A 144,179-nucleotide genomic window follows, 5' to 3' on the forward strand; every position below is an offset into this window, starting at 1 on the left:
TGGAAAAGACACAAGTACAGGTCGGGCGCGGTGGCTCAGACCTGTAATCCCAGCACCTTGGGAGGTCTTCTCGCAGAAGACCAGAGCGAGACCCCAGGGAAAAGATGCATCCCCGGCGTGATGGCCTGATGATGGATTCCTGTGTCCCGCAACATGGGGAGTCTGCAGTGTGGCCGGTTTGGAAACTGGCAAGGAGAGCGAAGAGACACCATGCCGGTCTTCCACCCGTTCCTGGATGCCTGTGGGTGCCCGCAGAGCTCCGGAAGCAAACAGTCAACATGCTCAGCCTTTCGGGGGCCGGAGCGAAGTGAGCAACAGGCCCCCTTGCAGAGGGCACAGCAGCGTGGAATCCCAAATCACGCTTCAGTCGTCCTGAGTGTGGCTCCTCTGTGGTCGGGGCTGTCGGCCTGGCGCTCCGTTGCGAGGCTCAGCCTGGGGATGTGCGGTCTGTGAACCACGCGGGTGAAAACCCGACGGCAACCCGGGTCCCGGTCTTTTGTCTCTGAGGAAGCCGCCCGTTCCTTGGGCCACGGAATCGGGGCGAATGGGTGCCCCGCCGGGCCGACGCGGCGGCCGTGGGCCCAGCCCTCAGCCCGGGCCTGGAGCTTACCCTTTTCTCGGAGCGCGGGGGTCTCGTTGCTCTCGGAGGCCGGAGACCGTTTTTTCTCTCTGCCTTCCTCCCTCTGTCCCTGGCTCCCTCCCGCCCGCCCTCTGTCCCTGCGTCGCTCTGTCTCTCCCTCCGTTCCTCACTGCCTCCCTCTCTCTCCTTCCCTCCCTCCCTCCCTCCCTCCCTCCCTCCCTCCCAACTTCCCTCCGCCCATCCTTCGGCCCCTCTGGGTCTCCCGTTCGTCTCTCCATCTCTGCCCGCCTTCCCTCCCGCCTGGAACGGTCGGCATCGCCGGCGTGCGCGGGGCCTGGGGTCTGCGTTCAGCCGCCAGGCGCTCCACGGTGGCAGCTGGGAGGCTGCAGGGGCACGGGCGGGCGGGCGGGCGGGGACGGTGGAGCGGAGGCGCAGAGGAGGCGAGCCGCCGCCGGAGGGATGGCGGGCCCAAACGCTGCGCGGGCCCGGTGTTTCGCGGGACGGGGTTCTCCACCCAGCCCAGGGGAGGACGCATTCCCCGGGGGTGTGTGGTGGGGGGTGGGGGTTGGGGGTGGCGAGGGGTTTTTCAGGCCGGGGTGGGGTGGCGGAAAGGCACGAGAGCTCTGCCCGGGCTGCTCCCAGAGCCTAGGCGGCTGCCCGCGAACCCGCGCGTGCGCAGTAGACGGCCCACCTGCTGGTACCTGGGCCGGCGCTGGGATCCCCGGGATGCCCAGGAAAGAATGGCAGCTCTCCGCTCTGTGGAGTCTCTCACCGGGCCTAGACCTGGAAGGCAGGAATCCCAGGCGGGTCGGCCCGGAGGGAAGACACGCCACGCCACACCGAGCCAGGTGTTCCCCGCGAAAGAGAGGCCACCGGCCACCGCCCTGCCCCGACCCCGTCCCAGCCCCGCGTCCTTTTAAAGCTCCTCCAGCAGAGCCCGGTATTCTTCCTCGCTGAGGGGTGGTTCCAGCGAGGCGGCCTCTTCGGAGGCCTCCAGCTCCCCCGGGGCCTCCGTTTCTAGGAAAGGTTGCGCCCGCTGCAGAAACTCCGGGCTCGCCAGGAGCTCATCCAGCAGGCCGGAGGGGAGTGCAGACGAGCGCCCCGGCTCCTGGAGGAGCCCCGCCTCGGGGGGCGCCCGGATGGCTTGCACCTGCCCCTGCCCCGCGGAGGCCTCCGGGGGCGCGGGTTGGGGAGGTGGGGCTGCCCCGGCTTGGGGTTCCCACGCCGCCCCGGCGACCTGGGGACCCTGGCCCCAGCCCCACCACGGACTCCCCTGGCACGCGGGTGGCGCAAGCCCACCTTGGCCCTGTGGCCCCGCTTGAGCCGGCCCAGGCTGTCCCACCGCGCAAGGGCCCGGCAGGCCGTCGCGCTGCGGGTCCCGGTCCTCCCGCCCTTTGCTCGGGTGCACAGGCCACCGAGGAGCCTGAGGGTGGGAGAGCGCCCCTTCCGGGGGAGCCAGGGCAGCGTAGGCAAAATCCGCGCGTGCCGGGGCCGCTTGGGAGATCCCTCGTGCCGGCGCGGCCTGGCTGGGCCGGAGCACGGGGACGGCCCTCGCTCCCTGGCTCACGAAAGCCCCCTGGGGGAGAGCCCCAGGCGCGCAGGGCACGCGGGGTGCGGGAAGCGCCGTTCCCCACGCCCCGGCGTGGGCGAAGGCGACCCACGAAGGAGCAGGGTGACACCCACCGGGGGCCGCGTTGCACAGGCCGCCTGCGTGCGCGGGCGCCCTGCCACCCTGTCCCGGGTGCCTGGCCCGTCGATTCTGAAACCAGATCTGAATCCTGGACTCCGGGAGGCCCGTCTCTCTGGCCAGTTCTTCCCTGGCGGCGATGCCTGGAAAGCGATCCTTCTCAAAGGCGCGGAGGAGCAGGGCGGTCTGGGATCCGGTGACGGCGGTCCGCTTTCGCCTGCCTTCTTGCGGGCCGCGTCTCCCGGGCCAGGGCCGAGATTCCTGCCGGTGCTGCCTCAGCTGGCGTGACCTCTCATTCTGAAACCAAATCTGGACCCTGGGCTCCGGAACGCCGATGGCCTGGGCCAGCCCTTCTCTGGTGGCGATGCCCGGGTACGGGTTCCGCTCAAAGCAGGCTCGCAGGGCCTCGCTTTGGCTCGGGGTCCAGACGAGTCTCCTTCGCCGTCCTCGTCCTCGGGCTTCCGCGGGGAGGGGGCCGTCCGAAGGTGTCGGGAGAGCCATCGCGGGGAGCCCCGGCCGGAATTTCACGGACGGACACGGGCAGAGAGGCCCGCGGGCTCCCGGGCACCTCAGCCGGCCTGTGCACTGGGCGCAGGTGCAGCCAGGAGGCAGGCCCGGACAGCCAGCCAGCCGCTCTTAAAAAGGCCCACAGGCAGGCAGGCTCCACCCCTTCATGAATGGCGGTGAGCCCTGGGACATCCCGCCCTCCGGAAGGGTCCCAGGGCGTGGAGGCCCCCTGGGGCCGTGGGGAGGGGGTGCTGTGGTGGTGGTGGTGACGCTGGTGGTGGGGGCGGGAGGGACGAAGCGGAAGGGGGAGAGGGGGAAGGGGTGATTGGGGCGGGTTTCGGGGGCTGGCTCTCCGGACCTCTCCAGGAATCCCGCGGGAACTGGAGGCCGCCCTCTGGGCTCCCACGCGCCTTCAGCAGGGAGAATCCAGCCTGGAAGGGTGGAGGGGAGTGTGGAACTGAACCTCCGTGGGAGTCTTGAGTTTTCCAGGCCCTCTCTCCGTGAAGGAGGCAATGCCTGTGGGTGTCGCCGTGGCCGTGACAGTCTCACACACGCACAGGCGTGTGGCTCTCGTTCATTCCCACGCAGAAGACCAGAGCGAGACCCCAGGGAAAGGATGCATCCCCGGCGTGATGGCCTGACGATGTGATTCCTGTGTCCCGCAACATGGGGAGTCTGCAGTGTGGCCGGTTTGGAAACTGGCAAGGAGAGCGAAGAGACACCATGCCGGTCTTCCACCCTTCCCTGGATGCCTGTGGGTGCCCGCAGAGCTCCGGAAGCAAACAGTCAACATGCTCAGCCTTTCGGGGGCCGGAGAGACGTGAGCAACAGGCCCCCTTGCAGAGGGCACAGCAGCGGGGAATCCCAAATCACGCTTCAGTCGTCCTGAGTGTGGCTCCTCTGTGGTCGGGGCTGTCGGCCTGGCGCTCCGTTGCGAGGCTCAGCCGAGGGATGTGCGGTCTGTGAACCACGCGGGTGAAAACCCGACGGCAACCCGGGTCCCGGTCTTTTGTCTCTGAGGAAGCCGCCCGTTCCTTGGGCCACGGAATCGGGGCGAACGGGTGCCCCGCCGGCCCGACGCGGCGGCCGTGGGCCCAGCCCTCCGCCCGCGCCGGGCGCTTACCCTTTTCCCGGAGCGCGGGGGTCCCGTTGCTCCCGGAGGCCGGAGACCGCTTTTCCTCTCTGCCTTCCTCCCTCTGTCCCTGGCTCCCTCCCGCCCGCCCTCTGTCCCTGCGTCGCTCTGTCTCTCCCTCCGTTCCTCACTGCCTCCCTCTCTCTCCCTCCCTCCCTCCCAACTTCCCTCCGCCCATCCTTCGGCCCCTCTGGGTCCCCGTTCGTCTCTCCATCTCTGCCCGCCTTCCCTCCCGCCTGGAACGGTCGGCATCGCCGGCGTGCGCGGGGCCTGGGGTCTGCGTTCAGCCGCCAGGCGCTCCACGGTGGCAGCTGGGAGGCTGCAGGGGCCCGGGCGGGCGACGGTGGAGCGGAGGCGCAGAGGAGGCGAGCCGCCGCCGGAGGGATGGCGGGCCCGGACGCTGCGCGGGCCCGGTGTTTCGCGGGACGGGGTTCTCCACCCAGCCCAGGGGAGGACGCATTTTCCGGGGGTGGTGGGTGGGGGTGGCGAGGGGTTGTTCAGGCCGGGGTGGGGTGGCGGAAAGGCACGAGAGCTCTGCCCGGGCTGCTCCCAGAGCCTAGGCGGCTGCCCGCGAACCCGCGCGTGCGCAGTAGACGGCCCACCTGCTGGTACCTGGGCCGGCGCTGGGATCCCCGGGATGCCCAGGAAAGAATGGCAGCTCTCCGCTCTGTGGAGTCTCTCACCGGGCCTAGACCTGGAAGGCAGGAATCCCAGGCGGGTCGGCCCGGAGGGAAGACACGCCCCTCCACGCCGAGCCAGGTGTTCCCCGCGAAAGAGAGGCCACCGGCCACCGCCCTGCCCCGACCCCGTCCCAGCCCCGCGTCCTTTTAAAGCTCCTCCAGCAGAGCCCGGTATTCTTCCTCGCTGAGGGGTGGTTCCAGCGAGGCGGCCTCTTCCGAGGCCTCCAGCTCCCCCGGGGCCTCCGTTTCTAGGAAAGGTTGCGCCCGCTGCAGAAACTCCGGGCTCGCCAGGAGCTCATCCAGCAGGCCGGAGGGGAGTGCAGACGAGCGCCCCGGCTCCTGGAGGAGCCCCGCCTCGGGGGGCGCCCGGATGGCTTGCACCTGCCCCTGCCGCGCGGAGGCCTCCGGGGGCGCGGGCTGGGGAGGTGGGTCTGCCCCGGCTTGGGGTTCCCACGCCGCCCCGGCGACCTGGGGACCCTGGCCCCAGCCCCACCACGGACTCCCCTGGGACGCGAGGGGCGGGAAATGCAGGGGGTATTTCAGAATTCAGTCTTCCTCACAGAATCGCAAAGTTCACGTTTCACAACCATAAAGAAACTATCTACGCTAAAAATGAGACTTTTTATGAAGTTGCACTTAGAAAACTTCAATGTCTGAGAAAAAAAATCTCTAACGCACAGGGAAACCGGTGGTTTATCCAGTACTCTGAAAATAAAATGGGCTGGGTGAGGGGAATATGAAAATATTATTTCAATTTCATTTCATTTTATTTATTTATTTATGTACTTACTGATTTATTTTTGAGACAGAGTCTCCCTCTGTCCCCCAGGCTGGATTAAAGTGGCCTGAGCTCAGCTCACTGCAGCCTCCGCATCCTGGGCACAAGGCATTCTCCCGCCTCAGCCTCCAGAGTAGCTGGGACTAAATGAGCACGCCACCACGCCAGGCAAATTTTTGTCTTCTGTTTAAAGTGTAGAGGAGGTTTCACCATTTGGGCCAGGGTGGTCTTCAACTGCCGACTTCAGGTGATCTGCCCCAACTTGCCTTCCCAAAGTGAAGGGACTATAGGCGTGAGCCACTGCGCCCAGACTATGATAGTTTCACACTGAAGCCTGAAGCTGCTCTGCCTTAGCATTTTTCCTGAGTTTTACTTTCCTGTCATGATGAGTTGCTAGTTCATATTTTCCGTTGGATCTTTTCGAAAGGCATTACTGATGAGATTATGGCTTTCTCACAAAGAATACCACTTTGGTGAAACTATACTGAAATTAAGAGTGCCTTAAGTTTCCGATACTTATCAAGCACACTATTTGAACACGGCGTGGTAGGTGAAAGTGTAAGAAGCAGAATTTGGCAAACCCCATTTTCTTTCAGTTTCGACGGTTTCAGGTTTCTTGGTTTCAGCCAAACTGAAGAATGTCCTAATGAGCTGTCAACTCACAGGCCATTACAGACCATTTTTGAAACTACATCACAGTGTAATTTAAGGAGTACGATTCTAAAGAAATTTGAACAATCTGGTGGTATTGCTAACACCAAACAAGGTTGTTCAGGTCTTTCATCTTTAAAAACAAACAAACAAAAACATGATGTGGAATTCTCTCATTTTACCAAACAGCGGTACGCTCCCTTGAATATGTGACTATGAAACCCAAGTAATTGGAAGAAAAAAAATAAAGGAAACACCTCATCAGTCTCATTAATAGTTTTGTGGAGAAGAATTTATTTTTCAAAAACTGCTGGCTATGTCTTGATATTTTTAGACACGGCTAAAGTTGAAATTGCATGAATCCTCTCTCTAACATTCATGCTACTTAAGAAACTTTTCCCAAGATTTGACTGCATTCATTTCATAAAAGCCCTGTCCTCTTCTCCCCTATATATCTATATTAGCACTCTGCCTTCTACCCTCTTCCGTAGGAAACACAAATCCGTCAATTGATCACTTAAGCCTTTCCAGTTTGGGTACAACATTTTCTGTAGTTGTACTCGTACGATTTGTCCTTTATACTTCTAAAGACTAGACCCTAGATAATACATGCTTGGGAATAGTGGAGCTAGCTTGCTTAAACTTTATTTAGGCGTATGCTAATTACTTGTGGGGGGCAAAGGCAGGCAGTGAGGATGTTAAGCTTATCCCAAAATAGTCAATTTTGGAAAAGACACAAGTACAGGTCGGGCGCGGTGGCTCAGACCTGTAATCCCAGCACCTTGGGAGGTCTTCTCGCAGAAGACCAGAGCGAGACCCCAGGGAAAAGATGCATCCCCGGCGTGATGGCCTGATGATGGATTCCTGTGTCCCGCAACATGGGGAGTCTGCAGTGTGGCCGGTTTGGAAACTGTCAAGGAGAGCGAAGAGACACCATGCCGGACTTCCACCCGTTCCTGGATGCCTGTGGGTGCCCGCAGAGCTCCGGAAGCAAACAGTCAACATGCTCAGCCTTTCGGGGGCCGGAGCGAAGTGAGCAACAGGCCCCCTTGCAGAGGGCACAGCAGCGTGGAATCCCAAATCACGCTTCAGTCGTCCTGAGTGTGGCTCCTCTGTGGTCGGGGCTGTCGGCCTGGCGCTCCGTTGCGAGGCTCAGCCTGGGGATGTGCGGTCTGTGAACCACGCGGGTGAAAACCCGACGGCAACCCGGGTCCCGGTCTTTTCTCTCTGAGGAAGCCGCCCGTTCCTTGGGCCACGGAATCGGGGCGAATGGGTGCCCCGCCGGCCCGACGCGGCGGCCGTGGGCCCAGCCCTCAGCCCGGGCCTGGAGCTTACCCTTTTCTCGGAGCGCGGGGGTCTCGTTGCTCTCGGAGGCCGGAGACCGTTTTTTCTCTCTGCCTTCCTCCCTCTGTCCCTGGCTCCTTCCCGCCCGCCCTCTGTCCCTGCGTCGCTCTGTCTCTCCCTCCGTTCCTCACTGCCTCCCTCTCTCTCCTTCCCTCCCTCCCTCCCTCCCTCCCTCCCTCCCTCCCTCCCTCCCTCCCAACTTCCCTCCGCCCATCCTTCGGCCCCTCTGGGTCTCCCGTTCGTCTCTCCATCTCTGCCCGCCTTCCCTCCCGCCTGGAACGGTCGGCATCGCCGGCGTGCGCGGGGCCTGGGGTCTGCGTTCAGCCGCCAGGCGCTCCACGGTGGCAGCTGGGAGGCTGCAGGGGCCCGGGCGGGCGACGGTGGAGCGGAGGCGCAGAGGAGGCGAGCCGCCGCCGGAGGGATGGCGGGCCCGGACGCTGCGCGGGCCCGGTGTTTCGCGGGACGGGGTTCTCCACCCAGCCCAGGGGAGGACGCATTTCCCGGGGGTGTGTGGTGGGGGGTGGGGGTTGGGGGTGGCGAGGGGTTGTTCAGGCCGGGGTGGGGTGGCGGAAAGGCACGAGAGCTCTGCCCGGGCTGCTCCCAGAGCCTAGGCGGCTGCCCGCGAACCCGCGCGTGCGCAGTAGACGGCCCACCTGCTGGTACCTGGGCCGGCGCTGGGATCCCCGGGATGCCCAGGAAAGAATGGCAGCTCTCCGCTCTGTGGAGTCTCTCACCGGGCCTAGACCTGGAAGGCAGGAATCCCAGGCGGGTCGGCCCGGAGGGAAGACACGCCCCTCCACGCCGAGCCAGGTGTTCCCCGCGAAAGAGAGGCCACCGGCCACCGCCCTGCCCCGACCCCGTCCCAGCCCCGCGTCCTTTTAAAGCTCCTCCAGCAGAGCCCGGTATTCTTCCTCGCTGAGGGGTGGTTCCAGCGAGGCGGCCTCTTCCGAGGCCTCCAGCTCCCCCGGGGCCTCCGTTTCTAGGAAAGGTTGCGCCCGCTGCAGAAACTCCGGGCTCGCCAGGAGCTCATCCAGCAGGCCGGAGGGGAGTGCAGACGAGCGCCCCGGCTCCTGGAGGAGCCCCGCCTCGGGGGGCGCCCGGATGGCTTGCACCTGCCCCTGCCGCGCGGAGGCCTCCGGGGGCGCGGGCTGGGGAGGTGGGGCTGCCCCGGCTTGGGGTTCCCACGCCGCCCCGGCGACCTGGGGACCCTGGCCCCAGCCCCACCACGGACTCCCCTGGGACGCGAGGGGCGGGAAATGCAGGGGGTATTTCAGAATTCAGTCTTCCTCACAGAATCGCAAAGTTCACGTTTCACAACCATAAAGAAACTATCTACGCTAAAAATGAGACTTTTTATGAAGTTGCACTTAGAAAACTTCAATGTCTGAGAAAAAAAAATCTCTAACGCACAGGGAAACCGGTGGTTTATCCAGTACTCTGAAAATAAAATGGGCTGGGTGAGGGGAATATGAAAATATTATTTCAATTTCATTTCATTTTATTTATTTATTTATGTACTTATTGATTTATTTTTGAGACAGAGTCTCCCTCTGTCCCCCAGGCTGGATTACAGTGGCCTGAGCTCAGCTCACTGCAGCCTCCGCATCCTGGGCACAAGGCATTCTCCTGCCTCAGCCTCCAGAGTAGCTGGGACTAAATGAGCACGCCACCACGCCAGGCAAATTTTTGTCTTCTGTTTAAAGTGTAGAGGAGGTTTCACCATTTGGGCCAGGGTGGTCTTCAACTGCCGACTTCAGGTGATCTGCCCCAACTTGCCTTCCCAAAGTGAAGGGACTATAGGCGTGAGCCACTGCGCCCAGACTATGATAGTTTCACACTGAAGCCTGAAGCTGCTCTGCCTTAGCATTTTTCCTGAGTTTTACTTTCTTGTCATGATGAGTTGCTAGTTCATATTTTCCGTTGGATCTTTTCGAAAGGCATTACTGATGAGATTATGGCTTTCTCACAAAGAATACCACTTTGGTGAAACTATACTGAAATTAAGAGTGCCTTAAGTTTCCGATACTTATCAAGCACACTATTTGAACACGGCGTGGTAGGTGAAAGTGTAAGAAGCAGAATTTGGCAAACCCCATTTTCTTTCAGTTTCGACGGTTTCAGGTTTCTTGGTTTCAGCCAAACTGAAGAATGTCCTAATGAGCTGTCAATTCACAGGCCATTACAGACCATTTTTGAAACTACATGACAGTGTAATTTAAGGAGTACGATTCTAAAGAAATTTGAACAATCTGGTGGTATTGCTAACACCAAACAAGGTTGTTCAGCTCTTTCATCTTTAAAAACAAACAAACAAAAACATGATGTGGAATTCTCTCATTTTACCAAACAGCGGTATGCTCCCTTGAATATGTGACCATGAAACCCAAGTAATTGGAAGAAAAAAAATAAAGGAAACACCTCATCAGTCTCATTAATAGTTTTGTGGAGAAGAATTTATTTTTCAAAAACTGCTGGCTATGTCTTGATATTTTTAGACACGGCTAAAGTTGAAATTGCATGAATCCTCTCTCTAACATTCATGCTACTTAAGAAACTTTTCCCAAGATTTGACTGCATTCATTTCATAAAAGCCCTGTCCTCTTCTCCCCTATATATCTATATTAGCACTCTGCCTTCTACTCTCTTCCGTAGGAAACACAAATCCGTCAATTGATCACTTAAGCCTTTCCAGTTTGGGTACAACATTTTCTGTAGTTGTACTCGTACGATTTGTCCTTTATACTTCTAAAGACTAGACCCTAGATAATACATGCTTGGGAATAGTGGAGCTAGCTTGCTTAAACTTTATTTAGGCGTATGCTAATTACTTGTGGGGGGCAAAGGCAGGCAGTGAGGATGTTAAGCTTATCCCAAAATAGTCAATTTTGGAAAAGACACAAGTACAGGTCGGGCGCGGTGGCTCAGACCTGTAATCCCAGCACCTTGGGAGGTCTTCTCGCAGAAGACCAGAGCGAGACCCCAGGGAAAAGATGCATCCCCGGCGTGATGGCCTGATGATGGATTCCTGTGTCCCGCAACATGGGGAGTCTGCAGTGTGGCCGGTTTGGAAACTGGCAAGGAGAGCGAAGAGACACCATGCCGGTCTTCCACCCGTTCCTGGATGCCTGTGGGTGCCCGCAGAGCTCCGGAAGCAAACAGTCAACATGCTCAGCCTTTCGGGGGCCGGAGCGAAGTGAGCAACAGGCCCCCTTGCAGAGGGCACAGCAGCGTGGAATCCCAAATCACGCTTCAGTCGTCCTGAGTGTGGCTCCTCTGTGGTCGGGGCTGTCGGCCTGGCGCTCCGTTGCGAGGCTCAGCCTGGGGATGTGCGGTCTGTGAACCACGCGGGTGAAAACCCGACGGCAACCCGGGTCCCGGTCTTTTGTCTCTGAGGAAGCCGCCCGTTCCTTGGGCCACGGAATCGGGGCGAATGGGTGCCCCGCCGGGCCGACGCGGCGGCCGTGGGCCCAGCCCTCAGCCCGGGCCTGGAGCTTACCCTTTTCTCGGAGCGCGGGGGTCTCGTTGCTCTCGGAGGCCGGAGACCGTTTTTTCTCTCTGCCTTCCTCCCTCTGTCCCTGGCTCCCTCCCGCCCGCCCTCTGTCCCTGCGTCGCTCTGTCTCTCCCTCCGTTCCTCACTGCCTCCCTCTCTCTCCTTCCCTCCCTCCCTCCCTCCCTCCCTCCCTCCCTCCCAACTTCCCTCCGCCCATCCTTCGGCCCCTCTGGGTCTCCCGTTCGTCTCTCCATCTCTGCCCGCCTTCCCTCCCGCCTGGAACGGTCGGCATCGCCGGCGTGCGCGGGGCCTGGGGTCTGCGTTCAGCCGCCAGGCGCTCCACGGTGGCAGCTGGGAGGCTGCAGGGGCACGGGCGGCCGGGCGGGCGGGGACGGTGGAGCGGAGGCGCAGAGGAGGCGAGCCGCCGCCGGAGGGATGGCGGGCCCAAACGCTGCGCGGGCCCGGTGTTTCGCGGGACGGGGTTCTCCACCCAGCCCAGGGGAGGACGCATTTCCCGGGGGTGTGTGGTGGGGGGTGGGGGTTGGGGGTGGCGAGGGGTTGTTCAGGCCGGGGTGGGGTGGCGGAAAGGCACGAGAGCTCTGCCCGGGCTGCTCCCAGAGCCTAGGCGGCTGCCCGCGAACCCGCGCGTGCGCAGTAGACGGCCCACCTGCTGGTACCTGGGCCGGCGCTGGGATCCCCGGGATGCCCAGGAAAGAATGGCAGCTCTCCGCTCTGTGGAGTCTCTCACCGGGCCTAGACCTGGAAGGCAGGAATCCCAGGCGGGTCGGCCCGGAGGGAAGACACGCCACGCCACACCGAGCCAGGTGTTCCCCGCGAAAGAGAGGCCACCGGCCACCGCCCTGCCCCGACCCCGTCCCAGCCCCGCGTCCTTTTAAAGCTCCTCCAGCAGAGCCCGGTATTCTTCCTCGCTGAGGGGTGGTTCCAGCGAGGCGGCCTCTTCGGAGGCCTCCAGCTCCCCCGGGGCCTCCGTTTCTAGGAAAGGTTGCGCCCGCTGCAGAAACTCCGGGCTCGCCAGGAGCTCATCCAGCAGGCCGGAGGGGAGTGCAGACGAGCGCCCCGGCTCCTGGAGGAGCCCCGCCTCGGGGGGCGCCCGGATGGCTTGCACCTGCCCCTGCCCCGCGGAGGCCTCCGGGGGCGCGGGTTGGGGAGGTGGGGCTGCCCCGGCTTGGGGTTCCCACGCCGCCCCGGCGACCTGGGGACCCTGGCCCCAGCCCCACCACGGACTCCCCTGGCACGCGGGTGGCGCAAGCCCACCTTGGCCCTGTGGCCCCGCTTGAGCCGGCCCAGGCTGTCCCACCGCGCAAGGGCCCGGCAGGCCGTCGCGCTGCGGGTCCCGGTCCTCCCGCCCTTTGCTCGGGTGCACAGGCCACCGAGGAGCCTGAGGGTGGGAGAGCGCCCCTTCCGGGGGAGCCAGGGCAGCGTAGGCAAAATCCGCGCGTGCCGGGGCCGCTTGGGAGATCCCTCGTGCCGGCGCGGCCTGGCTGGGCCGGAGCACGGGGACGGCCCTCGCTCCCTGGCTCACGAAAGCCCCCTGGGGGAGAGCCCCAGGCGCGCAGGGCACGCGGGGTGCGGGAAGCGCCGTTCCCCACGCCCCGGCGTGGGCGAAGGCGACCCACGAAGGAGCAGGGTGACACCCACCGGGGGCCGCGTTGCACAGGCCGCCTGCGTGCGCGGGCGCCCTGCCACCCTGTCCCGGGTGCCTGGCCCGTCGATTCTGAAACCAGATCTGAATCCTGGACTCCGGGAGGCCCGTCTCTCTGGCCAGTTCTTCCCTGGCGGCGATGCCTGGAAAGCGATCCTTCTCAAAGGCGCGGAGGAGCAGGGCGGTCTGGGATCCGGTGACGGCGGTCCGCTTTCGCCTGCCTTCTTGCGGGCCGCGTCTCCCGGGCCAGGGCCGAGATTCCTGCCGGTGCTGCCTCAGCTGGCGTGACCTCTCATTCTGAAACCAAATCTGGACCCTGGGCTCCGGAACGCCGATGGCCTGGGCCAGCCCTTCTCTGGTGGCGATGCCCGGGTACGGGTTCCGCTCAAAGCAGGCTCGCAGGGCCTCGCTTTGGCTCGGGGTCCAGACGAGTCTCCTTCGCCGTCCTCGTCCTCGGGCTTCCGCGGGGAGGGGGCCGTCCGAAGGTGTCGGGAGAGCCATCGCGGGGAGCCCCGGCCGGAATTTCACGGACGGACACGGGCAGAGAGGCCCGCGGGCTCCCGGGCACCTCAGCCGGCCTGTGCACTGGGCGCAGGTGCAGCCAGGAGGCAGGCCCGGACAGCCAGCCAGCCGCTCTTAAAAAGGCCCACAGGCAGGCAGGCTCCACCCCTTCATGAATGGCGGTGAGCCCTGGGACATCCCGCCCTCCGGAAGGGTCCCAGGGCGTGGAGGCCCCCTGGGGCCGTGGGGAGGGGGTGCTGTGGTGGTGGTGGTGACGCTGGTGGTGGGGGCGGGAGGGACGAAGCGGAAGGGGGAGAGGGGGAAGGGGTGATTGGGGCGGGTTTCGGGGGCTGGCTCTCCGGACCTCTCCAGGAATCCCGCGGGAACTGGAGGCCGCCCTCTGGGCTCCCACGCGCCTTCAGCAGGGAGAATCCAGCCTGGAAGGGTGGAGGGGAGTGTGGAACTGAACCTCCGTGGGAGTCTTGAGTTTTCCAGGCCCTCTCTCCGTGAAGGAGGCAATGCCTGTGGGTGTCGCCGTGGCCGTGACAGTCTCACACACGCACAGGCGTGTGGCTCTCATTCATTCCCACGCAGAAGACCAGAGCGAGACCCCAGGGAAAGGATGCATCCCCGGCGTGATGGCCTGACGATGTGATTCCTGTGTCCCGCAACATGGGGAGTCTGCAGTGTGGCCGGTTTGGAAACTGGCAAGGAGAGCGAAGAGACACCATGCCGGTCTTCCACCCTTCCCTGGATGCCTGTGGGTGCCCGCAGAGCTCCGGAAGCAAACAGTCAACATGCTCAGCCTTTCGGGGGCCGGAGAGACGTGAGCAACAGGCCCCCTTGCAGAGGGCACAGCAGCGGGGAATCCCAAATCACGCTTCAGTCGTCCTGAGTGTGGCTCCTCTGTGGTCGGGGCTGTCGGCCTGGCGCTCCGTTGCGAGGCTCAGCCTGGGGATGTGCGGTCTGTGAACCACGCGGGTGAAAACCCGAAGGCAACACGGGTCCCGGTCTTTTGTCTCTGAGGAAGCCGCCCGTTCCTTGGGCCACGGAATCGGGGCGAACGGGTGCCCCGCCGGCCCGACGCGGCGGCCGTGGGCCCAGCCCTCCGCCCGCGCCGGGCGCTTACCCTTTTCCCGGAGCGCGGGGGTCCCGTTGCTCCCGGAGGCCGGAGACCGCTTTTCCTCTCTGCCTTCCTCCCTCTGTCCCTGGCTCCCTCCCGCCCGCCCTCTGTCCCTGCGTCGCTCTGTCTCTCCCTCCGTTCCTCACTGCCTCCCTCTCTCTCCCTCCCTCCCTCCCAACTTCCCTCCGCCCATCCTTCGGCCCCTCTGGGTCCCCGTTCGTCTCTCCATCTCTGCCCGCCTTCCCTCCCGCCTGGAACGGTCGGCATCGCCGGCGTGCGCGGGGCCTGGGGTCTGCGTTCAGCCGCCAGGCGCTCCACGGTGGCAGCTGGGAGGCTGCAGGGGCCCGGGCGGGCGACGGTGGAGCGGAGGCGCAGAGGAGGCGAGCCGCCGCCGGAGGGATGGCGGGCCCGGACGCTGCGCGGGCCCGGTGTTTCGCGGGACGGGGTTCTCCACCCAGCCCAGGGGAGGACGCATTTTCCGGGGGTGGTGGGTGGGGGTGGCGAGGGGTTGTTCAGGCCGGGGTGGGGTGGCGGAAAGGCACGAGAGCTCTGCCCGGGCTGCTCCCAGAGCCTAGGCGGCTGCCCGCGAACCCGCGCGTGCGCAGTAGACGGCCCACCTGCTGGTACCTGGGCCGGCGCTGGGATCCCCGGGATGCCCAGGAAAGAATGGCAGCTCTCCGCTCTGTGGAGTCTCTCACCGGGCCTAGACCTGGAAGGCAGGAATCCCAGGCGGGTCGGCCCGGAGGGAAGACACGCCCCTCCACGCCGAGCCAGGTGTTCCCCGCGAAAGAGAGGCCACCGGCCACCGCCCTGCCCCGACCCCGTCCCAGCCCCGCGTCCTTTTAAAGCTCCTCCAGCAGAGCCCGGTATTCTTCCTCGCTGAGGGGTGGTTCCAGCGAGGCGGCCTCTTCCGAGGCCTCCAGCTCCCCCGGGGCCTCCGTTTCTAGGAAAGGTTGCGCCCGCTGCAGAAACTCCGGGCTCGCCAGGAGCTCATCCAGCAGGCCGGAGGGGAGTGCAGACGAGCGCCCCGGCTCCTGGAGGAGCCCCGCCTCGGGGGGCGCCCGGATGGCTTGCACCTGCCCCTGCCGCGCGGAGGCCTCCGGGGGCGCGGGCTGGGGAGGTGGGTCTGCCCCGGCTTGGGGTTCCCACGCCGCCCCGGCGACCTGGGGACCCTGGCCCCAGCCCCACCACGGACTCCCCTGGGACGCGAGGGGCGGGAAATGCAGGGGGTATTTCAGAATTCAGTCTTCCTCACAGAATCGCAAAGTTCACGTTTCACAACCATAAAGAAACTATCTACGCTAAAAATGAGACTTTTTATGAAGTTGCACTTAGAAAACTTCAATGTCTGAGAAAAAAAATCTCTAACGCACAGGGAAACCGGTGGTTTATCCAGTACTCTGAAAATAAAATGGGCTGGGTGAGGGGAATATGAAAATATTATTTCAATTTCATTTCATTTTATTTATTTATTTATGTACTTACTGATTTATTTTTGAGACAGAGTCTCCCTCTGTCCCCCAGGCTGGATTAAAGTGGCCTGAGCTCAGCTCACTGCAGCCTCCGCATCCTGGGCACAAGGCATTCTCCCGCCTCAGCCTCCAGAGTAGCTGGGACTAAATGAGCACGCCACCACGCCAGGCAAATTTTTGTCTTCTGTTTAAAGTGTAGAGGAGGTTTCACCATTTGGGCCAGGGTGGTCTTCAACTGCCGACTTCAGGTGATCTGCCCCAACTTGCCTTCCCAAAGTGAAGGGACTATAGGCGTGAGCCACTGCGCCCAGACTATGATAGTTTCACACTGAAGCCTGAAGCTGCTCTGCCTTAGCATTTTTCCTGAGTTTTACTTTCTTGTCCTGATGAGTTGCTAGTTCATATTTTCCGTTGGATCTTTTCGAAAGGCATTACTGATGAGATTATGGCTTTCTCACAAAGAATACCACTTTGGTGAAACTATACTGAAATTAAGAGTACCTTAAGTTTCCGATACTTATCAAGCACACCATTTGAACACGGCGTGGTAGGTGAAAGTGTAAGAAGCAGAATTTGGCAAACCCCATTTTCTTTCAGTTTCGACGGTTTCAGGTTTTTTGGTTTCAGCCAAACTGAAGAATGTCCTAATGAGCTGTCAATTCACAGGCCATTACAGACCATTTTTGAAACTACATCACAGTGTAATTTAAGGAGTACGATTCTAAAGAAATTTGAACAATCTGGTGGTATTGCTAACACCAAACAAGGTTGTTCAGCTCTTTCATCTTTAAAAACAAACAAACAAAAACATGATGTGGAATTCTCTCATTTTACCAAACAGCGGTACGCTCCCTTGGATATGTGACTATGAAACCCAAGTAATTGGAAGAAAAAAAATAAAGGAAACACCTCATCAGTCTCATTAATAGTTTTGTGGAGAAGAATTTATTTTTCAAAAACTGCTGTCTATGTCTTGATATTTTTAGACACGGCTAAAGTTGAAATTGCATGAATCCTCTCTCTAACATTCATGCTACTTAAGAAACTTTTCCCAAGATTTGACTGCATTCATTTCATAAAAGCCCTGTCCTCTTCTCCCCTATATATCTATATTAGCACTCTGCCTTCTACCCTCTTCCGTAGGAAACACAAATCCGTCAATTGATCACTTAAGCCTTTCCAGTTTGGGTACAACATTTTCTGTAGTTGTACTCGTACGATTTGTCCTTTATACTTCTAAAGACTAGACCCTAGATAATACATGCTTGGGAATAGTGGAGCTAGCTTGCTTAAACTTTATTTAGGCGTATGCTAATTACTTGTGGGGGGCAAAGGCAGGCAGTGAGGATGTTAAGCTTATCCCAAAATAGTCAATTTTGGAAAAGACACAAGTACAGGTCGGGCGCGGTGGCTCAGACCTGTAATCCCAGCACCTTGGGAGGTCTTCTCGCAGAAGACCAGAGCGAGACCCCAGGGAAAAGATGCATCCCCGGCGTGATGGCCTGATGATGGATTCCTGTGTCCCGCAACATGGGGAGTCTGCAGTGTGGCCGGTTTGGAAACTGGCAAGGAGAGCGAAGAGACACCATGCCGGTCTTCCACCTGTTCCTGGATGCCAGTGGGTGCCCGCAGAGCTCCGGAAGCAAACAGTCAACATGCTCAGCCTTTCGGGGGCCGGAGCGAAGTGAGCAACAGGCCCCCTTGCAGAGGGCACAGCAGCGTGGAATCCCAAATCACGCTTCAGTCGTCCTGAGTGTGGCTCCTCTGTGGTCGGGGCTGTCGGCCTGGCGCTCCGTTGCGAGGCTCAGCCTGGGGATGTGCGGTCTGTGAACCACGCGGGTGAAAACCCGATGGCAACCCGGGTCCCGGTCTTTTGTCTCTGAGGAAGCCGCCCGTTCCTTGGGCCACGGAATCGGGGCGAATGGGTGCCCCGCCGGCCCGACGCGGCGGCCGTGGGCCCAGCCCTCAGCCCGGGCCTGGAGCTTACCCTTTTTTCGGAGCGCGGGGGTCTCGTTGCTCTCGGAGGCCGGAGACCGTTTTTTCTCTCTGCCTTCCTCCCTCTGTCCCTGGCTCCCTCCCGCCCGCCCTCTGTCCCTGCGTCGCTCTGTCTCTCCCTCCGTTCCTCACTGCCTCCCTCTCTCTCCTTCCCTCCCTCCCTCCCTCCCTCCCTCCCTCCCTCCCTCCCAACTTCCCTCCGCCCATCCTTCGGCCCCTCTGGGTCTCCCGTTCGTCTCTCCATCTCTGCCCGCCTTCCCTCCCGCCTGGAAAGGTCGGCATCGCCGGCGTGCGCGGGGCCTGGGGTCTGCGTTCAGCCGCCAGGCGCTCCACGGTGGCAGCTGGGAGGCTGCAGGGGCACGGGCGGGTGGGCGGGCGGGCGACGGTGGAGCGGAGGCGCAGAGGAGGCGAGCCGCCGCCGGAGGGATGGCGGGCCCGAACGCTGCGCGGGCCCGGTGTTTCGCGGGACGGGGTTCTCCACCCAGCCCAAGGGAGGACGCATTTCCCGGGGGTGTGTGGTGGGGGGTGGGGGTTGGGGGTGGCGAGGGGTTGTTCAGGCCGTGGTGGGGTGGCGGAAAGGCACGAGAACTCTGCCCGGGCTGCTCCCAGAGCCTAGGCGGCTGCCCGCGAACACGCGCGTGCGCAGTAGACGGCCCACCTGCTGGTACCTGGGCCGGTGCTGGGATCCCCGGGATGCCCAGGAAAGAATGGCAGCTCTCCGCTCTGTGGAGTCTCTCACCGGGCCTAGACCTGGAAGGCAGGAATCCCAGGCGGGTCGGCCCGGAGGGAAGACACGCCACGCCACGCCGAGCCAGGTGTTCCCCGCGAAAGAGAGGCCACCGGCCACCGCCCTGCCCCGACCCCGTCCCAGCCCCGCGTCCTTTTAAAGCTCCTCCAGCAGAGCCCGGTATTCTTCCTCGCTGAGGGGTGGTTCCAGCGAGGCGGCCTCTTCCGAGGCCTCCAGCTCCCCCGGGGCCTCCGTTTCTAGGAAAGGTTGCGCCCGCTGCAGAAACTCCGGGCTCGCCAGGAGCTCATCCAGCAGGCCGGAGGGGAGTGCAGACGAGCGCCCCGGCTCCTGGAGGAGCCCCGCCTCGGGGGGCGCCCGGATGGCTTGCACCTGCCCCTGCCCCGCGGAGGCCTCCGGGGGCGCGGGTTGGGGAGGTGGGGCTGCCCCGGCTTGGGGTTCCCACGCCGCCCCGGCGACCTGGGGACCCTGGCCCCAGCCCCACCACGGACTCCCCTGGCACGCGGGTGGCGCAAGCCCACCTTGGCCCTGTGGCCCCGCTTGAGCCGGCCCAGGCTGTCCCACCGCGCAAGGGCCCGGCAGGCCGTCGCGCTGCGGGTCCCGGTCCTCCCGCCCTTTGCTCGGGTGCACAGGCCACCGAGGAGCCTGAGGGTGGGAGAGCGCCCCGTCCGGGGGAGCCAGGGCAGCGTAGGCAAAATCCGCGCGTGCCGGGGCCGCTTGGGAGATCCCTCGTGCCGGCGCGGCCTGGCTGGGCTGGAGCACGGGGACGGCCCTCGCTCCCTGGCTCACGAAAGCCCCCTGGGGGAGAGCCCCAGGCGCGCAGGGCACGCGGGGTGCGGGAAGCGCCGTTCCCCACGCCCCGGCGTGGGCGAAGGCGACCCACGAAGGAGCAGGGTGACACCCACCGGGGGCCGCGTTGCACAGGCCGCCTGCGTGCGCGGGCGCCCTGCCACCCTGTCCCGGGTGCCTGGCCCGTCGATTCTGAAACCAGATCTGAATCCTGGACTCCGGGAGGCCCGTCTCTCTGGCCAGTTCTTCCCTGGCGGCGATGCCTGGAAAGCGATCCTTCTCAAAGGCGCGGAGGAGCAGGGCGGTCTGGGATCCGGTGACGGCGGTCCGCTTTCGCCTGCCTTCTTGCGGGCCGCGTCTCCCGGGCCAGGGCCGAGATTCCCGCCGGTGCTGCCTCAGCTGGCGTGACCTCTCATTCTGAAACCAAATCTGGACCCTGGGCTCCGGAACGCCGATGGCCTGGGCCAGCCCTTCTCTGGTGGCGATGCCCGGGTACGGGTTCCGCTCAAAGCAGGCTCGCAGGGCCTCGCTTTGGCTCGGGGTCCAGACGAGTCTCCTTCGCCGTCCTCGTCCTCGGGCTTCCGCGGGGAGGGGGCCGTCCGAAGGTGTCGGGAGAGCCATCGCGGGGAGCCCCGGCCGGAATTTCACGGACGGACACGGGCAGAGAGCGGTCCGCGGGCTCCCGGGCACCTCAGCCGGCCTGTGCACTGGGCGCAGGTGCAGCCAGGAGGCAGGCCCGGACAGCCAGCCAGCCGCTCTTATAAAGGCCCACAGGCAGGCAGGCTCCACCCCTTCATGAATGGCGGTGAGCCCTGGGACAGCCCGCCCTCCGGAAGGGTCCCAGGGCGTGGAGGCCCCCTGGGGCCGTGGGGAGGGGGTGCTGTGGTGGTGGTGGTGACGCTGGTGGTGGGGGCGGGAGGGACGAAGCGGAAGGGGGAGAGGGGGAAGGGGTGAGGGGGGCGGGTTTCGGGGGCTGGCTCTCGGGACCTCTCCAGGAATCCCGCGGGAACTGGAGGCCGCCCTCTGGGCTCCCACGCGCCTTCAGCAGGGAGAATCCAGCCTGGAATGGTGGAGGGGAGTGTGGAACTGAACCTCCGTGGGAGTCTTGAGTTTTCCAGGCCCTCTCTCCGTGAAGGAGGCAATGCCTGTGGGTGTCGCCGTGGCCGTGACAGTCTCACACACGCACAGGCGTGTGGCTCTCGTTCATTCCCACGCAGAAGACCAGAGCGAGACCCCAGGGAAAGGATGCATCCCCGGCGTGATGGCCTGACGATGTGATTCCTGTGTCCCGCAACATGGGGAGTCTGCAGTGTGGCCGGTTTGGAAACTGGCAAGGAGAGCGAAGAGACACCATGCCGGTCTTCCACCCTTCCCTGGATGCCTGTGGGTGCCCGCAGAGCTCCGGAAGCAAAGAGTCAACATGCTCAGCCTTTCGGGGGCCGGAGAGACGTGAGCAACAGGCCCCCTTGCAGAGGGCACAGCAGCGTGGAATCCCAAATCACGCTTCAGTCGTCCTGAGTGTGGCTCCTCTGTGGTCGGGGCTGTCGGCCTGGCGCTCCGTTGCGAGGCTCAGCCGGGGGATGTGCGGTCTGTGAACCAGGCGGGTGAAAACCCGACGGCAACCCGGGTCCCGGTCTTTTGTCTCTGAGGAAGCCGCCCGTTCCTTGGGCCACGGAATCGGGGCGAACGGGTGCCCCGCCGGCCCGACGCGGCGGCCGTGGGCCCAGCCCTCCGCCCGCGCCGGGCGCTTACCCTTTTCCCGGAGCGCGGGGGTCCCGTTGCTCCCGGAGGCCGGAGACCGCTTTTCCTCTCTGCCTTCCTCCCTCTGTCCCTGGCTCCCTCCCTCCCGCCCTCTGTCCCTGCGTCGCTCTGTCTCTCCCTCCGTTCCTCACTGCCTCCCTCTCTCTCCCTCCCTCCCTCCCAACTTCCCTCCGCCCATCCTTCGGCCCCTCTGGGTCTCCCGTTCGTCTCTCCATCTCTGCCCACCTTCCCTCCCGCCTGGAACGGTCGGCATCGCCGGCGTGCGCGGGGCCTGGGGTCGGCGTTCAGCCGCCAGGCGCTCCACGGTGGCAGATGGGAGGCTGCAGGGGCCCGGGCGGGCGACGGTGGAGCGGAGGCGCAGAGGAGGCGAGCCGCCGCCGGAGGGATGGCGGGCCCGGACGCTGCGCGGGCCCGGTGTTTCGCGGGACGGGGTTCTCCACCCAGCCCAGGGGAGGACGCATTTTCCGGGGGTTGGGGGTGGGGGTGGCGAGGGGTTCTTCAGGCCGGGGTGGGGTGGCGGAAAGGCACGAGAGCTCTGCCCGGGCTGCTCCCAGAGCCTAGGCGGCTGCCCGCGAACCCGCGCGTGCGCAGTAGACGGCCCACCTGCTGGTACCTGGGCCGGCGCTGGGATCCCCGGGATGCCCAGGAAAGAATGGCAGCTCTCCGCTCTGTGGAGTCTCTCACCGGGCCTAGACCTGGAAGGCAGGAATCCCAGGCGGGTCGGCCCGGAGGGAAGACACGCCCCTCCACGCCGAGCCAGGTGTTCCCCGCGAAAGAGAGGCCACCGGCCACTGCCCTGCCCCGACCCCGTCCCAGCCCCGCGTCCTTTTAAAGCTCCTCCAGCAGAGCCCGGTATTCTTCCTCGCTGAGGGGTGGTTCCAGCGAGGCGGCCTCTTCCGAGGCCTCCAGCTCCCCCGGGGCCTCCGTTTCTAGGAAAGGTTGCGCCCGCTGCAGAAACTCCGGGCTCGCCAGGAGCTCATCCAGCAGGCCGGAGGGGAGTGCAGACGAGCGCCCCGGCTCCTGGAGGAGCCCCGCCTCGGGGGGCGCCCGGATGGCTTGCACCTGCCCCTGCCGCGCGGAGGCCTCCGGGGGCGCGGGCTGGGAAGGTGGGGCTGCCCCGGCTTGGGGTTCCCACGCCGCCCCGGCGACCTGGGGACCCTGGCCCCAGCCCCACCACGGACTCCCCTGGGACGCGAGGGGCGGGAAATGCAGGGGGTATTTCAGAATTCAGTCTTCCTCACAGAATCGCAAAGTTCACGTTTCACAACCATAAAGAAACTATCTACGCTAAAAATGAGACTTTTTATGAAGTTGCACTTAGAAAACTTCAATGTCTGAGAAAAAAAAATCTCTAACGCACAGGGAAACCAGTGGTTTATCCAGTACTCTGAAAATAAAATGGGCTGGGTGAGGGGAATATGAAAATATTATTTCAATTTCATTTCATTTTATTTATTTATTTATGTACTTATTGATTTATTTTTGAGACAGAGTCTCCCTCTGTCCCCCAGGGTGGATTACAGTGGCCTGAGCTCAGCTCACTGCAGCCTCCGCATCCTGGGCACAAGGCATTCTCCTGCCTCAGCCTCCAGAATAGCTGGGACTAAATGAGCACGCCACCACGCCAGGCAAATTTTTGTCTTCTGTTTAAAGTGTAGAGGAGGTTTCACCATTTGGGCCATGGTGGTCTTCAACTGCCGACTTAAGGTGATCTGCCCCAACTTGCCTTCCCAAAGTGAAGGGACTATAGGCGTGAGCTACTGCGCCCAGACTATGATAGCTTCACACTGAAGCCTGAAGCTGCTCTGCCTTAGGATTTTTCCTGAGTTTTACGTTCTTGTCATGATGAGTTGCTAGTTCGTATTTTCCGTTGGATCTTTTCGAAAGGCATTACTGATGAGATTATGGCTTTCTCCCAAAGAATACCACTTTGGTGGAACTACACTGAAATTAAGAGTACTTCAGTTTCCGATACTTATCAAGCACAATATTTGAACACGGCGTGGTAGGTGAAAGTGTAAGAAGCAGAATTTGGCAAACCCCATTTTTTTTCAATTTCGACGGTTTCAGGTTTTTTGGTTGCAGCCAAACTGAAGAATGTCCTCATGAGCTGTCAATTCACAGCTCATTACAGATAATTTTTGAAACTACGCCACAGTGTAATTTAAGGAGTACGATTCTAAAGAAACTTGAACAATCTGGTGGTATTGCTAACACCAAACAAGGTTGTTCAGCTCTTTCATCTTTAAAAACAAACAAAGAAAAACATGATGTGGAATTCTCTCATTTTACCAAACAGCGGTACGCTCCCTTGAATACGTGACTATGAAACCCAAGTAATTGGAAGAAAAAAAAAATAAAGGAAACACCTCATCAGTCTCATTAATAGTTTTGTTGAGAAGAATTTATTTTTCAAAAACTGCTGGCTATGTCTTGATATTTTTAGACACGGCTAAAGTTGAAATTGCATGAATCCTCTCTCTAACATTCATGCTACTTAAGAAACTTTTCCCAAGATTTGACTGCATTCATTTCATAAAAGCCCTGTCCTCTTCTCCCCTATATATCTATATTAGCACTCTGCCTTCTACCCTCTTCCATAGGAAACACAAATCCGTCAATTGATCGCTTAAGCCTTTCCAGTTTGGGTACAACATTTTCTGTAGTTGTACTCCTGAGATTTGTCCTTTATACTTCTAAAGACTAGACCCTAGATAATACATGCTTGGGAATAGTGGCGCTAGCTTGCTTAAACTTTATTTAGGCGTATGCTAATTACTTCTGGGGGGCAAAGGCAGGCAGTGAGGATGTTAAGCTTATCCCCAAATAGTCAATTTTGGAAAAGACACAAGTACAGGCCGGGCGCGGTGGCTCAGACCTGTCATCCCAGCACCTTGGGAGGCCGAGGCGCCCGGTCAGGAGGTCAGGAGATCGACACCATCCTGGCTAACACAGTGAAACCCCGTCTCTACTAAACATACACAAATTAGCCGGGCGTGGTGGCAGGCGCTTGTAGTCTCAGCTACTCGGGAGGCTGAGGCAGGAGAAGAGCACGAACCCGGGAGGCGGAGCTTGCAGTGAGCCGAGATTGCGCCACTGCACTCCGACCTGGGCGGCAGAGTGGGATTCTGCCTCAAAAAAGAAAGAAAAAAAAATCTTCATATATATGTAGGGGTGTGTGTGTGTGTGTGTGTGTATATTCAGGTACACTCACTTTACTTCTGAGTTATCTCGTCACCACTTAACCAGCACCAATCAGAGACCACATTTCTCTAGGCAGTCTCCAAATATACATTACGAATAGTAACGTACTTTAAGGATAGTAACGAAGCGCTGGGAAAAATTGCTCGTCTCCACCTCAGCAGACCAACGTGCCTGGGCCAGCTTCTCTTTTCCTCTACTCTTCAGAAAGTGCTAGACCTGCAACATCTGACAGAATACAGCTTCCATGACTCCTCAGTGCCATGGCAAAGGAACGAGCTGAGAGCAATCTAAAGACTGGGGGATATTAAGTCTCTTGGATCTTACTTCTTTTGGTTGCTCGAGCACTTTAATTCCCGAGAGAGCCCTCCCATCTCCATCAGTTCTTCCAGGAACCTGTACCCTCCTTGTGTCTCTAAGATACGCTGGTCTAACTTGTTACATGCCTTTACAAGAAAGTTGGTAAAAATCAAAGGAAAGCTGAACAACGTCACAATATGGAGGTATGAAACAGAATTTCCCCATACTTGGTAAAGTTTAGAAATTTGTGTAATACTCGGAGGCAGATTCTACGTACAATAAGTCCTAGTTTAAGAACAAGAGCTGAGGGTATGAGGAAATAAAACTCTATTTTCCGGGAGTATCTCTGGCTTCAGGAAGAAAGAGCACATGTTACTCTCCATTCAATATTAGGGCTGAACTATGGGGTCTTTTCGATCCATTTTGCTTACGCTCTGCGATTCAGGGGGCACATGGCAAAGGTAAACAGACTGAAACAGCACCGAGGATAGCTGTGAGCTGTGCTGGGAAGATTCACGGTGATTCCATAATGAATCTCAGGTCTTTATTCTATAACAAAAAATTACTCTTTTCCATCATCAAGGTAAAGCCGAGTATGTAGAAGTAGAGTATGCGATAACTTTGTCACTCGTGACTAACCTAGTCGGTCCGATACTTTAACAACTTCTCCACTGTCTCTGCACTCAGGTTGGATATTCTGAGTGGGTCATCGGTAGAATGAATGAAATCAAGAATACTCTAAAGCAATGTTTGGAAGTAAATTTCAGTGTCTCCGGAAGCACTGGGAAAATCACCATGTGCAGCGAACGTGAAGTATCCATAGGCTCTCTCTGTGTCTTTGAAACTGCCCATGTGTTCATTAGAAACGGCGGCTTGAGGAAAGGTGGTTTTGGAATTGGTTTCCCCCTAGTCTTACGTGATGCATCTCTACTATATTGCATTATAATAAAGCAAAGGGTCACTTGCTGACATAAAGCACAGTAGGCAGGAATGGAAGAGTCAACTTAGAGAAAAAAAGTGCTTTTCGGTTTTATTTTCATTTCTGCAGTTTGGAAAACAGTTTAACAGTTTAACTGATTTTGTGGTGGCTCACAAAAATACATATGAGCGTTGAAAATGTACAGAAGAACAACAGTTGGGAGACATTTCCGGAAGCTTCAGTTTCTGAAACCCAGACATGAGCCTACAAGCTAAGACACGGCTACACCAGGCTTCAGCGTGAAACCATACAAATCTCCTGGGAAGGGCTTCCCTCTCTGAACGCAGCTACCTGTCCACAGGATGCTCTAGGCCCAGGCACCTTTATTCTTCCAACTAGAGAGACGTAGAAAGATGCCTCAATATCCCATGAAGATGCCCAAGCATTTGGCCAAGGCTCCTATGAAACAGTCTGCTGTCTTCATCCAGGTAAGGGCAACTTCACATTTTCAGACATTAAGATCGTGGGTAAATCCAGGGTGGACTGAGAGGCGGAAGCTCCAGCAAACACAGTCCTGTGGCTGGAAGATGAATGCAGTACTTATTCCTGCACCAACAGACCCTTGCCTCTGGCCTTGGGCCTAGAGCATGATTTTTTGGTAGTTGCTGTTGGGGAAGAGGCCCTTGGGCTTTAACCTGCGGACAGCCTCCCTTAAATGCTTGGGCTGCAGCGGGGGCGTTTCTCCCCACATCTCACACACGTCCAGGGCCTCTTCCACCACCTCTCCAACAAAGACCTTGGCGATTCCAGCCATGGCAATGGCGGCGTTCTCAGACACCGAACTGCCGGTGATAGACTTCATCAGACCTGCAATGCGTGCTTTTGGGAAAGCTGACCGGCGACACACTTCGTAGCGGGCCAGCTGCTCCTCAGACATGGCAGACAGCAGGGCTGTCATCCTCTGAGCCTCCTCTGCATCCACGGTGGGCTTCCTCTCCTTCTTTCCTTTGGTATGTCTCTTCCGTCTTTTGGCGGCAGGAGGAGCTGAGGCTGAGGCCTCCTTGTCCCCTTCTGTGAGGTCCATGACATCCTCACTCCTGAGCTCACCTTCCTGATCCCTGGGTTCTTCCAAGTTCCCACCTAGGTCCTCAGGGATTCCATCCTTCTTGCTGCCCTTCAGACCTCGGGGCATGGCGAACATCTCAGCAGACACACCTGTTGGCCTGCCCGTCTCCACGGGTGAGATTCAAGTCTGCCCCGTGACAGCAGCTGTAGAGGCAGAAGTTCTGGCTGGGGTGGTTTGATTACGGATCTGCAGCGAGAACCTTTCGAAGAGTTTAGCTGCCGTGTTTCTGCTGAGCCACTTTAGCCATAACTGGACACAGCTCCCTGCCTCCCCTTCCCCCACACAAACACACACGCTGAATTTTCTCACTTCCACAATGTGAAGAAACTTGTGGATGGAGAGTATATTAGTTTTACATCAATGCAGAATAAATTCTCACAAGTTTTGGACATTTAAAACAAACACCAGCTCAGAGGTCAGAAGTTCTACCATTCCAAGTGACTGCCACCTGCTCAGAGCCACACGAGGGACCTCCGGGATGGGTCTGGCTGTCTGGTCGCTGCCTTCACCTGAGAAGGGTCTGGCTTCGATCTGACTCGAGGTGGTGGCAGAATTCAATGCCTTCGGGTTGTGAGCCCCAGGCCCACTTGTCTGTTCTGCCTGCTGCCGTGAGGACGCTCTCGGCTCCTGCAAGTGTTGCCCAGGTCTGGGCTGTGAGGCTCCCTGTGTCTGCACGGCCAGTGCCGGGGAATCTCCCACAGGGCAATGTCATCTCAGGGAGCTCCAGTCCTCCCTTATAAAGAGCTCGGATGATTGAACTAGACCCAGCCCTTAGGAGCTATTGGCTCAGGATATCCCTAAGGAAATCAGGGATTTGGGCGGGCTCATCAATTCACGCTTCCGCCCACACCCAAGGGAGCTGCAGACACAGGGCGAGTCTCTGAGGGGCGGGAAACGCAGGGGGTATTTCAGAATTCAGTCTTCCTCACAGAATCGCAAAGTTCACGTTTCACAACCATAAAGAAACTATTTACGCTCAAAATGAGACTTTTTATGAAGTTGCACTTAGAAAACTTCAATGTCTGAGGAAAAAAAGTCTCTAACGCACAGGGAAACAGGTGGTTTATCCAATACTCTGAAAATAAAATGGGCTGGGTGAGGGGAATATGAAAATATTATTTCAATTTCAGTTGATTTGATTTATTTATTTATGTACTTATTAATTTATTTTTCAGACAGAGTCTCCCTCTGTCCCCCAGGCTGGATTACAGTGGCCTGAGCTCAGCTCACTGCAGCCTCCGCATCCTGGGCTCAAGGCATTCTCCTGCCTCAGCCTCCAGAGTAGCTGGGGCTAAATGTAAGCACCACCACACCAGGCAAATTTTGTCTTTTTTTTAAAGTCTAGAGGAGGTTTCACCATTTGGGCCATGGTGGTCTTCAACTGCCGACTTAAGGTGATCTGCCCCAACTTGCCTTCCCAAAGTGAAGGGACTATAGGCGTGAGCTACTGCGCCCAGACTATGATAGCTTCACACTGAAGCCTGAAGCTGCTCTGCCTTAGCATTTTTCCTGAGTTTTACGTTCTTGTCATGATGAGTTGCTAGTTCGTATTTTCCGTTGGATCTTTTCGAAAGGCATTACTGATGTGATTATGGCTTTCTCCCAAAGAATACCACTTTGGTGGAACTACACTGAAATTAAGAGTACTTCAGTTTCCGATACTTATCAAGCACAATATTTGAACACGGCGTGGGAGGTGAAAGTGTAAGAAGCAGAATTTGGCAAACCCCATTTTTTTTCAATTTCGACGGTTTCAGGTTTTTTGGTTGCAGCCAAACTGAAGAATGTCCTCATGAGCTGTCAATTCACAGCTCATTACAGACAATTTTTGAAACTACGCCACAGTGTAATTTAAGGAGTACGATTCTAAAGAAACTTGAACAATCTGGTGGTATTGCTAACACCAAACAAGGTTGTTCAGCTCTTTCATCTTTAAAAACAAACAAAGAAAAACATGATGTGGAATTCTCTCATTTTACCAAACAGCGGTACGCTCCCTTGAATACGTGACTATGAAACCCAAGTAATTGGAAGAAAAAAAAAATAAAGGAAACACCTCATCAGTCTCATTAATAGTTTTGTTGAGAAGAATTTATTTTTCAAAAACTGCTGGCTATGTCTTGATATTTTTAGACACGGCTAAAGTTGAAATTGCATGAATCCTCTCTCTAACATTCATGCTACTTAAGAAACTTTTCCCAAGATTTGACTGCATTCATTTCATAAAAGCCCTGTCCTCTTCTCCCCTATATATCTATATTAGCACTCTGCCTTCTACCCTCTTCCATAGGAAACACAAATCCGTCAATTGATCGCTTAAGCCTTTCCAGTTTGGGTACAACATTTTCTGTAGTTGTACTCCTGAGATTTGTCCTTTATACTTCTAAAGACTAGACCCTAGATAATACATGCTTGGGAATAGTGGCGCTAGCTTGCTTAAACTTTATTTAGGCGTATGCTAATTACTTCTGGGGGGCAAAGGCAGGCAGTGAGGATGTTAAGCTTATCCCCAAATAGTCAATTTTGGAAAAGACACAAGTACAGGCCGGGCGCGGTGGCTCAGACCTGTCATCCCAGCACCTTGGGAGGCCGAGGCGCCCGGTCACGAGGTCAGGAGATCGACACCATCCTGGCTAACACAGTGAAACCCCGTCTCTACTAAACATACACAAATTAGCCGGGCGTGGTGGCAGGCGCTTGTAGTCTCAGCTACTCGGGAGGCTGAGGCAGGAGAAGAGCACGAACCCGGGAGGCGGAGCTTGCAGTGAGCCGAGATTGCGCCACTGCACTCCGACCTGGGCGGCAGAGTGGGATTCTGCCTCAAAAAAGAAAGAAAAAAAAATCTTCATATATATGTAGGGGTGTGTGTGTGTGTGTGTGTGTATATTCAGGTACACTCACTTTACTTCTGAGTTATCTCGTCACCACTTAACCAGCACCAATCAGAGACCACATTTCTCTAGGCAGTCTCCAAATATACATTACGAATAGTAACGTACTTTAAGGATAGTAACGAAGCGCTGGGAAAAATTGCTCGTCTCCACCTCAGCAGACCAACGTGCCTGGGCCAGCTTCTCTTTTCCTCTACTCTTCAGAAAGTGCTAGACCTGCAACATCTGACAGAATACAGCTTCCATGACTCCTCAGTGCCATGGCAAAGGAACGAGCTGAGAGCAATCTAAAGACTGGGGGATATTAAGTCTCTTGGATCTTACTTCTTTTGGTTGCTCGAGCACTTTAATTCCCGAGAGAGCCCTCCCATCTCCATCAGTTCTTCCAGGAACCTGTACCCTCCTTGTGTCTCTAAGATACGCTGGTCTAACTTGTTACATGCCTTTACAAGAAAGTTGGTAAAAATCAAAGGAAAGCTGAACAACGTCACAATATGGAGGTATGAAACAGAATTTCCCCATACTTGGTAAAGTTTAGAAATTTGTGTAATACTCGGAGGCAGATTCTACGTACAATAAGTCCTAGTTTAAGAACAAGAGCTGAGGGTATGAGGAAATAAAACTCTATTTTCCGGGAGTATCTCTGGCTTCAGGAAGAAAGAGCACATGTTACTCTCCATTCAATATTAGGGCTGAACTATGGGGTCTTTTCGATCCATTTTGCTTACGCTCTGCGATTCAGGGGGCACATGGCAAAGGTAAACAGACTGAAACAGCACCGAGGATAGCTGTGAGCTGTGCTGGGAAGATTCACGGTGATTCCATAATGAATCTCAGGTCTTTATTCTATAACAAAAAATTACTCTTTTCCATCATCAAGGTAAAGCCGAGTATGTACAAGTAGAGTATGCGATAACTTTGTCACTCGTGACTAACCTAGTCGGTCCGATACTTTAACAACTTCTCCACTGTCTCTGCACTCAGGTTGGATATTCTGAGTGGGTCATCGGTAGAATGAATGAAATCAAGAATACTCTAAAGCAATGTTTGGAAGTAAATTTCAGTGTCTCCGGAAGCACTGGGAAAATCACCATGTGCAGCGAATGTGAAGTATCCATAGGCTCTCTCTGTGTCTTTGAAACTGCCCATGTGTTCATTAGAAACGGCGGCTTGAGGAAAGGTGGTTTTGGAATTGGTTTCCCCCTAGTCTTACGTGATGCATCTCTACTATATTGCATTATAATAAAGCAAAGGGTCACTTGCTGACATAAAGCACAGTAGGCAGGAATGGAAGAGTCAACTTAGAGAAAAAAAGTGCTTTTCGGTTTTATTTTCATTTCTGCAGTTTGGAAAACAGTTTAACAGTTTAACTGATTTTGTGGTGGCTCACAAAAATACATATGAGCGTTGAAAATGTACAGAAGAACAACAGTTGGGAGACATTTCCGGAAGCTTCAGTTTCTGAAACCCAGACATGAGCCTACAAGCTAAGACACGGCTACACCAGGCTTCAGCGTGAAACCATACAAATCTCCTGGGAAGGGCTTCCCTCTCTGAACGCAGCTACCTGTCCACAGGATGCTCTAGGCCCAGGCACCTTTATTCTTCCAACTAGAGAGACGTAGAAAGATGCCTCAATATCCCATGAAGATGCCCAAGCATTTGGCCAAGGCTCCTATGAAACAGTCTGCTGTCTTCATCCAGGTAAGGGCAACTTCACATTTTCAGACATTAAGATCGTGGGTAAATCCAGGGTGGACTGAGAGGCGGAAGCTCCAGCAAACACAGTCCTGTGGCTGGAAGATGAATGCAGTACTTATTCCTGCACCAACAGACCCTTGCCTCTGGCCTTGGGCCTAGAGCATGATTTTTTGGTAGTTGCTGTTGGGGAAGAGGCCCTTGGGCTTTAACCTGCGGACAGCCTCCCTTAAATGCTTGGGCTGCAGCGGGGGCGTTTCTCCCCACATCTCACACACGTCCAGGGCCTCTTCCACCACCTCTCCAACAAAGACCTTGGCGATTCCAGCCATGGCAATGGCGGCGTTCTCAGACACCGAACTGCCGGTGATAGACTTCATCAGACCTGCAATGCGTGCTTTTGGGAAAGCTGACCGGCGACACACTTCGTAGCGGGCCAGCTGCTCCTCAGACATGGCAGACAGCAGGGCTGTCATCCTCTGAGCCTCCTCTGCATCCACGGTGGGCTTCCTCTCCTTCTTTCCTTTGGTATGTCTCTTCCGTCTTTTGGCGGCAGGAGGAGCTGAGGCTGAGGCCTCCTTGTCCCCTTCTGTGAGGTCCATGACATCCTCACTCCTGAGCTCACCTTCCTGATCCCTGGGTTCTTCCAAGTTCCCACCTAGGTCCTCAGGGATTCCATCCTTCTTGCTGCCCTTCAGACCTCGGGGCATGGCGAACATCTCAGCAGACACACCTGTTGGCCTGCCCGTCTCCACGGGTGAGATTCAAGTCTGCCCCGTGACAGCAGCTGTAGAGGCAGAAGTTCTGGCTGGGGTGGTTTGATTACGGATCTGCAGCGAGAACCTTTCGAAGAGTTTAGCTGCCGTGTTTCTGCTGAGCCACTTTAGCCATAACTGGACACAGCTCCCTGCCTCCCCTTCCCCCACACAAACACACACGCTGAATTTTCTCACTTCCACAATGTGAAGAAACTTGTGGATGGAGAGTATATTAGTTTTACATCAATGCAGAATAAATTCTCACAAGTTTTGGACATTTAAAACAAACACCAGCTCAGAGGTCAGAAGTTCTACCATTCCAAGTGACTGCCACCTGCTCAGAGCCACACGAGGGACCTCCGGGATGGGTCTGGCTGTCTGGTCGCTGCCTTCACCTGAGAAGGGTCTGGCTTCGATCTGACTCGAGGTGGTGGCAGAATTCAATGCCTTCGGGTTGTGAGCCCCAGGCCCACTTGTCTGTTCTGCCTGCTGCCGTGAGGACGCTCTCGGCTCCTGCAAGTGTTGCCCAGGTCTGGGCTGTGAGGCTCCCTGTGTCTGCACGGCCAGTGCCGGGGAATCTCCCACAGGGCAATGTCATCTCAGGGAGCTCCAGTCCTCCCTTATAAAGAGCTCGGATGATTGAACTAGACCCAGCCCTTAGGAGCTATTGGCTCAGGATATCCCTAAGGAAATCAGGGATTTGGGCGGGCTCATCAATTCACGCTTCCGCCCACACCCAAGGGAGCTGCAGACACAGGGCGAGTCTCTGAGGGGCGGGAAACGCAGGGGGTATTTCAGAATTCAGTCTTCCTCACAGAATCGCAAAGTTCACGTTTCACAACCATAAAGAAACTATTTACGCTCAAAATGAGACTTTATGAAGTTGCACTTAGAAAACTTCAATGTCTGAGGAAAAAAAGTCTCTAACGCACAGGGAAACAGGTGGTTTATCCAATACTCTGAAAATAAAATGGGCTGGGTGAGGGGAATATGAAAATATTATTTCAATTTCAGTTGATTTGATTTATTTATTTATGTACTTATTAATTTATTTTTCAGACAGAGTCTCCCTCTGTCCCCCAGGCTGGATTACAGTGGCCTGAGCTCAGCTCACTGCAGCCTCCGCATCCTGGGCTCAAGGCATTCTCCTGCCTCAGCCTCCAGAGTAGCTGGGGCTAAATGTAAGCACCACCACACCAGGCAAATTTTGTCTTTTTTTTAAAGTCTAGAGGAGGTTTCACCATTTGGGCCATGGTGGTCTTCAACTGCCGACTTAAGGTGATCTGCCCCAACTTGCCTTCCCAAAGTGAAGGGACTATAGGCGTGAGCTACTGCGCCCAGACTATGATAGCTTCACACTGAAGCCTGAAGCTGCTCTGCCTTAGCATTTTTCCTGAGTTTTACGTTCTTGTCATGATGAGTTGCTAGTTCGTATTTTCCGTTGGATCTTTTCGAAAGGCATTACTGATGAGATTATGGCTTTCTCCCAAAGAATACCACTTTGGTGGAACTACACTGAAATTAAGAGTACTTCAGTTTCCGATACTTATCAAGCACAATATTTGAACACGGCGTGGTAGGTGAAAGTGTAAGAAGCAGAATTTGGCAAACCCCATTTTTTTTCAATTTCGACGGTTTCAGGTTTTTTGGTTGCAGCCAAACTGAAGAATGTCCTCATGAGCTGTCAATTCACAGCTCATTACAGACAATTTTTGAAACTACGCCACAGTGTAATTTAAGGAGTACGATTCTAAAGAAACTTGAACAATCTGGTGGTATTGCTAACACCAAACAAGGTTGTTCAGCTCTTTCATCTTTAAAAACAAACAAAGAAAAACATGATGTGGAATTCTCTCATTTTACCAAACAGCGGTACGCTCCCTTGAATACGTGACTATGAAACCCAAGTAATTGGAAGAAAAAAAAATAAAGGAAACACCTCATCAGTCTCATTAATAGTTTTGTTGAGAAGAATTTATTTTTCAAAAACTGCTGGCTATGTCTTGATATTTTTAGACACGGCTAAAGTTGAAATTGCATGAATCCTCTCTCTAACATTCATGCTACTTAAGAAACTTTTCCCAAGATTTGACTGCATTCATTTCATAAAAGCCCTGTCCTCTTCTCCCCTATATATCTATATTAGCACTCTGCCTTCTACCCTCTTCCATAGGAAACACAAATCCGTCAATTGATCACTTAAGCCTTTCCAGTTTGGGTACAACATTTTCTGTAGTTGTACTCCTGAGATTTGTCCTTTATACTTCTAAAGACTAGACCCTAGATAATACATGCTTGGGAATAGTGGCGCTAGCTTGCTTAAACTTTATTTAGGCGTATGCTAATTACTTCTGGGGGGCAAAGGCAGGCAGTGAGGATGTTAAGCTTATCCCCAAATAGTCAATTTTGGAAAAGACACAAGTACAGGCCGGGCGCGGTGGCTCAGACCTGTCATCCCAGCACCTTGGGAGGCCGAGGCGCCCGGTCACGAGGTCAGGAGATCGACACCATCCTGGCTAACACGGTGAAACCCCGTCTCTACTAAACATACACAAATTAGCCGGGCGTGGTGGCAGGCGCTTGTAGTCTCAGCTACTCGGGAGGCTGAGGCAGGAGAAGAGCACGAACCCGGGAGGCGGAGCTTGCAGTGAGCCGAGATTGCGCCACTGCACTCCGACCTGGGCGGCAGAGTGGGATTCTGCCTCAAAAAAGAAAGAAAAAAAAATTTTCATATATATGTAGGGGTGTGTGTGTGTGTGTGTGTGTGTGTGTGTGTGTGTGTGTGTATATTCAGGTACACTCACTTTACTTCTGAGTTATCTCGTCACCACTTAACCAGCACCAATCAGAGACCACATTTCTCTAGGCAGTCTCCAAATATACATTACGAATAGTAACGTACTTTAAGGATAGTAACGAAGCGCTGGGAAAAATTGCTCGTCTCCACCTCAGCAGACCAACGTGCCTGGGCCAGCTTCTCTTTTCCTCTACTCTTCAGAAAGTGCTAGACCTGCAACATCTGACAGAATACAGCTTCCATGACTCCTCAGTGCCATGGCAAAGGAACGAGCTGAGAGCAATCTAAAGACTGGGGGATATTAAGTCTCTTGGATCTTACTTCTTTTGGTTGCTCGAGCACTTTAATTCCCGAGAGAGCCCTCCCATCTCCATCAGTTCTTCCAGGAACCTGTACCCTCCTTGTGTCTCTAAGATACGCTGGTCTAACTTGTTACATGCCTTTACAAGAAAGTTGGTAAAAATCAAAGGAAAGCTGAACAACGTCACAATATGGAGGTATGAAACAGAATTTCCCCATACTTGGTAAAGTTTAGAAATTTGTGTAATACTCGGAGGCAGATTCTACGTACAATAAGTCCTAGTTTAAGAACAAGAGCTGAGGGTATGAGGAAATAAAACTCTATTTTCCGGGAGTATCTCTGGCTTCAGGAAGAAAGAGCACATGTTACTCTCCATTCAATATTAGGGCTGAACTATGGGGTCTTTTCGATCCATTTTGCTTACGCTCTGCGATTCAGGGGGCACATGGCAAAGGTAAACAGACTGAAACAGCACCGAGGATAGCTGTGAGCTGTGCTGGGAAGATTCACGGTGATTCCATAATGAATCTCAGGTCTTTATTCTATAACAAAAAATTACTCTTTTCCATCATCAAGGTAAAGCCGAGTATGTACAAGTAGAGTATGCGATAACTTTGTCACTCGTGACTAACCTAGTCGGTCCGATACTTTAACAACTTCTCCACTGTCTCTGCACTCAGGTTGGATATTCTGAGTGGGTCATCGGTAGAATGAATGAAATCAAGAATACTCTAAAGCAATGTTTGGAAGTAAATTTCAGTGTCTCCGGAAGCACTGGGAAAATCACCATGTGCAGCGAACGTGAAGTATCCATAGGCTCTCTCTGTGTCTTTGAAACTGCCCATGTGTTCATTAGAAACGGCGGCTTGAGGAAAGGTGGTTTTGGAATTGGTTTCCCCCTAGTCTTACGTGATGCATCTCTACTATATTGCATTATAATAAAGCAAAGGGTCACTTGCTGACATAAAGCACAGTAGGCAGGAATGGAAGAGTCAACTTAGAGAAAAAAAGTGCTTTTCGGTTTTATTTTCATTTCTGCAGTTTGGAAAACAGTTTAACAATTTAACTGATTTTGTGGTGGCTCACAAAAATACATATGAGCGTTGAAAATGTACAGAAGAACAACAGTTGGGAGACATTTCCGGAAGCTTCAGTTTCTGAAACCCAGACATGAGCCTACAAGCTAAGACACGGCTACACCAGGCTTCAGCGTGAAACCATACAAATCTCCTGGGAAGGGCTTCCCTCTCTGAACGCAGCTACCTGTCCACAGGATGCTCTAGGCCCAGGCACCTTTATTCTTCCAACTAGAGAGACGTAGAAAGATGCCTCAATATCCCATGAAGATGCCCAAGCATTTGGCCAAGGCTCCTATGAAACAGTCTGCTGTCTTCATCCAGGTAAGGGCAACTTCACATTTTCAGACATTAAGATCGTGGGTAAATCCAGGGTGGACTGAGAGGCGGAAGCTCCAGCAAACACAGTCCTGTGGCTGGAAGATGAATGCAGTACTTATTCCTGCACCAACAGACCCTTGCCTCTGGCCTTGGGCCTAGAGCATGATTTTTTGGTAGTTGCTGTTGGGGAAGAGGCCCTTGGGCTTTAACCTGCGGACAGCCTCCCTTAAATGCTTGGGCTGCAGCGGGGGCGTTTCTCCCCACATCTCACACACGTCCAGGGCCTCTTCCACCACCTCTCCAACAAAGACCTTGGCGATTCCAGCCATGGCAATGGCGGCGTTCTCAGACACCGAACTGCCGGTGATAGACTTCATCAGACCTGCAATGCGTGCTTTTGGGAAAGCTGACCGGCGACACACTTCGTAGCGGGCCAGCTGCTCCTCAGACATGGCAGACAGCAGGGCTGTCATCCTCTGAGCCTCCTCTGCATCCACGGTGGGCTTCCTCTCCTTCTTTCCTTTGGTATGTCTCTTCCGTCTTTTGGCGGCAGGAGGAGCTGAGGCTGAGGCCTCCTTGTCCCCTTCTGTGAGGTCCATGACATCCTCACTCCTGAGCTCACCTTCCTGATCCCTGGGTTCTTCCAAGTTCCCACCTAGGTCCTCAGGGATTCCATCCTTCTTGCTGCCCTTCAGACCTCGGGGCATGGCGAACATCTCAGCAGACACACCTGTTGGCCTGCCCGTCTCCACGGGTGAGATTCAAGTCTGCCCCGTGACAGCAGCTGTAGAGGCAGAAGTTCTGGCTGGGGTGGTTTGATTACGGATCTGCAGCGAGAACCTTTCGAAGAGTTTAGCTGCCGTGTTTCTGCTGAGCCACTTTAGCCATAACTGGACACAGCTCCCTGCCTCCCCTTCCCCCACACAAACACACACGCTGAATTTTCTCACTTCCACAATGTGAAGAAACTTGTGGATGGAGAGTATATTAGTTTTACATCAATGCAGAATAAATTCTCACAAGTTTTGGACATTTAAAACAAACACCAGCTCAGAGGTCAGAAGTTCTACCATTCCAAGTGACTGCCACCTGCTCAGAGCCACACGAGGGACCTCCGGGATGGGTCTGGCTGTCTGGTCGCTGCCTTCACCTGAGAAGGGTCTGGCTTCGATCTGACTCGAGGTGGTGGCAGAATTCAATGCCTTCGGGTTGTGAGCCCCAGGCCCACTTGTCTGTTCTGCCTGCTGCCGTGAGGACGCTCTCGGCTCCTGCAAGTGTTGCCCAGGTCTGGGCTGTGAGGCTCCCTGTGTCTGCACGGCCAGTGCCGGGGAATCTCCCACAGGGCAATGTCATCTCAGGGAGCTCCAGTCCTCCCTTATAAAGAGCTCGGATGATTGAACTAGACCCAGCCCTTAGGAGCTATTGGCTCAGGATATCCCTAAGGAAATCAGGGATTTGGGCGGGCTCATCAATTCACGCTTCCGCCCACACCCAAGGGAGCTGCAGACACAGGGCGAGTCTCTGAGGGGCGGGAAACGCAGGGGGTATTTCAGAATTCAGTCTTCCTCACAGAATCGCAAAGTTCACGTTTCACAACCATAAAGAAACTATTTACGCTCAAAATGAGACTTTTTATGAAGTTGCACTTAGAAAACTTCAATGTCTGAGGAAAAAAAGTCTCTAACGCACAGGGAAACAGGTGGTTTATCCAATACTCTGAAAATAAAATGGGCTGGGTGAGGGGAATATGAAAATATTATTTCAATTTCATTTGATTTGATTTATTTATTTATGTACTTATTAATTTATTTTTCAGACAGAGTCTCCCTCTGTCCCCCAGGCTGGATTACAGTGGCCTGAGCTCAGCTCACTGCAGCCTCCGCATCCTGGGCTCAAGGCATTCTCCTGCCTCAGCCTCCAGAGTAGCTGGGGCTAAATGTAAGCACCACCACACCAGGCAAATTTTGTCTTTTTTTTAAAGTGTAGAGGAGGTTTCACCATTTGGGCCATGGTGGTCTTCAACTGCCGACTTAAGGTGATCTGCCCCAACTTGCCTTCCCAAAGTGAAGGGACTATAGGCGTGAGCTACTGCGCCCAGACTATGATAGCTTCACACTGAAGCCTGAAGCTGCTCTGCCTTAGCATTTTTCCTGAGTTTTACGTTCTTGTCATGATGAGTTGCTAGTTCGTATTTTCCGTTGGATCTTTTCGAAAGGCATTACTGATGAGATTATGGCTTTCTCCCAAAGAATACCACTTTGGTGGAACTACACTGAAATTAAGAGTACTTCAGTTTCCGATACTTATCAAGCACAATATTTGAACACGGCGTGGTAGGTGAAAGTGTAAGAAGCAGAATTTGGCAAACCCCATTTTTTTTCAATTTCGACGGTTTCAGGTTTTTTGGTTGCAGCCAAACTGAAGAATGTCCTCATGAGCTGTCAATTCACAGCTCATTACAGATAATTTTTGAAACTACGCCACAGTGTAATTTAAGGAGTACGATTCTAAAGAAATTTGAACAATCTGGTGGTATTGCTAACACCAAACAAGGTTGTTCAGCTCTTTCATCTTTAAAAACAAACAAAGAAAAACATGATGTGGAATTCTCTCATTTTACCAAACAGCGGTACGCTCCCTTGAATACGTGACTATGAAACCCAAGTAATTGGAAGAAAAAAAAAATAAAGGAAACACCTCATCAGTCTCATTAATAGTTTTGTTGAGAAGAATTTATTTTTCAAAAACTGCTGGCTATGTCTTGATATTTTTAGACACGGCTAAAGTTGAAATTGCATGAATCCTCTCTCTAACATTCATGCTACTTAAGAAACTTTTCCCAAGATTTGACTGCATTCATTTCATAAAAGCCCTGTCCTCTTCTCCCCTATATATCTATATTAGCACTCTGCCTTCTACCCTCTTCCATAGGAAACACAAATCCGTCAATTGATCGCTTAAGCCTTTCCAGTTTGGGTACAACATTTTCTGTAGTTGTACTCCTGAGATTTGTCCTTTATACTTCTAAAGACTAGACCCTAGATAATACATGCTTGGGAATAGTGGCGCTAGCTTGCTTAAACTTTATTTAGGCGTATGCTAATTACTTCTGGGGGGCAAAGGCAGGCAGTGAGGATGTTAAGCTTATCCCCAAATAGTCAATTTTGGAAAAGACACAAGTACAGGCCGGGCGCGGTGGCTCAGACCTGTCATCCCAGCACCTTGGGAGGCCGAGGCGCCCGGTCACGAGGTCAGGAGATCGACACCATCCTGGCTAACACAGTGAAACCCCGTCTCTACTAAACATACACAAATTAGCCGGGCGTGGTGGCAGGCGCTTGTAGTCTCAGCTACTCGGGAGGCTGAGGCAGGAGAAGAGCACGAACCCGGGAGGCGGAGCTTGCAGTGAGCCGAGATTGCGCCACTGCACTCCGACCTGGGCGGCAGAGTGGGATTCTGCCTCAAAAAAGAAAGAAAAAAAAATCTTCATATATATGTAGGGGTGTGTGTGTGTGTGTGTGTGTATATTCAGGTACACTCACTTTACTTCTGAGTTATCTCGTCACCACTTAACCAGCACCAATCAGAGACCACATTTCTCTAGGCAGTCTCCAAATATACATTACGAATAGTAACGTACTTTAAGGATAGTAACGAAGCGCTGGGAAAAATTGCTCGTCTCCACCTCAGCAGACCAACGTGCCTGGGCCAGCTTCTCTTTTCCTCTACTCTTCAGAAAGTGCTAGACCTGCAACATCTGACAGAATACAGCTTCCATGACTCCTCAGTGCCATGGCAAAGGAACGAGCTGAGAGCAATCTAAAGACTGGGGGATATTAAGTCTCTTGGATCTTACTTCTTTTGGTTGCTCGAGCACTTTAATTCCCGAGAGAGCCCTCCCATCTCCATCAGTTCTTCCAGGAACCTGTACCCTCCTTGTGTCTCTAAGATACGCTGGTCTAACTTGTTACATGCCTTTACAAGAAAGTTGGTAAAAATCAAAGGAAAGCTGAACAACGTCACAATATGGAGGTATGAAACAGAATTTCCCCATACTTGGTAAAGTTTAGAAATTTGTGTAATACTCGGAGGCAGATTCTACGTACAATAAGTCCTAGTTTAAGAACAAGAGCTGAGGGTATGAGGAAATAAAACTCTATTTTCCGGGAGTATCTCTGGCTTCAGGAAGAAAGAGCACATGTTACTCTCCATTCAATATTAGGGCTGAACTATGGGGTCTTTTCGATCCATTTTGCTTACGCTCTGCGATTCAGGGGGCACATGGCAAAGGTAAACAGACTGAAACAGCACCGAGGATAGCTGTGAGCTGTGCTGGGAAGATTCACGGTGATTCCATAATGAATCTCAGGTCTTTATTCTATAACAAAAAATTACTCTTTTCCATCATCAAGGTAAAGCCGAGTATGTACAAGTAGAGTATGCGATAACTTTGTCACTCGTGACTAACCTAGTCGGTCCGATACTTTAACAACTTCTCCACTGTCTCTGCACTCAGGTTGGATATTCTGAGTGGGTCATCGGTAGAATGAATGAAATCAAGAATACTCTAAAGCAATGTTTGGAAGTAAATTTCAGTGTCTCCGGAAGCACTGGGAAAATCACCATGTGCAGCGAATGTGAAGTATCCATAGGCTCTCTCTGTGTCTTTGAAACTGCCCATGTGTTCATTAGAAACGGCGGCTTGAGGAAAGGTGGTTTTGGAATTGGTTTCCCCCAGTCTTACGTGATGCATCTCTACTATATTGCATTATAATAAAGCAAAGGGTCACTTGCTGACATAAAGCACAGTAGGCAGGAATGGAAGAGTCAACTTAGAGAAAAAAAGTGCTTTTCGGTTTTATTTTCATTTCTGCAGTTTGGAAAACAGTTTAACAGTTTAACTGATTTTGTGGTGGCTCACAAAAATACATATGAGCGTTGAAAATGTACAGAAGAACAACAGTTGGGAGACATTTCCGGAAGCTTCAGTTTCTGAAACCCAGACATGAGCCTACAAGCTAAGACACGGCTACACCAGGCTTCAGCGTGAAACCATACAAATCTCCTGGGAAGGGCTTCCCTCTCTGAACGCAGCTACCTGTCCACAGGATGCTCTAGGCCCAGGCACCTTTATTCTTCCAACTAGAGAGACGTAGAAAGATGCCTCAATATCCCATGAAGATGCCCAAGCATTTGGCCAAGGCTCCTATGAAACAGTCTGCTGTCTTCATCCAGGTAAGGGCAACTTCACATTTTCAGACATTAAGATCGTGGGTAAATCCAGGGTGGACTGAGAGGCGGAAGCTCCAGCAAACACAGTCCTGTGGCTGGAAGATGAATGCAGTACTTATTCCTGCACCAACAGACCCTTGCCTCTGGCCTTGGGCCTAGAGCATGATTTTTTGGTAGTTGCTGTTGGGGAAGAGGCCCTTGGGCTTTAACCTGCGGACAGCCTCCCTTAAATGCTTGGGCTGCAGCGGGGGCGTTTCTCCCCACATCTCACACACGTCCAGGGCCTCTTCCACCACCTCTCCAACAAAGACCTTGGCGATTCCAGCCATGGCAATGGCGGCGTTCTCAGACACCGAACTGCCGGTGATAGACTTCATCAGACCTGCAATGCGTGCTTTTGGGAAAGCTGACCGGCGACACACTTCGTAGCGGGCCAGCTGCTCCTCAGACATGGCAGACAGCAGGGCTGTCATCCTCTGAGCCTCCTCTGCATCCACGGTGGGCTTCCTCTCCTTCTTTCCTTTGGTATGTCTCTTCCGTCTTTTGGCGGCAGGAGGAGCTGAGGCTGAGGCCTCCTTGTCCCCTTCTGTGAGGTCCATGACATCCTCACTCCTGAGCTCACCTTCCTGATCCCTGGGTTCTTCCAAGTTCCCACCTAGGTCCTCAGGGATTCCATCCTTCTTGCTGCCCTTCAGACCTCGGGGCATGGCGAACATCTCAGCAGACACACCTGTTGGCCTGCCCGTCTCCACGGGTGAGATTCAAGTCTGCCCCGTGACAGCAGCTGTAGAGGCAGAAGTTCTGGCTGGGGTGGTTTGATTACGGATCTGCAGCGAGAACCTTTCGAAGAGTTTAGCTGCCGTGTTTCTGCTGAGCCACTTTAGCCATAACTGGACACAGCTCCCTGCCTCCCCTTCCCCCACACAAACACACACGCTGAATTTTCTCACTTCCACAATGTGAAGAAACTTGTGGATGGAGAATATATTAGTTTTACATCAATGCAGAATAAATTCTCACAAGTTTTGGACATTTAAAACAAACACCAGCTCAGAGGTCAGAAGTTCTACCATTCCAAGTGACTGCCACCTGCTCAGAGCCACACGAGGGACCTCCGGGATGGGTCTGGCTGTCTGGTCGCTGCCTTCACCTGAGAAGGGTCTGGCTTCGATCTGACTCGAGGTGGTGGCAGAATTCAATGCCTTCGGGTTGTGAGCCCCAGGCCCACTTGTCTGTTCTGCCTGCTGCCGTGAGGACGCTCTCGGCTCCTGCAAGTGTTGCCCAGGTCTGGGCTGTGAGGCTCCCTGTGTCTGCACGGCCAGTGCCGGGGAATCTCCCACAGGGCAATGTCATCTCAGGGAGCTCCAGTCCTCCCTTATAAAGAGCTCGGATGATTGAACTAGACCCAGCCCTTAGGAGCTATTGGCTCAGGATATCCCTAAGGAAATCAGGGATTTGGGCGGGCTCATCAATTCACGCTTCCGCCCACACCCAAGGGAGCTGCAGACACAGGGCGAGTCTCTGAGGGGCGGGAAACACAGGGGGTATTTCAGAATTCAGTCTTCCTCACAGAATCGCAAAGTTCACGTTTCACAACCATAAAGAAACTATTTACGCTCAAAATGAGACTTTTTATGAAGTTGCACTTAGAAAACTTCAATGTCTGAGGAAAAAAAGTCTCTAACGCACAGGGAAACAGGTGGTTTATCCAATACTCTGAAAATAAAATGGGCTGGGTGAGGGGAATATGAAAATATTATTTCAATTTCAGTTGATTTGATTTATTTATTTATGTACTTATTAATTTATTTTTCTGACAGAGTCTCCCTCTGTCCCCCAGGCTGGATTACAGTGGCCTGAGCTCAGCTCACTGCAGCCTCCGCATCCTGGGCTCAAGGCATTCTCCTGCCTCAGCCTCCAGAGTAGCTGGGGCTAAATGTAAGCACCACCACACCAGGCAAATTTTGTCTTTTTTTTAAAGTGTAGAGGAGGTTTCACCATTTGGGCCATGGTGGTCTTCAACTGCCGACTTAAGGTGATCTGCCCCAACTTGCCTTCCCAAAGTGAAGGGACTATAGGCGTGAGCTACTGCGCCCAGACTATGATAGCTTCACACTGAAGCCTGAAGCTGCTCTGCCTTAGCATTTTTCCTGAGTTTTACGTTCTTGTCATGATGAGTTGCTAGTTCGTATTTTCCGTTGGATCTTTTCGAAAGGCATTACTGATGAGATTATGGCTTTCTCCCAAAGAATACCACTTTGGTGGAACTACACTGAAATTAAGAGTACTTCAGTTTCCGATACTTATCAAGCACAATATTTGAACACGGCGTGGTAGGTGAAAGTGTAAGAAGCAGAATTTGGCAAACCCCATTTTTTTTCAATTTCGACGGTTTCAGGTTTTTTGGTTGCAGCCAAACTGAAGAATGTCCTCATGAGCTGTCAATTCACAGCTCATTACAGATAATTTTTGAAACTACGCCACAGTGTAATTTAAGGAGTACGATTCTAAAGAAACTTGAACAATCTGGTGGTATTGCTAACACCAAACAAGGTTGTTCAGCTCTTTCATCTTTAAAAACAAACAAAGAAAAACATGATGTGGAATTCTCTCATTTTACCAAACAGCGGTACGCTCCCTTGAATACGTGACTATGAAACCCAAGTAATTGGAAGAAAAAAAAAATAAAGGAAACACCTCATCAGTCTCATTAATAGTTTTGTTGAGAAGAATTTATTTTTCAAAAACTGCTGGCTATGTCTTGATATTTTTAGACACGGCTAAAGTTGAAATTGCATGAATCCTCTCTCTAACATTCATGCTACTTAAGAAACTTTTCCCAAGATTTGACTGCATTCATTTCATAAAAGCCCTGTCCTCTTCTCCCCTATATATCTATATTAGCACTCTGCCTTCTACCCTCTTCCATAGGAAACACAAATCCGTCAATTGATCGCTTAAGCCTTTCCAGTTTGGGTACAACATTTTCTGTAGTTGTACTCCTGAGATTTGTCCTTTATACTTCTAAAGACTAGACCCTAGATAATACATGCTTGGGAATAGTGGCGCTAGCTTGCTTAAACTTTATTTAGGCGTATGCTAATTACTTCTGGGGGGCAAAGGCAGGCAGTGAGGATGTTAAGCTTATCCCCAAATAGTCAATTTTGGAAAAGACACAAGTACAGGCCGGGCGCGGTGGCTCAGACCTGTCATCCCAGCACCTTGGGAGGCCGAGGCGCCCGGTCACGAGGTCAGGAGATCGACACCATCCTGGCTAACACAGTGAAACCCCGTCTCTACTAAACATACACAAATTAGCCGGGCGTGGTGGCAGGCGCTTGTAGTCTCAGCTACTCGGGAGGCTGAGGCAGGAGAAGAGCACGAACCCGGGAGGCGGAGCTTGCAGTGAGCCGAGATTGCGCCACTGCACTCCGACCTGGGCGGCAGAGTGGGATTCTGCCTCAAAAAAGAAAGAAAAAAAAATCTTCATATATATGTAGGGGTGTGTGTGTGTGTGTGTGTGTATATTCAGGTACACTCACTTTACTTCTGAGTTATCTCGTCACCACTTAACCAGCACCAATCAGAGACCACATTTCTCTAGGCAGTCTCCAAATATACATTACGAATAGTAACGTACTTTAAGGATAGTAACGAAGCGCTGGGAAAAATTGCTCGTCTCCACCTCAGCAGACCAACGTGCCTGGGCCAGCTTCTCTTTTCCTCTACTCTTCAGAAAGTGCTAGACCTGCAACATCTGACAGAATACAGCTTCCATGACTCCTCAGTGCCATGGCAAAGGAACGAGCTGAGAGCAATCTAAAGACTGGGGGATATTAAGTCTCTTGGATCTTACTTCTTTTGGTTGCTCGAGCACTTTAATTCCCGAGAGAGCCCTCCCATCTCCATCAGTTCTTCCAGGAACCTGTACCCTCCTTGTGTCTCTAAGATACGCTGGTCTAACTTGTTACATGCCTTTACAAGAAAGTTGGTAAAAATCAAAGGAAAGCTGAACAACGTCACAATATGGAGGTATGAAACAGAATTTCCCCATACTTGGTAAAGTTTAGAAATTTGTGTAATACTCGGAGGCAGATTCTACGTACAATAAGTCCTAGTTTAAGAACAAGAGCTGAGGGTATGAGGAAATAAAACTCTATTTTCCGGGAGTATCTCTGGCTTCAGGAAGAAAGAGCACATGTTACTCTCCATTCAATATTAGGGCTGAACTATGGGGTCTTTTCGATCCATTTTGCTTACGCTCTGCGATTCAGGGGGCACATGGCAAAGGTAAACAGACTGAAACAGCACCGAGGATAGCTGTGAGCTGTGCTGGGAAGATTCACGGTGATTCCATAATGAATCTCAGGTCTTTATTCTATAACAAAAAATTACTCTTTTCCATCATCAAGGTAAAGCCGAGTATGTACAAGTAGAGTATGCGATAACTTTGTCACTCGTGACTAACCTAGTCGGTCCGATACTTTAACAACTTCTCCAATGTCTCTGCACTCAGGTTGGATATTCTGAGTGGGTCATCGGTAGAATGAATGAAATCAAGAATACTCTAAAGCAATGTTTGGAAGTAAATTTCAGTGTCTCCGGAAGCACTGGGAAAATCACCATGTGTAACGAACGTGAAGTATCCATAGGCTCTCTCTGTGTCTTTGAAACTGCCCATGTGTTCATTAGAAACGGCGGCTTGAGGAAAGGTGGTTTTGGAATTGGTTTCCCCCTAGTCTTACGTGATGCATCTCTACTATATTGCATTATAATAAAGCAAAGGGTCACTTGCTGACATAAAGCACAGTAGGCAGGAATGGAAGAGTCAACTTAGAGAAAAAAAGTGCTTTTCGGTTTTATTTTCATTTCTGCAGTTTGGAAAACAGTTTAACAGTTTAACTGATTTTGTGGTGGCTCACAAAAATACATATGAGCGTTGAAAATGTACAGAAGAACAACAGTTGGGAGACATTTCCGGAAGCTTCAGTTTCTGAAACCCAGACATGAGCCTACAAGCTAAGACACGGCTACACCAGGCTTCAGCGTGAAACCATACAAATCTCCTGGGAAGGGCTTCCCTCTCTGAACGCAGCTACCTGTCCACAGGATGCTCTAGGCCCAGGCACCTTTATTCTTCCAACTAGAGAGACGTAGAAAGATGCCTCAATATCCCATGAAGATGCCCAAGCATTTGGCCAAGGCTCCTATGAAACAGTCTGCTGTCTTCATCCAGGTAAGGGCAACTTCACATTTTCAGACATTAAGATCGTGGGTAAATCCAGGGTGGACTGAGAGGCGGAAGCTCCAGCAAACACAGTCCTGTGGCTGGAAGATGAATGCAGTACTTATTCCTGCACCAACAGACCCTTGCCTCTGGCCTTGGGCCTAGAGCATGATTTTTTGGTAGTTGCTGTTGGGGAAGAGGCCCTTGGGCTTTAACCTGCGGACAGCCTCCCTTAAATGCTTGGGCTGCAGCGGGGGCGTTTCTCCCCACATCTCACACACGTCCAGGGCCTCTTCCACCACCTCTCCAACAAAGACCTTGGCGATTCCAGCCATGGCAATGGCGGCGTTCTCAGACACCGAACTGCCGGTGATAGACTTCATCAGACCTGCAATGCGTGCTTTTGGGAAAGCTGACCGGCGACACACTTCGTAGCGGGCCAGCTGCTCCTCAGACATGGCAGACAGCAGGGCTGTCATCCTCTGAGCCTCCTCTGCATCCACGGTGGGCTTCCTCTCCTTCTTTCCTTTGGTATGTCTCTTCCGTCTTTTGGCGGCAGGAGGAGCTGAGGCTGAGGCCTCCTTGTCCCCTTCTGTGAGGTCCATGACATCCTCACTCCTGAGCTCACCTTCCTGATCCCTGGGTTCTTCCAAGTTCCCACCTAGGTCCTCAGGGATTCCATCCTTCTTGCTGCCCTTCAGACCTCGGGGCATGGCGAACATCTCAGCAGACACACCTGTTGGCCTGCCCGTCTCCACGGGTGAGATTCAAGTCTGCCCCGTGACAGCAGCTGTAGAGGCAGAAGTTCTGGCTGGGGTGGTTTGATTACGGATCTGCAGCGAGAACCTTTCGAAGAGTTTAGCTGCCGTGTTTCTGCTGAGCCACTTTAGCCATAACTGGACACAGCTCCCTGCCTCCCCTTCCCCCACACAAACACACACGCTGAATTTTCTCACTTCCACAATGTGAAGAAACTTGTGGATGGAGAGTATATTAGTTTTACATCAATGCAGAATAAATTCTCACAAGTTTTGGACATTTAAAACAAACACCAGCTCAGAGGTCAGAAGTTCTACCATTCCAAGTGACTGCCACCTGCTCAGAGCCACACGAGGGACCTCCGGGATGGGTCTGGCTGTCTGGTCGCTGCCTTCACCTGAGAAGGGTCTGGCTTCGATCTGACTCGAGGTGGTGGCAGAATTCAATGCCTTCGGGTTGTGAGCCCCAGGCCCACTTGTCTGTTCTGCCTGCTGCCGTGAGGACGCTCTCGGCTCCTGCAAGTGTTGCCCAGGTCTGGGCTGTGAGGCTCCCTGTGTCTGCACGGCCAGTGCCGGGGAATCTCCCACAGGGCAATGTCATCTCAGGGAGCTCCAGTCCTCCCTTATAAAGAGCTCGGATGATTGAACTAGACCCAGCCCTTAGGAGCTATTGGCTCAGGATATCCCTAAGGAAATCAGGGATTTGGGCGGGCTCATCAATTCACGCTTCCGCCCACACCCAAGGGAGCTGCAGACACAGGGCGAGTCTCTGAGGGGCGGGAAACGCAGGGGGTATTTCAGAATTCAGTCTTCCTCACAGAATCGCAAAGTTCACGTTTCACAACCATAAAGAAACTATTTACGCTCAAAATGAGACTTTTTATGAAGTTGCACTTAGAAAACTTCAATGTCTGAGGAAAAAAAGTCTCTAACGCACAGGGAAACAGGTGGTTTATCCAATACTCTGAAAATAAAATGGGCTGGGTGAGGGGAATATGAAAATATTATTTCAATTTCAGTTGATTTGATTTATTTATTTATGTACTTATTAATTTATTTTTCAGACAGAGTCTCCCTCTGTCCCCCAGGCTGGATTACAGTGGCCTGAGCTCAGCTCACTGCAGCCTCCGCATCCTGGGCTCAAGGCATTCTCCTGCCTCAGCCTCCAGAGTAGCTGGGGCTAAATGTAAGCACCACCACACCAGGCAAATTTTGTCTTTTTTTTAAAGTGTAGAGGAGGTTTCACCATTTGGGCCATGGTGGTCTTCAACTGCCGACTTAAGGTGATCTGCCCCAACTTGCCTTCCCAAAGTGAAGGGACTATAGGCGTGAGCTACTGCGCCCAGACTATGATAGCTTCACACTGAAGCCTGAAGCTGCTCTGCCTTAGCATTTTTCCTGAGTTTTACGTTCTTGTCATGATGAGTTGCTAGTTCGTATTTTCCGTTGGATCTTTTCGAAAGGCATTACTGATGAGATTATGGCTTTCTCCCAAAGAATACCACTTTGGTGGAACTACACTGAAATTAAGAGTACTTCAGTTTCCGATACTTATCAAGCACAATATTTGAACACGGCGTGGTAGGTGAAAGTGTAAGAAGCAGAATTTGGCAAACCCCATTTTTTTTCAATTTCGACGGTTTCAGGTTTTTTGGTTGCAGCCAAACTGAAGAATGTCCTCATGAGCTGTCAATTCACAGCTCATTACAGATAATTTTTGAAACTACGCCACAGTGTAATTTAAGGAGTACGATTCTAAAGAAACTTGAACAATCTGGTGGTATTGCTAACACCAAACAAGGTTGTTCAGCTCTTTCATCTTTAAAAACAAACAAAGAAAAACATGATGTGGAATTCTCTCATTTTACCAAACAGCGGTACGCTCCCTTGAATACGTGACTATGAAACCCAAGTAATTGGAAGAAAAAAAAAATAAAGGAAACACCTCATCAGTCTCATTAATAGTTTTGTTGAGAAGAATTTATTTTTCAAAAACTGCTGGCTATGTCTTGATATTTTTAGACACGGCTAAAGTTGAAATTGCATGAATCCTCTCTCTAACATTCATGCTACTTAAGAAACTTTTCCCAAGATTTGACTGCATTCATTTCATAAAAGCCCTGTCCTCTTCTCCCCTATATATCTATATTAGCACTCTGCCTTCTACCCTCTTCCATAGGAAACACAAATCCGTCAATTGATCGCTTAAGCCTTTCCAGTTTGGGTACAACATTTTCTGTAGTTGTACTCCTGAGATTTGTCCTTTATACTTCTAAAGACTAGACCCTAGATAATACATGCTTGGGAATAGTGGCGCTAGCTTGCTTAAACTTTATTTAGGCGTATGCTAATTACTTCTGGGGGGCAAAGGCAGGCAGTGAGGATGTTAAGCTTATCCCCAAATAGTCAATTTTGGAAAAGACACAAGTACAGGCCGGGCGCGGTGGCTCAGACCTGTCATCCCAGCACCTTGGGAGGCCGAGGCGCCCGGTCACGAGGTCAGGAGATCGACACCATCCTGGCTAACACAGTGAAACCCCGTCTCTACTAAACATACACAAATTAGCCGGGCGTGGTGGCAGGCGCTTGTAGTCTCAGCTACTCGGGAGGCTGAGGCAGGAGAAGAGCACGAACCCGGGAGGCGGAGCTTGCAGTGAGCCGAGATTGCGCCACTGCACTCCGACCTGGGCGGCAGAGTGGGATTCTGCCTCAAAAAAGAAAGAAAAAAAAATCTTCATATATATGTAGGGGTGTGTGTGTGTGTGTGTGTGTATATTCAGGTACACTCACTTTACTTCTGAGTTATCTCGTCACCACTTAACCAGCACCAATCAGAGACCACATTTCTCTAGGCAGTCTCCAAATATACATTACGAATAGTAACGTACTTTAAGGATAGTAACGAAGCGCTGGGAAAAATTGCTCGTCTCCACCTCAGCAGACCAACGTGCCTGGGCCAGCTTCTCTTTTCCTCTACTCTTCAGAAAGTGCTAGACCTGCAACATCTGACAGAATACAGCTTCCATGACTCCTCAGTGCCATGGCAAAGGAACGAGCTGAGAGCAATCTAAAGACTGGGGGATATTAAGTCTCTTGGATCTTACTTCTTTTGGTTGCTCGAGCACTTTAATTCCCGAGAGAGCCCTCCCATCTCCATCAGTTCTTCCAGGAACCTGTACCCTCCTTGTGTCTCTAAGATACGCTGGTCTAACTTGTTACATGCCTTTACAAGAAAGTTGGTAAAAATCAAAGGAAAGCTGAACAACGTCACAATATGGAGGTATGAAACAGAATTTCCCCATACTTGGTAAAGTTTAGAAATTTGTGTAATACTCGGAGGCAGATTCTACGTACAATAAGTCCTAGTTTAAGAACAAGAGCTGAGGGTATGAGGAAATAAAACTCTATTTTCCGGGAGTATCTCTGGCTTCAGGAAGAAAGAGCACATGTTACTCTCCATTCAATATTAGGGCTGAACTATGGGGTCTTTTCGATCCATTTTGCTTACGCTCTGCGATTCAGGGGGCACATGGCAAAGGTAAACAGACTGAAACAGCACCGAGGATAGCTGTGAGCTGTGCTGGGAAGATTCACGGTGATTCCATAATGAATCTCAGGTCTTTATTCTATAACAAAAAATTACTCTTTTCCATCATCAAGGTAAAGCCGAGTATGTACAAGTAGAGTATGCGATAACTTTGTCACTCGTGACTAACCTAGTCGGTCCGATACTTTAACAACTTCTCCAATGTCTCTGCACTCAGGTTGGATATTCTGAGTGGGTCATCGGTAGAATGAATGAAATCAAGAATACTCTAAAGCAATGTTTGGAAGTAAATTTCAGTGTCTCCGGAAGCACTGGGAAAATCACCATGTGTAACGAACGTGAAGTATCCATAGGCTCTCTCTGTGTCTTTGAAACTGCCCATGTGTTCATTAGAAACGGCGGCTTGAGGAAAGGTGGTTTTGGAATTGGTTTCCCCCTAGTCTTACGTGATGCATCTCTACTATATTGCATTATAATAAAGCAAAGGGTCACTTGCTGACATAAAGCACAGTAGGCAGGAATGGAAGAGTCAACTTAGAGAAAAAAAGTGCTTTTCGGTTTTATTTTCATTTCTGCAGTTTGGAAAACAGTTTAACAGTTTAACTGATTTTGTGGTGGCTCACAAAAATACATATGAGCGTTGAAAATGTACAGAAGAACAACAGTTGGGAGACATTTCCGGAAGCTTCAGTTTCTGAAACCCAGACATGAGCCTACAAGCTAAGACACGGCTACACCAGGCTTCAGCGTGAAACCATACAAATCTCCTGGGAAGGGCTTCCCTCTCTGAACGCAGCTACCTGTCCACAGGATGCTCTAGGCCCAGGCACCTTTATTCTTCCAACTAGAGAGACGTAGAAAGATGCCTCAATATCCCATGAAGATGCCCAAGCATTTGGCCAAGGCTCCTATGAAACAGTCTGCTGTCTTCATCCAGGTAAGGGCAACTTCACATTTTCAGACATTAAGATCGTGGGTAAATCCAGGGTGGACTGAGAGGCGGAAGCTCCAGCAAACACAGTCCTGTGGCTGGAAGATGAATGCAGTACTTATTCCTGCACCAACAGACCCTTGCCTCTGGCCTTGGGCCTAGAGCATGATTTTTTGGTAGTTGCTGTTGGGGAAGAGGCCCTTGGGCTTTAACCTGCGGACAGCCTCCCTTAAATGCTTGGGCTGCAGCGGGGGCGTTTCTCCCCACATCTCACACACGTCCAGGGCCTCTTCCACCACCTCTCCAACAAAGACCTTGGCGATTCCAGCCATGGCAATGGCGGCGTTCTCAGACACCGAACTGCCGGTGATAGACTTCATCAGACCTGCAATGCGTGCTTTTGGGAAAGCTGACCGGCGACACACTTCGTAGCGGGCCAGCTGCTCCTCAGACATGGCAGACAGCAGGGCTGTCATCCTCTGAGCCTCCTCTGCATCCACGGTGGGCTTCCTCTCCTTCTTTCCTTTGGTATGTCTCTTCCGTCTTTTGGCGGCAGGAGGAGCTGAGGCTGAGGCCTCCTTGTCCCCTTCTGTGAGGTCCATGACATCCTCACTCCTGAGCTCACCTTCCTGATCCCTGGGTTCTTCCAAGTTCCCACCTAGGTCCTCAGGGATTCCATCCTTCTTGCTGCCCTTCAGACCTCGGGGCATGGCGAACATCTCAGCAGACACACCTGTTGGCCTGCCCGTCTCCACGGGTGAGATTCAAGTCTGCCCCGTGACAGCAGCTGTAGAGGCAGAAGTTCTGGCTGGGGTGGTTTGATTACGGATCTGCAGCGAGAACCTTTCGAAGAGTTTAGCTGCCGTGTTTCTGCTGAGCCACTTTAGCCATAACTGGACACAGCTCCCTGCCTCCCCTTCCCCCACACAAACACACACGCTGAATTTTCTCACTTCCACAATGTGAAGAAACTTGTGGATGGAGAGTATATTAGTTTTACATCAATGCAGAATAAATTCTCACAAGTTTTGGACATTTAAAACAAACACCAGCTCAGAGGTCAGAAGTTCTACCATTCCAAGTGACTGCCACCTGCTCAGAGCCACACGAGGGACCTCCGGGATGGGTCTGGCTGTCTGGTCGCTGCCTTCACCTGAGAAGGGTCTGGCTTCGATCTGACTCGAGGTGGTGGCAGAATTCAATGCCTTCGGGTTGTGAGCCCCAGGCCCACTTGTCTGTTCTGCCTGCTGCCGTGAGGACGCTCTCGGCTCCTGCAAGTGTTGCCCAGGTCTGGGCTGTGAGGCTCCCTGTGTCTGCACGGCCAGTGCCGGGGAATCTCCCACAGGGCAATGTCATCTCAGGGAGCTCCAGTCCTCCCTTATAAAGAGCTCGGATGATTGAACTAGACCCAGCCCTTAGGAGCTATTGGCTCAGGATATCCCTAAGGAAATCAGGGATTTGGGCGGGCTCATCAATTCACGCTTCCGCCCACACCCAAGGGAGCTGCAGACACAGGGCGAGTCTCTGAGGGGCGGGAAACGCAGGGGGTATTTCAGAATTCAGTCTTCCTCACAGAATCGCAAAGTTCACGTTTCACAACCATAAAGAAACTATTTACGCTCAAAATGAGACTTTTTATGAAGTTGCACTTAGAAAACTTCAATGTCTGAGGAAAAAAAGTCTCTAACGCACAGGGAAACAGGTGGTTTATCCAATACTCTGAAAATAAAATGGGCTGGGTGAGGGGAATATGAAAATATTATTTCAATTTCAGTTGATTTGATTTATTTATTTATGTACTTATTAATTTATTTTTCAGACAGAGTCTCCCTCTGTCCCCCAGGCTGGATTACAGTGGCCTGAGCTCAGCTCACTGCAGCCTCCGCATCCTGGGCTCAAGGCATTCTCCTGCCTCAGCCTCCAGAGTAGCTGGGGCTAAATGTAAGCACCACCACACCAGGCAAATTTTGTCTTTTTTTTAAAGTGTAGAGGAGGTTTCACCATTTGGGCCATGGTGGTCTTCAACTGCCGACTTAAGGTGATCTGCCCCAACTTGCCTTCCCAAAGTGAAGGGACTATAGGCGTGAGCTACTGCGCCCAGACTATGATAGCTTCACACTGAAGCCTGAAGCTGCTCTGCCTTAGCATTTTTCCTGAGTTTTACGTTCTTGTCATGATGAGTTGCTAGTTCGTATTTTCCGTTGGATCTTTTCGAAAGGCATTACTGATGAGATTATGGCTTTCTCCCAAAGAATACCACTTTGGTGGAACTACACTGAAATTAAGAGTACTTCAGTTTCCGATACTTATCAAGCACAATATTTGAACACGGCGTGGTAGGTGAAAGTGTAAGAAGCAGAATTTGGCAAACCCCATTTTTTTTCAATTTCGACGGTTTCAGGTTTTTTGGTTGCAGCCAAACTGAAGAATGTCCTCATGAGCTGTCAATTCACAGCTCATTACAGATAATTTTTGAAACTACGCCACAGTGTAATTTAAGGAGTACGATTCTAAAGAAACTTGAACAATCTGGTGGTATTGCTAACACCAAACAAGGTTGTTCAGCTCTTTCATCTTTAAAAACAAACAAAGAAAAACATGATGTGGAATTCTCTCATTTTACCAAACAGCGGTACGCTCCCTTGAATACGTGACTATGAAACCCAAGTAATTGGAAGAAAAAAAAAATAAAGGAAACACCTCATCAGTCTCATTAATAGTTTTGTTGAGAAGAATTTATTTTTCAAAAACTGCTGGCTATGTCTTGATATTTTTAGACACGGCTAAAGTTGAAATTGCATGAATCCTCTCTCTAACATTCATGCTACTTAAGAAACTTTTCCCAAGATTTGACTGCATTCATTTCATAAAAGCCCTGTCCTCTTCTCCCCTATATATCTATATTAGCACTCTGCCTTCTACCCTCTTCCATAGGAAACACAAATCCGTCAATTGATCGCTTAAGCCTTTCCAGTTTGGGTACAACATTTTCTGTAGTTGTACTCCTGAGATTTGTCCTTTATACTTCTAAAGACTAGACCCTAGATAATACATGCTTGGGAATAGTGGCGCTAGCTTGCTTAAACTTTATTTAGGCGTATGCTAATTACTTCTGGGGGGCAAAGGCAGGCAGTGAGGATGTTAAGCTTATCCCCAAATAGTCAATTTTGGAAAAGACACAAGTACAGGCCGGGCGCGGTGGCTCAGACCTGTCATCCCAGCACCTTGGGAGGCCGAGGCGCCCGGTCACGAGGTCAGGAGATCGACACCATCCTGGCTAACACAGTGAAACCCCGTCTCTACTAAACATACACAAATTAGCCGGGCGTGGTGGCAGGCGCTTGTAGTCTCAGCTACTCGGGAGGCTGAGGCAGGAGAAGAGCACGAACCCGGGAGGCGGAGCTTGCAGTGAGCCGAGATTGCGCCACTGCACTCCGACCTGGGCGGCAGAGTGGGATTCTGCCTCAAAAAAGAAAGAAAAAAAAATCTTCATATATATGTAGGGGTGTGTGTGTGTGTGTGTGTGTATATTCAGGTACACTCACTTTACTTCTGAGTTATCTCGTCACCACTTAACCAGCACCAATCAGAGACCACATTTCTCTAGGCAGTCTCCAAATATACATTACGAATAGTAACGTACTTTAAGGATAGTAACGAAGCGCTGGGAAAAATTGCTCGTCTCCACCTCAGCAGACCAACGTGCCTGGGCCAGCTTCTCTTTTCCTCTACTCTTCAGAAAGTGCTAGACCTGCAACATCTGACAGAATACAGCTTCCATGACTCCTCAGTGCCATGGCAAAGGAACGAGCTGAGAGCAATCTAAAGACTGGGGGATATTAAGTCTCTTGGATCTTACTTCTTTTGGTTGCTCGAGCACTTTAATTCCCGAGAGAGCCCTCCCATCTCCATCAGTTCTTCCAGGAACCTGTACCCTCCTTGTGTCTCTAAGATACGCTGGTCTAACTTGTTACATGCCTTTACAAGAAAGTTGGTAAAAATCAAAGGAAAGCTGAACAACGTCACAATATGGAGGTATGAAACAGAATTTCCCCATACTTGGTAAAGTTTAGAAATTTGTGTAATACTCGGAGGCAGATTCTACGTACAATAAGTCCTAGTTTAAGAACAAGAGCTGAGGGTATGAGGAAATAAAACTCTATTTTCCGGGAGTATCTCTGGCTTCAGGAAGAAAGAGCACATGTTACTCTCCATTCAATATTAGGGCTGAACTATGGGGTCTTTTCGATCCATTTTGCTTACGCTCTGCGATTCAGGGGGCACATGGCAAAGGTAAACAGACTGAAACAGCACCGAGGATAGCTGTGAGCTGTGCTGGGAAGATTCACGGTGATTCCATAATGAATCTCAGGTCTTTATTCTATAACAAAAAATTACTCTTTTCCATCATCAAGGTAAAGCCGAGTATGTACAAGTAGAGTATGCGATAACTTTGTCACTCGTGACTAACCTAGTCGGTCCGATACTTTAACAACTTCTCCACTGTCTCTGCACTCAGGTTGGATATTCTGAGTGGGTCATCGGTAGAATGAATGAAATCAAGAATACTCTAAAGCAATGTTTGGAAGTAAATTTCAGTGTCTCCGGAAGCACTGGGAAAATCACCATGTGCAGCGAATGTGAAGTATCCATAGGCTCTCTCTGTGTCTTTGAAACTGCCCATGTGTTCATTAGAAACGGCGGCTTGAGGAAAGGTGGTTTTGGAATTGGTTTCCCCCAGTCTTACGTGATGCATCTCTACTATATTGCATTATAATAAAGCAAAGGGTCACTTGCTGACATAAAGCACAGTAGGCAGGAATGGAAGAGTCAACTTAGAGAAAAAAAGTGCTTTTCGGTTTTATTTTCATTTCTGCAGTTTGGAAAACAGTTTAACAGTTTAACTGATTTTGTGGTGGCTCACAAAAATACATATGAGCGTTGAAAATGTACAGAAGAACAACAGTTGGGAGACATTTCCGGAAGCTTCAGTTTCTGAAACCCAGACATGAGCCTACAAGCTAAGACACGGCTACACCAGGCTTCAGCGTGAAACCATACAAATCTCCTGGGAAGGGCTTCCCTCTCTGAACGCAGCTACCTGTCCACAGGATGCTCTAGGCCCAGGCACCTTTATTCTTCCAACTAGAGAGACGTAGAAAGATGCCTCAATATCCCATGAAGATGCCCAAGCATTTGGCCAAGGCTCCTATGAAACAGTCTGCTGTCTTCATCCAGGTAAGGGCAACTTCACATTTTCAGACATTAAGATCGTGGGTAAATCCAGGGTGGACTGAGAGGCGGAAGCTCCAGCAAACACAGTCCTGTGGCTGGAAGATGAATGCAGTACTTATTCCTGCACCAACAGACCCTTGCCTCTGGCCTTGGGCCTAGAGCATGATTTTTTGGTAGTTGCTGTTGGGGAAGAGGCCCTTGGGCTTTAACCTGCGGACAGCCTCCCTTAAATGCTTGGGCTGCAGCGGGGGCGTTTCTCCCCACATCTCACACACGTCCAGGGCCTCTTCCACCACCTCTCCAACAAAGACCTTGGCGATTCCAGCCATGGCAATGGCGGCGTTCTCAGACACCGAACTGCCGGTGATAGACTTCATCAGACCTGCAATGCGTGCTTTTGGGAAAGCTGACCGGCGACACACTTCGTAGCGGGCCAGCTGCTCCTCAGACATGGCAGACAGCAGGGCTGTCATCCTCTGAGCCTCCTCTGCATCCACGGTGGGCTTCCTCTCCTTCTTTCCTTTGGTATGTCTCTTCCGTCTTTTGGCGGCAGGAGGAGCTGAGGCTGAGGCCTCCTTGTCCCCTTCTGTGAGGTCCATGACATCCTCACTCCTGAGCTCACCTTCCTGATCCCTGGGTTCTTCCAAGTTCCCACCTAGGTCCTCAGGGATTCCATCCTTCTTGCTGCCCTTCAGACCTCGGGGCATGGCGAACATCTCAGCAGACACACCTGTTGGCCTGCCCGTCTCCACGGGTGAGATTCAAGTCTGCCCCGTGACAGCAGCTGTAGAGGCAGAAGTTCTGGCTGGGGTGGTTTGATTACGGATCTGCAGCGAGAACCTTTCGAAGAGTTTAGCTGCCGTGTTTCTGCTGAGCCACTTTAGCCATAACTGGACACAGCTCCCTGCCTCCCCTTCCCCCACACAAACACACACGCTGAATTTTCTCACTTCCACAATGTGAAGAAACTTGTGGATGGAGAATATATTAGTTTTACATCAATGCAGAATAAATTCTCACAAGTTTTGGACATTTAAAACAAACACCAGCTCAGAGGTCAGAAGTTCTACCATTCCAAGTGACTGCCACCTGCTCAGAGCCACACGAGGGACCTCCGGGATGGGTCTGGCTGTCTGGTCGCTGCCTTCACCTGAGAAGGGTCTGGCTTCGATCTGACTCGAGGTGGTGGCAGAATTCAATGCCTTCGGGTTGTGAGCCCCAGGCCCACTTGTCTGTTCTGCCTGCTGCCGTGAGGACGCTCTCGGCTCCTGCAAGTGTTGCCCAGGTCTGGGCTGTGAGGCTCCCTGTGTCTGCACGGCCAGTGCCGGGGAATCTCCCACAGGGCAATGTCATCTCAGGGAGCTCCAGTCCTCCCTTATAAAGAGCTCGGATGATTGAACTAGACCCAGCCCTTAGGAGCTATTGGCTCAGGATATCCCTAAGGAAATCAGGGATTTGGGCGGGCTCATCAATTCACGCTTCCGCCCACACCCAAGGGAGCTGCAGACACAGGGCGAGTCTCTGAGGGGCGGGAAACACAGGGGGTATTTCAGAATTCAGTCTTCCTCACAGAATCGCAAAGTTCACGTTTCACAACCATAAAGAAACTATTTACGCTCAAAATGAGACTTTTTATGAAGTTGCACTTAGAAAACTTCAATGTCTGAGGAAAAAAAGTCTCTAACGCACAGGGAAACAGGTGGTTTATCCAATACTCTGAAAATAAAATGGGCTGGGTGAGGGGAATATGAAAATATTATTTCAATTTCAGTTGATTTGATTTATTTATTTATGTACTTATTAATTTATTTTTCTGACAGAGTCTCCCTCTGTCCCCCAGGCTGGATTACAGTGGCCTGAGCTCAGCTCACTGCAGCCTCCGCATCCTGGGCTCAAGGCATTCTCCTGCCTCAGCCTCCAGAGTAGCTGGGGCTAAATGTAAGCACCACCACACCAGGCAAATTTTGTCTTTTTTTTAAAGTGTAGAGGAGGTTTCACCATTTGGGCCATGGTGGTCTTCAACTGCCGACTTAAGGTGATCTGCCCCAACTTGCCTTCCCAAAGTGAAGGGACTATAGGCGTGAGCTACTGCGCCCAGACTATGATAGCTTCACACTGAAGCCTGAAGCTGCTCTGCCTTAGCATTTTTCCTGAGTTTTACGTTCTTGTCATGATGAGTTGCTAGTTCGTATTTTCCGTTGGATCTTTTCGAAAGGCATTACTGATGAGATTATGGCTTTCTCCCAAAGAATACCACTTTGGTGGAACTACACTGAAATTAAGAGTACTTCAGTTTCCGATACTTATCAAGCACAATATTTGAACACGGCGTGGTAGGTGAAAGTGTAAGAAGCAGAATTTGGCAAACCCCATTTTTTTTCAATTTCGACGGTTTCAGGTTTTTTGGTTGCAGCCAAACTGAAGAATGTCCTCATGAGCTGTCAATTCACAGCTCATTACAGATAATTTTTGAAACTACGCCACAGTGTAATTTAAGGAGTACGATTCTAAAGAAACTTGAACAATCTGGTGGTATTGCTAACACCAAACAAGGTTGTTCAGCTCTTTCATCTTTAAAAACAAACAAAGAAAAACATGATGTGGAATTCTCTCATTTTACCAAACAGCGGTACGCTCCCTTGAATACGTGACTATGAAACCCAAGTAATTGGAAGAAAAAAAAAATAAAGGAAACACCTCATCAGTCTCATTAATAGTTTTGTTGAGAAGAATTTATTTTTCAAAAACTGCTGGCTATGTCTTGATATTTTTAGACACGGCTAAAGTTGAAATTGCATGAATCCTCTCTCTAACATTCATGCTACTTAAGAAACTTTTCCCAAGATTTGACTGCATTCATTTCATAAAAGCCCTGTCCTCTTCTCCCCTATATATCTATATTAGCACTCTGCCTTCTACCCTCTTCCATAGGAAACACAAATCCGTCAATTGATCGCTTAAGCCTTTCCAGTTTGGGTACAACATTTTCTGTAGTTGTACTCCTGAGATTTGTCCTTTATACTTCTAAAGACTAGACCCTAGATAATACATGCTTGGGAATAGTGGCGCTAGCTTGCTTAAACTTTATTTAGGCGTATGCTAATTACTTCTGGGGGGCAAAGGCAGGCAGTGAGGATGTTAAGCTTATCCCCAAATAGTCAATTTTGGAAAAGACACAAGTACAGGCCGGGCGCGGTGGCTCAGACCTGTCATCCCAGCACCTTGGGAGGCCGAGGCGCCCGGTCACGAGGTCAGGAGATCGACACCATCCTGGCTAACACAGTGAAACCCCGTCTCTACTAAACATACACAAATTAGCCGGGCGTGGTGGCAGGCGCTTGTAGTCTCAGCTACTCGGGAGGCTGAGGCAGGAGAAGAGCACGAACCCGGGAGGCGGAGCTTGCAGTGAGCCGAGATTGCGCCACTGCACTCCGACCTGGGCGGCAGAGTGGGATTCTGCCTCAAAAAAGAAAGAAAAAAAAATCTTCATATATATGTAGGGGTGTGTGTGTGTGTGTGTGTGTATATTCAGGTACACTCACTTTACTTCTGAGTTATCTCGTCACCACTTAACCAGCACCAATCAGAGACCACATTTCTCTAGGCAGTCTCCAAATATACATTACGAATAGTAACGTACTTTAAGGATAGTAACGAAGCGCTGGGAAAAATTGCTCGTCTCCACCTCAGCAGACCAACGTGCCTGGGCCAGCTTCTCTTTTCCTCTACTCTTCAGAAAGTGCTAGACCTGCAACATCTGACAGAATACAGCTTCCATGACTCCTCAGTGCCATGGCAAAGGAACGAGCTGAGAGCAATCTAAAGACTGGGGGATATTAAGTCTCTTGGATCTTACTTCTTTTGGTTGCTCGAGCACTTTAATTCCCGAGAGAGCCCTCCCATCTCCATCAGTTCTTCCAGGAACCTGTACCCTCCTTGTGTCTCTAAGATACGCTGGTCTAACTTGTTACATGCCTTTACAAGAAAGTTGGTAAAAATCAAAGGAAAGCTGAACAACGTCACAATATGGAGGTATGAAACAGAATTTCCCCATACTTGGTAAAGTTTAGAAATTTGTGTAATACTCGGAGGCAGATTCTACGTACAATAAGTCCTAGTTTAAGAACAAGAGCTGAGGGTATGAGGAAATAAAACTCTATTTTCCGGGAGTATCTCTGGCTTCAGGAAGAAAGAGCACATGTTACTCTCCATTCAATATTAGGGCTGAACTATGGGGTCTTTTCGATCCATTTTGCTTACGCTCTGCGATTCAGGGGGCACATGGCAAAGGTAAACAGACTGAAACAGCACCGAGGATAGCTGTGAGCTGTGCTGGGAAGATTCACGGTGATTCCATAATGAATCTCAGGTCTTTATTCTATAACAAAAAATTACTCTTTTCCATCATCAAGGTAAAGCCGAGTATGTACAAGTAGAGTATGCGATAACTTTGTCACTCGTGACTAACCTAGTCGGTCCGATACTTTAACAACTTCTCCAATGTCTCTGCACTCAGGTTGGATATTCTGAGTGGGTCATCGGTAGAATGAATGAAATCAAGAATACTCTAAAGCAATGTTTGGAAGTAAATTTCAGTGTCTCCGGAAGCACTGGGAAAATCACCATGTGTAACGAACGTGAAGTATCCATAGGCTCTCTCTGTGTCTTTGAAACTGCCCATGTGTTCATTAGAAACGGCGGCTTGAGGAAAGGTGGTTTTGGAATTGGTTTCCCCCTAGTCTTACGTGATGCATCTCTACTATATTGCATTATAATAAAGCAAAGGGTCACTTGCTGACATAAAGCACAGTAGGCAGGAATGGAAGAGTCAACTTAGAGAAAAAAAGTGCTTTTCGGTTTTATTTTCATTTCTGCAGTTTGGAAAACAGTTTAACAGTTTAACTGATTTTGTGGTGGCTCACAAAAATACATATGAGCGTTGAAAATGTACAGAAGAACAACAGTTGGGAGACATTTCCGGAAGCTTCAGTTTCTGAAACCCAGACATGAGCCTACAAGCTAAGACACGGCTACACCAGGCTTCAGCGTGAAACCATACAAATCTCCTGGGAAGGGCTTCCCTCTCTGAACGCAGCTACCTGTCCACAGGATGCTCTAGGCCCAGGCACCTTTATTCTTCCAACTAGAGAGACGTAGAAAGATGCCTCAATATCCCATGAAGATGCCCAAGCATTTGGCCAAGGCTCCTATGAAACAGTCTGCTGTCTTCATCCAGGTAAGGGCAACTTCACATTTTCAGACATTAAGATCGTGGGTAAATCCAGGGTGGACTGAGAGGCGGAAGCTCCAGCAAACACAGTCCTGTGGCTGGAAGATGAATGCAGTACTTATTCCTGCACCAACAGACCCTTGCCTCTGGCCTTGGGCCTAGAGCATGATTTTTTGGTAGTTGCTGTTGGGGAAGAGGCCCTTGGGCTTTAACCTGCGGACAGCCTCCCTTAAATGCTTGGGCTGCAGCGGGGGCGTTTCTCCCCACATCTCACACACGTCCAGGGCCTCTTCCACCACCTCTCCAACAAAGACCTTGGCGATTCCAGCCATGGCAATGGCGGCGTTCTCAGACACCGAACTGCCGGTGATAGACTTCATCAGACCTGCAATGCGTGCTTTTGGGAAAGCTGACCGGCGACACACTTCGTAGCGGGCCAGCTGCTCCTCAGACATGGCAGACAGCAGGGCTGTCATCCTCTGAGCCTCCTCTGCATCCACGGTGGGCTTCCTCTCCTTCTTTCCTTTGGTATGTCTCTTCCGTCTTTTGGCGGCAGGAGGAGCTGAGGCTGAGGCCTCCTTGTCCCCTTCTGTGAGGTCCATGACATCCTCACTCCTGAGCTCACCTTCCTGATCCCTGGGTTCTTCCAAGTTCCCACCTAGGTCCTCAGGGATTCCATCCTTCTTGCTGCCCTTCAGACCTCGGGGCATGGCGAACATCTCAGCAGACACACCTGTTGGCCTGCCCGTCTCCACGGGTGAGATTCAAGTCTGCCCCGTGACAGCAGCTGTAGAGGCAGAAGTTCTGGCTGGGGTGGTTTGATTACGGATCTGCAGCGAGAACCTTTCGAAGAGTTTAGCTGCCGTGTTTCTGCTGAGCCACTTTAGCCATAACTGGACACAGCTCCCTGCCTCCCCTTCCCCCACACAAACACACACGCTGAATTTTCTCACTTCCACAATGTGAAGAAACTTGTGGATGGAGAGTATATTAGTTTTACATCAATGCAGAATAAATTCTCACAAGTTTTGGACATTTAAAACAAACACCAGCTCAGAGGTCAGAAGTTCTACCATTCCAAGTGACTGCCACCTGCTCAGAGCCACACGAGGGACCTCCGGGATGGGTCTGGCTGTCTGGTCGCTGCCTTCACCTGAGAAGGGTCTGGCTTCGATCTGACTCGAGGTGGTGGCAGAATTCAATGCCTTCGGGTTGTGAGCCCCAGGCCCACTTGTCTGTTCTGCCTGCTGCCGTGAGGACGCTCTCGGCTCCTGCAAGTGTTGCCCAGGTCTGGGCTGTGAGGCTCCCTGTGTCTGCACGGCCAGTGCCGGGGAATCTCCCACAGGGCAATGTCATCTCAGGGAGCTCCAGTCCTCCCTTATAAAGAGCTCGGATGATTGAACTAGACCCAGCCCTTAGGAGCTATTGGCTCAGGATATCCCTAAGGAAATCAGGGATTTGGGCGGGCTCATCAATTCACGCTTCCGCCCACACCCAAGGGAGCTGCAGACACAGGGCGAGTCTCTGAGGGGCGGGAAACGCAGGGGGTATTTCAGAATTCAGTCTTCCTCACAGAATCGCAAAGTTCACGTTTCACAACCATAAAGAAACTATTTACGCTCAAAATGAGACTTTTTATGAAGTTGCACTTAGAAAACTTCAATGTCTGAGGAAAAAAAGTCTCTAACGCACAGGGAAACAGGTGGTTTATCCAATACTCTGAAAATAAAATGGGCTGGGTGAGGGGAATATGAAAATATTATTTCAATTTCAGTTGATTTGATTTATTTATTTATGTACTTATTAATTTATTTTTCAGACAGAGTCTCCCTCTGTCCCCCAGGCTGGATTACAGTGGCCTGAGCTCAGCTCACTGCAGCCTCCGCATCCTGGGCTCAAGGCATTCTCCTGCCTCAGCCTCCAGAGTAGCTGGGGCTAAATGTAAGCACCACCACACCAGGCAAATTTTGTCTTTTTTTTAAAGTGTAGAGGAGGTTTCACCATTTGGGCCATGGTGGTCTTCAACTGCCGACTTAAGGTGATCTGCCCCAACTTGCCTTCCCAAAGTGAAGGGACTATAGGCGTGAGCTACTGCGCCCAGACTATGATAGCTTCACACTGAAGCCTGAAGCTGCTCTGCCTTAGCATTTTTCCTGAGTTTTACGTTCTTGTCATGATGAGTTGCTAGTTCGTATTTTCCGTTGGATCTTTTCGAAAGGCATTACTGATGAGATTATGGCTTTCTCCCAAAGAATACCACTTTGGTGGAACTACACTGAAATTAAGAGTACTTCAGTTTCCGATACTTATCAAGCACAATATTTGAACACGGCGTGGTAGGTGAAAGTGTAAGAAGCAGAATTTGGCAAACCCCATTTTTTTTCAATTTCGACGGTTTCAGGTTTTTTGGTTGCAGCCAAACTGAAGAATGTCCTCATGAGCTGTCAATTCACAGCTCATTACAGATAATTTTTGAAACTACGCCACAGTGTAATTTAAGGAGTACGATTCTAAAGAAACTTGAACAATCTGGTGGTATTGCTAACACCAAACAAGGTTGTTCAGCTCTTTCATCTTTAAAAACAAACAAAGAAAAACATGATGTGGAATTCTCTCATTTTACCAAACAGCGGTACGCTCCCTTGAATACGTGACTATGAAACCCAAGTAATTGGAAGAAAAAAAAAATAAAGGAAACACCTCATCAGTCTCATTAATAGTTTTGTTGAGAAGAATTTATTTTTCAAAAACTGCTGGCTATGTCTTGATATTTTTAGACACGGCTAAAGTTGAAATTGCATGAATCCTCTCTCTAACATTCATGCTACTTAAGAAACTTTTCCCAAGATTTGACTGCATTCATTTCATAAAAGCCCTGTCCTCTTCTCCCCTATATATCTATATTAGCACTCTGCCTTCTACCCTCTTCCATAGGAAACACAAATCCGTCAATTGATCGCTTAAGCCTTTCCAGTTTGGGTACAACATTTTCTGTAGTTGTACTCCTGAGATTTGTCCTTTATACTTCTAAAGACTAGACCCTAGATAATACATGCTTGGGAATAGTGGCGCTAGCTTGCTTAAACTTTATTTAGGCGTATGCTAATTACTTCTGGGGGGCAAAGGCAGGCAGTGAGGATGTTAAGCTTATCCCCAAATAGTCAATTTTGGAAAAGACACAAGTACAGGCCGGGCGCGGTGGCTCAGACCTGTCATCCCAGCACCTTGGGAGGCCGAGGCGCCCGGTCACGAGGTCAGGAGATCGACACCATCCTGGCTAACACAGTGAAACCCCGTCTCTACTAAACATACACAAATTAGCCGGGCGTGGTGGCAGGCGCTTGTAGTCTCAGCTACTCGGGAGGCTGAGGCAGGAGAAGAGCACGAACCCGGGAGGCGGAGCTTGCAGTGAGCCGAGATTGCGCCACTGCACTCCGACCTGGGCGGCAGAGTGGGATTCTGCCTCAAAAAAGAAAGAAAAAAAAATCTTCATATATATGTAGGGGTGTGTGTGTGTGTGTGTGTGTATATTCAGGTACACTCACTTTACTTCTGAGTTATCTCGTCACCACTTAACCAGCACCAATCAGAGACCACATTTCTCTAGGCAGTCTCCAAATATACATTACGAATAGTAACGTACTTTAAGGATAGTAACGAAGCGCTGGGAAAAATTGCTCGTCTCCACCTCAGCAGACCAACGTGCCTGGGCCAGCTTCTCTTTTCCTCTACTCTTCAGAAAGTGCTAGACCTGCAACATCTGACAGAATACAGCTTCCATGACTCCTCAGTGCCATGGCAAAGGAACGAGCTGAGAGCAATCTAAAGACTGGGGGATATTAAGTCTCTTGGATCTTACTTCTTTTGGTTGCTCGAGCACTTTAATTCCCGAGAGAGCCCTCCCATCTCCATCAGTTCTTCCAGGAACCTGTACCCTCCTTGTGTCTCTAAGATACGCTGGTCTAACTTGTTACATGCCTTTACAAGAAAGTTGGTAAAAATCAAAGGAAAGCTGAACAACGTCACAATATGGAGGTATGAAACAGAATTTCCCCATACTTGGTAAAGTTTAGAAATTTGTGTAATACTCGGAGGCAGATTCTACGTACAATAAGTCCTAGTTTAAGAACAAGAGCTGAGGGTATGAGGAAATAAAACTCTATTTTCCGGGAGTATCTCTGGCTTCAGGAAGAAAGAGCACATGTTACTCTCCATTCAATATTAGGGCTGAACTATGGGGTCTTTTCGATCCATTTTGCTTACGCTCTGCGATTCAGGGGGCACATGGCAAAGGTAAACAGACTGAAACAGCACCGAGGATAGCTGTGAGCTGTGCTGGGAAGATTCACGGTGATTCCATAATGAATCTCAGGTCTTTATTCTATAACAAAAAATTACTCTTTTCCATCATCAAGGTAAAGCCGAGTATGTACAAGTAGAGTATGCGATAACTTTGTCACTCGTGACTAACCTAGTCGGTCCGATACTTTAACAACTTCTCCAATGTCTCTGCACTCAGGTTGGATATTCTGAGTGGGTCATCGGTAGAATGAATGAAATCAAGAATACTCTAAAGCAATGTTTGGAAGTAAATTTCAGTGTCTCCGGAAGCACTGGGAAAATCACCATGTGTAACGAACGTGAAGTATCCATAGGCTCTCTCTGTGTCTTTGAAACTGCCCATGTGTTCATTAGAAACGGCGGCTTGAGGAAAGGTGGTTTTGGAATTGGTTTCCCCCTAGTCTTACGTGATGCATCTCTACTATATTGCATTATAATAAAGCAAAGGGTCACTTGCTGACATAAAGCACAGTAGGCAGGAATGGAAGAGTCAACTTAGAGAAAAAAAGTGCTTTTCGGTTTTATTTTCATTTCTGCAGTTTGGAAAACAGTTTAACAGTTTAACTGATTTTGTGGTGGCTCACAAAAATACATATGAGCGTTGAAAATGTACAGAAGAACAACAGTTGGGAGACATTTCCGGAAGCTTCAGTTTCTGAAACCCAGACATGAGCCTACAAGCTAAGACACGGCTACACCAGGCTTCAGCGTGAAACCATACAAATCTCCTGGGAAGGGCTTCCCTCTCTGAACGCAGCTACCTGTCCACAGGATGCTCTAGGCCCAGGCACCTTTATTCTTCCAACTAGAGAGACGTAGAAAGATGCCTCAATATCCCATGAAGATGCCCAAGCATTTGGCCAAGGCTCCTATGAAACAGTCTGCTGTCTTCATCCAGGTAAGGGCAACTTCACATTTTCAGACATTAAGATCGTGGGTAAATCCAGGGTGGACTGAGAGGCGGAAGCTCCAGCAAACACAGTCCTGTGGCTGGAAGATGAATGCAGTACTTATTCCTGCACCAACAGACCCTTGCCTCTGGCCTTGGGCCTAGAGCATGATTTTTTGGTAGTTGCTGTTGGGGAAGAGGCCCTTGGGCTTTAACCTGCGGACAGCCTCCCTTAAATGCTTGGGCTGCAGCGGGGGCGTTTCTCCCCACATCTCACACACGTCCAGGGCCTCTTCCACCACCTCTCCAACAAAGACCTTGGCGATTCCAGCCATGGCAATGGCGGCGTTCTCAGACACCGAACTGCCGGTGATAGACTTCATCAGACCTGCAATGCGTGCTTTTGGGAAAGCTGACCGGCGACACACTTCGTAGCGGGCCAGCTGCTCCTCAGACATGGCAGACAGCAGGGCTGTCATCCTCTGAGCCTCCTCTGCATCCACGGTGGGCTTCCTCTCCTTCTTTCCTTTGGTATGTCTCTTCCGTCTTTTGGCGGCAGGAGGAGCTGAGGCTGAGGCCTCCTTGTCCCCTTCTGTGAGGTCCATGACATCCTCACTCCTGAGCTCACCTTCCTGATCCCTGGGTTCTTCCAAGTTCCCACCTAGGTCCTCAGGGATTCCATCCTTCTTGCTGCCCTTCAGACCTCGGGGCATGGCGAACATCTCAGCAGACACACCTGTTGGCCTGCCCGTCTCCACGGGTGAGATTCAAGTCTGCCCCGTGACAGCAGCTGTAGAGGCAGAAGTTCTGGCTGGGGTGGTTTGATTACGGATCTGCAGCGAGAACCTTTCGAAGAGTTTAGCTGCCGTGTTTCTGCTGAGCCACTTTAGCCATAACTGGACACAGCTCCCTGCCTCCCCTTCCCCCACACAAACACACACGCTGAATTTTCTCACTTCCACAATGTGAAGAAACTTGTGGATGGAGAGTATATTAGTTTTACATCAATGCAGAATAAATTCTCACAAGTTTTGGACATTTAAAACAAACACCAGCTCAGAGGTCAGAAGTTCTACCATTCCAAGTGACTGCCACCTGCTCAGAGCCACACGAGGGACCTCCGGGATGGGTCTGGCTGTCTGGTCGCTGCCTTCACCTGAGAAGGGTCTGGCTTCGATCTGACTCGAGGTGGTGGCAGAATTCAATGCCTTCGGGTTGTGAGCCCCAGGCCCACTTGTCTGTTCTGCCTGCTGCCGTGAGGACGCTCTCGGCTCCTGCAAGTGTTGCCCAGGTCTGGGCTGTGAGGCTCCCTGTGTCTGCACGGCCAGTGCCGGGGAATCTCCCACAGGGCAATGTCATCTCAGGGAGCTCCAGTCCTCCCTTATAAAGAGCTCGGATGATTGAACTAGACCCAGCCCTTAGGAGCTATTGGCTCAGGATATCCCTAAGGAAATCAGGGATTTGGGCGGGCTCATCAATTCACGCTTCCGCCCACACCCAAGGGAGCTGCAGACACAGGGCGAGTCTCTGAGGGGCGGGAAACGCAGGGGGTATTTCAGAATTCAGTCTTCCTCACAGAATCGCAAAGTTCACGTTTCACAACCATAAAGAAACTATTTACGCTCAAAATGAGACTTTTTATGAAGTTGCACTTAGAAAACTTCAATGTCTGAGGAAAAAAAGTCTCTAACGCACAGGGAAACAGGTGGTTTATCCAATACTCTGAAAATAAAATGGGCTGGGTGAGGGGAATATGAAAATATTATTTCAATTTCAGTTGATTTGATTTATTTATTTATGTACTTATTAATTTATTTTTCAGACAGAGTCTCCCTCTGTCCCCCAGGCTGGATTACAGTGGCCTGAGCTCAGCTCACTGCAGCCTCCGCATCCTGGGCTCAAGGCATTCTCCTGCCTCAGCCTCCAGAGTAGCTGGGGCTAAATGTAAGCACCACCACACCAGGCAAATTTTGTCTTTTTTTTAAAGTGTAGAGGAGGTTTCACCATTTGGGCCATGGTGGTCTTCAACTGCCGACTTAAGGTGATCTGCCCCAACTTGCCTTCCCAAAGTGAAGGGACTATAGGCGTGAGCTACTGCGCCCAGACTATGATAGCTTCACACTGAAGCCTGAAGCTGCTCTGCCTTAGCATTTTTCCTGAGTTTTACGTTCTTGTCATGATGAGTTGCTAGTTCGTATTTTCCGTTGGATCTTTTCGAAAGGCATTACTGATGAGATTATGGCTTTCTCCCAAAGAATACCACTTTGGTGGAACTACACTGAAATTAAGAGTACTTCAGTTTCCGATACTTATCAAGCACAATATTTGAACACGGCGTGGTAGGTGAAAGTGTAAGAAGCAGAATTTGGCAAACCCCATTTTTTTTCAATTTCGACGGTTTCAGGTTTTTTGGTTGCAGCCAAACTGAAGAATGTCCTCATGAGCTGTCAATTCACAGCTCATTACAGATAATTTTTGAAACTACGCCACAGTGTAATTTAAGGAGTACGATTCTAAAGAAACTTGAACAATCTGGTGGTATTGCTAACACCAAACAAGGTTGTTCAGCTCTTTCATCTTTAAAAACAAACAAAGAAAAACATGATGTGGAATTCTCTCATTTTACCAAACAGCGGTACGCTCCCTTGAATACGTGACTATGAAACCCAAGTAATTGGAAGAAAAAAAAAATAAAGGAAACACCTCATCAGTCTCATTAATAGTTTTGTTGAGAAGAATTTATTTTTCAAAAACTGCTGGCTATGTCTTGATATTTTTAGACACGGCTAAAGTTGAAATTGCATGAATCCTCTCTCTAACATTCATGCTACTTAAGAAACTTTTCCCAAGATTTGACTGCATTCATTTCATAAAAGCCCTGTCCTCTTCTCCCCTATATATCTATATTAGCACTCTGCCTTCTACCCTCTTCCATAGGAAACACAAATCCGTCAATTGATCGCTTAAGCCTTTCCAGTTTGGGTACAACATTTTCTGTAGTTGTACTCCTGAGATTTGTCCTTTATACTTCTAAAGACTAGACCCTAGATAATACATGCTTGGGAATAGTGGCGCTAGCTTGCTTAAACTTTATTTAGGCGTATGCTAATTACTTCTGGGGGGCAAAGGCAGGCAGTGAGGATGTTAAGCTTATCCCCAAATAGTCAATTTTGGAAAAGACACAAGTACAGGCCGGGCGCGGTGGCTCAGACCTGTCATCCCAGCACCTTGGGAGGCCGAGGCGCCCGGTCACGAGGTCAGGAGATCGACACCATCCTGGCTAACACAGTGAAACCCCGTCTCTACTAAACATACACAAATTAGCCGGGCGTGGTGGCAGGCGCTTGTAGTCTCAGCTACTCGGGAGGCTGAGGCAGGAGAAGAGCACGAACCCGGGAGGCGGAGCTTGCAGTGAGCCGAGATTGCGCCACTGCACTCCGACCTGGGCGGCAGAGTGGGATTCTGCCTCAAAAAAGAAAGAAAAAAAAATCTTCATATATATGTAGGGGTGTGTGTGTGTGTGTGTGTGTATATTCAGGTACACTCACTTTACTTCTGAGTTATCTCGTCACCACTTAACCAGCACCAATCAGAGACCACATTTCTCTAGGCAGTCTCCAAATATACATTACGAATAGTAACGTACTTTAAGGATAGTAACGAAGCGCTGGGAAAAATTGCTCGTCTCCACCTCAGCAGACCAACGTGCCTGGGCCAGCTTCTCTTTTCCTCTACTCTTCAGAAAGTGCTAGACCTGCAACATCTGACAGAATACAGCTTCCATGACTCCTCAGTGCCATGGCAAAGGAACGAGCTGAGAGCAATCTAAAGACTGGGGGATATTAAGTCTCTTGGATCTTACTTCTTTTGGTTGCTCGAGCACTTTAATTCCCGAGAGAGCCCTCCCATCTCCATCAGTTCTTCCAGGAACCTGTACCCTCCTTGTGTCTCTAAGATACGCTGGTCTAACTTGTTACATGCCTTTACAAGAAAGTTGGTAAAAATCAAAGGAAAGCTGAACAACGTCACAATATGGAGGTATGAAACAGAATTTCCCCATACTTGGTAAAGTTTAGAAATTTGTGTAATACTCGGAGGCAGATTCTACGTACAATAAGTCCTAGTTTAAGAACAAGAGCTGAGGGTATGAGGAAATAAAACTCTATTTTCCGGGAGTATCTCTGGCTTCAGGAAGAAAGAGCACATGTTACTCTCCATTCAATATTAGGGCTGAACTATGGGGTCTTTTCGATCCATTTTGCTTACGCTCTGCGATTCAGGGGGCACATGGCAAAGGTAAACAGACTGAAACAGCACCGAGGATAGCTGTGAGCTGTGCTGGGAAGATTCACGGTGATTCCATAATGAATCTCAGGTCTTTATTCTATAACAAAAAATTACTCTTTTCCATCATCAAGGTAAAGCCGAGTATGTACAAGTAGAGTATGCGATAACTTTGTCACTCGTGACTAACCTAGTCGGTCCGATACTTTAACAACTTCTCCAATGTCTCTGCACTCAGGTTGGATATTCTGAGTGGGTCATCGGTAGAATGAATGAAATCAAGAATACTCTAAAGCAATGTTTGGAAGTAAATTTCAGTGTCTCCGGAAGCACTGGGAAAATCACCATGTGTAACGAACGTGAAGTATCCATAGGCTCTCTCTGTGTCTTTGAAACTGCCCATGTGTTCATTAGAAACGGCGGCTTGAGGAAAGGTGGTTTTGGAATTGGTTTCCCCCTAGTCTTACGTGATGCATCTCTACTATATTGCATTATAATAAAGCAAAGGGTCACTTGCTGACATAAAGCACAGTAGGCAGGAATGGAAGAGTCAACTTAGAGAAAAAAAGTGCTTTTCGGTTTTATTTTCATTTCTGCAGTTTGGAAAACAGTTTAACAGTTTAACTGATTTTGTGGTGGCTCACAAAAATACATATGAGCGTTGAAAATGTACAGAAGAACAACAGTTGGGAGACATTTCCGGAAGCTTCAGTTTCTGAAACCCAGACATGAGCCTACAAGCTAAGACACGGCTACACCAGGCTTCAGCGTGAAACCATACAAATCTCCTGGGAAGGGCTTCCCTCTCTGAACGCAGCTACCTGTCCACAGGATGCTCTAGGCCCAGGCACCTTTATTCTTCCAACTAGAGAGACGTAGAAAGATGCCTCAATATCCCATGAAGATGCCCAAGCATTTGGCCAAGGCTCCTATGAAACAGTCTGCTGTCTTCATCCAGGTAAGGGCAACTTCACATTTTCAGACATTAAGATCGTGGGTAAATCCAGGGTGGACTGAGAGGCGGAAGCTCCAGCAAACACAGTCCTGTGGCTGGAAGATGAATGCAGTACTTATTCCTGCACCAACAGACCCTTGCCTCTGGCCTTGGGCCTAGAGCATGATTTTTTGGTAGTTGCTGTTGGGGAAGAGGCCCTTGGGCTTTAACCTGCGGACAGCCTCCCTTAAATGCTTGGGCTGCAGCGGGGGCGTTTCTCCCCACATCTCACACACGTCCAGGGCCTCTTCCACCACCTCTCCAACAAAGACCTTGGCGATTCCAGCCATGGCAATGGCGGCGTTCTCAGACACCGAACTGCCGGTGATAGACTTCATCAGACCTGCAATGCGTGCTTTTGGGAAAGCTGACCGGCGACACACTTCGTAGCGGGCCAGCTGCTCCTCAGACATGGCAGACAGCAGGGCTGTCATCCTCTGAGCCTCCTCTGCATCCACGGTGGGCTTCCTCTCCTTCTTTCCTTTGGTATGTCTCTTCCGTCTTTTGGCGGCAGGAGGAGCTGAGGCTGAGGCCTCCTTGTCCCCTTCTGTGAGGTCCATGACATCCTCACTCCTGAGCTCACCTTCCTGATCCCTGGGTTCTTCCAAGTTCCCACCTAGGTCCTCAGGGATTCCATCCTTCTTGCTGCCCTTCAGACCTCGGGGCATGGCGAACATCTCAGCAGACACACCTGTTGGCCTGCCCGTCTCCACGGGTGAGATTCAAGTCTGCCCCGTGACAGCAGCTGTAGAGGCAGAAGTTCTGGCTGGGGTGGTTTGATTACGGATCTGCAGCGAGAACCTTTCGAAGAGTTTAGCTGCCGTGTTTCTGCTGAGCCACTTTAGCCATAACTGGACACAGCTCCCTGCCTCCCCTTCCCCCACACAAACACACACGCTGAATTTTCTCACTTCCACAATGTGAAGAAACTTGTGGATGGAGAGTATATTAGTTTTACATCAATGCAGAATAAATTCTCACAAGTTTTGGACATTTAAAACAAACACCAGCTCAGAGGTCAGAAGTTCTACCATTCCAAGTGACTGCCACCTGCTCAGAGCCACACGAGGGACCTCCGGGATGGGTCTGGCTGTCTGGTCGCTGCCTTCACCTGAGAAGGGTCTGGCTTCGATCTGACTCGAGGTGGTGGCAGAATTCAATGCCTTCGGGTTGTGAGCCCCAGGCCCACTTGTCTGTTCTGCCTGCTGCCGTGAGGACGCTCTCGGCTCCTGCAAGTGTTGCCCAGGTCTGGGCTGTGAGGCTCCCTGTGTCTGCACGGCCAGTGCCGGGGAATCTCCCACAGGGCAATGTCATCTCAGGGAGCTCCAGTCCTCCCTTATAAAGAGCTCGGATGATTGAACTAGACCCAGCCCTTAGGAGCTATTGGCTCAGGATATCCCTAAGGAAATCAGGGATTTGGGCGGGCTCATCAATTCACGCTTCCGCCCACACCCAAGGGAGCTGCAGACACAGGGCGAGTCTCTGAGGGGCGGGAAACGCAGGGGGTATTTCAGAATTCAGTCTTCCTCACAGAATCGCAAAGTTCACGTTTCACAACCATAAAGAAACTATTTACGCTCAAAATGAGACTTTTTATGAAGTTGCACTTAGAAAACTTCAATGTCTGAGGAAAAAAAGTCTCTAACGCACAGGGAAACAGGTGGTTTATCCAATACTCTGAAAATAAAATGGGCTGGGTGAGGGGAATATGAAAATATTATTTCAATTTCAGTTGATTTGATTTATTTATTTATGTACTTATTAATTTATTTTTCAGACAGAGTCTCCCTCTGTCCCCCAGGCTGGATTACAGTGGCCTGAGCTCAGCTCACTGCAGCCTCCGCATCCTGGGCTCAAGGCATTCTCCTGCCTCAGCCTCCAGAGTAGCTGGGGCTAAATGTAAGCACCACCACACCAGGCAAATTTTGTCTTTTTTTTAAAGTGTAGAGGAGGTTTCACCATTTGGGCCATGGTGGTCTTCAACTGCCGACTTAAGGTGATCTGCCCCAACTTGCCTTCCCAAAGTGAAGGGACTATAGGCGTGAGCTACTGCGCCCAGACTATGATAGCTTCACACTGAAGCCTGAAGCTGCTCTGCCTTAGCATTTTTCCTGAGTTTTACGTTCTTGTCATGATGAGTTGCTAGTTCGTATTTTCCGTTGGATCTTTTCGAAAGGCATTACTGATGAGATTATGGCTTTCTCCCAAAGAATACCACTTTGGTGGAACTACACTGAAATTAAGAGTACTTCAGTTTCCGATACTTATCAAGCACAATATTTGAACACGGCGTGGTAGGTGAAAGTGTAGGAAGCAGAATTTGGCAAACCCCATTTTTTTTCAGTTTCGACGGTTTCAGGCTTTTGGTTTCAGCCAAACTGAAGAATGTCCTTATGAGCTGTCAATTCACAGGCCGTTACAGACAATTTTTGAAACTACATCACGGTGTAATTTAAGGAGTACGATTCTAAAGAAATTTGAACAATCTGGTGGTATTGCTAACACCAAACAAGGTTGTTCAGCTCTTTCATCTTTAAAAACAAACAAACAAAAACATGATGTGGAATTCTCTCATTTTACCAAACAGCCGTACGCTCCCTTGAATATGTGACTATGAAACCCAAGTAATTGGAAGAAGAAAAATAAAGGAAACACCTCATCAGTCTCATTAATAGTTTTGTTGAGAATAGTTTATTTTTCAAAAACTGCTGGCTATGTCTTGATATTTTTAGACACGGCTAAAGTTGAAATTGCATGAATCCTCTCTCTAACATTCATGCTACTTAAGAATCTTTTCCCAAGATTTGACTGCATTCATTTCATAAAAGCCCTGTCCTCTTCTCCCCTATATATCTATATTAACACTCTGCCTTCTACCCTCTTCCATAGGAAACACAAATCCGTCAATTGATCACTTAAGCCTTTCCAGTATGGGTACAACATTTTCTGTAGTTGTACTCCTGAGATTTGTCCTTTATACTTCTAAAGACTAGAACCTAGATAATACATGCTTGGGAATAGTGGAGCTAGCTTGCTTAAACTTTATTTAGGCGTATGCTAATTACTTGTGGCGGGCAAAGGCAGGCAGTGAGGATGTTAAGCTTATCCCAAAATAGTCAATTTTGGAAAAGACACAAGTACAGGCCGGGCGCGGTGGCTCAGACCTGAAATCCCAGCACCTTGGGAGGTCTTCTCGCAGAAGGCCAGAGCGAGACCCCGGGGAAAAGATGCATCCCAGGCGTGATGGCCTGACGATGGCTTCCTGTGTCCCGCAACATGGGGAGTCTGCAGTGTGGCCGGTTTGGAAACTGGCAAGGAGAGCGAAGAGACAACATGCTGGTCTTCCACCCTTCCCTGGATGCCCGTGGGTGCCCGCAGAGCTCCGGAAGCAAACAGTCAACATGCTCAGCCTTTCGGGGGCCGGAGAGACGTGAGCAACATGCCCCCTTGCAGAGGGCACAGCAGCGTGGAATCCCAAATCACGCTTCAGTCATCCTGAGGGTGGCTCCTCTGTGGTCGGGGCTGTCGGCCTGGCGCTCCGTTGCGAGGCTCAGCCTGGGGATGTGCGGTCTGTGAACCACGCGGTTGAAAACCCGAAGGCAACACGGGTCCCGGTCTTTTGTCTCTGAGGAAGCCGCCCGTTCCTTGGGCCACGGAATCGGGGCCAATGGGTGCCCCGCCGGCCCGACGCGGCGGCCGTGGGCCCAGCCCTCAGCCCGCGCCGGGCGCTTACCCTTTTCCCGGAGCGCGGGGGTCCCGTTGCTCCCGGAGGCCAAAGACCGTTTATTCTCTCTGCCTTCCTCCCTCTGTCCCTGGCTCCCTCCCGCCCGCCCTCTGTCCCTGCGTCGCTCTGTCTATCCCTCCGTTCCTAACTGCCTCCCTCTCTCTCCCTCCCTCCCTCCCTCCCTCCCTCCCTCCCTCCCTCCCTCCCTCCCTCCCAACTTCCCTCCGCCCATCCTTCGGCCCCTCTGGGTCTCCCGTTCGTCTCTCCATCTCTGCCCGCCTTCCCTCCCGCCTGGAAAGGTCGGCATCGCCGGCGTGCGCGGGGCCTGGGGCCTGCGTTCAGCCGCCAGGCGCTCCACGGTGGCAGCTGGGAGGCTGCAGGGACACGGGCGGGCGGGCGGGCGGCCGGGCGACGGTGGAGCGGAGGCGCAGAGGAGGCGAGCCGCCGCCGGAGGGATGGCGGGCCCGGACGCTGCGCGGGCCCGGTGTTTCGCGGGAAGGGGGTCTCCACCCAGCCCAGGGGAAGACTCATTTTCCGGGGGTAGGGATTGGGGGGTGGGGGTGGCGAGGGGTCGGTCAGGCCGTGGCGGAAAGGCATGAGAGCTCTTCCCGGGCTGCTCCCAGAGCCTAGGCGGCTGCCCGCGAACCCGCGCGTGGGCAGCAGACGGCCCAGCTGCTGGTACCTGGGCCGGCGCTGGGATCCCCGGGATGCCCAGGAAAGAATGGCATCTCTCCGCTCTGTGGAGTGTCTCACCGGGCCTGGACCTGGAAGGCAGGAATCGCAGGCGGGTCGGCCCGGAGGGAAGACACGCCCATCCACGCCGACCCAGGTGTTCCCCGCGAAAGAGAGGCCACCGGCCACCGCCCTGCACCGACCCCGTCCCAGCCCCGCGTCCTTTTAAAGCTCCTCCAGCAGAGCCCGGTATTCTTCCTCGCTGAGGGGTGGTTCCAGCGAGGCGGCCTCTTCCGTGGCCTCCAGCTCCCCAGGGGCCTCGGTTTCTAGGAAAGGCTGCGCCCGCTGCAGAAACTCCGGGCTCGCCAGGAGCTCATCCAGCAGGCGTAGGGGAGTGCAGACGAGCGCTCCGGCTCCTGGAGGAGCCGCGCCTGGGGGGGCTCCCGGATGGCTTGCACCTGCCACTGCCGCGCGGAGGCCTCCGGGGGCGCGGGCTGGGGAGGTGGGGCTTCCCCGGCTTGGGGTTCCCACGCAGCCCCGGCGACCTGGGGACCCTGGCCCCAGCCCCAACACGGACTCCCCTGGGACGCGAGGGGAGGGAAATGCAGGGGGTATTTCAGAATACAGTCTTCCTCACAGAATCGCAAAGTTCACGTTTCACAACCATAAAGAAACTATTTACGCTCAAAATGAGACTTTTTAAGAAGTTGCACTTAGAAAACTTCAATGTCTGAGAAAAAAATATCTCTAACGCACAGGGAAACTGGTGGTTTATCCAATACTCTGGAAATAAAATGGGCTGGGTGAGGGGAATATGAAAATATTATTTCAATTTCATCTCATTTTATTTATTTATGTACTTATTGATTTATTTTTGAGACAGAGTGTCCCTCTGTCCCTCAGGCTGGATTACAGTGTCCTGAGCTCAGCTCACTGCAGCCTCCGCATCCTGGGCTCAAGGCATTCTCCTGCCTCAGCCTCCAGAGTAGCTGGGACTACATGAGCACGCCACCACGCCAGGCAAATTTTTGTCTTTTTTTTTAAAGTGTAGAGGAGGTTTCACCATTTGGGCCAGGGTGGTCTTCAACTGCCGACTTCAGGTGATCTGCCCCAACTTGCCTTCCCAAAGTGAAGGGACTATAGGCATGAGCCACTGCGCCCAGACTATGATAGTTTCACACTGAAGCCTGAAGCTGCTCTGCCTTAGGATTTTTCCTGAGTTTTACTTTCTTGTCATGATGAGTTGCTAGTTCATGTTTTCCCTTGTTTCTTTTCGAAAGGCATTACTGATGAGATTATGGCTTTCTCACAAAGAATACCACTTTGGTGAAACTATATTGAAATCAGGAGTACCTTATGTTTCCGATACTTATCAAGCACAATATTTGAACACGGCGTGGTAGGTGAAAGTGTAGGAAGCAGAATTTGGCAATCCCCATATTTTTTCCATTTCGACGGTTTCAGGTTTTTGGTTTCAGCCAAACTGAAGAATGTCCTTATGAGCTGTCAATTCACAGGCCGTTACAGACAATTTTTGAAACTACATCACGGTGTAATTTAAGGAGTACGATTCTAAAGAAATTTGAACAATCTGGTGGTATTGCTAACACCAAACAAGGTTGTTCAGCTCTTTCATCTTTAAAAACAAACAAACAAAAACATGATGTGGAATTCTCTCATTTTACCAAACAGCCGTACGCTCCCTTGAATATGTGACTATGAAACCCAAGTAATTGGAAGAAGAAAAATAAAGGAAACACCTCATCAGTCTCATTAATAGTTTTGTTGAGAATAGTTTATTTTTGAAAAACTGCTGGCTATGTCTTGATATTTTTAGACACGGCTAAAGCTGAAATTGCATGAATCCTCTCTCTAACATTCATGCTACTAAAGAAACTTTTCCCAAGATTTGACTGCATTCATTTCATAAAAGCCCTGTCCTCTTCTCCCTTATATATCTATATTAGCACTCTGCCTTCTACCCTCTTCCATAGGAAACACAAATCCGTCAATGGATCCCTTAAGCCTTTCCAGTTTGGGTACAACATTTTCTGTAGTTGTACTCCTGAGATTTGTCCTTTATACTTCTAAAGACTAGACCCTAGATAATACATGCTTGGGAATAGTGGAGCTAGCTTGCTTAAACTTTATTTAGGCGTATGCTAATTACTTGTGGGGGGCAAAGGCAGGCAGTGAGGATGTTAAGCTTATCCCAAAATAGTCAATTTTGGAAAAGACACAAGTACAGGCCGGGCGTGGTGGCTCAGACCTGTAATCCCAGCACCTTGGGAGGCCGAGGCGGCCGGTCACGAGGTCAGGAGATCGACACCATCCTGGCTAACACGGTGAAACCCCGTCTCTGCTAAACATACACAAATTAGCCGGGCGTGGTGGCAGGCGCTTGTAGTCTCAGCTACTCGGGAGGCTGAGGCAGGAGAAGAGCACGAACCCGGGAGGCGGAGCTGGCAGTGAGCCGAGATTGCGCCACTGCACTCCGGCCTGGGCGGCAGAGTGGGATTCTGCCTCAGAAAAGAAAGAAAAAAAAATCTTCATATATATGAATATGTGTGTGTGTGTGTGTGTGTGTGTGTGTGTGTGTGTGTGTGTGTATAGTCAGGTACACTCACTTTACTTCTGAGTTATCTCGTCACCACTTAACCAGCACCAATCAGAGACCACATTTTTCTAGGCAGTCTCCAAATATACATTACAAATAGTAACGTACTTTAAGGATAGTAATGAAGCTCCGGGAAAAATTGCTTGTCTCCACCTCAGCAGACCAACCTGCCTGGGCCAGCTTCTCTTTTCCTCTACTCTTCAGAAAGTGCTAGACCTGCAACATCTGACAGAATACAGCTTCCATGACTCCTCAGTGCCATGGAAAAGGAACGAGCTGAGAGCAATCTAAAGACTGGGAGATATTAAGTCTCTTGGATCTTAGTTCTTTTGGTTGCTCGAGCACTTTAATTCCCGAGAGAGCCCTCCCATCTCCATCAGCTCTTCCAGGAACCTGTACCCTCCTTGTGTCTCTAAGATACGCTGGTCTAACTTGTTACATGCCTTTACAAGAAAGTTGGTAAAAATCAAAGGAAAGCTGAACAACGTCACAATATGGAGGTATGAAACAGAATTTCCCCATACTTGGTAAAGTTTAGAAACTTGTGTAATACCCGAAGGCAGATTCTATGTACAATAAGTCCTAGTTGAAGAACAAGAGCTGAGGGTATGAGGAAATAAAACTCTATTTTCCGGGAGTATCTCTGGCTTCAGGAAGAAAGAGCACATGTTACTCTCCATTCAATATTAGGGCTGAACTATGGGGTCTTTTCGATCCTTTTTGCTTACGCTCTGCGATTCAGGGGACACATGGCAAAGGTAAACAGACTGAAACAGCACCGTGGATAGCTGTGAGCTGTGCTGGGAAGATTCACGGTGATTCGCTAATAAATCTCAGGTCATTCTTCTGTAACAAAAAATTCCTCTTTTCCATCATCAAGGTAAAGCCGAGTATGTACAAGTAGAGTATGCGATAACTTTGTCACTCGTGACGAACCTAGTCGGTCCGATACTTTAACAACTTCTCCAATGTCTCTGCACTCAGGTTGGATATTCTGAGTGGGTCATCGGTAGAATGAATGAAATCAAGAATACTCTAAAGCAATGTTTGGAAGTCAATTTCAGTGTCTCCGGAAGCACTGGGAAAATCACCATGTGTAACGAACGTGAAGTATCCACAGGCTCTCTCTGTGTCTTTGAAACTGCCCATGTGTTCATTAGAAACGGCGGCTTGAGGAAAGGTGGTTTTGGAATTGGTTTCCCTCTAGTCTTACGTGATGCATCCCTACTATATTGCATTATAATAAAGCAAAGGGTCACTTGCTGACATAAAGCACAGTAGGCAGGAATGGAAGAGTCAACTTAGAGAAAAAAAGTGCTTTTCGGTTTTATTTTCATTTCTGCAGTTTGGAAAACAGTTTAACAGATTTTGTGGCGGCTCACAAAAATACATATGAGCGTTGAAAATGTACAGAAGAACAACAATTGGGAGACATTTCCGGAAGCTTCAGTTTCTGAAACCCAGACATGAGCCTACAAGCTAAGACACGGCTACACCAGGCTTCAGCGTGAAACCATACAACTCCTGGGAAGGGCTTCCCTCACTGAACGCAGCTACCTGTCCACAGGATGCTCTAGGCCCAGGCACCTTTATTCTTCCAACTAGAGAGACATAGAAAGATGCCTCCATATCCCATGAAGATGCCCAAGCATTTGGCCAAGGCTCCTATGAAACAGTCTGCTGTCTTCATCCAGGTAAGGGCAACTTCACATTTTCAGACACTAAGGTCGTGGGTAAATCCAGGGTGGACTGAGAGGCGGAAGCTCCAGCAAACACAGTCCTGTGGCTGGAAGATGAATGCAGTACTTATTCCTGCACCAACAGACCCTTGCCTCTGGCCTTGGGCCTAGAGCATGATTTTTTGGTAGTTGCTGTTGGGGAAGAGGCCCTTGGGCTTTAACCTGCGGACAGCCTCCCTTAAATGCTTGGGCTGCAGCGGGGGCCTTTCTCCCCACATCTCACACACGTCCAGGGCCTCTTCCACCACCTCTCCAACAAAGACCTTGGCGATTCCAGCCATGGCAATGGCGGCGTTCTCAGACACCGAACTGCCGGTGATAGACTTCATCAGACCTGCAATGCGTGCTTTTGGGAAAGCTGACCGGCGACACACTTCGTAGCGGGCCAGCTGCTCCTCAGACATGGCAGACAGCAGGGCTGTCATCCTCTGAGCCTCCTCTGCATCCACGGTGGGCTTCCTCTCCTTCTTTCCTTTGGTATGTCTTTTCCGTCTTTTGGCGGCAGGAGGAGCTGAGGCTGAGGCCTCCTTGTCCCCTTCTGTGAGGTCCATGACATCCTCACTCCTGAGCTCACCTCCCTGATCCCTGGGTTCTTCCAAGTTCCCACCTAGGTCCTCAGGGATTCCATCCTTCTTGCTGCCCTTCAGACCTCGGGGCATGGCGAACATCTCAGCAGACACACCTGTTTGCCTGCCCGTCTCCACGGGTGAGATTCAAGTCTGCCCCGTGACAGCAGCTGTAGAGGCAGAAGTTCTGGCTGGGGTGGTTTGATTACGGATCTGCAGCGAGAACCTTTCGAAGATTTTAGCTGCCGTGTTTCTGCTGAGCCACTTTAGCCATAACTGGACACAGCTCCCTGCCTCCCCTTCCCACACACAAACACACACGCTGAATTTTCTCACTTCCACAATGTGAAGAAACTTGTGGATGGAGAGTATATTAGTTTTACATCAATGCAGAATAAATTCTCACAAATTTTGGACACTTAAAACAAACCCCAGCTCAGAGGTCAGAAGTTCTACCAGTCCAAGTGACTGCCACCTGCTCAGAGCCACACGAGGGACCTCCGGGATGGGTCTGGCTGTGTGGTCGCTGCCTTCACCTGAGAAGGGTCTGGCTTCGATCTGACTCGAGGTGGTGGCAGAATTCAATGCCTTCGGGTTGTGAGCCCCAGGCCCACTTGTCTGTTCTGCCTGCTGCCGTGAGGACGCTCTCGGCCCCTGCAAGTGTTGCCCAGGTCTGGGCTGTGAGGCTCCCTGTGTCTGCAAGGCCAGTGCCGGGGAATCTCCCACAGGGCAATGTCATCTCAGGGAGCTCCAGTCCTCCCTTATAAAGAGCTCGGATGATTGAACTACACCCAGCCCTTAGCAGCTATTGCCTCAGGATATACCTAAGGAAATCAGGGATTTGGGCGGGCTCATCAATTCACGCTTCCGCCCACCCCCAAGGGAGGGGCAGACACAGGGCGAGTCTCCGAGGGGCGGAAAATGCAGGGGGTATTTCAGAATTCAGTCTTCCTCACAGAATCGCAAAGTTCACGTTTCACAACCATAAAGAAACTATTTACGCTAAAAATGAGACTTTTTAAGAAGTTGCACTTAGAAAACTTCAATGTCTGAGAAAAAAATATCCCTCACGCACAGGGAAACAGGTGGCTTATCCAATACTCTGGAAATAAAATGGGCTGGGTGAGGGGAATATGAAAATATTATTTCAATTTCATCTCATTTTATTTATTTATTTATGTACTTATTGATTTATTTTTGAGACAGAGTCTCCCTCTGTCCCCCAGGCTGGATTACAGTGTCCTGAGCTCAGCTCACTGCAGCCTCCGCATCCTGGGCTCAAGGCATTCTCCTGCCTCAGCCTCCAGAGTAGCTGGGCCTAAATGAGCACGCCACCACGCCAGGCAAATTTTTGTCTTTTTTATAAAGTGTAGAGGAGGTTTCACCATTTGGGCCAGGGTGGTCTTCAACTGCCAATTTCAGATGATCTGCCCCAACTTGCCTTCCAAAATGAAGGGACTATAGGCGTGAGCCACTGAGCCCAGACTATGATAGTTTCACACTGAAGCCTGAAGCTGCTCTGCCTTAGGATTTTTCCTGAGTTTTACTTTCTTGTCATGATGAGTTGCTAGTTCATATTTTCCGTTGGATCTTTTCGAAAGGTATTACTGATGAGATTATGGCTTTCTCACAAAGAATACCACTTTGGTGAAACTATACTGAAATCAGGAGTACCTTATGTTTCCGATACTTATCAAGCACAATATTTGAACACGGCGTGGTAGGTGAAAGTGTAGGAAGCAGAATTTGGCAAACCCCATTTTTTTTTTCAATTTCGACGGTTTCAGGTTTTTGGTTTCAGCCAAACTGAAGAATGTCCTAATGAGCTGTCAATTCACAGGCCATTACAGACAATTTTTGAAACTACATCACACTGTAATTTAAGGAGTACGATTCTAAAGAAATTTGAACAATCTGGTGGTATTGCTAACACCAAACAAGGTTGTTCAGCTCTTTCATCTTTAAAAACAAACAAACAAAAACATGATGTGGAATTCTCTCATTTTACCAAACAGCCGTACGCTCCCTTGAATATGTGACTATGAAACCCAAGTAATTGGAAGACAAAAAATAAAGGAAACACCTCATCAGTCTCATTAATAGTTTTGTTGAGAATAGTTTATTTTTCAAAAACTGCTGGCTATGTCTTGATATTTTTAGACACGGCTAAAGTTGAAATTGCATGAATCCTCTCTCTAACATTCATGCTACTTAAGAATCTTTTCCCAAGATTTGACTGCATTCATTTCATAAAAGCCCTGTCCTCTTCTCCCCTATATATCTATATTAGCACTCTGCCTTCTACCCTCTTCCATAGGAAACACAAATCCGTCAATTGATCACTTAAGCCTTTCCAGTATGGGTACAACATTTTCTGTAGTTGTACTCCTGAGATTTGTCCTTTATACTTCTAAAGACTAGAACCTAGATAATACATGCTTGGGAATAGTGGAGCTAGCTTGCTTAAACTTTATTTAGGCGTATGCTAATTACTTGTGGCGGGCAAAGGCAGGCAGTGAGGATGTTAAGCTTATCCCAAAATAGTCAATTTTGGAAAAGACACAAGTACAGGCCGGGCGCGGTGGCTCAGACCTGAAATCCCAGCACCTTGGGAGGTCTTCTCGCAGAAGGCCAGAGCGAGACCCCGGGGAAAAGATGCATCCCAGGCGTGATGGCCTGACGATGGCTTCCTGTGTCCCGCAACATGGGGAGTCTGCAGTGTGGCCGGTTTGGAAACTGGCAAGGAGAGCGAAGAGACAACATGCTGGTCTTCCACCCTTCCCTGGATGCCCGTGGGTGCCCGCAGAGCTCCGGAAGCAAACAGTCAACATGCTCAGCCTTTCGGGGGCCGGAGAGACGTGAGCAACATGCCCCCTTGCAGAGGGCACAGCAGCGTGGAATCCCAAATCACGCTTCAGTCATCCTGAGGGTGGCTCCTCTGTGGTCGGGGCTGTCGGCCTGGCGCTCCGTTGCGAGGCTCAGCCTGGGGATGTGCGGTCTGTGAACCACGCGGTTGAAAACCCGAAGGCAACACGGGTCCCGGTCTTTTGTCTCTGAGGAAGCCGCCCGTTCCTTGGGCCACGGAATCGGGGCCAATGGGTGCCCCGCCGGCCCGACGCGGCGGCCGTGGGCCCAGCCCTCAGCCCGCGCCGGGCGCTTACCCTTTTCCCGGAGCGCGGGGGTCCCGTTGCTCCCGGAGGCCAAAGACCGTTTATTCTCTCTGCCTTCCTCCCTCTGTCCCTGGCTCCCTCCCGCCCGCCCTCTGTCCCTGCGTCGCTCTGTCTATCCCTCCGTTCCTAACTGCCTCCCTCTCTCTCCCTCCCTCCCTCCCTCCCTCCCTCCCTCCCTCCCTCCCTCCCTCCCAACTTCCCTCCGCCCATCCTTCGGCCCCTCTGGGTCTCCCGTTCGTCTCTCCATCTCTGCCCGCCTTCCCTCCCGCCTGGAAAGGTCGGCATCGCCGGCGTGCGCGGGGCCTGGGGCCTGCGTTCAGCCGCCAGGCGCTCCACGGTGGCAGCTGGGAGGCTGCAGGGACACGGGCGGGCGGGCGGGCGGCCGGGCGACGGTGGAGCGGAGGCGCAGAGGAGGCGAGCCGCCGCCGGAGGGATGGCGGGCCCGGACGCTGCGCGGGCCCGGTGTTTCGCGGGAAGGGGGTCTCCACCCAGCCCAGGGGAAGACTCATTTTCCGGGGGTAGGGATTGGGGGGTGGGGGTGGCGAGGGGTCGGTCAGGCCGTGGCGGAAAGGCATGAGAGCTCTTCCCGGGCTGCTCCCAGAGCCTAGGCGGCTGCCCGCGAACCCGCGCGTGGGCAGCAGACGGCCCAGCTGCTGGTACCTGGGCCGGCGCTGGGATCCCCGGGATGCCCAGGAAAGAATGGCATCTCTCCGCTCTGTGGAGTGTCTCACCGGGCCTAGACCTGGAAGGCAGGAATCGCAGGCGGGTCGGCCCGGAGGGAAGACACGCCCATCCACGCCGACCCAGGTGTTCCCCGCGAAAGAGAGGCCACCGGCCACCGCCCTGCACCGACCCCGTCCCAGCCCCGCGTCCTTTTAAAGCTCCTCCAGCAGAGCCCGGTATTCTTCCTCGCTGAGGGGTGGTTCCAGCGAGGCGGCCTCTTCCGTGGCCTCCAGCTCCCCAGGGGCCTCGGTTTCTAGGAAAGGCTGCGCCCGCTGCAGAAACTCCGGGCTCGCCAGGAGCTCATCCAGCAGGCGTAGGGGAGTGCAGACGAGCGCTCCGGCTCCTGGAGGAGCCGCGCCTGGGGGGGCTCCCGGATGGCTTGCACCTGCCACTGCCGCGCGGAGGCCTCCGGGGGCGCGGGCTGGGGAGGTGGGGCTTCCCCGGCTTGGGGTTCCCACGCAGCCCCGGCGACCTGGGGACCCTGGCCCCAGCCCCAACACGGACTCCCCTGGGACGCGAGGGGAGGGAAATGCAGGGGGTATTTCAGAATACAGTCTTCCTCACAGAATCGCAAAGTTCACGTTTCACAACCATAAAGAAACTATTTACGCTCAAAATGAGACTTTTTAAGAAGTTGCACTTAGAAAACTTCAATGTCTGAGAAAAAAATATCTCTAACGCACAGGGAAACTGGTGGTTTATCCAATACTCTGGAAATAAAATGGGCTGGGTGAGGGGAATATGAAAATATTATTTCAATTTCATCTCATTTTATTTATTTATGTACTTATTGATTTATTTTTGAGACAGAGTGTCCCTCTGTCCCTCAGGCTGGATTACAGTGTCCTGAGCTCAGCTCACTGCAGCCTCCGCATCCTGGGCTCAAGGCATTCTCCTGCCTCAGCCTCCAGAGTAGCTGGGACTACATGAGCACGCCACCACGCCAGGCAAATTTTTGTCTTTTTTTTTAAAGTGTAGAGGAGGTTTCACCATTTGGGCCAGGGTGGTCTTCAACTGCCGACTTCAGGTGATCTGCCCCAACTTGCCTTCCCAAAGTGAAGGGACTATAGGCATGAGCCACTGCGCCCAGACTATGATAGTTTCACACTGAAGCCTGAAGCTGCTCTGCCTTAGGATTTTTCCTGAGTTTTACTTTCTTGTCATGATGAGTTGCTAGTTCATGTTTTCCCTTGTTTCTTTTCGAAAGGCATTACTGATGAGATTATGGCTTTCTCACAAAGAATACCACTTTGGTGAAACTATATTGAAATCAGGAGTACCTTATGTTTCCGATACTTATCAAGCACAATATTTGAACACGGCGTGGTAGGTGAAAGTGTAGGAAGCAGAATTTGGCAATCCCCATATTTTTTCCATTTCGACGGTTTCAGGTTTTTGGTTTCAGCCAAACTGAAGAATGTCCTTATGAGCTGTCAATTCACAGGCCGTTACAGACAATTTTTGAAACTACATCACGGTGTAATTTAAGGAGTACGATTCTAAAGAAATTTGAACAATCTGGTGGTATTGCTAACACCAAACAAGGTTGTTCAGCTCTTTCATCTTTAAAAACAAACAAACAAAAACATGATGTGGAATTCTCTCATTTTACCAAACAGCCGTACGCTCCCTTGAATATGTGACTATGAAACCCAAGTAATTGGAAGAAGAAAAATAAAGGAAACACCTCATCAGTCTCATTAATAGTTTTGTTGAGAATAGTTTATTTTTGAAAAACTGCTGGCTATGTCTTGATATTTTTAGACACGGCTAAAGCTGAAATTGCATGAATCCTCTCTCTAACATTCATGCTACTAAAGAAACTTTTCCCAAGATTTGACTGCATTCATTTCATAAAAGCCCTGTCCTCTTCTCCCTTATATATCTATATTAGCACTCTGCCTTCTACCCTCTTCCATAGGAAACACAAATCCGTCAATGGATCCCTTAAGCCTTTCCAGTTTGGGTACAACATTTTCTGTAGTTGTACTCCTGAGATTTGTCCTTTATACTTCTAAAGACTAGACCCTAGATAATACATGCTTGGGAATAGTGGAGCTAGCTTGCTTAAACTTTATTTAGGCGTATGCTAATTACTTGTGGGGGGCAAAGGCAGGCAGTGAGGATGTTAAGCTTATCCCAAAATAGTCAATTTTGGAAAAGACACAAGTACAGGCCGGGCGTGGTGGCTCAGACCTGTAATCCCAGCACCTTGGGAGGCCGAGGCGGCCGGTCACGAGGTCAGGAGATCGACACCATCCTGGCTAACACGGTGAAACCCCGTCTCTGCTAAACATACACAAATTAGCCGGGCGTGGTGGCAGGCGCTTGTAGTCTCAGCTACTCGGGAGGCTGAGGCAGGAGAAGAGCACGAACCCGGGAGGCGGAGCTGGCAGTGAGCCGAGATTGCGCCACTGCACTCCGGCCTGGGCGGCAGAGTGGGATTCTGCCTCAGAAAAGAAAGAAAAAAAAATCTTCATATATATGAATATGTGTGTGTGTGTGTGTGTGTGTGTGTGTGTGTGTGTGTGTGTGTATAGTCAGGTACACTCACTTTACTTCTGAGTTATCTCGTCACCACTTAACCAGCACCAATCAGAGACCACATTTTTCTAGGCAGTCTCCAAATATACATTACAAATAGTAACGTACTTTAAGGATAGTAATGAAGCTCCGGGAAAAATTGCTTGTCTCCACCTCAGCAGACCAACCTGCCTGGGCCAGCTTCTCTTTTCCTCTACTCTTCAGAAAGTGCTAGACCTGCAACATCTGACAGAATACAGCTTCCATGACTCCTCAGTGCCATGGAAAAGGAACGAGCTGAGAGCAATCTAAAGACTGGGAGATATTAAGTCTCTTGGATCTTAGTTCTTTTGGTTGCTCGAGCACTTTAATTCCCGAGAGAGCCCTCCCATCTCCATCAGCTCTTCCAGGAACCTGTACCCTCCTTGTGTCTCTAAGATACGCTGGTCTAACTTGTTACATGCCTTTACAAGAAAGTTGGTAAAAATAAAAGGAAAGCTGAACAACGTCACAATATGGAGGTATGAAACAGAATTTCCCCATAATTGGTAAAGTTTAGAAACTTGTGTAATACCCGAAGGCAGATTCTATGTACAATAAGTCCTAGTTGAAGAACAAGAGCTGAGGGTATGAGGAAATAAAACTCTATTTTCCGGGAGTATCTCTGGCTTCAGGAAGAAAGAGCACATGTTACTCTCCATTCAATATTAGGGCTGAACTATGGGGTCTTTTCGATCCTTTTTGCTTACGCTCTGCGATTCAGGGGACACATGGCAAAGGTAAACAGACTGAAACAGCACCGTGGATAGCTGTGAGCTGTGCTGGGAAGATTCACGGTGATTCGCTAATAAATCTCAGGTCATTCTTCTGTAACAAAAAATTCCTCTTTTCCATCATCAAGGTGAAGCCGAGTATGTACAAGTAGAGTATGCGATAACTTTGTCACTCGTGACGAACCTAGTCGGTCCGATACTTTAACAACTTCTCCAATGTCTCTGCACTCAGGTTGGATATTCTGAGTGGGTCATCGGTAGAATGAATGAAATCAAGAATACTCTAAAGCAATGTTTGGAAGTCAATTTCAGTGTCTCCGGAAGCACTGGGAAAATCACCATGTGTAACGAACGTGAAGTATCCACAGGCTCTCTCTGTGTCTTTGAAACTGCCCATGTGTTCATTAGAAACGGCGGCTTGAGGAAAGGTGGTTTTGGAATTGGTTTCCCTCTAGTCTTACGTGATGCATCCCTACTATATTGCATTATAATAAAGCAAAGGGTCACTTGCTGACATAAAGCACAGTAGGCAGGAATGGAAGAGTCAACTTAGAGAAAAAAAGTGCTTTTCGGTTTTATTTTCATTTCTGCAGTTTGGAAAACAGTTTAACAGATTTTGTGGCGGCTCACAAAAATACATATGAGCGTTGAAAATGTACAGAAGAACAACAATTGGGAGACATTTCCGGAAGCTTCAGTTTCTGAAACCCAGACATGAGCCTACAAGCTAAGACACGGCTACACCAGGCTTCAGCGTGAAACCATACAACTCCTGGGAAGGGCTTCCCTCACTGAACGCAGCTACCTGTCCACAGGATGCTCTAGGCCCAGGCACCTTTATTCTTCCAACTAGAGAGACATAGAAAGATGCCTCCATATCCCATGAAGATGCCCAAGCATTTGGCCAAGGCTCCTATGAAACAGTCTGCTGTCTTCATCCAGGTAAGGGCAACTTCACATTTTCAGACACTAAGGTCGTGGGTAAATCCAGGGTGGACTGAGAGGCGGAAGCTCCAGCAAACACAGTCCTGTGGCTGGAAGATGAATGCAGTACTTATTCCTGCACCAACAGACCCTTGCCTCTGGCCTTGGGCCTAGAGCATGATTTTTTGGTAGTTGCTGTTGGGGAAGAGGCCCTTGGGCTTTAACCTGCGGACAGCCTCCCTTAAATGCTTGGGCTGCAGCGGGGGCGTTTCTCCCCACATCTCACACACGTCCAGGGCCTCTTCCACCACCTCTCCAACAAAGACCTTGGCGATTCCAGCCATGGCAATGGCGGCGTTCTCAGACACCGAACTGCCGGTGATAGACTTCATCAGACCTGCAATGCGTGCTTTTGGGAAAGCTGACCGGCGACACACTTCGTAGCGGGCCAGCTGCTCCTCAGACATGGCAGACAGCAGGGCTGTCATCCTCTGAGCCTCCTCTGCATCCACGGTGGGCTTCCTCTCCTTCTTTCCTTTGGTATGTCTTTTCCGTCTTTTGGCGGCAGGAGGAGCTGAGGCTGAGGCCTCCTTGTCCCCTTCTGTGAGGTCCATGACATCCTCACTCCTGAGCTCACCTCCCTGATCCCTGGGTTCTTCCAAGTTCCCACCTAGGTCCTCAGGGATTCCATCCTTCTTGCTGCCCTTCAGACCTCGGGGCATGGCGAACATCTCAGCAGACACACCTGTTTGCCTGCCCGTCTCCACGGGTGAGATTCAAGTCTGCCCCGTGACAGCAGCTGTAGAGGCAGAAGTTCTGGCTGGGGTGGTTTGATTACGGATCTGCAGCGAGAACCTTTCGAAGATTTTAGCTGCCGTGTTTCTGCTGAGCCACTTTAGCCATAACTGGACACAGCTCCCTGCCTCCCCTTCCCACACACAAACACACACGCTGAATTTTCTCACTTCCACAATGTGAAGAAACTTGTGGATGGAGAGTATATTAGTTTTACATCAATGCAGAATAAATTCTCACAAATTTTGGACACTTAAAACAAACCCCAGCTCAGAGGTCAGAAGTTCTACCAGTCCAAGTGACTGCCACCTGCTCAGAGCCACACGAGGGACCTCCGGGATGGGTCTGGCTGTGTGGTCGCTGCCTTCACCTGAGAAGGGTCTGGCTTCGATCTGACTCGAGGTGGTGGCAGAATTCAATGCCTTCGGGTTGTGAGCCCCAGGCCCACTTGTCTGTTCTGCCTGCTGCCGTGAGGACGCTCTCGGCCCCTGCAAGTGTTGCCCAGGTCTGGGCTGTGAGGCTCCCTGTGTCTGCAAGGCCAGTGCCGGGGAATCTCCCACAGGGCAATGTCATCTCAGGGAGCTCCAGTCCTCCCTTATAAAGAGCTCGGATGATTGAACTACACCCAGCCCTTAGCAGCTATTGCCTCAGGATATCCCTAAGGAAATCAGGGATTTGGGCGGGCTCATCAATTCACGCTTCCGCCCACCCCCAAGGGAGGGGCAGACACAGGGCGAGTCTCCGAGGGGCGGAAAATGCAGGGGGTATTTCAGAATTCAGTCTTCCTCACAGAATCGCAAAGTTCACGTTTCACAACCATAAAGAAACTATTTACGCTAAAAATGAGACTTTTTAAGAAGTTGCACTTAGAAAACTTCAATGTCTGAGAAAAAAATATCCCTCACGCACAGGGAAACAGGTGGCTTATCCAATACTCTGGAAATAAAATGGGCTGGGTGAGGGGAATATGAAAATATTATTTCAATTTCATCTCATTTTATTTATTTATTTATGTACTTATTGATTTATTTTTGAGACAGAGTCTCCCTCTGTCCCCCAGGCTGGATTACAGTGTCCTGAGCTCAGCTCACTGCAGCCTCCGCATCCTGGGCTCAAGGCATTCTCCTGCCTCAGCCTCCAGAGTAGCTGGGCCTAAATGAGCACGCCACCACGCCAGGCAAATTTTTGTCTTTTTTATAAAGTGTAGAGGAGGTTTCACCATTTGGGCCAGGGTGGTCTTCAGCTGCCAATTTCAGATGATCTGCCCCAACTTGCCTTCCAAAATGAAGGGACTATAGGCGTGAGCCACTGAGCCCAGACTATGATAGTTTCACACTGAAGCCTGAAGCTGCTCTGCCTTAGGATTTTTCCTGAGTTTTACTTTCTTGTCATGATGAGTTGCTAGTTCATATTTTCCGTTGGATCTTTTCGAAAGGTATTACTGATGAGATTATGGCTTTCTCACAAAGAATACCACTTTGGTGAAACTATACTGAAATCAGGAGTACCTTATGTTTCCGATACTTATCAAGCACAATATTTGAACACGGCGTGGTAGGTGAAAGTGTAGGAAGCAGAATTTGGCAAACCCCATTTTTTTTTTCAATTTCGACGGTTTCAGGTTTTTGGTTTCAGCCAAACTGAAGAATGTCCTAATGAGCTGTCAATTCACAGGCCATTACAGACAATTTTTGAAACTACATCACACTGTAATTTAAGGAGTACGATTCTAAAGAAATTTGAACAATCTGGTGGTATTGCTAACACCAAACAAGGTTGTTCAGCTCTTTCATCTTTAAAAACAAACAAACAAAAACATGATGTGGAATTCTCTCATTTTACCAAACAGCCGTACGCTCCCTTGAATATGTGACTATGAAACCCAAGTAATTGGAAGACAAAAAATAAAGGAAACACCTCATCAGTCTCATTAATAGTTTTGTTGAGAATAGTTTATTTTTCAAAAACTGCTGGCTATGTCTTGATATTTTTAGACACGGCTAAAGTTGAAATTGCATGAATCCTCTCTCTAACATTCATGCTACTTAAGAATCTTTTCCCAAGATTTGACTGCATTCATTTCATAAAAGCCCTGTCCTCTTCTCCCCTATATATCTATATTAGCACTCTGCCTTCTACCCTCTTCCATAGGAAACACAAATCCGTCAATTGATCACTTAAGCCTTTCCAGTATGGGTACAACATTTTCTGTAGTTGTACTCCTGAGATTTGTCCTTTATACTTCTAAAGACTAGAACCTAGATAATACATGCTTGGGAATAGTGGAGCTAGCTTGCTTAAACTTTATTTAGGCGTATGCTAATTACTTGTGGCGGGCAAAGGCAGGCAGTGAGGATGTTAAGCTTATCCCAAAATAGTCAATTTTGGAAAAGACACAAGTACAGGCCGGGCGCGGTGGCTCAGACCTGAAATCCCAGCACCTTGGGAGGTCTTCTCGCAGAAGGCCAGAGCGAGACCCCGGGGAAAAGATGCATCCCAGGCGTGATGGCCTGACGATGGCTTCCTGTGTCCCGCAACATGGGGAGTCTGCAGTGTGGCCGGTTTGGAAACTGGCAAGGAGAGCGAAGAGACAACATGCTGGTCTTCCACCCTTCCCTGGATGCCCGTGGGTGCCCGCAGAGCTCCGGAAGCAAACAGTCAACATGCTCAGCCTTTCGGGGGCCGGAGAGACGTGAGCAACATGCCCCCTTGCAGAGGGCACAGCAGCGTGGAATCCCAAATCACGCTTCAGTCATCCTGAGGGTGGCTCCTCTGTGGTCGGGGCTGTCGGCCTGGCGCTCCGTTGCGAGGCTCAGCCTGGGGATGTGCGGTCTGTGAACCACGCGGTTGAAAACCCGAAGGCAACACGGGTCCCGGTCTTTTGTCTCTGAGGAAGCCGCCCGTTCCTTGGGCCACGGAATCGGGGCCAATGGGTGCCCCGCCGGCCCGACGCGGCGGCCGTGGGCCCAGCCCTCAGCCCGCGCCGGGCGCTTACCCTTTTCCCGGAGCGCGGGGGTCCCGTTGCTCCCGGAGGCCAAAGACCGTTTATTCTCTCTGCCTTCCTCCCTCTGTCCCTGGCTCCCTCCCGCCCGCCCTCTGTCCCTGCGTCGCTCTGTCTATCCCTCCGTTCCTAACTGCCTCCCTCTCTCTCCCTCCCTCCCTCCCTCCCTCCCTCCCTCCCTCCCTCCCTCCCAACTTCCCTCCGCCCATCCTTCGGCCCCTCTGGGTCTCCCGTTCGTCTCTCCATCTCTGCCCGCCTTCCCTCCCGCCTGGAAAGGTCGGCATCGCCGGCGTGCGCGGGGCCTGGGGCCTGCGTTCAGCCGCCAGGCGCTCCACGGTGGCAGCTGGGAGGCTGCAGGGACACGGGCGGGCGGGCGGGCGGCCGGGCGACGGTGGAGCGGAGGCGCAGAGGAGGCGAGCCGCCGCCGGAGGGATGGCGGGCCCGGACGCTGCGCGGGCCCGGTGTTTCGCGGGAAGGGGGTCTCCACCCAGCCCAGGGGAAGACTCATTTTCCGGGGGTAGGGATTGGGGGGTGGGGGTGGCGAGGGGTCGGTCAGGCCGTGGCGGAAAGGCATGAGAGCTCTTCCCGGGCTGCTCCCAGAGCCTAGGCGGCTGCCCGCGAACCCGCGCGTGGGCAGCAGACGGCCCAGCTGCTGGTACCTGGGCCGGCGCTGGGATCCCCGGGATGCCCAGGAAAGAATGGCATCTCTCCGCTCTGTGGAGTGTCTCACCGGGCCTAGACCTGGAAAGCAGGAATCGCAGGCGGGTCGGCCCGGAGGGAAGACACGCCCATCCACGCCGACCCAGGTGTTCCCCGCGAAAGAGAGGCCACCGGCCACCGCCCTGCACCGACCCCGTCCCAGCCCCGCGTCCTTTTAAAGCTCCTCCAGCAGAGCCCGGTATTCTTCCTCGCTGAGGGGTGGTTCCAGCGAGGCGGCCTCTTCCGTGGCCTCCAGCTCCCCAGGGGCCTCGGTTTCTAGGAAAGGCTGCGCCCGCTGCAGAAACTCCGGGCTCGCCAGGAGCTCATCCAGCAGGCGTAGGGGAGTGCAGACGAGCGCTCCGGCTCCTGGAGGAGCCGCGCCTGGGGGGGCTCCCGGATGGCTTGCACCTGCCACTGCCGCGCGGAGGCCTCCGGGGGCGCGGGCTGGGGAGGTGGGGCTTCCCCGGCTTGGGGTTCCCACGCAGCCCCGGCGACCTGGGGACCCTGGCCCCAGCCCCAACACGGACTCCCCTGGGACGCGAGGGGAGGGAAATGCAGGGGGTATTTCAGAATTCAGTCTTCCTCACAGAATCGCAAAGTTCACGTTTCACAACCATAAAGAAACTATTTACGCTCAAAATGAGACTTTTTAAGAAGTTGCACTTAGAAAACTTCAATGTCTGAGAAAAAAATATCTCTAACGCACAGGGAAACTGGTGGTTTATCCAATACTCTGGAAATAAAATGGGCTGGGTGAGGGGAATATGAAAATATTATTTCAATTTCATCTCATTTTATTTATTTATGTACTTATTGATTTATTTTTGAGACAGAGTGTCCCTCTGTCCCTCAGGCTGGATTACAGTGTCCTGAGCTCAGCTCACTGCAGCCTCCGCATCCTGGGCTCAAGGCATTCTCCTGCCTCAGCCTCCAGAGTAGCTGGGACTACATGAGCACGCCACCACGCCAGGCAAATTTTTGTCTTTTTTTTTAAAGTGTAGAGGAGGTTTCACCATTTGGGCCAGGGTGGTCTTCAACTGCCGACTTCAGGTGATCTGCCCCAACTTGCCTTCCCAAAGTGAAGGGACTATAGGCATGAGCCACTGCGCCCAGACTATGATAGTTTCACACTGAAGCCTGAAGCTGCTCTGCCTTAGGATTTTTCCTGAGTTTTACTTTCTTGTCATGATGAGTTGCTAGTTCATGTTTTCCCTTGTTTCTTTTCGAAAGGCATTACTGATGAGATTATGGCTTTCTCACAAAGAATACCACTTTGGTGAAACTATATTGAAATCAGGAGTACCTTATGTTTCCGATACTTATCAAGCACAATATTTGAACACGGCGTGGTAGGTGAAAGTGTAGGAAGCAGAATTTGGCAATCCCCATATTTTTTCCATTTCGACGGTTTCAGGTTTTTGGTTTCAGCCAAACTGAAGAATGTCCTTATGAGCTGTCAATTCACAGGCCGTTACAGACAATTTTTGAAACTACATCACGGTGTAATTTAAGGAGTACGATTCTAAAGAAATTTGAACAATCTGGTGGTATTGCTAACACCAAACAAGGTTGTTCAGCTCTTTCATCTTTAAAAACAAACAAACAAAAACATGATGTGGAATTCTCTCATTTTACCAAACAGCCGTACGCTCCCTTGAATATGTGACTATGAAACCCAAGTAATTGGAAGAAGAAAAATAAAGGAAACACCTCATCAGTCTCATTAATAGTTTTGTTGAGAATAGTTTATTTTTGAAAAACTGCTGGCTATGTCTTGATATTTTTAGACACGGCTAAAGCTGAAATTGCATGAATCCTCTCTCTAACATTCATGCTACTAAAGAAACTTTTCCCAAGATTTGACTGCATTCATTTCATAAAAGCCCTGTCCTCTTCTCCCTTATATATCTATATTAGCACTCTGCCTTCTACCCTCTTCCATAGGAAACACAAATCCGTCAATGGATCCCTTAAGCCTTTCCAGTTTGGGTACAACATTTTCTGTAGTTGTACTCCTGAGATTTGTCCTTTATACTTCTAAAGACTAGACCCTAGATAATACATGCTTGGGAATAGTGGAGCTAGCTTGCTTAAACTTTATTTAGGCGTATGCTAATTACTTGTGGCGGGCAAAGGCAGGCAGTGAGGATGTTAAGCTTATCCCAAAATAGTCAATTTTGGAAAAGACACAAGTACAGGCCGGGCGTGGTGGCTCAGACCTGTAATCCCAGCACCTTGGGAGGCCGAGGCGGCCGGTCACGAGGTCAGGAGATCGACACCATCCTGGCTAACACGGTGAAACCCCGTCTCTGCTAAACATACACAAATTAGCCGGGCGTGGTGGCAGGCGCTTGTAGTCTCAGCTACTCGGGAGGCTGAGGCAGGAGAAGAGCACGAACCCGGGAGGCGGAGCTGGCAGTGAGCCGAGATTGCGCCACTGCACTCCGGCCTGGGCGGCAGAGTGGGATTCTGCCTCAGAAAAGAAAGAAAAAAAAATCTTCATATATATGAATATGTGTGTGTGTGTGTGTGTGTGTGTGTGTGTGTGTGTGTGTGTGTATAGTCAGGTACACTCACTTTACTTCTGAGTTATCTCGTCACCACTTAACCAGCACCAATCAGAGACCACATTTTTCTAGGCAGTCTCCAAATATACATTACAAATAGTAACGTACTTTAAGGATAGTAATGAAGCTCCGGGAAAAATTGCTTGTCTCCACCTCAGCAGACCAACCTGCCTGGGCCAGCTTCTCTTTTCCTCTACTCTTCAGAAAGTGCTAGACCTGCAACATCTGACAGAATACAGCTTCCATGACTCCTCAGTGCCATGGAAAAGGAACGAGCTGAGAGCAATCTAAAGACTGGGAGATATTAAGTCTCTTGGATCTTAGTTCTTTTGGTTGCTCGAGCACTTTAATTCCCGAGAGAGCCCTCCCATCTCCATCAGCTCTTCCAGGAACCTGTACCCTCCTTGTGTCTCTAAGATACGCTGGTCTAACTTGTTACATGCCTTTACAAGAAAGTTGGTAAAAATCAAAGGAAAGCTGAACAACGTCACAATATGGAGGTATGAAACAGAATTTCCCCATACTTGGTAAAGTTTAGAAACTTGTGTAATACCCGAAGGCAGATTCTATGTACAATAAGTCCTAGTTGAAGAACAAGAGCTGAGGGTATGAGGAAATAAAACTCTATTTTCCGGGAGTATCTCTGGCTTCAGGAAGAAAGAGCACATGTTACTCTCCATTCAATATTAGGGCTGAACTATGGGGTCTTTTCGATCCTTTTTGCTTACGCTCTGCGATTCAGGGGACACATGGCAAAGGTAAACAGACTGAAACAGCACCGTGGATAGCTGTGAGCTGTGCTGGGAAGATTCACGGTGATTCGCTAATAAATCTCAGGTCATTCTTCTGTAACAAAAAATTCCTCTTTTCCATCATCAAGGTAAAGCCGAGTATGTACAAGTAGAGTATGCGATAACTTTGTCACTCGTGACGAACCTAGTCGGTCCGATACTTTAACAACTTCTCCAATGTCTCTGCACTCAGGTTGGATATTCTGAGTGGGTCATCGGTAGAATGAATGAAATCAAGAATACTCTAAAGCAATGTTTGGAAGTCAATTTCAGTGTCTCCGGAAGCACTGGGAAAATCACCATGTGTAACGAACGTGAAGTATCCACAGGCTCTCTCTGTGTCTTTGAAACTGCCCATGTGTTCATTAGAAACGGCGGCTTGAGGAAAGGTGGTTTTGGAATTGGTTTCCCTCTAGTCTTACGTGATGCATCCCTACTATATTGCATTATAATAAAGCAAAGGGTCACTTGCTGACATAAAGCACAGTAGGCAGGAATGGAAGAGTCAACTTAGAGAAAAAAAGTGCTTTTCGGTTTTATTTTCATTTCTGCAGTTTGGAAAACAGTTTAACAGATTTTGTGGCGGCTCACAAAAATACATATGAGCGTTGAAAATGTACAGAAGAACAACAATTGGGAGACATTTCCGGAAGCTTCAGTTTCTGAAACCCAGACATGAGCCTACAAGCTAAGACACGGCTACACCAGGCTTCAGCGTGAAACCATACAACTCCTGGGAAGGGCTTCCCTCACTGAACGCAGCTACCTGTCCACAGGATGCTCTAGGCCCAGGCACCTTTATTCTTCCAACTAGAGAGACATAGAAAGATGCCTCCATATCCCATGAAGATGCCCAAGCATTTGGCCAAGGCTCCTATGAAACAGTCTGCTGTCTTCATCCAGGTAAGGGCAACTTCACATTTTCAGACACTAAGGTCGTGGGTAAATCCAGGGTGGACTGAGAGGCAGAAGCTCCAGCAAACACAGTCCTGTGGCTGGAAGATGAATGCAGTACTTATTCCTGCACCAACAGACCCTTGCCTCTGGCCTTGGGCCTAGAGCATGATTTTTTGGTAGTTGCTGTTGGGGAAGAGGCCCTTGGGCTTTAACCTGCGGACAGCCTCCCTTAAATGCTTGGGCTGCAGCGGGGGCCTTTCTCCCCACATCTCACACACGTCCAGGGCCTCTTCCACCACCTCTCCAACAAAGACCTTGGCGATTCCAGCCATGGCAATGGCGGCGTTCTCAGACACCGAACTGCCGGTGATAGACTTCATCAGACCTGCAATGCGTGCTTTTGGGAAAGCTGACCGGCGACACACTTCGTAGCGGGCCAGCTGCTCCTCAGACATGGCAGACAGCAGGGCTGTCATCCTCTGAGCCTCCTCTGCATCCACGGTGGGCTTCCTCTCCTTCTTTCCTTTGGTATGTCTTTTCCGTCTTTTGGCGGCAGGAGGAGCTGAGGCTGAGGCCTCCTTGTCCCCTTCTGTGAGGTCCATGACATCCTCACTCCTGAGCTCACCTCCCTGATCCCTGGGTTCTTCCAAGTTCCCACCTAGGTCCTCAGGGATTCCATCCTTCTTGCTGCCCTTCAGACCTCGGGGCATGGCGAACATCTCAGCAGACACACCTGTTTGCCTGCCCGTCTCCACGGGTGAGATTCAAGTCTGCCCCGTGACAGCAGCTGTAGAGGCAGAAGTTCTGGCTGGGGTGGTTTGATTACGGATCTGCAGCGAGAACCTTTCGAAGATTTTAGCTGCCGTGTTTCTGCTGAGCCACTTTAGCCATAACTGGACACAGCTCCCTGCCTCCCCTTCCCACACACAAACACACACGCTGAATTTTCTCACTTCCACAATGTGAAGAAACTTGTGGATGGAGAGTATATTAGTTTTACATCAATGCAGAATAAATTCTCACAAATTTTGGACACTTAAAACAAACCCCAGCTCAGAGGTCAGAAGTTCTACCAGTCCAAGTGACTGCCACCTGCTCAGAGCCACACGAGGGACCTCCGGGATGGGTCTGGCTGTGTGGTCGCTGCCTTCACCTGAGAAGGGTCTGGCTTCGATCTGACTCGAGGTGGTGGCAGAATTCAATGCCTTCGGGTTGTGAGCCCCAGGCCCACTTGTCTGTTCTGCCTGCTGCCGTGAGGACGCTCTCGGCCCCTGCAAGTGTTGCCCAGGTCTGGGCTGTGAGGCTCCCTGGGTCTGCACGGCCAGTGCCGGGGAATCTCCCACAGGGCAATGTCATCTCAGGGAGCTCCAGTCCTCCCTTATAAAGAGCTCGGATGATTGAACTACACCCAGCCCTTAGCAGCTATTGGCTCAGGATATCCCTAAGGAAATCAGGGATTTGGGCGGGCTCATCAATTCACGCTTCCGCCCGCTCCCAAGGGAGGGGCAGACACAGGGCGAGTCTCCGAGGGGCGGAAAATGCAGGGGGTATTTCAGAATTCAGTCTTCCTCACAGAATCGCAAAGTTCACGTTTCACAACCATAAAGAAACTATTTACGCTAAAAATGAGACTTTTTAAGAAGTTGCACTTAGAAAACTTCAATGTCTGAGAAAAAAATATCCCTCACGCACAGGGAAACAGGTGGCTTATCCAATACTCTGGAAATAAAATGGGCTGGGTGAGGGGAATATGAAAATATTATTTCAATTTCATCTCATTTTATTTATTTATTTATGTACTTATTGATTTATTTTTGAGACAGAGTCTCCCTCTGTCCCCCAGGCTGGATTACAGTGTCCTGAGCTCAGCTCACTGCAGCCTCCGCATCCTGGGCTCAAGGCATTCTCCTGCCTCAGCCTCCAGAGTAGCTGGGCCTAAATGAGCACGCCACCACGCCAGGCAAATTTTTGTCTTTTTTATAAAGTGTAGAGGAGGTTTCACCATTTGGGCCAGGGTGGTCTTCAACTGCCAATTTCAGATGATCTGCCCCAACTTGCCTTCCAAAATGAAGGGACTATAGGCGTGAGCCACTGAGCCCAGACTATGATAGTTTCACACTGAAGCCTGAAGCTGCTCTGCCTTAGGATTTTTCCTGAGTTTTACTTTCTTGTCATGATGAGTTGCTAGTTCATATTTTCCGTTGGATCTTTTCGAAAGGTATTACTGATGAGATTATGGCTTTCTCACAAAGAATACCACTTTGGTGAAACTATACTGAAATCAGGAGTACCTTATGTTTCCGATACTTATCAAGCACAATATTTGAACACGGCGTGGTAGGTGAAAGTGTAGGAAGCAGAATTTGGCAAACCCCATTTTTTTTTTCAATTTCGACGGTTTCAGGTTTTTGGTTTCAGCCAAACTGAAGAATGTCCTAATGAGCTGTCAATTCACAGGCCATTACAGACAATTTTTGAAACTACATCACACTGTAATTTAAGGAGTACGATTCTAAAGAAATTTGAACAATCTGGTGGTATTGCTAACACCAAACAAGGTTGTTCAGCTCTTTCATCTTTAAAAACAAACAAACAAAAACATGATGTGGAATTCTCTCATTTTACCAAACAGCCGTACGCTCCCTTGAATATGTGACTATGAAACCCAAGTAATTGGAAGACAAAAAATAAAGGAAACACCTCATCAGTCTCATTAATAGTTTTGTTGAGAATAGTTTATTTTTCAAAAACTGCTGGCTATGTCTTGATATTTTTAGACACGGCTAAAGTTGAAATTGCATGAATCCTCTCTCTAACATTCATGCTACTTAAGAATCTTTTCCCAAGATTTGACTGCATTCATTTCATAAAAGCCCTGTCCTCTTCTCCCCTATATATCTATATTAGCACTCTGCCTTCTACCCTCTTCCATAGGAAACACAAATCCGTCAATTGATCACTTAAGCCTTTCCAGTATGGGTACAACATTTTCTGTAGTTGTACTCCTGAGATTTGTCCTTTATACTTCTAAAGACTAGAACCTAGATAATACATGCTTGGGAATAGTGGAGCTAGCTTGCTTAAACTTTATTTAGGCGTATGCTAATTACTTGTGGCGGGCAAAGGCAGGCAGTGAGGATGTTAAGCTTATCCCAAAATAGTCAATTTTGGAAAAGACACAAGTACAGGCCGGGCGCGGTGGCTCAGACCTGAAATCCCAGCACCTTGGGAGGTCTTCTCGCAGAAGGCCAGAGCGAGACCCCGGGGAAAAGATGCATCCCAGGCGTGATGGCCTGACGATGGCTTCCTGTGTCCCGCAACATGGGGAGTCTGCAGTGTGGCCGGTTTGGAAACTGGCAAGGAGAGCGAAGAGACAACATGCTGGTCTTCCACCCTTCCCTGGATGCCCGTGGGTGCCCGCAGAGCTCCGGAAGCAAACAGTCAACATGCTCAGCCTTTCGGGGGCCGGAGAGACGTGAGCAACATGCCCCCTTGCAGAGGGCACAGCAGCGTGGAATCCCAAATCACGCTTCAGTCATCCTGAGGGTGGCTCCTCTGTGGTCGGGGCTGTCGGCCTGGCGCTCCGTTGCGAGGCTCAGCCTGGGGATGTGCGGTCTGTGAACCACGCGGTTGAAAACCCGAAGGCAACACGGGTCCCGGTCTTTTGTCTCTGAGGAAGCCGCCCGTTCCTTGGGCCACGGAATCGGGGCCAATGGGTGCCCCGCCGGCCCGACGCGGCGGCCGTGGGCCCAGCCCTCAGCCCGCGCCGGGCGCTTACCCTTTTCCCGGAGCGCGGGGGTCCCGTTGCTCCCGGAGGCCAAAGACCGTTTATTCTCTCTGCCTTCCTCCCTCTGTCCCTGGCTCCCTCCCGCCCGCCCTCTGTCCCTGCGTCGCTCTGTCTATCCCTCCGTTCCTAACTGCCTCCCTCTCTCTCCCTCCCTCCCTCCCTCCCTCCCTCCCTCCCTCCCTCCCTCCCTCCCAACTTCCCTCCGCCCATCCTTCGGCCCCTCTGGGTCTCCCGTTCGTCTCTCCATCTCTGCCCGCCTTCCCTCCCGCCTGGAAAGGTCGGCATCGCCGGCGTGCGCGGGGCCTGGGGCCTGCGTTCAGCCGCCAGGCGCTCCACGGTGGCAGCTGGGAGGCTGCAGGGACACGGGCGGGCGGGCGGGCGGCCGGGCGACGGTGGAGCGGAGGCGCAGAGGAGGCGAGCCGCCGCCGGAGGGATGGCGGGCCCGGACGCTGCGCGGGCCCGGTGTTTCGCGGGAAGGGGGTCTCCACCCAGCCCAGGGGAAGACTCATTTTCCGGGGGTAGGGATTGGGGGGTGGGGGTGGCGAGGGGTCGGTCAGGCCGTGGCGGAAAGGCATGAGAGCTCTTCCCGGGCTGCTCCCAGAGCCTAGGCGGCTGCCCGCGAACCCGCGCGTGGGCAGCAGACGGCCCAGCTGCTGGTACCTGGGCCGGCGCTGGGATCCCCGGGATGCCCAGGAAAGAATGGCATCTCTCCGCTCTGTGGAGTGTCTCACCGGGCCTAGACCTGGAAAGCAGGAATCGCAGGCGGGTCGGCCCGGAGGGAAGACACGCCCATCCACGCCGACCCAGGTGTTCCCCGCGAAAGAGAGGCCACCGGCCACCGCCCTGCACCGACCCCGTCCCAGCCCCGCGTCCTTTTAAAGCTCCTCCAGCAGAGCCCGGTATTCTTCCTCGCTGAGGGGTGGTTCCAGCGAGGCGGCCTCTTCCGTGGCCTCCAGCTCCCCAGGGGCCTCGGTTTCTAGGAAAGGCTGCGCCCGCTGCAGAAACTCCGGGCTCGCCAGGAGCTCATCCAGCAGGCGTAGGGGAGTGCAGACGAGCGCTCCGGCTCCTGGAGGAGCCGCGCCTGGGGGGGCTCCCGGATGGCTTGCACCTGCCACTGCCGCGCGGAGGCCTCCGGGGGCGCGGGCTGGGGAGGTGGGGCTTCCCCGGCTTGGGGTTCCCACGCAGCCCCGGCGACCTGGGGACCCTGGCCCCAGCCCCAACACGGACTCCCCTGGGACGCGAGGGGAGGGAAATGCAGGGGGTATTTCAGAATTCAGTCTTCCTCACAGAATCGCAAAGTTCACGTTTCACAACCATAAAGAAACTATTTACGCTCAAAATGAGACTTTTTAAGAAGTTGCACTTAGAAAACTTCAATGTCTGAGAAAAAAATATCTCTAACGCACAGGGAAACTGGTGGTTTATCCAATACTCTGGAAATAAAATGGGCTGGGTGAGGGGAATATGAAAATATTATTTCAATTTCATCTCATTTTATTTATTTATGTACTTATTGATTTATTTTTGAGACAGAGTGTCCCTCTGTCCCTCAGGCTGGATTACAGTGTCCTGAGCTCAGCTCACTGCAGCCTCCGCATCCTGGGCTCAAGGCATTCTCCTGCCTCAGCCTCCAGAGTAGCTGGGACTACATGAGCACGCCACCACGCCAGGCAAATTTTTGTCTTTTTTTTTAAAGTGTAGAGGAGGTTTCACCATTTGGGCCAGGGTGGTCTTCAACTGCCGACTTCAGGTGATCTGCCCCAACTTGCCTTCCCAAAGTGAAGGGACTATAGGCGTGAGCCACTGCGCCCAGACTATGATAGTTTCACACTGAAGCCTGAAGCTGCTCTGCCTTAGGATTTTTCCTGAGTTTTACTTTCTTGTCATGATGAGTTGCTAGTTCATGTTTTCCCTTGTTTCTTTTCGAAAGGCATTACTGATGAGATTATGGCTTTCTCACAAAGAATACCACTTTGGTGAAACTATATTGAAATCAGGAGTACCTTATGTTTCCGATACTTATCAAGCACAATATTTGAAAACGGCGTGGTAGGTGAAAGTGTAGGAAGCAGAATTTGGCAATCCCCATATTTTTTCCATTTCGACGGTTTCAGGTTTTTGGTTTCAGCCAAACTGAAGAATGTCCTTATGAGCTGTCAATTCACAGGCCGTTACAGACAATTTTTGAAACTACATCACGGTGTAATTTAAGGAGTACGATTCTAAAGAAATTTGAACAATCTGGTGGTATTGCTAACACCAAACAAGGTTGTTCAGCTCTTTCATCTTTAAAAACAAACAAACAAAAACATGATGTGGAATTCTCTCATTTTACCAAACAGCCGTACGCTCCCTTGAATATGTGACTATGAAACCCAAGTAATTGGAAGAAGAAAAATAAAGGAAACACCTCATCAGTCTCATTAATAGTTTTGTTGAGAATAGTTTATTTTTGAAAAACTGCTGGCTATGTCTTGATATTTTTAGACACGGCTAAAGCTGAAATTGCATGAATCCTCTCTCTAACATTCATGCTACTAAAGAAACTTTTCCCAAGATTTGACTGCATTCATTTCATAAAAGCCCTGTCCTCTTCTCCCCTATATATCTATATTAGCACTCTGCCTTCTACCCTCTTCCATAGGAAACACAAATCCGTCAATGGATCCCTTAAGCCTTTCCAGTTTGGGTACAACATTTTCTGTAGTTGTACTCCTGAGATTTGTCCTTTATACTTCTAAAGACTAGACCCTAGATAATACATGCTTGGGAATAGTGGAGCTAGCTTGCTTAAACTTTATTTAGGCGTATGCTAATTACTTGTGGGGGGCAAAGGCAGGCAGTGAGGATGTTAAGCTTATCCCAAAATAGTCAATTTTGGAAAAGACACAAGTACAGGCCGGGCGTGGTGGCTCAGACCTGTAATCCCAGCACCTTGGGAGGCCGAGGCGGCCGGTCACGAGGTCAGGAGATCGACACCATCCTGGCTAACACGGTGAAACCCCGTCTCTGCTAAACATACACAAATTAGCCGGGCGTGGTGGCAGGCGCTTGTAGTCTCAGCTACTCGGGAGGCTGAGGCAGGAGAAGAGCACGAACCCGGGAGGCGGAGCTGGCAGTGAGCCGAGATTGCGCCACTGCACTCCGGCCTGGGCGGCAGAGTGGGATTCTGCCTCAGAAAAGAAAGAAAAAAAAATCTTCATATATATGAATGTGTGTGTGTGTGTGTGTGTGTGTGTGTGTGTGTGTGTGTGTGTATAGTCAGGTACACTCACTTTACTTCTGAGTTATCTCGTCACCACTTAACCAGCACCAATCAGAGACCACATTTTTCTAGGCAGTCTCCAAATGTACATTACAAATAGTAACGTACTTTAAGGATAGTAATGAAGCTCCGGGAAAAATTGCTTGTCTCCACCTCAGCAGACCAACCTGCCTGGGCCAGCTTCTCTTTTCCTCTACTCTTCAGAAAGTGCTAGACCTGCAACATCTGACAGAATACAGCTTCCATGACTCCTCAGTGCCATGGAAAAGGAACGAGCTGAGAGCAATCTAAAGACTGGGAGATATTAAGTCTCTTGGATCTTAGTTCTTTTGGTTGCTCGAGCACTTTAATTCCCGAGAGAGCCCTCCCATCTCCATCAGTTCTTCCAGGAACCTGTACCCTCCTTGTGTCTCTAAGATACGCTGGTCTAACTTGTTACATGCCTTTACAAGAAAGTTGGTAAAAATCAAAGGAAAGCTGAACAACGTCACAATATGGAGGTATGAAACAGAATTTCCCCATACTTGGTAAAGTTTAGAAACTTGTGTAATACCCGAAGGCAGATTCTATGTACAATAAGTCCTAGTTGAAGAACAAGAGCTGAGGGTATGAGGAAATAAAACTATATTTTCCGGGAGTATCTCTGGCTTCAGGAAGAAAGAGCACATGTTACTCTCCATTCAATATTAGGGCTGAACTATGGGGTCTTTTCGATCCTTTTTGCTTACGCTCTGCGATTCAGGGGGCACATGGCAAAGGTAAACAGACTGAAACAGCACCGTGGATAGCTGTGAGCTGTGCTGGGAAGATTCACGGTGATTCGCTAATAAATCTCAGGTCATTCTTCTGTAACAAAAAATTCCTCTTTTCCATCATCAAGGTAAAGCCGAGTATGTACAAGTAGAGTATGCGATAACTTTGTCACTCGTGACGAACCTAGTCGGTCCGATACTTTAACAACTTCTCCAATGTCTCTGCACTCAGGTCGGATATTCTGAGTGGGTCATCGGTAGAATGAATGAAATCAAGAATACTCTAAAGCAATGTTTGGAAGTCAATTTCAGTGTCTCCGGAAGCACTGGGAAAATCACCATGTGTAACGAACGTGAAGTATCCACAGGCTCTCTCTGTGTCTTTGAAACTGCCCATGTGTTCATTAGAAACGGCGGCTTGAGGAAAGGTGGTTTTGGAATTGGTTTCCCTCTAGTCTTACGTGATGCATCCCTACTATATTGCATTATAATAAAGCAAAGGGTCACTTGCTGACATAAAGCACAGTAGGCAGGAATGGAAGAGTCAACTTAGAGAAAAAAAGTGCTTTTCGGTTTTATTTTCATTTCTGCAGTTTGGAAAACAGTTTAACAGATTTTGTGGCGGCTCACAAAAATACATATGAGCGTTGAAAATGTACAGAAGAACAACAATTGGGAGACATTTCCGGAAGCTTCAGTTTCTGAAACCCAGACATGAGCCTACAAGCTAAGACACGGCTACACCAGGCTTCAGCGTGAAACCATACAACTCCTGGGAAGGGCTTCCCTCACTGAACGCAGCTACCTGTCCACAGGATGCTCTAGGCCCAGGCACCTTTATTCTTCCAACTAGAGAGACATAGAAAGATGCCTCCATATCCCATGAAGATGCCCAAGCATTTGGCCAAGTCTCCTATGAAACAGTCTGCTGTCTTCATCCAGGTAAGGGCAACTTCACATTTTCAGACACTAAGGTCGTGGGTAAATCCAGGGTGGACTGAGAGGCGGAAGCTCCAGCAAACACAGTCCTGTGGCTGGAAGATGAATGCAGTACTTATTCCTGCACCAACAGACCCTTGCCTCTGGCCTTGGGCCTAGAGCATGATTTTTTGGTAGTTGCTGTTGGGGAAGAGGCCCTTGGGCTTTAACCTGCGGACAGCCTCCCTTAAATGCTTGGGCTGCAGCGGGGGCCTTTCTCCCCACATCTCACACACGTCCAGGGCCTCTTCCACCACCTCTCCAACAAAGACCTTGGCGATTCCAGCCATGGCAATGGCGGCGTTCTCAGACACCGAACTGCCGGTGATAGACTTCATCAGACCTGCAATGCGTGCTTTTGGGAAAGCTGACCGGCGACACACTTCGTAGCGGGCCAGCTGCTCCTCAGACATGGCAGACAGCAGGGCTGTCATCCTCTGAGCCTCCTCTGCATCCACGGTGGGCTTCCTCTCCTTCTTTCCTTTGGTATGTCTTTTCCGTCTTTTGGCGGCAGGAGGAGCTGAGGCTGAGGCCTCCTTGTCCCCTTCTGTGAGGTCCATGACATCCTCACTCCTGAGCTCACCTCCCTGATCCCTGGGTTCTTCCAAGTCCCCACCTAGGTCCTCAGGGATTCCATCCTTCTTGCTGCCCTTCAGACCTCGGGGCATGGCGAACATCTCAGCAGACACACCTGTTTGCCTGCCCGTCTCCACGGGTGAGATTCAAGTCTGCCCCGTGACAGCAGCTGTAGAGGCAGAAGTTCTGGCTGGGGTGGTTTGATTACGGATCTGCAGCGAGAACCTTTCGAAGATTTTAGCTGCCGTGTTTCTGCTGAGCCACTTTAGCCATAACTGGACACAGCTCCCTGCCTCCCCTTCCCACACACAAACACACACGCTGAATTTTCTCACTTCCACAATGTGAAGAAACTTGTGGATGGAGAGTATATTAGTTTTACATCAATGCAGAATAAATTCTCACAAATTTTGGACACTTAAAACAAACCCCAGCTCAGAGGTCAGAAGTTCTACCAGTCCAAGTGACTGCCACCTGCTCAGAGCCACACGAGGGACCTCCGGGATGGGTCTGGCTGTGTGGTCGCTGCCTTCACCTGAGAAGGGTCTGGCTTCGATCTGACTCGAGGTGGTGGCAGAATTCAATGCCTTCGGGTTGTGAGCCCCAGGCCCACTTGTCTGTTCTGCCTGCTGCCGTGAGGACGCTCTCGGCCCCTGCAAGTGTTGCCCAGGTCTGGGCTGTGAGGCTCCCTGGGTCTGCACGGCCAGTGCCGGGGAATCTCCCACAGGGCAATGTCATCTCAGGGAGCTCCAGTCCTCCCTTATAAAGAGCTCGGATGATTGAACTAGACCCAGCCCTTAGCAGCTATTGGCTCAGGATATCCCTAAGGAAATCAGGGATTTGGGCGGGCTCATCAATTCACGCTTCCGCCCACCCCCAAGGGAGGGGCAGACACAGGGCGAGTCTCCGAGGGGCGGAAAATGCAGGGGGTATTTCAGAATTCAGTCTTCCTCACAGAATCGCAAAGTTCACGTTTCACAACCATAAAGAAACTATTTACGCTAAAAATGAGACTTTTTAAGAAGTTGCACTTAGAAAACTTCAATGTCTGAGAAAAAAATATCCCTCACGCACAGGGAAACAGGTGGCTTATCCAATACTCTGGAAATAAAATGGGCTGGGTGAGGGGAATATGAAAATATTATTTCAATTTCATCTCATTTTATTTATTTATTTATGTACTTATTGATTTATTTTTGAGACAGAGTCTCCCTCTGTCCCCCAGGCTGGATTACAGTGTCCTGAGCTCAGCTCACTGCAGCCTCCGCATCCTGGGCTCAAGGCATTCTCCTGCCTCAGCCTCCAGAGTAGCTGGGCCTAAATGAGCACGCCACCACGCCAGGCAAATTTTTGTCTTTTTTATAAAGTATAGAGGAGGTTTCACCATTTGGGCCAGGGTGGTCTTCAACTGCCAATTTCAGATGATCTGCCCCAACTTGCCTTCCAAAATGAAGGGACTATAGGCGTGAGCCACTGAGCCCAGACTATGATAGTTTCACACTGAAGCCTGAAGCTGCTCTGCCTTAGGATTTTTCCTGAGTTTTACTTTCTTGTCATGATGAGTTGCTAGTTCATATTTTCCGTTGGATCTTTTCGAAAGGTATTACTGATGAGATTATGGCTTTCTCACAAAGAATACCACTTTGGTGAAACTATACTGAAATCAGGAGTACCTTATGTTTCCGATACTTATCAAGCACAATATTTGAACACGGCGTGGTAGGTGAAAGTGTAGGAAGCAGAATTTGGCAAACCCCATTTTTTTTTCAATTTCGACGGTTTCAGGTTTTTGGTTTCAGCCAAACTGAAGAATGTCCTAATGAGCTGTCAATTCACAGGCCATTACAGACAATTTTTGAAACTACATCACACTGTAATTTAAGGAGTACGATTCTAAAGAAATTTGAACAATCTGGTGGTATTGCTAACACCAAACAAGGTTATTCAGCTCTTTCATCTTTAAAAACAAACAAACAAAAACATGATGTGGAATTCTCTCATTTTACCAAACAGCCGTACGCACCCTTGAATATGTGACTATGAAACCCAAGTAATTGGAAGACAAAAAATAAAGGAAACACCTCATCAGTCTCATTAATAGTTTTGTTGAGAATAGTTTATTTTTCAAAAACTGCTGGCTATGTCTTGATATTTTTAGACACGGCTAAAGTTGAAATTGCATGAATCCTCTCTCTAACATTCATGCTACTTAAGAATCTTTTCCCAAGATTTGACTGCATTCATTTCATAAAAGCCCTGTCCTCTTCTCCCCTATATATCTATATTAGCACTCTGCCTTCTACCCTCTTCCATAGGAAACACAAATCCGTCAATTGATCACTTAAGCCTTTCCAGTATGGGTACAACATTTTCTGTAGTTGTACTCCTGAGATTTGTCCTTTATACTTCTAAAGACTAGAACCTAGATAATACATGCTTGGGAATAGTGGAGCTAGCTTGCTTAAACTTTATTTAGGCGTATGCTAATTACTTGTGGCGGGCAAAGGCAGGCAGTGAGGATGTTAAGCTTATCCCAAAATAGTCAATTTTGGAAAAGACACAAGTACAGGCCGGGCGCGGTGGCTCAGACCTGAAATCCCAGCACCTTGGGAGGTCTTCTCGCAGAAGACCAGAGCGAGACCCCGGGGAAAAGATGCATCCCAGGCGTGATGGCCTGACGATGGCTTCCTGTGTCCCGCAACATGGGGAGTCTGCAGTGTGGCCGGTTTGGAAACTGGCAAGGAGAGCGAAGAGACAACATGCTGGTCTTCCACCCTTCCCTGGATGCCCGTGGGTGCCCGCAGAGCTCCGGAAGCAAACAGTCAACATGCTCAGCCTTTCGGGGGCCGGAGAGACGTGAGCAACATGCCCCCTTGCAGAGGGCACAGCAGCGTGGAATCCCAAATCACGCTTCAGTCATCCTGAGGGTGGCTCCTCTGTGGTCGGGGCTGTCGGCCTGGCGCTCCGTTGCGAGGCTCAGCCTGGGGATGTGCGGTCTGTGAACCACGCGGTTGAAAACCCGAAGGCAACACGGGTCCCGGTCTTTTGTCTCTGAGGAAGCCGCCCGTTCCTTGGGCCACGGAATCGGGGCCAATGGGTGCCCCGCCGGCCCGACGCGGCGGCCGTGGGCCCAGCCCTCAGCCCGCGCCGGGCGCTTACCCTTTTCCCGGAGCGCGGGGGTCCCGTTGCTCCCGGAGGCCAAAGACCGTTTATTCTCTCTGCCTTCCTCCCTCTGTCCCTGGCTCCCTCCCGCCCGCCCTCTGTCCCTGCGTCGCTCTGTCTATCCCTCCGTTCCTAACTGCCTCCCACTCTCTCCCTCCCTCCCTCCCTCCCTCCCTGCCTCCCTCCCAACTTCCCTCCGCCCATCCTTCGGCCCCTCTGGGTCTCCCGTTCGTCTCTCCATCTCTGCCCGCCTTCCCTCCCGCCTGGAAAGGTCGGCATCGCCGGCGTGCGCGGGGCCTGGGGCCTGCGTTCAGCCGCCAGGCGCTCCACGGTGGCAGCTGGGAGGCTGCAGGGACACGGGCGGGCGGGCGGGCGGCCGGGCGACGGTGGAGCGGAGGCGCAGAGGAGGCGAGCCGCCGCCGGAGGGATGGCGGGCCCGGACGCTGCGCGGGCCCGGTGTTTCGCGGGAAGGGGGTCTCCACCCAGCCCAGGGGAAGACTCATTTTCCGGGGGTAGGGATTGGGGGGTGGGGGTGGCGAGGGGTCGGTCAGGCCGTGGCGGAAAGGCATGAGAGCTCTTCCCGGGCTGCTCCCAGAGCCTAGGCGGCTGCCCGCGAACCCGCGCGTGGGCAGCAGACGGCCCAGCTGCTGGTACCTGGGCCGGCGCTGGGATCCCCGGGATGCCCAGGAAAGAATGGCATCTCTCCGCTCTGTGGAGTGTCTCACCGGGCCTAGACCTGGAAGGCAGGAATCGCAGGCGGGTCGGCCCGGAGGGAAGACACGCCCATCCACGCCGACCCAGGTGTTCCCCGCGAAAGAGAGGCCACCGGCCACCGCCCTGCACCGACCCCGTCCCAGCCCCGCGTCCTTTTAAAGCTCCTCCAGCAGAGCCCGGTATTCTTCCTCGCTGAGGGGTGGTTCCAGCGAGGCGGCCTCTTCCGTGGCCTCCAGCTCCCCAGGGGCCTCGGTTTCTAGGAAAGGCTGCGCCCGCTGCAGAAACTCCGGGCTCGCCAGGAGCTCATCCAGCAGGCGTAGGGGAGTGCAGACGAGCGCTCCGGCTCCTGGAGGAGCCGCGCCTGGGGGGGCTCCCGGATGGCTTGCACCTGCCACTGCCGCGCGGAGGCCTCCGGGGGCGCGGGCTGGGGAGGTGCGGCTGCCCCGGCTTGGGGTTCCCACGCAGCCCCGGCGACCTGGGGACCCTGGCCCCAGCCCCAACACGGACTCCCCTGGGACGCGAGGGGAGGGAAATGCAGGGGGTATTTCAGAATTCAGTCTTCCTCACAGAATCGCAAAGTTCACGTTTCACAACCATAAAGAAACTATTTACGCTCAAAATGAGACTTTTTAAGAAGTTGCACTTAGAAAACTTCAATGTCTGAGAAAAAAATATCTCTAACGCACAGGGAAACTGGTGGTTTATCCAATACTCTGGAAATAAAATGGGCTGGGTGAGGGGAATATGAAAATATTATTTCAATTTCATCTCATTTTATTGATTTATGTACTTATTGATTTATTTTTGAGACAGAGTGTCCCTCTGTCCCTCAGGCTGGATTACAGTGTCCTGAGCTCAGCTCACTGCAGCCTCCGCATCCTGGGCTCAAGGCATTCTCCTGCCTCAGCCTGCAGAGTAGCTGGGACTACATGAGCACGCCACCACGCCAGGCAAATTTTTGTCTTTTTTTTTAAAGTGTAGAGGAGGTTTCACCATTTGGGCCAGGGTGGTCTTCAACTGCCGACTTCAGGTGATCTGCCCCAACTTGCCTTCCCAAAGTGAAGGGACTATAGGCATGAGCCACTGCGCCCAGACTATGATAGTTTCACACTGAAGCCTGAAGCTGCTCTGCCTTAGGATTTTTCCTGAGTTTTACTTTCTTGTCATGATGAGTTGCTAGTTCATGTTTTCCCTTGTTTCTTTTCGAAAGGCATTACTGATGAGATTATGGCTTTCTCACAAAGAATACCACTTTGGTGAAACTATATTGAAATCAGGAGTACCTTATGTTTCCGATACTTATCAAGCACAATATTTGAACACGGCGTGGTAGGTGAAAGTGTAGGAAGCAGAATTTGGCAATCCCCATATTTTTTCCATTTCGACGGTTTCAGGTTTTTGGTTTCAGCCAAACTGAAGAATGTCCTTATGAGCTGTCAATTCACAGGCCGTTACAGACAATTTTTGAAACTACATCACGGTGTAATTTAAGGAGTACGATTCTAAAGAAATTTGAACAATCTGGTGGTATTGCTAACACCAAACAAGGTTGTTCAGCTCTTTCATCTTTAAAAACAAACAAACAAAAACATGATGTGGAATTCTCTCATTTTACCAAACAGCCGTACGCTCCCTTGAATATGTGACTATGAAACCCAAGTAATTGGAAGAAGAAAAATAAAGGAAACACCTCATCAGTCTCATTAATAGTTTTGTTGAGAATAGTTTATTTTTGAAAAACTGCTGGCTATGTCTTGATATTTTTAGACACGGCTAAAGCTGAAATTGCATGAATCCTCTCTCTAACATTCATGCTACTAAAGAAACTTTTCCCAAGATTTGACTGCATTCATTTCATAAAAGCCCTGTCCTCTTCTCCCTTATATATCTATATTAGCACTCTGCCTTCTACCCTCTTCCATAGGAAACACAAATCCGTCAATGGATCCCTTAAGCCTTTCCAGTTTGGGTACAACATTTTCTGTAGTTGTACTCCTGAGATTTGTCCTTTATACTTCTAAAGACTAGACCCTAGATAATACATGCTTGGGAATAGTGGAGCTAGCTTGCTTAAACTTTATTTAGGCGTATGCTAATTACTTGTGGGGGGCAAAGGCAGGCAGTGAGGATGTTAAGCTTATCCCAAAATAGTCAATTTTGGAAAAGACACAAGTACAGGCCGGGCGTGGTGGCTCAGACCTGTAATCCCAGCACCTTGGGAGGCCGAGGCGGCCGGTCACGAGGTCAGGAGATCGACACCATCCTGGCTAACACGGTGAAACCCCGTCTCTGCTAAACATACACAAATTAGCCGGGCGTGGTGGCAGGCGCTTGTAGTCTCAGCTACTCGGGAGGCTGAGGCAGGAGAAGAGCACGAACCCGGGAGGCGGAGCTGGCAGTGAGCCGAGATTGCGCCACTGCACTCCGGCCTGGGCGGCAGAGTGGGATTCTGCCTCAGAAAAGAAAGAAAAAAAAGTCTTCATATATATGAATATGTGTGTGTGTGTGTGTGTGTGTGTGTGTGTGTGTGTGTGTGTGTGTATAGTCAGGTACACTCACTTTACTTCTGAGTTATCTCGTCACCACTTAACCAGCACCAATCAGAGACCACATTTTTCTAGGCAGTCTCCAAATGTACATTACAAATAGTAACGTACTTTAAGGATAGTAATGAAGCTCCGGGAAAAATTGCTTGTCTCCACCTCAGCAGACCAACCTGCCTGGGCCAGCTTCTCTTTTCCTCTACTCTTCAGAAAGTGCTAGACCTGCAACATCTGACAGAATACAGCTTCCATGACTCCTCAGTGCCATGGAAAAGGAACGAGCTGAGAGCAATCTAAAGACTGGGAGATATTAAGTCTCTTGGATCTTAGTTCTTTTGGTTGCTCGAGCACTTTAATTCCCGAGAGAGCCCTCCCATCTCCATCAGCTCTTCCAGGAACCTGTACCCTCCTTGTGTCTCTAAGATACGCTGGTCTAACTTGTTACATGCCTTTACAAGAAAGTTGGTAAAAATCAAAGGAAAGCTGAACAACGTCACAATATGGAGGTATGAAACAGAATTTCCCCATACTTGGTAAAGTTTAGAAACTTGTGTAATACCCGAAGGCAGATTCTATGTACAATAAGTCCTAGTTGAAGAACAAGAGCTGAGGGTATGAGGAAATAAAACTCTATTTTCCGGGAGTATCTCTGGCTTCAGGAAGAAAGAGCACATGTTACTCTCCATTCAATATTAGGGCTGAACTATGGGGTCTTTTCGATCCTTTTTGCTTACGCTCTGCGATTCAGGGGACACATGGCAAAGGTAAACAGACTGAAACAGCACCGTGGATAGCTGTGAGCTGTGCTGGGAAGATTCACGGTGATTCGCTAATAAATCTCAGGTCATTCTTCTGTAACAAAAAATTCCTCTTTTCCATCATCAAGGTAAAGCCGAGTATGTACAAGTAGAGTATGCGATAACTTTGTCACTCGTGACGAACCTAGTCGGTCCGATACTTTAACAACTTCTCCAATGTCTCTGCACTCAGGTTGGATATTCTGAGTGGATCATCGGTAGAATGAATGAAATCAAGAATACTCTAAAGCAATGTTTGGAAGTCAATTTCAGTGTCTCCGGAAGCACTGGGAAAATCACCATGTGTAACGAACGTGAAGTATCCACAGGCTCTCTCTGTGTCTTTGAAACTGCCCATGTGTTCATTAGAAACGGCGGCTTGAGGAAAGGTGGTTTTGGAATTGGTTTCCCTCTAGTCTTACGTGATGCATCCCTACTATATTGCATTATAATAAAGCAAAGGGTCACTTGCTGACATAAAGCACAGTAGGCAGGAATGGAAGAGTCAACTTAGAGAAAAAAAGTGCTTTTCGGTTTTATTTTCATTTCTGCAGTTTGGAAAACAGTTTAACAGATTTTGTGGCGGCTCACAAAAATACATATGAGCGTTGAAAATGTACAGAAGAACAACAATTGGGAGACATTTCCGGAAGCTTCAGTTTCTGAAACCCAGACATGAGCCTACAAGCTAAGACACGGCTACACCAGGCTTCAGCGTGAAACCATACAACTCCTGGGAAGGGCTTCCCTCACTGAACGCAGCTACCTGTCCACAGGATGCTCTAGGCCCAGGCACCTTTATTCTTCCAACTAGAGAGACATAGAAAGATGCCTCCATATCCCATGAAGATGCCCAAGCATTTGGCCAAGGCTCCTATGAAACAGTCTGCTGTCTTCATCCAGGTAAGGGCAACTTCACATTTTCAGACACTAAGGTCGTGGGTAAATCCAGGGTGGACTGAGAGGCGGAAGCTCCAGCAAACACAGTCCTGTGGCTGGAAGATGAATGCAGTACTTATTCCTGCACCAACAGACCCTTGCCTCTGGCCTTGGGCCTAGAGCATGATTTTTTGGTAGTTGCTGTTGGGGAAGAGGCCCTTGGGCTTTAACCTGCGGACAGCCTCCCTTAAATGCTTGGGCTGCAGCGGGGGCCTTTCTCCCCACATCTCACACACGTCCAGGGCCTCTTCCACCACCTCTCCAACAAAGACCTTGGCGATTCCAGCCATGGCAATGGCGGCGTTCTCAGACACCGAACTGCCGGTGATAGACTTCATCAGACCTGCAATGCGTGCTTTTGGGAAAGCTGACCGGCGACACACTTCGTAGCGGGCCAGCTGCTCCTCAGACATGGCAGACAGCAGGGCTGTCATCCTCTGAGCCTCCTCTGCATCCACGGTGGGCTTCCTCTCCTTCTTTCCTTTGGTATGTCTTTTCCGTCTTTTGGCGGCAGGAGGAGCTGAGGCTGAGGCCTCCTTGTCCCCTTCTGTGAGGTCCATGACATCCTCACTCCTGAGCTCACCTCCCTGATCCCTGGGTTCTTCCAAGTTCCCACCTAGGTCCTCAGGGATTCCATCCTTCTTGCTGCCCTTCAGACCTCGGGGCATGGCGAACATCTCAGCAGACACACCTGTTTGCCTGCCCGTCTCCACGGGTGAGATTCAAGTCTGCCCCGTGACAGCAGCTGTAGAGGCAGAAGTTCTGGCTGGGGTGGTTTGATTACGGATCTGCAGCGAGAACCTTTCGAAGATTTTAGCTGCCGTGTTTCTGCTGAGCCACTTTAGCCATAACTGGACACAGCTCCCTGCCTCCCCTTCCCACACACAAACACACACGCTGAATTTTCTCACTTCCACAATGTGAAGAAACTTGTGGATGGAGAGTATATTAGTTTTACATCAATGCAGAATAAATTCTCACAAATTTTGGACACTTAAAACAAACCCCAGCTCAGAGGTCAGAAGTTCTACCAGTCCAAGTGACTGCCACCTGCTCAGAGCCACACGAGGGACCTCCGGGATGGGTCTGGCTGTGTGGTCGCTGCCTTCACCTGAGAAGGGTCTGGCTTCGATCTGACTCGAGGTGGTGGCAGAATTCAATGCCTTCGGGTTGTGAGCCCCAGGCCCACTTGTCTGTTCTGCCTGCTGCCGTGAGGACGCTCTCGGCCCCTGCAAGTGTTGCCCAGGTCTGGGCTGTGAGGCTCCCTGGGTCTGCACGGCCAGTGCCGGGGAATCTCCCACAGGGCAATGTCATCTCAGGGAGCTCCAGTCCTCCCTTATAAAGAGCTCGGATGATTGAACTAGACCCAGCCCTTAGCAGCTATTGGCTCAGGATATCCCTAAGGAAATCAGGGATTTGGGCGGGCTCATCAATTCACGCTTCCGCCCACCCCCAAGGGAGGGGCAGACACAGGGCGAGTCTCCGAGGGGCGGGAAATGCAGGGGGTATTTCAGAATTCAGTCTTCCTCACAGAATCGCAAAGTTCACGTTTCACAACCATAAAGAAACTATTTACGCTAAAAATGAGACTTTTTAAGAAGTTGCACTTAGAAAACTTCAATGTCTGAGAAAAAAATATCTCTAACGCACAGGGAAACTGGTGGTTTATCCAATACTCTGGAAATAAAATGGGCTGGGTGAGGGGAATATGAAAATATTATTTCAATTTCATCTCATTTTATTTATTTATGTACTTATTGATTTATTTTTGAGACAGAGTGTCCCTCTGTCCCTCAGGCTGGATTACAGTGTCCTGAGCTCAGCTCACTGCAGCCTCCGCATCCTGGGCTCAAGGCATTCTCCTGCCTCAGCCTCCAGAGTAGCTGGGACTACATGAGCACGCCACCACGCCAGGCAAATTTTTGTCTTTTTTTTTAAAGTGTAGAGGAGGTTTCACCATTTGGGCCAGGGTGGTCTTCAACTGCCGACTTCAGGTGATCTGCCCCAACTTGCCTTCCCAAAGTGAAAGGACTATAGGCATGAGCCACTGCGCCCAGACTATGATAGTTTCACACTGAAGCCTGAAGCTGCTCTGCCTTAGGATTTTTCCTGAGTTTTACTTTCTTGTCATGATGAGTTGCTAGTTCATGTTTTCCCTTGTTTCTTTTCGAAAGGCATTACTGATGAGATTATGGCTTTCTCACAAAGAATACCACTTTGGTGAAACTATATTGAAATCAGGAGTACCTTATGTTTCCGATACTTATCAAGCACAATATTTGAACACGGCGTGGTAGGTGAAAGTGTAGGAAGCAGAATTTGGCAATCCCCATATTTTTTCCATTTCGACGGTTTCAGGTTTTTGGTTTCAGCCAAACTGAAGAATGTCCTTATGAGCTGTCAATTCACAGGCCGTTACAGACAATTTTTGAAACTACATCACGGTGTAATTTAAGGAGTACGATTCTAAAGAAATTTGAACAATCTGGTGGTATTGCTAACACCAAACAAGGTTGTTCAGCTCTTTCATCTTTAAAAACAAACAAACAAAAACATGATGTGGAATTCTCTCATTTTACCAAACAGCCGTACGCTCCCTTGAATATGTGACTATGAAACCCAAGTAATTGGAAGAAGAAAAATAAAGGAAACACCTCATCAGTCTCATTAATAGTTTTGTTGAGAATAGTTTATTTTTGAAAAACTGCTGGCTATGTCTTGATATTTTTAGACACGGCTAAAGCTGAAATTGCATGAATCCTCTCTCTAACATTCATGCTACTAAAGAAACTTTTCCCAAGATTTGACTGCATTCATTTCATAAAAGCCCTGTCCTCTTCTCCCTTATATATCTATATTAGCACTCTGCCTTCTACCCTCTTCCATAGGAAACACAAATCCGTCAATGGATCCCTTAAGCCTTTCCAGTTTGGGTACAACATTTTCTGTAGTTGTACTCCTGAGATTTGTCCTTTATACTTCTAAAGACTAGACCCTAGATAATACATGCTTGGGAATAGTGGAGCTAGCTTGCTTAAACTTTATTTAGGCGTATGCTAATTACTTGTGGGGGGCAAAGGCAGGCAGTGAGGATGTTAAGCTTATCCCAAAATAGTCAATTTTGGAAAAGACACAAGTACAGGCCGGGCGTGGTGGCTCAGACCTGTAATCCCAGCACCTTGGGAGGCCGAGGCGGCCGGTCACGAGGTCAGGAGATCGACACCATCCTGGCTAACACGGTGAAACCCCGTCTCTGCTAAACATACACAAATTAGCCGGGCGTGGTGGCAGGCGCTTGTAGTCTCAGCTACTCGGGAGGCTGAGGCAGGAGAAGAGCACGAACCCGGGAGGCGGAGCTGGCAGTGAGCCGAGATTGCGCCACTGCACTCCGGCCTGGGCGGCAGAGTGGGATTCTGCCTCAGAAAAGAAAGAAAAAAAAATCTTCATATATATGAATATGTGTGTGTGTGTGTGTGTGTGTGTGTGTGTGTGTGTGTGTGTGTGTATAGTCAGGTACACTCACTTTACTTCTGAGTTATCTCGTCACCACTTAACCAGCACCAATCAGAGACCACATTTTTCTAGGCAGTCTCCAAATGTACATTACAAATAGTAACGTACTTTAAGGATAGTAATGAAGCTCCGGGAAAAATTGCTTGTCTCCACCTCAGCAGACCAACCTGCCTGGGCCAGCTTCTCTTTTCCTCTACTCTTCAGAAAGTGCTAGACCTGCAACATCTGACAGAATACAGCTTCCATGACTCCTCAGTGCCATGGAAAAGGAACGAGCTGAGAGCAATCTAAAGACTGGGAGATATTAAGTCTCTTGGATCTTAGTTCTTTTGGTTGCTCGAGCACTTTAATTCCCGAGAGAGCCCTCCCATCTCCATCAGCTCTTCCAGGAACCTGTACCCTCCTTGTGTCTCTAAGATACGCTGGTCTAACTTGTTACATGCCTTTACAAGAAAGTTGGTAAAAATCAAAGGAAAGCTGAACAACGTCACAATATGGAGGTATGAAACAGAATTTCCCCATACTTGGTAAAGTTTAGAAACTTGTGTAATACCCGAAGGCAGATTCTATGTACAATAAGTCCTAGTTGAAGAACAAGAGCTGAGGGTATGAGGAAATAAAACTCTATTTTCCGGGAGTATCTCTGGCTTCAGGAAGAAAGAGCACATGTTACTCTCCATTCAATATTAGGGCTGAACTATGGGGTCTTTTCGATCCTTTTTGCTTACGCTCTGCGATTCAGGGGACACATGGCAAAGGTAAACAGACTGAAACAGCACCGTGGATAGCTGTGAGCTGTGCTGGGAAGATTCACGGTGATTCGCTAATAAATCTCAGGTCATTCTTCTGTAACAAAAAATTCCTCTTTTCCATCATCAAGGTAAAGCCGAGTATGTACAAGTAGAGTATGCGATAACTTTGTCACTCGTGACGAACCTAGTCGGTCCGATACTTTAACAACTTCTCCAATGTCTCTGCACTCAGGTTGGATATTCTGAGTGGATCATCGGTAGAATGAATGAAATCAAGAATACTCTAAAGCAATGTTTGGAAGTCAATTTCAGTGTCTCCGGAAGCACTGGGAAAATCACCATGTGTAACGAACGTGAAGTATCCACAGGCTCTCTCTGTGTCTTTGAAACTGCCCATGTGTTCATTAGAAACGGCGGCTTGAGGAAAGGTGGTTTTGGAATTGGTTTCCCTCTAGTCTTACGTGATGCATCCCTACTATATTGCATTATAATAAAGCAAAGGGTCACTTGCTGACATAAAGCACAGTAGGCAGGAATGGAAGAGTCAACTTAGAGAAAAAAAGTGCTTTTCGGTTTTATTTTCATTTCTGCAGTTTGGAAAACAGTTTAACAGATTTTGTGGCGGCTCACAAAAATACATATGAGCGTTGAAAATGTACAGAAGAACAACAATTGGGAGACATTTCCGGAAGCTTCAGTTTCTGAAACCCAGACATGAGCCTACAAGCTAAGACACGGCTACACCAGGCTTCAGCGTGAAACCATACAACTCCTGGGAAGGGCTTCCCTCACTGAACGCAGCTACCTGTCCACAGGATGCTCTAGGCCCAGGCACCTTTATTCTTCCAACTAGAGAGACATAGAAAGATGCCTCCATATCCCATGAAGATGCCCAAGCATTTGGCCAAGGCTCCTATGAAACAGTCTGCTGTCTTCATCCAGGTAAGGGCAACTTCACATTTTCAGACACTAAGGTCGTGGGTAAATCCAGGGTGGACTGAGAGGCGGAAGCTCCAGCAAACACAGTCCTGTGGCTGGAAGATGAATGCAGTACTTATTCCTGCACCAACAGACCCTTGCCTCTGGCCTTGGGCCTAGAGCATGATTTTTTGGTAGTTGCTGTTGGGGAAGAGGCCCTTGGGCTTTAACCTGCGGACAGCCTCCCTTAAATGCTTGGGCTGCAGCGGGGGCCTTTCTCCCCACATCTCACACACGTCCAGGGCCTCTTCCACCACCTCTCCAACAAAGACCTTGGCGATTCCAGCCATGGCAATGGCGGCGTTCTCAGACACCGAACTGCCGGTGATAGACTTCATCAGACCTGCAATGCGTGCTTTTGGGAAAGCTGACCGGCGACACACTTCGTAGCGGGCCAGCTGCTCCTCAGACATGGCAGACAGCAGGGCTGTCATCCTCTGAGCCTCCTCTGCATCCACGGTGGGCTTCCTCTCCTTCTTTCCTTTGGTATGTCTTTTCCGTCTTTTGGCGGCAGGAGGAGCTGAGGCTGAGGCCTCCTTGTCCCCTTCTGTGAGGTCCATGACATCCTCACTCCTGAGCTCACCTCCCTGATCCCTGGGTTCTTCCAAGTTCCCACCTAGGTCCTCAGGGATTCCATCCTTCTTGCTGCCCTTCAGACCTCGGGGCATGGCGAACATCTCAGCAGACACACCTGTTTGCCTGCCCGTCTCCACGGGTGAGATTCAAGTCTGCCCCGTGACAGCAGCTGTAGAGGCAGAAGTTCTGGCTGGGGTGGTTTGATTACGGATCTGCAGCGAGAACCTTTCGAAGATTTTAGCTGCCGTGTTTCTGCTGAGCCACTTTAGCCATAACTGGACACAGCTCCCTGCCTCCCCTTCCCACACACAAACACACACGCTGAATTTTCTCACTTCCACAATGTGAAGAAACTTGTGGATGGAGAGTATATTAGTTTTACATCAATGCAGAATAAATTCTCACAAATTTTGGACACTTAAAACAAACCCCAGCTCAGAGGTCAGAAGTTCTACCAGTCCAAGTGACTGCCACCTGCTCAGAGCCACACGAGGGACCTCCGGGATGGGTCTGGCTGTGTGGTCGCTGCCTTCACCTGAGAAGGGTCTGGCTTCGATCTGACTCGAGGTGGTGGCAGAATTCAATGCCTTCGGGTTGTGAGCCCCAGGCCCACTTGTCTGTTCTGCCTGCTGCCGTGAGGACGCTCTCGGCCCCTGCAAGTGTTGCCCAGGTCTGGGCTGTGAGGCTCCCTGGGTCTGCACGGCCAGTGCCGGGGAATCTCCCACAGGGCAATGTCATCTCAGGGAGCTCCAGTCCTCCCTTATAAAGAGCTCGGATGATTGAACTAGACCCAGCCCTTAGCAGCTATTGGCTCAGGATATCCCTAAGGAAATCAGGGATTTGGGCGGGCTCATCAATTCACGCTTCCGCCCACCCCCAAGGGAGGGGCAGACACAGGGCGAGTCTCCGAGGGGCGGAAAATGCAGGGGGTATTTCAGAATTCAGTCTTCCTCACAGAATCGCAAAGTTCACGTTTCACAACCATAAAGAAACTATTTACGCTAAAAATGAGACTTTTTAAGAAGTTGCACTTAGAAAACTTCAATGTCTGAGAAAAAAATATCTCTAACGCACAGGGAAACTGGTGGTTTATCCAATACTCTGGAAATAAAATGGGCTGGGTGAGGGGAATATGAAAATATTATTTCAATTTCATCTCATTTTATTTATTTATGTACTTATTGATTTATTTTTGAGACAGAGTGTCCCTCTGTCCCTCAGGCTGGATTACAGTGTCCTGAGCTCAGCTCACTGCAGCCTCCGCATCCTGGGCTCAAGGCATTCTCCTGCCTCAGCCTCCAGAGTAGCTGGGACTACATGAGCACGCCACCACGCCAGGCAAATTTTTGTCTTTTTTTTTAAAGTGTAGAGGAGGTTTCACCATTTGGGCCAGGGTGGTCTTCAACTGCCGACTTCAGGTGATCTGCCCCAACTTGCCTTCCCAAAGTGAAAGGACTATAGGCATGAGCCACTGCGCCCAGACTATGATAGTTTCACACTGAAGCCTGAAGCTGCTCTGCCTTAGGATTTTTCCTGAGTTTTACTTTCTTGTCATGATGAGTTGCTAGTTCATGTTTTCCCTTGTTTCTTTTCGAAAGGCATTACTGATGAGATTATGGCTTTCTCACAAAGAATACCACTTTGGTGAAACTATATTGAAATCAGGAGTACCTTATGTTTCCGATACTTATCAAGCACAATATTTGAACACGGCGTGGTAGGTGAAAGTGTAGGAAGCAGAATTTGGCAATCCCCATATTTTCTCCATTTCGACGGTTTCAGGTTTTTGGTTTCAGCCAAACTGAAGAATGTCCTTATGAGCTGTCAATTCACAGGCCGTTACAGACAATTTTTGAAACTACATCACGGTGTAATTTAAGGAGTACGATTCTAAAGAAATTTGAACAATCTGGTGGTATTGCTAACACCAAACAAGGTTGTTCAGCTCTTTCATCTTTAAAAACAAACAAACAAAAACATGATGTGGAATTCTCTCATTTTACCAAACAGCCGTACGCTCCCTTGAATATGTGACTATGAAACCCAAGTAATTGGAAGAAGAAAAATAAAGGAAACACCTCATCAGTCTCATTAATAGTTTTGTTGAGAATAGTTTATTTTTGAAAAACTGCTGGCTATGTCTTGATATTTTTAGACACGGCTAAAGCTGAAATTGCATGAATCCTCTCTCTAACATTCATGCTACTAAAGAAACTTTTCCCAAGATTTGACTGCATTCATTTCATAAAAGCCCTGTCCTCTTCTCCCTTATATATCTATATTAGCACTCTGCCTTCTACCCTCTTCCATAGGAAACACAAATCCGTCAATGGATCCCTTAAGCCTTTCCAGTTTGGGTACAACATTTTCTGTAGTTGTACTCCTGAGATTTGTCCTTTATACTTCTAAAGACTAGACCCTAGATAATACATGCTTGGGAATAGTGGAGCTAGCTTGCTTAAACTTTATTTAGGCGTATGCTAATTACTTGTGGGGGGCAAAGGCAGGCAGTGAGGATGTTAAGCTTATCCCAAAATAGTCAATTTTGGAAAAGACACAAGTACAGGCCGGGCGTGGTGGCTCAGACCTGTAATCCCAGCACCTTGGGAGGCCGAGGCGGCCGGTCACGAGGTCAGGAGATCGACACCATCCTGGCTAACACGGTGAAACCCCGTCTCTGCTAAACATACACAAATTAGCCGGGCGTGGTGGCAGGCGCTTGTAGTCTCAGCTACTCGGGAGGCTGAGGCAGGAGAAGAGCACGAACCCGGGAGGCGGAGCTGGCAGTGAGCCGAGATTGCGCCACTGCACTCCGGCCTGGGCGGCAGAGTGGGATTCTGCCTCAGAAAAGAAAGAAAAAAAAATCTTCATATATATGAATATGTGTGTGTGTGTGTGTGTGTGTGTGTGTGTGTGTGTGTGTGTGTGTGTGTATAGTCAGGTACACTCACTTTACTTCTGAGTTATCTCGTCACCACTTAACCAGCACCAATCAGAGACCACATTTTTCTAGGCAGTCTCCAAATGTACATTACAAATAGTAACGTACTTTAAGGATAGTAATGAAGCTCCGGGAAAAATTGCTTGTCTCCACCTCAGCAGACCAACCTGCCTGGGCCAGCTTCTCTTTTCCTCTACTCTTCAGAAAGTGCTAGACCTGCAACATCTGACAGAATACAGCTTCCATGACTCCTCAGTGCCATGGAAAAGGAACGAGCTGAGAGCAATCTAAAGACTGGGAGATATTAAGTCTCTTGGATCTTAGTTCTTTTGGTTGCTCGAGCACTTTAATTCCCGAGAGAGCCCTCCCATCTCCATCAGCTCTTCCAGGAACCTGTACCCTCCTTGTGTCTCTAAGATACGCTGGTCTAACTTGTTACATGCCTTTACAAGAAAGTTGGTAAAAATCAAAGGAAAGCTGAACAACGTCACAATATGGAGGTATGAAACAGAATTTCCCCATACTTGGTAAAGTTTAGAAACTTGTGTAATACCCGAAGGCAGATTCTATGTACAATAAGTCCTAGTTGAAGAACAAGAGCTGAGGGTATGAGGAAATAAAACTCTATTTTCCGGGAGTATCTCTGGCTTCAGGAAGAAAGAGCACATGTTACTCTCCATTCAATATTAGGGCTGAACTATGGGGTCTTTTCGATCCTTTTTGCTTACGCTCTGCGATTCAGGGGACACATGGCAAAGGTAAACAGACTGAAACAGCACCGTGGATAGCTGTGAGCTGTGCTGGGAAGATTCACGGTGATTCGCTAATAAATCTCAGGTCATTCTTCTGTAACAAAAAATTCCTCTTTTCCATCATCAAGGTAAAGCCGAGTATGTACAAGTAGAGTATGCGATAACTTTGTCACTCGTGACGAACCTAGTCGGTCCGATACTTTAACAACTTCTCCAATGTCTCTGCACTCAGGTTGGATATTCTGAGTGGATCATCGGTAGAATGAATGAAATCAAGAATACTCTAAAGCAATGTTTGGAAGTCAATTTCAGTGTCTCCGGAAGCACTGGGAAAATCACCATGTGTAACGAACGTGAAGTATCCACAGGCTCTCTCTGTGTCTTTGAAACTGCCCATGTGTTCATTAGAAACGGCGGCTTGAGGAAAGGTGGTTTTGGAATTGGTTTCCCTCTAGTCTTACGTGATGCATCCCTACTATATTGCATTATAATAAAGCAAAGGGTCACTTGCTGACATAAAGCACAGTAGGCAGGAATGGAAGAGTCAACTTAGAGAAAAAAAGTGCTTTTCGGTTTTATTTTCATTTCTGCAGTTTGGAAAACAGTTTAACAGATTTTGTGGCGGCTCACAAAAATACATATGAGCGTTGAAAATGTACAGAAGAACAACAATTGGGAGACATTTCCGGAAGCTTCAGTTTCTGAAACCCAGACATGAGCCTACAAGCTAAGACACGGCTACACCAGGCTTCAGCGTGAAACCATACAACTCCTGGGAAGGGCTTCCCTCACTGAACGCAGCTACCTGTCCACAGGATGCTCTAGGCCCAGGCACCTTTATTCTTCCAACTAGAGAGACATAGAAAGATGCCTCCATATCCCATGAAGATGCCCAAGCATTTGGCCAAGGCTCCTATGAAACAGTCTGCTGTCTTCATCCAGGTAAGGGCAACTTCACATTTTCAGACACTAAGGTCGTGGGTAAATCCAGGGTGGACTGAGAGGCGGAAGCTCCAGCAAACACAGTCCTGTGGCTGGAAGATGAATGCAGTACTTATTCCTGCACCAACAGACCCTTGCCTCTGGCCTTGGGCCTAGAGCATGATTTTTTGGTAGTTGCTGTTGGGGAAGAGGCCCTTGGGCTTTAACCTGCGGACAGCCTCCCTTAAATGCTTGGGCTGCAGCGGGGGCGTTTCTCCCCACATCTCACACACGTCCAGGGCCTCTTCCACCACCTCTCCAACAAAGACCTTGGCGATTCCAGCCATGGCAATGGCGGCGTTCTCAGACACCGAACTGCCGGTGATAGACTTCATCAGACCTGCAATGCGTGCTTTTGGGAAAGCTGACCGGCGACACACTTCGTAGCGGGCCAGCTGCTCCTCAGACATGGCAGACAGCAGGGCTGTCATCCTCTGAGCCTCCTCTGCATCCACGGTGGGCTTCCTCTCCTTCTTTCCTTTGGTATGTCTTTTCCGTCTTTTGGCGGCAGGAGGAGCTGAGGCTGAGGCCTCCTTGTCCCCTTCTGTGAGGTCCATGACATCCTCACTCCTGAGCTCACCTCCCTGATCCCTGGGTTCTTCCAAGTTCCCACCTAGGTCCTCAGGGATTCCATCCTTCTTGCTGCCCTTCAGACCTCGGGGCATGGCGAACATCTCAGCAGACACACCTGTTTGCCTGCCCGTCTCCACGGGTGAGATTCAAGTCTGCCCCGTGACAGCAGCTGTAGAGGCAGAAGTTCTGGCTGGGGTGGTTTGATTACGGATCTGCAGCGAGAACCTTTCGAAGATTTTAGCTGCCGTGTTTCTGCTGAGCCACTTTAGCCATAACTGGACACAGCTCCCTGCCTCCCCTTCCCACACACAAACACACACGCTGAATTTTCTCACTTCCACAATGTGAAGAAACTTGTGGATGGAGAGTATATTAGTTTTACATCAATGCAGAATAAATTCTCACAAATTTTGGACACTTAAAACAAACCCCAGCTCAGAGGTCAGAAGTTCTACCAGTCCAAGTGACTGCCACCTGCTCAGAGCCACACGAGGGACCTCCGGGATGGGTCTGGCTGTGTGGTCGCTGCCTTCACCTGAGAAGGGTCTGGCTTCGATCTGACTCGAGGTGGTGGCAGAATTCAATGCCTTCGGGTTGTGAGCCCCAGGCCCACTTGTCTGTTCTGCCTGCTGCCGTGAGGACGCTCTCGGCCCCTGCAAGTGTTGCCCAGGTCTGGGCTGTGAGGCTCCCTGGGTCTGCACGGCCAGTGCCGGGGAATCTCCCACAGGGCAATGTCATCTCAGGGAGCTCCAGTCCTCCCTTATAAAGAGCTCGGATGATTGAACTAGACCCAGCCCTTAGCAGCTATTGGCTCAGGATATCCCTAAGGAAATCAGGGATTTGGGCGGGCTCATCAATTCACGCTTCCGCCCACCCCCAAGGGAGGGGCAGACACAGGGCGAGTCTCCGAGGGGCGGGAAATGCAGGGGGTATTTCAGAATTCAGTCTTCCTCACAGAATCGCAAAGTTCACGTTTCACAACCATAAAGAAACTATTTACGCTAAAAATGAGACTTTTTAAGAAGTTGCACTTAGAAAACTTCAATGTCTGAGAAAAAAATATCTCTAACGCACAGGGAAACTGGTGGTTTATCCAATACTCTGGAAATAAAATGGGCTGGGTGAGGGGAATATGAAAATATTATTTCAATTTCATCTCATTTTATTTATTTATGTACTTATTGATTTATTTTTGAGACAGAGTGTCCCTCTGTCCCTCAGGCTGGATTACAGTGTCCTGAGCTCAGCTCACTGCAGCCTCCGCATCCTGGGCTCAAGGCATTCTCCTGCCTCAGCCTCCAGAGTAGCTGGGACTACATGAGCACGCCACCACGCCAGGCAAATTTTTGTCTTTTTTTTTAAAGTGTAGAGGAGGTTTCACCATTTGGGCCAGGGTGGTCTTCAACTGCCGACTTCAGGTGATCTGCCCCAACTTGCCTTCCCAAAGTGAAAGGACTATAGGCATGAGCCACTGCGCCCAGACTATGATAGTTTCACACTGAAGCCTGAAGCTGCTCTGCCTTAGGATTTTTCCTGAGTTTTACTTTCTTGTCATGATGAGTTGCTAGTTCATGTTTTCCCTTGTTTCTTTTCGAAAGGCATTACTGATGAGATTATGGCTTTCTCACAAAGAATACCACTTTGGTGAAACTATATTGAAATCAGGAGTACCTTATGTTTCCGATACTTATCAAGCACAATATTTGAACACGGCGTGGTAGGTGAAAGTGTAGGAAGCAGAATTTGGCAATCCCCATATTTTTTCCATTTCGACGGTTTCAGGTTTTTGGTTTCAGCCAAACTGAAGAATGTCCTTATGAGCTGTCAATTCACAGGCCGTTACAGACAATTTTTGAAACTACATCACGGTGTAATTTAAGGAGTACGATTCTAAAGAAATTTGAACAATCTGGTGGTATTGCTAACACCAAACAAGGTTGTTCAGCTCTTTCATCTTTAAAAACAAACAAACAAAAACATGATGTGGAATTCTCTCATTTTACCAAACAGCCGTACGCTCCCTTGAATATGTGACTATGAAACCCAAGTAATTGGAAGAAGAAAAATAAAGGAAACACCTCATCAGTCTCATTAATAGTTTTGTTGAGAATAGTTTATTTTTGAAAAACTGCTGGCTATGTCTTGATATTTTTAGACACGGCTAAAGCTGAAATTGCATGAATCCTCTCTCTAACATTCATGCTACTAAAGAAACTTTTCCCAAGATTTGACTGCATTCATTTCATAAAAGCCCTGTCCTCTTCTCCCTTATATATCTATATTAGCACTCTGCCTTCTACCCTCTTCCATAGGAAACACAAATCCGTCAATGGATCCCTTAAGCCTTTCCAGTTTGGGTACAACATTTTCTGTAGTTGTACTCCTGAGATTTGTCCTTTATACTTCTAAAGACTAGACCCTAGATAATACATGCTTGGGAATAGTGGAGCTAGCTTGCTTAAACTTTATTTAGGCGTATGCTAATTACTTGTGGGGGGCAAAGGCAGGCAGTGAGGATGTTAAGCTTATCCCAAAATAGTCAATTTTGGAAAAGACACAAGTACAGGCCGGGCGTGGTGGCTCAGACCTGTAATCCCAGCACCTTGGGAGGCCGAGGCGGCCGGTCACGAGGTCAGGAGATCGACACCATCCTGGCTAACACGGTGAAACCCCGTCTCTGCTAAACATACACAAATTAGCCGGGCGTGGTGGCAGGCGCTTGTAGTCTCAGCTACTCGGGAGGCTGAGGCAGGAGAAGAGCACGAACCCGGGAGGCGGAGCTGGCAGTGAGCCGAGATTGCGCCACTGCACTCCGGCCTGGGCGGCAGAGTGGGATTCTGCCTCAGAAAAGAAAGAAAAAAAAATCTTCATATATATGAATATGTGTGTGTGTGTGTGTGTGTGTGTGTGTGTGTGTGTGTGTGTGTGTGTGTATAGTCAGGTACACTCACTTTACTTCTGAGTTATCTCGTCACCACTTAACCAGCACCAATCAGAGACCACATTTTTCTAGGCAGTCTCCAAATGTACATTACAAATAGTAACGTACTTTAAGGATAGTAATGAAGCTCCGGGAAAAATTGCTTGTCTCCACCTCAGCAGACCAACCTGCCTGGGCCAGCTTCTCTTTTCCTCTACTCTTCAGAAAGTGCTAGACCTGCAACATCTGACAGAATACAGCTTCCATGACTCCTCAGTGCCATGGAAAAGGAACGAGCTGAGAGCAATCTAAAGACTGGGAGATATTAAGTCTCTTGGATCTTAGTTCTTTTGGTTGCTCGAGCACTTTAATTCCCGAGAGAGCCCTCCCATCTCCATCAGCTCTTCCAGGAACCTGTACCCTCCTTGTGTCTCTAAGATACGCTGGTCTAACTTGTTACATGCCTTTACAAGAAAGTTGGTAAAAATCAAAGGAAAGCTGAACAACGTCACAATATGGAGGTATGAAACAGAATTTCCCCATACTTGGTAAAGTTTAGAAACTTGTGTAATACCCGAAGGCAGATTCTATGTACAATAAGTCCTAGTTGAAGAACAAGAGCTGAGGGTATGAGGAAATAAAACTCTATTTTCCGGGAGTATCTCTGGCTTCAGGAAGAAAGAGCACATGTTACTCTCCATTCAATATTAGGGCTGAACTATGGGGTCTTTTCGATCCTTTTTGCTTACGCTCTGCGATTCAGGGGACACATGGCAAAGGTAAACAGACTGAAACAGCACCGTGGATAGCTGTGAGCTGTGCTGGGAAGATTCACGGTGATTCCATAATAAATCTCAGGTCTTTCTTCTGTAACAAAAAATTCCTCTTTTCCATCATCAAGGTAAAGCCGAGTATGTACAAGTAGAGTATGCGATAACTTTGTCACTCGTGACGAACCTAGTCGGTCCGATACTTTAACAACTTCTCCAATGTCTCTGCACTCAGGTTGGATATTCTGAGTGGGTCATCGGTAGAATGAATGAAATCAAGAATACTCTAAAGCAGTGTTTGGAAGTCAATTTCAGTGTCTCCGGAAGCACTGGGAAAATCACCATGTGTAACGAACGTGAAGTATCCACAGGCTCTCTCTGTGTCTTTGAAACTGCCCATGTGTTCATTAGAAACGGCGGCTTGAGGAAAGGTGGTTTTGGAATTGGTTTCCCTCTAGTCTTACGTGATGCATCTCTACTATATTGCATTATAATAAAGCAAAGGGTCACTTGCTGACATAAAGCACAGGAGGCAGGAATGGAAGATTCAACTTAGAGAAAAAAAGTGCTTTTCGGTTTTATTTTCATTTCTGCAGTTTGGAAAACAGTTTAACAGTTTAACAGATTTTGTGGCGGCTCACAAAAATACATATGAGCGTTGAAAATGTACAGAAGAACAACAATTGGGAGACATTTCCGGAAGCTTCAGTTTCTGAAACCCAGACATGAGCCTACAAGCTAAGACACGGCTACACCAGGCTTCAGCGTGAAACCATACAACTCCTGGGAAGGGCTTCCCTCTCTGAACGCAGCTACCTGTCCACAGGATGCTCTAGGCCCAGGCACCTTTATTCTTCCAACTAGAGAGACATAGAAAGATGCCTCCATATCCCATGAAGATGCCCAAGCATTTGGCCAAGGCTCCTATGAAACAGTCTGCTGTCTTCATCCAGGTAAGGGCAACTTCACATTTTCAGACACTAAGGTCGTGGGTAAATCCAGGGTGGACTGAGAGGCGGAAGCTCCAGCAAACACAGTCCTGTGGCTGGAAGATGAATGCAGTACTTATTCCTGCACCAACAGACCCTTGCCTCTGGCCTTGGGCCTAGAGCATGATTTTTTGGTAGTTGCTGTTGGGGAAGAGGCCCTTGGGCTTTAACCTGCGGACAGCCTCCCTTAAATGCTTGGGCTGCAGCGGGGGCGTTTCTCCCCACATCTCACACACGTCCAGGGCCTCTTCCACCACCTCTCCAACAAAGACCTTGGCGATTCCAGCCATGGCAATGGCGGCGTTCTCAGACACCGAACTGCCGGTGATAGACTTCATCAGACCTGCAATGCGTGCTTTTGGGAAAGCTGACCGGCGACACACTTCGTAGCGGGCCAGCTGCTCCTCAGACATGGCAGACAGCAGGGCTGTCATCCTCTGAGCCTCCTCTGCATCCACGGTGGGCTTCCTCTCCTTCTTTCCTTTGGTATGTCTTTTCCGTCTTTTGGCGGCAGGAGGAGCTGAGGCTGAGGCCTCCTTGTCCCCTTCTGTGAGGTCCATGACATCCTCACTCCTGAGCTCACCTCCCTGATCCCTGGGTTCTTCCAAGTTCCCACCTAGGTCCTCAGGGATTCCATCCTTCTTGCTGCCCTTCAGACCTCGGGGCATGGCGAACATCTCAGCAGACACACCTGTTTGCCTGCCCGTCTCCACGGGTGAGATTCAAGTCTGCCCCGTGACAGCAGCTGTAGAGGCAGAAGTTCTGGCTGGGGTGGTTTGATTACGGATCTGCAGCGAGAACCTTTCGAAGATTTTAGCTGCCGTGTTTCTGCTGAGCCACTTTAGCCATAACTGGACACAGCTCCCTGCCTCCCCTTCCCACACACAAACACACACGCTGAATTTTCTCACTTCCACAATGTGAAGAAACTTGTGGATGGAGAGTATATTAGTTTTACATCAATGCAGAATAAATTCTCACAAATTTTGGACTCTTAAAACAAACCCCAGCTCAGAGGTCAGAAGTTCTACCAGTCCAAGTGACTGCCACCTGCTCAGAGCCACACGAGGGACCTCCGGGATGGGTCTGGCTGTGTGGTCGCTGCCTTCACCTGAGAAGGGTCTGGCTTCGATCTGACTCGAGGTGGTGGCAGAATTCAATGCCTTCGGGTTGTGAGCCCCAGGCCCACTTGTCTGTTCTGCCTGCTGCCGTGAGGACGCTCTCGGCTCCTGCAAGTGTTGCCCAGGTCTGGGCTGTGAGGCTCCCTGGGTCTGCACGGCCAGTGCCGGGGAATCTCCCACAGGGCAATGTCATCTCAGGGAGCTCCAGTCCTCCCTTATAAAGAGCTCGGATGATTGAACTAGACCCAGCCCTTAGCAGCTATTGGCTCAGGATATCCCTAAGGAAATCAGGGATTTGGGCGGGCTCATCAATTCACGCTTCCGCCCACCCCCAAGGGAGGGGCAGACAGAGGGCGAGTCTCCGAGGGGCGGAAAATGCAGGGGGTATTTCAGAATTCAGTCTTCCTCACAGAATCGCAAAGTTCACGTTTCACAACCATAAAGAAACTATTTACGCTAAAAATGAGACTTTTTAAGAAGTTGCACTTAGAAAACTTCAATGTCTGAGAAAAAAATATCCCTAACGCACAGGGAAACAGGTGGCTTATCCAATACTCTGGAAATAAAATGGGCTGGGTGAGGGGAATATGAAAATATTATTTCAATTTCATCTCATTTTATTTATTTATTTATGTACTTATTGATTTATTTTTGAGACAGAGTCTCCCTCTGTCCCTCAGGCTGGATTACAGTGTCCTGAGCTCAGCTCACTGCAGCCTCCGCATCCTGGGCCCAAGGCATTCTCCTGCCTCAGCCTCCAGAGTAGCTGGGACTAAATGAGTACGCCACCACGCCAGGCAAATTTTTGTCTTTTTTATAAAGTGTAGAGGAGGTTTCACCATTTGGGCCAGGGTGGTCTTCAACTGCCAACTTCAGATGATCTGCCCCAACTTGCCTTCCAAAGTGAAGGGACTATAGGCGTGAGCCACTGAACCCAGACTATGATAGTTTCACACTGAGGCCTGAAGCTGCTCTGCCTTAGGATTTTTCCTGAGTTTTACGTTCTTGTCATGATGAGTTGCTAGTTCATATTTTCCGTTGGATCTTTTCGAAAGGGATTACTGATGAGATTATGGCTTTCTCACAAAGAATACCACTTTGGTGAAACTATACTGAAATCAGGAGTACCTTATGTTTCCGATACTTATCAAGCACAATATTTGAACACGGCGTGGTAGGTGAAAGTGTAGGAAGCAGAATTTGGCAAACCCCATTTTTTTTCAATTTCGACGGTTTCAGGATTTTGGTTTCAGCCAAACTGAAGAATGTCCTAATGAGCTGTCAATTCACAGGCCATTACAGACAATTTTTGAAACTACATCACACTGTAATTTAAGGAGTACGATTCTAAAGAAATTTGAACAATCTGGTGGTATTGCTAACACCAAACAAGGTTGTTCAGCTCTTTCATCTTTAAAAACAAACAAACAAAAACATGATGTGGAATTCTCTCATTTTACCAAACAGCCGTACGCTCCCTTGAATATGTGACTATGAAACCCAAGTAATTGGAAGAAGAAAAATAAAGGAAACACCTCATCAGTCTCATTAATAGTTTTGTGGAGAATAGTTTATTTTTCAAAAACTGCTGTCTATGTCTTGATATTTTTAGACACGGCTAAAGCTGAAATTGCATGAATCCTCTCTCTAACATTCATGCTACTAAAGAAACTTTTCCCAAGATTTGACTGCATTCATTTCATAAAAGCCCTGTCCTCTTCTCCCCTATGTATCTATATTAGCACTCTGCCTTCTACCCTCTTCCATAGGAAACACAAATCCGTCAATTGATCACTTAAGCCTTTCCAGTTTGGGTACAACATTTTCTGTAGTTGTACTCCTGAGATTTGTCCTTTATACTTCTAAAGACTAGACCCTAGATAATACATGCTTGGGAATAGTGGAGCTAGCTTGCTTAAACTTTATTTAGGCGTATGCTAATTACTTGTGGGGGGCAAAGGCAGGCAGTGAGGATGTTAAGCTTATCCCAAAATAGTCAATTTTGGAAAAGACACAAGTACAGGCCGGGCGTGGTGGCTCAGACCTGTAATCCCAGCACCTTGGGAGGCCGAGGCGGCCGGTCACGAGGTCAGGAGATCGACACCATCCTGGCTAACACGGTGAAACCCCGTCTCTGCTAAACATACACAAATTAGCCGGGCGTGGTGGCAGGCGCTTGTAGTCTCAGCTACTCGGGAGGCTGAGGCAGGAGAAGAGCACGAACCCGGGAGGCGGAGCTCTCAGTGAGCCGAGATTGCGCCACTGCACTCCGGCCTGGGCGGCAGAGTGGGATTCTGCCTCAAAAAAGAAAGAAAAAAAACATCTTCATATATATGAATGTGTGTGTGTGTGTGTGTGTGTGTGTCTGTGTGTGTGTGTGTACTCAGGCACACTCACTTTACTTCTGAGTTATCTCGTCACCACTTAACCAGCACCAATCAGAGACCACATTTTTCTAGGCAGTCTCCAAATGTACATTACAAATAGTAACGTACTTTAAGGATAGTAATGAAGCTCCGGGAAAAATTGCTTGTCTCCACCTCAGCAGACCAACCTGCCTGGGCCAGCTTCTCTCTTCCTCTACTCTTCAGAAAGTGCTAGACCTGCAACATCTGACAGAATACAGCTTCCATGACTCCTCAGTGCCATGGAAATGGAACGAGCTGAGAGCAATCTAAAGACTGGGAGATATTAGGTCTCTTGGATCTTACTTCTTTTGGTTGCTCGAGCACTTTAATTCCCGAGAGAGCCCTCCCATCTCCATCAGTTCTTCCAGGAACCTGTACCCTCCTTGTGTCTCGAAGATACGCTGGTCTAACTTGTTACATGCCTTTACAAGAAAGTTGGTAAAAATAAAAGGAAAGCTGAACAACGTCACAATATGGAGGTATGAAACAGAATTTCCCCATACTTGGTAAAGTTTAGAAATTTGTGTAATACCCGAAGGCAGATTCTATGTACAATAAGTCCTAGTTTAAGAACAAGAGCTGAGGGTATGAGGAAATAAAACTCTATTTTCCGGGAGTATCTCTGGCTTCAGGAAGAAAGAGCACATGTTACTCTCCATTCAATACTAGGGCTGAACTATGGGGTCTTTTCGATCCTTTTTGCTTACCCTCTGCGATTCAGGGGGCACATGGCAAAGGTAAACAGACTGAAACAGCACCGTGGATAGCTGTGAGCTGTGCTGGGAAGATTCACGGTGATTCCATAATAAATCTCAGGTCTTTCTTCTGTAACAAAAAATTCCTCTTTTCCATCATCAAGGTAAAGCCGAGTATGTACAAGTAGAGTATGCGATAACTTTGTCACTCGTGACGAACCTAGTCGGTCCGATACTTTAACAACTTCTCCAATGTCTCTGCACTCAGGTTGGATATTCTGAGTGGGTCATCGGTAGAATGAATGAAATCAAGAATACTCTAAAGCAGTGTTTGGAAGTCAATTTCAGTGTCTCCGGAAGCACTGGGAAAATCACCATGTGTAACGAACGTGAAGTATCCACAGGCTCTCTCTGTGTCTTTGAAACTGCCCATGTGTTCATTAGAAACGGCGGCTTGAGGAAAGGTGGTTTTGGAATTGGTTTCCCTCTAGTCTTACGTGATGCATCTCTACTATATTGCATTATAATAAAGCAAAGGGTCACTTGCTGACATAAAGCACAGGAGGCAGGAATGGAAGATTCAACTTAGAGAAAAAAAGTGCTTTTCGGTTTTATTTTCATTTCTGCAGTTTGGAAAACAGTTTAACAGTTTAACAGATTTTGTGGCGGCTCACAAAAATACATATGAGCGTTGAAAATGTACAGAAGAACAACAATTGGGAGACATTTCCGGAAGCTTCAGTTTCTGAAACCCAGACATGAGCCTACAAGCTAAGACACGGCTACACCAGGCTTCAGCGTGAAACCATACAACTCCTGGGAAGGGCTTCCCTCTCTGAACGCAGCTACCTGTCCACAGGATGCTCTAGGCCCAGGCACCTTTATTCTTCCAACTAGAGAGACATAGAAAGATGCCTCCATATCCCATGAAGATGCCCAAGCATTTGGCCAAGGCTCCTATGAAACAGTCTGCTGTCTTCATCCAGGTAAGGGCAACTTCACATTTTCAGACACTAAGGTCGTGGGTAAATCCAGGGTGGACTGAGAGGCGGAAGCTCCAGCAAACACAGTCCTGTGGCTGGAAGATGAATGCAGTACTTATTCCTGCACCAACAGACCCTTGCCTCTGGCCTTGGGCCTAGAGCATGATTTTTTGGTAGTTGCTGTTGGGGAAGAGGCCCTTGGGCTTTAACCTGCGGACAGCCTCCCTTAAATGCTTGGGCTGCAGCGGGGGCGTTTCTCCCCACATCTCACACACGTCCAGGGCCTCTTCCACCACCTCTCCAACAAAGACCTTGGCGATTCCAGCCATGGCAATGGCGGCGTTCTCAGACACCGAACTGCCGGTGATAGACTTCATCAGACCTGCAATGCGTGCTTTTGGGAAAGCTGACCGGCGACACACTTCGTAGCGGGCCAGCTGCTCCTCAGACATGGCAGACAGCAGGGCTGTCATCCTCTGAGCCTCCTCTGCATCCACGGTGGGCTTCCTCTCCTTCTTTCCTTTGGTATGTCTTTTCCGTCTTTTGGCGGCAGGAGGAGCTGAGGCTGAGGCCTCCTTGTCCCCTTCTGTGAGGTCCATGACATCCTCACTCCTGAGCTCACCTCCCTGATCCCTGGGTTCTTCCAAGTTCCCACCTAGGTCCTCAGGGATTCCATCCTTCTTGCTGCCCTTCAGACCTCGGGGCATGGCGAACATCTCAGCAGACACACCTGTTTGCCTGCCCGTCTCCACGGGTGAGATTCAAGTCTGCCCCGTGACAGCAGCTGTAGAGGCAGAAGTTCTGGCTGGGGTGGTTTGATTACGGATCTGCAGCGAGAATCTTTCGAAGATTTTAGCTGCCGTGTTTCTGCTGAGCCACTTTAGCCATAACTGGACACAGCTCCCTGCCTCCCCTTCCCACACACAAACACACACGCTGAATTTTCTCACTTCCACAATGTGAAGAAACTTGTGGATGGAGAGTATATTAGTTTTACATCAATGCAGAATAAATTCTCACAAATTTTGGACTCTTAAAACAAACCCCAGCTCAGAGGTCAGAAGTTCTACCAGTCCAAGTGACTGCCACCTGCTCAGAGCCACACGAGGGACCTCCGGGATGGGTCTGGCTGTGTGGTCGCTGCCTTCACCTGAGAAGGGTCTGGCTTCGATCTGACTCGAGGTGGTGGCAGAATTCAATGCCTTCGGGTTGTGAGCCCCAGGCCCACTTGTCTGTTCTGCCTGCTGCCGTGAGGACGCTCTCGGCTCCTGCAAGTGTTGCCCAGGTCTGGGCTGTGAGGCTCCCTGGGTCTGCACGGCCAGTGCCGGGGAATCTCCCACAGGGCAATGTCATCTCAGGGAGCTCCAGTCCTCCCTTATAAAGAGCTCGGATGATTGAACTAGACCCAGCCCTTAGCAGCTATTGGCTCAGGATATCCCTAAGGAAATCAGGGATTTGGGCGGGCTCATCAATTCACGCTTCCGCCCACCCCCAAGGGAGGGGCAGACACAGGGCGAGTCTCCGAGGGGCGGAAAATGCAGGGGGTATTTCAGAATTCAGTCTTCCTCACAGAATCGCAAAGTTCACGTTTCACAACCATAAAGAAACTATTTACGCTAAAAATGAGACTTTTTAAGAAGTTGCACTTAGAAAACTTCAATGTCTGAGAAAAAAATATCCCTAACGCACAGGGAAACAGGTGGCTTATCCAATACTCTGGAAATAAAATGGGCTGGGTGAGGGGAATATGAAAATATTATTTCAATTTCATCTCATTTTATTTATTTATTTATGTACTTATTGATTTATTTTTGAGACAGAGTCTCCCTCTGTCCCTCAGGCTGGATTACAGTGTCCTGAGCTCAGCTCACTGCAGCCTCCGCATCCTGGGCCCAAGGCATTCTCCTGCCTCAGCCTCCAGAGTAGCTGGGACTAAATGAGTACGCCACCACGCCAGGCAAATTTTTGTCTTTTTTATAAAGTGTAGAGGAGGTTTCACCATTTGGGCCAGGGTGGTCTTCAACTGCCAACTTCAGATGATCTGCCCCAACTTGCCTTCCAAAGTGAAGGGACTATAGGCGTGAGCCACTGAACCCAGACTATGATAGTTTCACACTGAGGCCTGAAGCTGCTCTGCCTTAGGATTTTTCCTGAGTTTTACGTTCTTGTCATGATGAGTTGCTAGTTCATATTTTCCGTTGGATCTTTTCGAAAGGGATTACTGATGAGATTATGGCTTTCTCACAAAGAATACCACTTTGGTGAAACTATACTGAAATCAGGAGTACCTTATGTTTCCGATACTTATCAAGCACAATATTTGAACACGGCGTGGTAGGTGAAAGTGTAGGAAGCAGAATTTGGCAAACCCCATTTTTTTTCAATTTCGACGGTTTCAGGATTTTGGTTTCAGCCAAACTGAAGAATGTCCTAATGAGCTGTCAATTCACAGGCCATTACAGACAATTTTTGAAACTACATCACACTGTAATTTAAGGAGTACGATTCTAAAGAAATTTGAACAATCTGGTGGTATTGCTAACACCAAACAAGGTTGTTCAGCTCTTTCATCTTTAAAAACAAACAAACAAAAACATGATGTGGAATTCTCTCATTTTACCAAACAGCCGTACGCTCCCTTGAATATGTGACTATGAAACCCAAGTAATTGGAAGAAGAAAAATAAAGGAAACACCTCATCAGACTCATTAATAGTTTTGTGGAGAATAGTTTATTTTTCAAAAACTGCTGTCTATGTCTTGATATTTTTAGACACGGCTAAAGCTGAAATTGCATGAATCCTCTCTCTAACATTCATGCTACTAAAGAAACTTTTCCCAAGATTTGACTGCATTCATTTCATAAAAGCCCTGTCCTCTTCTCCCCTATGTATCTATATTAGCACTCTGCCTTCTACCCTCTTCCATAGGAAACACAAATCCGTCAATTGATCACTTAAGCCTTTCCAGTTTGGGTACAACATTTTCTGTAGTTGTACTCCTGAGATTTGTCCTTTATACTTCTAAAGACTAGACCCTAGATAATACATGCTTGGGAATAGTGGAGCTAGCTTGCTTAAACTTTATTTAGGCGTATGCTAATTACTTGTGGGGGGCAAAGGCAGGCAGTGAGGATGTTAAGCTTATCCCAAAATAGTCAATTTTGGAAAAGACACAAGTACAGGCCGGGCGTGGTGGCTCAGACCTGTAATCCCAGCACCTTGGGAGGCCGAGGCGGCCGGTCACGAGGTCAGGAGATCGACACCATCCTGGCTAACACGGTGAAACCCCGTCTCTGCTAAACATACACAAATTAGCCGGGCGTGGTGGCAGGCGCTTGTAGTCTCAGCTACTCGGGAGGCTGAGGCAGGAGAAGAGCACGAACCCGGGAGGCGGAGCTCTCAGTGAGCCGAGATTGCGCCACTGCACTCCGGCCTGGGCGGCAGAGTGGGATTCTGCCTCAAAAAAGAAAGAAAAAAAACATCTTCATATATATGAATGTGTGTGTGTGTGTGTGTGTGTGTGTCTGTGTGTGTGTGTGTACTCAGGCACACTCACTTTACTTCTGAGTTATCTCGTCACCACTTAACCAGCACCAATCAGAGACCACATTTTTCTAGGCAGTCTCCAAATGTACATTACAAATAGTAACGTACTTTAAGGATAGTAATGAAGCTCCGGGAAAAATTGCTTGTCTCCACCTCAGCAGACCAACCTGCCTGGGCCAGCTTCTCTCTTCCTCTACTCTTCAGAAAGTGCTAGACCTGCAACATCTGACAGAATACAGCTTCCATGACTCCTCAGTGCCATGGAAATGGAACGAGCTGAGAGCAATCTAAAGACTGGGAGATATTAGGTCTCTTGGATCTTACTTCTTTTGGTTGCTCGAGCACTTTAATTCCCGAGAGAGCCCTCCCATCTCCATCAGTTCTTCCAGGAACCTGTACCCTCCTTGTGTCTCGAAGATACGCTGGTCTAACTTGTTACATGCCTTTACAAGAAAGTTGGTAAAAATAAAAGGAAAGCTGAACAACGTCACAATATGGAGGTATGAAACAGAATTTCCCCATACTTGGTAAAGTTTAGAAATTTGTGTAATACCCGAAGGCAGATTCTATGTACAATAAGTCCTAGTTTAAGAACAAGAGCTGAGGGTATGAGGAAATAAAACTATATTTTCCGGGAGTATCTCTGGCTTCAGGAAGAAAGAGCACATGTTACTCTCCATTCAATATTAGGGCTGAACTATGGGGTCTTTTCGATCCTTTTTGCTTACCCTCTGCGATTCAGGGGGCACATGGCAAAGGTAAACAGACTGAAACAGCACCGTGGATAGCTGTGAGCTGTGCTGGGAAGATTCACGGTGATTCCATAATAAATCTCAGGTCTTTCTTCTGTAACAAAAAATTCCTCTTTTCCATCATCAAGGTAAAGCCGAGTATGTACAAGTAGAGTATGCGATAACTTTGTCACTCGTGACGAACCTAGTCGGTCCGATACTTTAACAACTTCTCCAATGTCTCTGCACTCAGGTTGGATATTCTGAGTGGGTCATCGGTAGAATGAATGAAATCAAGAATACTCTAAAGCAATGTTTGGAAGTCAATTTCAGTGTCTCCGGAAGCACTGGGAAAATCACCATGTGTAACGAACGTGAAGTATCCACAGGCTCTCTCTGTGTCTTTGAAACTGCCCATGTGTTCATTAGAAACGGCGGCTTGAGGAAAGGTGGTTTTGGAATTGGTTTCCCTCTAGTCTTACGTGATGCATCTCTACTATATTGCATTATAATAAAGCAAAGGGTCACTTGCTGACATAAAGCACAGGAGGCAGGAATGGAAGAGTCAACTTAGAGAAAAAAAGTGCTTTTCGGTTTTATTTTCATTTCTGCAGTTTGGAAAACAGTTTAACAGTTTAACAGATTTTGTGGCGGCTCACAAAAATACATATGAGCGTTGAAAATGTACAGAAGAACAACAATTGGGAGACATTTCCGGAAGCTTCAGTTTCTGAAACCCAGACATGAGCCTACAAGCTAAGACACGGCTACACCAGGCTTCAGCGTGAAACCATACAACTCCTGGGAAGGGCTTCCCTCTCTGAACGCAGCTACCTGTCCACAGGATGCTCTAGGCCCAGGCACCTTTATTCTTCCAACTAGAGAGACATAGAAAGATGCCTCCATATCCCATGAAGATGCCCAAGCATTTGGCCAAGGCTCCTATGAAACAGTCTGCTGTCTTCATCCAGGTAAGGGCAACTTCACATTTTCAGACACTAAGGTCGTGGCTAAATCCAGGGTGGACTGAGAGGCGGAAGCTCCAGCAAACACAGTCCTGTGGCTGGAAGATGAATGCAGTACTTATTCCTGCACCAACAGACCCTTGCCTCTGGCCTTGGGCCTAGAGCATGATTTTTTGGTAGTTGCTGTTGGGGAAGAGGCCCTTGGGCTTTAACCTGCGGACAGCCTCCCTTAAATGCTTGGGCTGCAGCGGGGGCGTTTCTCCCCACATCTCACACACGTCCAGGGCCTCTTCCACCACCTCTCCAACAAAGACCTTGGCGATTCCAGCCATGGCAATGGCGGCGTTCTCAGACACCGAACTGCCGGTGATAGACTTCATCAGACCTGCAATGCGTGCTTTTGGGAAAGCTGACCGGCGACACACTTCGTAGCGGGCCAGCTGCTCCTCAGACATGGCAGACAGCAGGGCTGTCATCCTCTGAGCCTCCTCTGCATCCACGGTGGGCTTCCTCTCCTTCTTTCCTTTGGTATGTCTTTTCCGTCTTTTGGCGGCAGGAGGAGCTGAGGCTGAGGCCTCCTTGTCCCCTTCTGTGAGGTCCATGACATCCTCACTCCTGAGCTCACCTCCCTGATCCCTGGGTTCTTCCAAGTTCCCACCTAGGTCCTCAGGGATTCCATCCTTCTTGCTGCCCTTCAGACCTCGGGGCATGGCGAACATCTCAGCAGACACACCTGTTTGCCTGCCCATCTCCACGGGTGAGATTCAAGTCTGCCCCGTGACAGCAGCTGTAGAGGCAGAAGTTCTGGCTGGGGTGGTTTGATTACGGATCTGCAGCGAGAACCTTTCGAAGATTTTAGCTGCCGTGTTTCTGCTGAGCCACTTTAGCCATAACTGGACACAGCTCCCTGCCTCCCCTTCCCACACACAAACACACACGCTGAATTTTCTCACTTCCACAATGTGAAGAAACTTGTGGATGGAGAGTATATTAGTTTTACATCAATGCAGAATAAATTCTCACAAATTTTGGACTCTTAAAACAAACCCCAGCTCAGAGGTCAGAAGTTCTACCAGTCCAAGTGACTGCCACCTGCTCAGAGCCACACGAGGGACCTCCGGGATGGGTCTGGCTGTGTGGTCGCTGCCTTCACCTGAGAAGGGTCTGGCTTCGATCTGACTCGAGGTGGTGGCAGAATTCAATGCCTTCGGGTTGTGAGCCCCAGGCCCACTTGTCTGTTCTGCCTGCTGCCGTGAGGACGCTCTCGGCTCCTGCAAGTGTTGCCCAGGTCTGGGCTGTGAGGCTCCCTGGGTCTGCGGGGCCAGTGCCGGGGAAT

The sequence above is a fragment of the Pongo abelii genome, chromosome 12 (genome assembly GCF_028885655.2).
Source record: "Pongo abelii isolate AG06213 chromosome 12, NHGRI_mPonAbe1-v2.0_pri, whole genome shotgun sequence".
In the NCBI taxonomy this organism is placed as follows: Eukaryota; Metazoa; Chordata; class Mammalia; order Primates; family Hominidae; genus Pongo; species Pongo abelii.